The sequence below is a fragment of the Martes martes genome (genome assembly GCF_963455335.1).
Source record: "Martes martes genome assembly, chromosome: 10".
In the NCBI taxonomy this organism is placed as follows: Eukaryota; Metazoa; Chordata; class Mammalia; order Carnivora; family Mustelidae; genus Martes; species Martes martes.
The window spans coordinates 58,703,402-58,845,027 of record NC_137898.1 but is presented as its reverse complement, the minus strand read 5'-3'; the positions used below and the strand labels follow the sequence as shown (position 1 = coordinate 58,845,027).

At 46.8% G+C, this 141,626-nt stretch overlaps 3 protein-coding genes, 1 long non-coding RNA gene and 1 pseudogene across 9 annotated transcripts in view; 4 read left to right on the top strand and 1 right to left on the bottom strand.

Moving 5' to 3' along the window:
- Positions 1-64,227, top strand: part of FCHSD2 (FCH and double SH3 domains 2) — a 289,905-nt gene extending 225,678 nt beyond the window's left edge. The window contains exons 10-21 of one of the 2 annotated variants that reach the window (XM_080816045.1): positions 7,476-7,571; positions 8,848-8,919; positions 17,572-17,688; positions 25,616-25,720; positions 38,112-38,273; positions 51,582-51,716; positions 57,461-57,544; positions 57,665-57,842; positions 58,143-58,363; positions 59,345-59,474; positions 59,615-59,697; positions 62,134-64,227. In XM_080816045.1, coding sequence (XP_080672171.1) covers positions 7,476-7,571; positions 8,848-8,919; positions 17,572-17,688; positions 25,616-25,720; positions 38,112-38,273; positions 51,582-51,716; positions 57,461-57,544; positions 57,665-57,842; positions 58,143-58,363; positions 59,345-59,474; positions 59,615-59,697; positions 62,134-62,217 — 1,467 coding nt within the window. In that variant the 3' untranslated portion in view covers positions 62,218-64,227. The remainder of the gene's footprint in view (positions 1-7,475; positions 7,572-8,847; positions 8,920-17,571; positions 17,689-25,615; positions 25,721-38,111; positions 38,274-51,581; positions 51,717-57,460; positions 57,545-57,664; positions 57,843-58,142; positions 58,364-59,344; positions 59,475-59,614; positions 59,698-62,133) is intronic. The other variant, XM_080816044.1, reaches the window with a different exon arrangement.
- LOC308351891 (small ribosomal subunit protein uS8-like) lies at positions 50,509-51,130 on the top strand (annotated as a pseudogene). Its single transcript has 2 exons — positions 50,509-50,541; positions 50,691-51,130. The product of its transcript is annotated as a small ribosomal subunit protein uS8-like (transcript).
- Positions 64,228-70,281: 6,054 nt separating the features above from the next.
- ATG16L2 (autophagy related 16 like 2) lies at positions 70,282-84,590 on the bottom strand. Of its 3 annotated transcripts, none has more exons than XM_080816048.1 (18): positions 84,526-84,590; positions 82,216-82,315; positions 81,291-81,393; positions 77,501-77,574; positions 77,009-77,260; positions 76,813-76,878; positions 76,405-76,518; positions 75,262-75,324; positions 74,571-74,679; positions 74,137-74,242; positions 73,395-73,465; positions 73,029-73,100; positions 72,791-72,911; positions 72,356-72,461; positions 71,529-71,678; positions 71,248-71,295; positions 71,003-71,104; positions 70,282-70,660 (listed from the first exon to the last, which is right to left on the bottom strand). In XM_080816048.1, the coding sequence occupies exons 4-18, from the start codon at positions 77,572-77,574 to the stop codon at positions 70,573-70,575; spliced, it is 1,542 nt and encodes a 513-aa protein (XP_080672174.1). In that variant the 5' UTR covers positions 81,291-81,393; positions 82,216-82,315; positions 84,526-84,590; the 3' UTR covers positions 70,282-70,572. The 3 variants fall into 3 exon arrangements, with proteins under 3 accessions (XP_080672174.1, XP_080672173.1, XP_080672172.1); XM_080816047.1 differs by lacking the exon at positions 84,526-84,590 and adding an exon at positions 84,202-84,480; XM_080816046.1 differs by lacking the exons at positions 75,262-75,324; positions 84,526-84,590 and adding an exon at positions 84,202-84,330.
- On the top strand, positions 84,398-95,961 carry LOC308350594. Its single transcript, XR_013967548.1, has 3 exons — positions 84,398-85,463; positions 87,628-87,721; positions 95,284-95,961. It is a non-coding gene; the product is annotated as an uncharacterized lncRNA (long non-coding RNA).
- Positions 95,962-105,402: 9,441 nt separating this feature from the next.
- STARD10 (StAR related lipid transfer domain containing 10) lies at positions 105,403-129,574 on the top strand. 2 transcript variants are annotated; one of them, XM_080815698.1, is made up of 8 exons: positions 105,545-105,676; positions 106,067-106,377; positions 106,456-106,512; positions 125,530-125,677; positions 126,252-126,355; positions 126,947-127,064; positions 128,858-128,910; positions 129,157-129,574. In XM_080815698.1, the coding sequence occupies exons 2-8, from the start codon at positions 106,171-106,173 to the stop codon at positions 129,400-129,402; spliced, it is 933 nt and encodes a 310-aa protein (XP_080671824.1). In that variant the 5' UTR covers positions 105,545-105,676; positions 106,067-106,170; the 3' UTR covers positions 129,403-129,574. The 2 variants fall into 2 exon arrangements, with proteins under 2 accessions (XP_080671825.1, XP_080671824.1); XM_080815699.1 differs by lacking the exon at positions 106,456-106,512 and having other exon boundaries at positions 105,403-105,676.
- Positions 129,575-141,626: the final 12,052 nt, after the last annotated feature.

Genomic DNA, 141,626 nt, shown 5'->3' with positions numbered 1-141,626 from the left:
GGTACTAGCAAAAGGATAGACATAGAGACCAATGAAATAGAATCAAGAGCCCAAAATAAGCCCAAACATCTGTTGGCCAGTTGATGTTCAACAAGGTTTCCAAGGCCATTTAGTGAAGAAAGTCTTTTCAATAAAAGGTGCTGAGACAACAGGATAACCACATGCAAAGAGTGAAGTTGACCCCCTGCCTCACTCCAAATACAAAAATTAACTCAAAGGGTACCTGGGTGGCTCAATCAGTTAAACATCTGCCTTAGGCTCAGGTCATGATCCCAGGGTCCTGGGATGGAGCCCCCCCTCAGGTTCCCTGCTCTGCTTCTCCCTCTCCCTCTGACACTCCCCCTGCTTGTGCTCACATACTCACACACTCTCTCTCTCTGTCAAATAAATAATTAAAATCTTAAAGAAAGGAAAAAAATTAAAATGAATCAGTGACCTAAAACTATAGAAGAAAGCATAGAGGTAATAATCTTTATGACCTTGGATTTGGGAATAAGTTTTTAGTTTTAATATTAAAACACAAGCAACCAAAGAAAAAAAGAGATAAGTGGACTTCTTCAAAGTAAAAGCTTTTGTGTATCAAAGAACATTATCAAGAATATGGAATGGACAGCCCATAGGAGGGCAAAATTATTTATAATAATTACTATTTACTGTTTATTATTTAAAATTATTTATAATCATTTGTCTAATAAGGTTTTAAAATCTAGAATATATAAAGAACTGTTACAACTCAACAAAAAGACAAATGACCCAACTTAAAAATGGGCAAAGGACCTGAATAGACATTTGTCTAAAGAAGATATACAAGGGCACCTGAGTAGTTCAGTGCATTAAGCGTCCAGCTCTTGGTTTCAGCTCAGGTTATGATCTTACAGGTCATGAGACTGAGCCCTGTCTTTGGCTCCACATTAAGTGGGGAGTCTGCTTGTGATTCTCTCCTTCTTGCTCTGCCCTTCCCCCTGCTTGCTTGCTCACTCTCCCTCAAATAATCTTTAAAAAAAAAAAAAAAGATATACAAATGGCCAATAAGCACATAAAAATTTGTTTAACATAATTAGTCATTAGAGAAATGGAAATCAAAACCACAGTGAAATATCATTTTTTACCCATTAGGGTAGCTTTAATAATTTAAAAAAACCAAACACACAGAGAAAATAACAAACAAGCATTGGCAAGGATATGGAGAAATTATAATCCTCAAGCATTGTTGATAGGAATATAAAATGGTGCAGCCACTGTGGAAAACAGTTTCTCAAAAGTGAAACTTAGAGTTACCATATGACTCAGCACTTTCATTTCAAGAGAATTGAAAACAGGTATTAAAACAAAAAATCATGTATAGGTGTTGAAAACAGCATTATTCATAATAACCAATAAGTGGAAACTTAAATGTTTATCAGCTGATGATTAGATAAATAAAATTTGGTATATCCATACAATGGAATATTATTTGACTATAAAAAGGAGTGAGCTGCAGATATATCATACAACATACATTCCACAGAATAAAATATATTAATAGCTGTTCCATATAAAAAGATGCTGTTACAGACTGAATTGTAATCCCCCTAAAATTCATATGTTGAAGTCCTAATCCCTATTACTTCAGATTGTTTGGAGATAGGACCTTTAAAGAGGTTATTAAGGTAAAATGAAGTCATATGAGTGGGCTCCAATCCAAGGTGACTGGTGTCCTTATATGAGGAGATTAGGACACAAACAGAAGACTGTGTGAAGAGACTAGAAAAAGATGGCCATCTACAAATCAAGAAAAGAGATCCTCAGAAGAAACCAATTCTGCTGACACCTTAATCTTGGTTCTGGATTTCCAGGCTCCAGAACTGGGAGGAAATAAATTTGTTGTTTAAGCCAACCAGTCTGTGATACTTTGTTCTGGCAGCTCTAGAAAACTAATAGAGATGCTAATCTTCATTATTAATTAAAGAAATGGAAATTAAACCCACCATGGGATTCTATTTTATACCTATAAGATTGACAAAAATATAGACAGGAATGAGTATTGGTGAGAATATGAACTAACAAAATCAGAATGCCCTGGGGAGTACGAAGTGTTGTATCCAGTTGTAAACATTTGGCATTATCTCATCCATCTAAAGATGCATGCAGCTTAGGCCCAGCAGTGCCACTCCTAAGAAATTATCCTAGAGAAACTCTTGTACATGTGTATCAGGTCATTTTTGGGAAAATGTTCATAACAACTTCTATAAGATTTGGAAAAGCTAGAATCCAGCTGTCCACAGTAGGCTGAATAATGGATTACCATACAGCAGTAAAATTGAAAGCTCTCTAGGTACATGTATTAAAATGCATGAGACTCGGGGCACCTGGGTGGCTCAGTGGGTTAAGCCTCTGCCTTCGGCTCAGGTCATGATCTCAGGGTCCTGGGATCGAGCCCCACATCGGGCTCTCTGCTCAGCGGGGAGCCTGCTTCCCTCCCTCTCTCTGCCTGCCTCTCTGCCTACTTGTGATCTCTCTCTCTGTGTCAAATAAATAAATAAAATCTTTTTAAAAAAATGCATGAGACTCACAAATATGATGCTGACAAAAAAGCAAGTTACAAAAGAATACAAACAGTAAGATGCCATTTAGAGATCAAAAATACCCAAGAAAATAATATTTTGAAATATTTCATATGTAGTAATAATATTTAAAAGAAAAAAGAGAGTGAATGGTAAAATTCAGTAAGGTGGTTTACGCTAGAGTATGCATTCTCAGAGGGGGTGATATTGCCCTAAGGGAGTAAAAATTGCTTCCAGATGTTTAGGGAGGGGTTAAATATTATAGTGGGCCACAGTACATACATATATACAGTATATTTGTGGTATTAAAAGTAATGAAAGGGTAATTAGGGAAAAAAATATCTAAAGAGGTGTGACATAAGGAAGGCATTGGCAATATGGGTATTCCTTTTTTCTTTTTTAGTAAGAGTTTATTTACTTGAAAGAGAGAAAGAGAAAGACAGAAAGCCTGATCAGGGCAGAGGGAGAGGGGCAAGCAGACTCCCAGCCAAGCAGGGAGCCCAACTCAGGGTTCAATCCCAGGACCTTGAGATCATGACCTGAGCCAAAGGCAGATGCTTAACCAGCTGAGCCACCCAGGCACCCAATATGGGTATTATTTTTACTTAATCTCAGCACTGAAACACTGAATAGACCAGTGTTCTTAAACATCTGTTTATTGAATGCCACTTTAGGCAAAGTCACTGTGCTTGGTGCTGAAAGATACATCTGTACCAAGTTTTAAAGCTTTATCTCAGTTGTCATGAGGAATGACAGAGGGAGGCAGGAAGGGAACAGAAGGAAGAATTACAAGGAAGGTAAAGAAACCTTTGACAGTGAGAAATATATTCACTATCTTGGTGTGATGATGTTTTCACAGGTATACAGCTATGTTAAAACTTATAAGTTTTAAATATATGTTTGTAGTATGTCGGTTATACCTCAGTAACACCTTTAAAGAGAGATTGGACCTATATCCCAGGGAAAATGAAAATTTATTTTCACACAGACACTTGCACACAAATGTTCATAGTAGTTTTATTCATAATAGCCAAAAAACTAGAAATTGTTTAAATGACCTTCAGTGAATGAAGGATCAAACGAACTTGGTATGTCCATGCTGTGGGATACTATTCAGGAATAAAAAGGAACTGTTCATACATGCAACAGCTGCAATGAACCTCAGGGAAATTACGCTGAGTTTAAAAAGGCAATCTTAAAAAGACAGGTGCCCAGGTGCCTGAATGGCTCAGTCAGTTAAGCCGCTGACTCGTGATTTGGGTTCAGGTAATGATCTCAGGGTCATGAGATCAGGCCCTTTCTGAGCTCTGTGCTCAGCAGGGAGTCTGCTTGAGATCCCCTCTCTCCCTCTGGCTCTCCCCCTGCTTGCGTGCTCTCTCTCTCTAATAAATAAATAATTTTTTTTAAAGCTGTGCTGCCTGAGTCCATCATATAATATTTGTGAAAAAACATGTTAAAGAGCTGGAGAACAGGTTCGTGGTTGCCAGAAATCAGGGATGAGAAGAGTGGATATAGCTACGACGGAGCAGCATAAGGGAGTCTGGGGGGTGGTTCAGTTAACCATCTGATTCTGGTGCTGGTTTCAGGAAGCTACACATGTGATAAAATTGCATAGACCTCTACACACATACACCCAAATCAGTTAACGTATAAACGGTGAAATCTAAATAAGCTCTATCCTTTGTACCAAAGTTGATTTCCTGATTCTCATATTTGCTATAGTTATGCAAGATGCCAGCATTGGGAGGTACATAGGACCTCCTCGTGACTTCCTTTCAAAGTAAAGTCTTTGAGAAAAAGACCAGTGACTAACCTAGTACCTCTAGTGTCCAGATTTTGTTTTCTAAATACTTTATCTTCTCATTTAGGTATGGGGGAAAGAGACAAGGCTTTTAGGGAAAATAGGTGCGATTCTCCAGGTCTGGGGCATGAAATAGATCAACCTGAAATGATTTGTCATAATAGAAACTAAAGAAACCAGCAAAATTATCAGAAACTACTAGGTCATGTCAGAAGGACTCAGGATGCGATCTTACTGGCCAAAGATGAGGTAATTTTAGCATCACTGATGATAATTGCAGTGAACTAAAACACATTGAATATTTTTGAAGTCATGTCTTCATAATAATAATTTATTAAAGTTATAATTAGGTATTCTTTGGAGGTTTCTAGGGAAACAACTCAGTTGGGAAATTAGATAATAAAAGGAAAGAATTAACCGTTTATCTTGCCTTCCTTACACAAACTATACCTCTAGGTAATTAAATAGTCAACTTGCAAAGTTCCTTTCATAAATTATTCCAGCTAATAAATGAAAAGGGAATGATTGAATTCCTTGTTTAGAATAATAAGAAAAAGGAGGAAAAAAATCTCTAGTTCTTGCATCCTCCAACAGTTTTAGGCATTTATCATCATAGGCCTGTTACATTAGTTTCATAGGGCTACTATACAAATTACCATAAACTAGGTGGCTTAAAACAACAGAAATTTATTCTCTCTGAGTTCGGGAGCCCTGAAGTCAAAATCAAAGAATTGGCATAGCTACATGCCCTCAAACCGTTTTAGGGGAGAATCAGTCCTTGCCTCTCCCAGCTTCTGGTGGCTATAGGCATTCTTTCACTTGTGGCCACATTACTCTCATCTCTGCTACCATGGTCACACTGGCTTTTCTTCTGTGTTATTTTCTGTGTGTCTTTTATACAGATACTTATCATTGGATTTAGGGCCCATCGAGGGAATCTGGAATGATTTCAAACCCTTTAATCTAGTTACATCTGCAAAGATCCTTTTGCAAATGAGGTAACATTCACAGGTTCCAGGGCTTAGGACATGGTCATATATTTTTAGGGGCCACTATTCAGCCCACTCTAGTGGTTAATGTCATAAAAAAAGGGGTAAATCAGAGGCAAGCCTCTTCATGGAAGTAAACATCACCTTGCAAGAAACAAAACAAAAAACCCTGAATGCAATCAAGCATCAACTTATAGGACATACAGGAAACAGAAAACTACAAGGATGCAGTCAACAAAATTCAGACTGTGGGAAATGCTACAGGACAAAAACACAGTTTCTTCAGCAAACTGAAAGAGAGAAAAAAGGAGGTGGAAGAAGGAAGGAGCCTCTATATGAAAAGAATCCTAAGCAACATCATCCACCTGCACTGTGGGCGCCTTATTTTGATCCTGATCCGAAAAACTTAAAAATATCAAACAATCAGGAAAATTTGAATACTTACTGGCTGTTTTATAAGCATTTATTGTGAATTTTAATATGGGTAGGATTTTTAAAACAGTCCTTGTCTTTTAGCTATCATACTGAAATATTTATGGATGAAAAGATATGTCTGAGACTTGCTTCAGTATAGTTGGGGGTGGAAGAGGCAGGTGGGTTTGTTGTCTCTACTTTTATATATGTTATAATGAAGTTAAAAATCTAAAAAGGTTGTAACTAGAGGGGTGATCCTCTTAGCTTTTTCTGCATGGTGATTAATGAGGCTCTCAGGGGTGTATCAAGAGTTTTCACAGCTTAAAACTGGAATCCAGGCAAAGTAAAATGAACTTCCCTTTGAGAATACGTTTATTCAGCCGGTCTTGCCTGACAAAATTCTGCCGAGCTCTCCTCACCCTCTTCTGTTTCTCCTAGTACCCTCTACATACTTCCACAGTGTATTTAATTATGTACTGTCTGGTTCTCCCACTTTCCAGATTATAAATTCCTTGAAGATGCTAACCTTGTTTCATCTTTATTCATCTATATATTACCCTCACCTCTGCATTTAACACTGGGCTTGCTTGGTAAGCTCTCTCAGTAAATGGTTGTTGAATGGGCAGTAGGGAACTGGGTTTGTGCTGATAAATAAAATGTAAAATATAACCCCTCCTTTCTCTATCTCTTCAATAAACTCTTTTCCCAGAACTACTAAGGTATAGCTACAGAGCTACTTTAAACTTTTCTTCTTCTGCCCATTCTCTGGCAGAGGTGCTAATGGAAAATAAGTGACGGGTAATAAGCCCTGTAGCAAAATGGAAAATGGGTTTCTGCACAATCAAATGTTGTTGATTTCCACTCTTTCCCAGTATATAGTACAGTGAAGTCTCTTCAGATGGCTGTCTTTCTGTCGTATTTGTTTTGCTACCTTCTGTGTATCAGAGTTCCCCTTCTATTTGAATTCCTTGGTATGCTTTAAGATGGTAGTTAGAATGTAACCTCCTAGGGGCACCAGGCTGGCTCTGTGGAGTGCACAACTGCTTGATCTTGGGGTTGTAGGTTCCAGCCCCAATTGGGTATAGAGATTAGTTTAAAATGAAAAAAAAAAAAATCTTAAATGTAATTTCCTAGAAATGATGTCAAGAAGTACTATAAAAATACTATTTTGTGGAGTGTCTACTGGCACAGTCAGTAGATCTCAGGGTCGTGAGTTCAGCCCCCACTTTGAGCATGGTGCCTACTTTTAAAAAATTGTTTTAATACTATTTTATGCTATGGATGGGGTTATCTGGAAGTTTCCTAGGAGGTGACAGTCTCCATATAGCAGACTTTAAGAGGTCTACAAAACTTTATAGCTGGGAAAGACCTAAGGGACTAATGTGCTTCCCTGCTTTCATCCACTGCCCTCATTAAAAAGAGCAACTTTTTGCATAATTGCTATCTTTTTGCTGTCTTAAAATATTGCCTATTATCTAGTCCTACAATCTGGGCTAGTTTCTAAACTAGTACTTTCCATATTTAGACTATTGAGAAAATAGGACACATAAGTAACAATGGTTATCTAAAATGAAAAAAAAATGTGTACTTACCATTTTCTTTTGATCACATAGTGTTGGATGATTTCTCATTTTTGGAAAGCAGCAGAATAAATCTTAAACTTTAAAATATAATTACTCGACATCATAACCTTATTAAAGACTTAAATATACTTTATTTTCTCTTTAGGTGGTACGGGACTATAATCTTCAGCTGTTTTTACAAGAGAATGCTGTATTTCACAAACCCCAGCCTTTCCAGTTCCAGCCCTGTGACAGCGATACTGTAAGGGAATTCCAGACTTTCATTCCATTTGTTTTTAAGCTATGTTTGTGCTCAGATAACTATTATCCTTGAACTAGACAGAAAAAGCTGAGTGTGTCTCCTTAATTTCATAACAAAATTGTAAGTATGCAGAGAAATGGCCATTTCTCCTTTCTAAAATGTGACTAAAACCCAGTATCTTTATGTTAACAACTTAAATGAGGTTAAGCTCTAAGACATGTAACTAAAAACCTGCAAACTGAACAGAGAGAAGAGGAAAAAATATTCATTAACTTTTTTTTTCAATTCAAATATAAATTATACTTTCTATCCATGAAATTCTTCACATGGACACCCTTCCAAAGAAACCAGTGGTTAAATTTTAACCAGAATAGAATCAATAAACAGAACAGTGAATGTGTGCCTGCACATATTTTGGTTGGCTTTGCAAAAAATTACAGACCCTTTTTCATTCCTTTCAGATTTCCTAGAATGTCAGAGCATTAACATAAATGCTCAAATTGGCAATATTTTAAAAAGCAGATATTAATCATGTATTTTATCCTTGAGTTTATGAAAAATGTTTGCCATTATTTAAATTAAAAACAACAGAACCAAAATGCTAATTTGATAACATAAAAAAAAAAAGACAATCAACTTCTGCAAGTTAAGAATATCTAGCACATATCTTGGCATATCTAGCACATTCTTTCAATGTGGGCAAGCCAAGAGGGAAGTCAAATTATATTCGTAAGGTCTTTTAATAAACATGGAATCAGAACCAGGGAAATTTATGATATCACAGTTTCATGGTATCAGTTTAATAGACCTTTACTAGAGTTATCTTTATTACTTTTCTTACATTTTAAGGAGCCCTGTTCATGGCTATATAAAGAAATATAGGAAATCAGCATTTACCTCTAGATTATAACCCTTGCCCTTTATGATAGTGCCTTTTTCAATCAATCAACTTTTGCTTAATGACTCAGTGACATCCTATAATTTGACTTCTTTACCTGAGAGGAATGAAGCAGAGCATTAGAAGATACAGGGTGTGGACAGGTTCACCAAGCTTGACTTAATTGCAAGTAATTCAAGATTATTTTATCTTTGCCCATTTTCCTCAGAAAAGTCAGAATAACGGTAGACTCTCATTTCACTCGTTCAAGGCCCAGCTACAATCCTAAATCCTATTCTGTTTCTAGACACTGTGCTAAATGTCTTAGCTGCATGTCCCTGTTTGCCGTAAAGTTCTAACTATGCTGTTTTCTGTCCTTGTGCAATCTTTACTGGGCAGAGTTTAAAAGCTGCCCAACTGGTGGATATTGAGCTCTCCCCTGTCAGTGCTCTGAGAATGACCATAGCTGAGGTATATGGGGGTGTGGGTCAAGGGTGGGGGAGATGGGATGTGTGGGTTTGCATGTTAATGAAGGGTGGGACCTGGTATTGGGATTAAAAATGTATTCGGGTGCGTAATGGGCCACTGATTATGTAAACTGGGGCTTTCCATTTTCCTATATAAATTAAGCATTTCCTTCCCTATTTATAGTGAAAGGACTGAACTTCTCCATCTTGTCTAAAGCACCTTTGTTTTCCTGGAGAGGCATGTTGGAAAGAATTGTAGAGCTAATCTTGCCTTTATCAAGGGGAAGCTGAAGCCTTTTTTAGTATAACCCATTTCAAATGGTAATATTTTTCCTGCAGGAGTTGAAAATGTCCAGATAAGAGCATACAGTCACAATATTACCGTCAAAGTTAACTAAGGCTTGAAATGATTGTACCCTTTTTGTTTTTTGACTTATCTTTACTTGCTGATAAATCGAAATTTATCATTTTATTTCAATATACGATTATTTTGATTCATGCTTTAGAGTGATATACCAGAAGAAACTGGCCAAAATGGCTTTATAAATACGCAATTATTTCTATTTTGTATAGCCATAGAATTAGATTGGGAATCTTAGTGTTAACCATAATATCATTACAAGTGACAATGATCAGTGGCAAGTTTTATCTAATATAGTAACTTAGTAGTTGTCTCATGGTTAACACTGATTTTCTTGCCTTTATTTCCATATAGTTATTGATTTCTACAGTGTCCTTTCTTTATATCCTCAAATACCATTTTTCAGATGATGCCAGAAAGTTGAAAAGAGTAATGTTCACCTTTCTTTGCTAAAAGGAGTAAAAGTAGTCTTTAATGCAGGATTATTCTAAGAATATGAGATGTACCCTAAAATTTCCCTAACCCCCCAAAAAGAGGATTTTCTATAAGGGAAAATTGACAAGTACATATATATACTAGGATCCCAATTTTGGAGAGTCATTCAGCTGTCACATGGGTCATACTTGTTTTAGAAATTAATCCAGATATCATACAATGAGAAATCATGAGCTTTGGAGTCAGATCCTGGCTGTGCCATTTGCTGGCTGTGTTTATTTTATTTGTATGTTTATATATATTTAACCTCTCTGATTCAGCCTTCTCCTATGTAAATGTTGAAGACTTTAATCTATTTGAATAATCTATTTGAAAATTAAATGAGATACTTAAGCATTTGACTCAGTACCTGGCACATAGTAGATACAGAATAAATGTTGACTCTTTTTTTCCCCTATCTTTCCACAAAACAAGCATATTTGATTTTTTTAGGTATTGCCCCTAATTGCTATAGGAGACACCAAAATATCAAATATAGGAGACATTATAAAGATTATGAAGTCTTGTAACACTTTTATATTCATGGTACTCCCGCACTTAACTCTCTTATTGAGTTGACCGAAAGTCCCTTGGGACTTCTGTTCTTTTTTTTTTTTCATTCCACAGTGTGGATCTCATCAACATATTTCTTAACAGTTTGTACACCTAAAAAGCAATCTGTGTGGAATAAACAGCAGCCAGTAGCTAACAATTAGTGTCCGTTCCCACCCCTCTTACACTTTTCGGCACCTCAGCCCTACATACACCTTAGTGTTTGTCCCTTCCATTATCAGAACTAGTGATGTGTGCCCTTAAGGACATTTCCTCATGTCCAATGAAAAGGATCTCCTATCCTATTTAACCTGGATGGGGAATAAAACAGGAAATACACATGTTTGCATTTAAGGCAGGAAAAACTTATGGAAACTTCCCCTCCCATATTTCCTGGTGGGGATGTGAAGACTTTTTCCTTTTTACCTTTCCTGAACTGCAGATAACAAGATCTTCACAGATACCATAAGCTGACATTTTTATCATAGTATCACAAATATAAAAAAATAGCTGACAGGGGTGCCTGGGTGGCTCAGTTAAGTGGCTGACTTTGGCTCAGGTCATGATCTCAGGTTTCTGGTATCAAGCCCCGCATGGGTCTCCCTGCTCAGTGGGGAGCCTGCTTCCCTCTCCCTCTGCAGCTCCTCCCACTCCCACTCCCAGAGAGTGCGTGCACTCTCTCTCTTTGTCTCAAATAAATAAAGTCTTTAAAAAAAAATAGCTGACAAATTTCTGATATATGATCTTTTCCTGTTATTTTAGCTAGTTGTGATATTTATTTCTACCATCTAAAGATTAAATATTAAGTAAAATGGCCACTTGCTGTAATTTAGGACTTTTGCACATTAAATTTTCGCTAAGCAGCGAAAATTTATAAATGCATAAAATGCATAAAATTTATAAATGCATAAAATGCATTTTTATGCATTTTATGCATTTATAAAAATATGTACAATACATGTAAATCAAACTTACATGCTATATGCCTTAAACTTATATAGTGATGTATGTCAATTATTTCTCAATAAAACTAAGAAAAAAATATTTACCAAAAGTTAACCTTGTCTGTAAAGACTATATGGGACCAGTATACTATACAGGGAAACTACTTCAAAATTCTCATTGTTAGTGGGTGGCTTTATCTGCTGATGGAAGTTGTATTGCAATAGCATTGGCATATGAACGTGAAAGCACTGTGATAGAGAATTTGTGGAGAATCCTCCTTGTGAGTAAGTAGGTACCATCCTTCTATACATATACTGACCACAGTATCCAAAAATGAAAGGCTCTGATTATAGACTAAAGTGTTGCTCTCCAGAAACAGCAGTGCTGGCAGTCAAGTGTTCAGAGGGGGTTGTCCTAAGTTCTTCAGTCTTTCAAAAAGGACTTACTTGCTTTTCACAGAAAACCTACCATCTATATAATGAGTCTTTGTGCTTTCTCTGGATTTGATGCATTCTCTAACCATCTATAGGTATCTAGAGCTTCCCACAGATGCCTTGGTAAGGTACTGACACAAAAGAGCCTGGGAGTTCACTTTTTTTATCTAGCCTGTGATTATAGCTCTTAAAGCAGAATCTCTGTGAGAGCTGCCAGAGTAAAGGCATACTCTTGTGGCTGTTCCAACCAGTCAGGCTCTAGATATATCTAGAGAGTGTCAGACACAGTGGTTTTGTTGTTTTGTTGTTGTTGTTGTTGTTTTGTCTTGTTTTCATGGCATAACTGAAGGACAGGTTTTTCTCTTAAATTTACCTTTGGTATCTAATAGCTCCCCTTTGCTTCCCGGAGGGACCAGCTGTGAGCTCCTGCTACTCTCCGAGTATAGTCAGAATAAGTTATGATTCATGAAGAGCACTACTCCACTCCTTTCCAAGTTGTATGATATATTTAAAATATGTGACTTAGAGGTTCACAGTCTCCCAACAAAAGCCTTCAGGTCAGATGTGTTTCAAAACTTAAAAATTTTCAGTGCTCGCTTCAGCACCATATACTAAAATTGGAACAATACAGAGAAGTTTAGCATGACCCCTGTGCAAGGGTGACATGCAGATTCATGAAGCATTCCATATTTTTTAAAAATAAAATCTTGAAAATGAATAAATAAAATAACATAGATATCCTGGATTTTTAGGGACACCTGACTGGCTCAGTTGGTAGAGCATGGGACTCTTGATCTTGGGGTTGTGAGTTTAAGCCCCATGTTTGGTGTAGAGATTACTTAAAAATAAAACATTTAAAATAACAAAATAACAAACTTTTTCAGGTTTTAGAAGGGTGATCCATATACCATATATTGTATAACACCCTAAACAAGGGGAAGGACCTCATGATCAAGCATAGTATTTTTGCAGTAAAACATTTGAATAGTTATACCAAGTGAAATAAATAAAAACTATAAATAAAGTCTCTTTGGTTCAAGTCAAATTTTGCCACACCTGAGCTGTGGCTCCAAACACCTCTAAAACACCTGTGATTTTCAGAGCATTGTGAATTTCAAAATTATAGGACCATGAACCTGTATAAACATGAGTACTAGAAATATAATAACCTATGCAGATCCAGATGCTTTTTACTTGAACAGTAAAACAAGTAAAATAATTTTCTTGAAATAATTAACAATATATTAAATTTCATAAAAACTGAAGTGGATTAAATATTTAACACAATAAATATATACCAATAGGCTGAAAAATACTAGTACAAATCCCTTGAATGAGGGTTAATAACTGGATTATTCCTGGCATATGACATTGGCTTGACAACCCTAACATTATCTTTTGAAATTAGGTTGAAATGCTGGTATTTTGCTATGTAAATGCTAGTTTTCATTCATTATGTATGACCATCTCTTTTTCTCTCTTTCAAATGGTTGGAAAATTATGAGACTTGGAAAATTATGATAGTGTTTCTTGTATGAAATCATCTTTTCTATCCCTACTCAATTTTCCCTCTGAGCATATGCTCAGATGCCTGTCTTAACCTTCTATGCCCTTATGTTAATCCTAAAGTGAACTGAAATCATATCTTAAGGACAAATAGTTAAGATGACTTAAAGACTGATAAATCTAGAATAGTTGAATGTTAATTTCTGTCATGTAGTTCTTTAAAGTTATTTAATAACTTTGTAAATTTGAAAAGACTAGTATTTATATTCTGTAAAAAATTGGGAACTTTCAAAAAAAATTAACATTTAAAATTTAAAAATTTAATATTTAACATTGCTAAGGCTCTGGAGGCCTTTTTAAACTCCTATGAAACATGGCTTTTGTTTTTCTAAAAACGAAGTAAAAGCGAAAGCTGTCTTACCTCTAAGTAAATGGCCTAGCCAAAGCTTCATTCAAAGGAAATTTGTATTTTAACAATATCTTCTTCAATATTACTGCCTCTATTTTATCAATATTGGTATTAACTATATAGAACAATTAGTGAGACAATACAGTTGTAAGGTAGCAAGGAATCTGAAGTCAAAGAGAACTCAATACAAGCTCTACATTCACCACTTACTGACTTTTAAAAAAAGACACATACCCTTTCTAAGCCTAGAATTCCATACCTATAAATTGAGAATCATTGTTAGGATTATTTTGAGAGCTAAATAATGTTTGTAAAGCAGTTAGCACAGAGCTTAAATATGCAATAAATAATACCCTTTTAGAAAAAATTAACATAGCTGTATAGTTTTCTAATTATAAAAAAAGAATGATGTAGAAAGTTTGCACCTGAACTGTCACTATTTAAAGGTAACCGCTAAGGCGCTTGGGTGGCTCAGTCAGTCGTCTGGCTTGGTTTTAGCTCAAGTCATGATGAGCTCTCGGGTTGTGGGATTCAGCGGTGTTGGGCTCTGTGCTCTACTTGAAGTGGAGGAGTCTACTTGAAGATTCTCTCCCTCTGCCCCTCCCGCTATACGTGTGACCTGAGATTTGAGGGACAATACAAAAAACAATAAGGAAGTTATTTTACTCAGAGGGAACAGAAAAAGACCCATCTGCTTCTGCAATTTTTTTTTTTACTAAAATGTGTATGATTTCTAAAATCTGATGTTTCCAAAGATCTCAAGAATCACATTTAGTTGACCTAACTTGTCAAATACCCAAGCTGACAAGTGACAAATGAAAAACTACCGGTCCTATACTTAAAAGTTGATAGGGGGGCACCTGGGTGGCTCAGTGGGTTAAGCCTCTGCCTTCAGCTCAAGTCATGATCTCAGGATCCTGGGATCAAGCCCTGCATCGGGCTCTCTGCTCAGTGGGGAGCCTGCTTCCCCCTCTATCTCTGCCTGATGCTCTGCCTGCTTGTAATCTCTCTCTCTCTCTCTGTCAAATAAATAAATAAAATCTTTAAAAAAAAAAGCTGCTAGGAAAGTGCTTGTATATAATTTCTCTTCAGTTTTTAATTTATTTGAATTATTTTTGTGCCACCATTTTTCTGAGAATTGTGGTATTACTACATATGTCTCTTTTAAAAAGAATCAAGTTCAATAAGTGAACTTTTTCAGAGCTAGGCTATAGTGCTTTTTGATACATAATTTTTAAATTCTCATATTTTGCTTTAGGCAGATAGCAATGTGCTTTAAAATGTTGTGCTTAATAGTTTATATATGTTATTATTCTCTTATGTTTCAAATGCATTTTTAAGAAGTAAAGGAAAAATGTTAAGAGTTTGAACTGGGGATCAAATTAGCTAACATTTCAAAAAGAAGCAGTCACTAGCAGTTCCTTTGGTAGAATCAGCCACCGCTAACACCACCATCTGATCTACACTAGATCCTGATTTACAGCAATCTTGGATGGTAGAGGTGGCATTAGAACATTTCTCTGTGTGTTGTTTAACATCTGGATTGTGTTTGCCTTGTATGAAATTTTCATTTGTCTAGACCCTGAGTTATAGGTAGCTTCCACATTTCTTTCCATGGCTTGATTTTAGAATTCACACACACAAAAAAAATTAATTTGAATTTGAATCACAGAATCACATCTCCCAATCACTGGCATTTGTTGTCTGTCCTAATCATTGGACACTCCCATCTGAGGAATAGTAAACCCAAAGAGAAAGGGGAAAAGGCCCTATCTATACTTCCCCAGCTCTTAAGCACAGGAAATACTCAGTGAAAAGGTAGAGATTATGTGTGAGCAACTAGGGCTGTGACTTGTCTGTAGCCAGTACACATTTAAACCCACTTACCTATTCCTAAAATGTTGCTCAGTGATAAAAATATAGTTTCTCCATCAGTTGTCTTCTTTCTCCTTGATTCTGTTCCGTATAAGTTCATTCTGTTTGAGATCTGCCTTGATCTTTCAATATACCTTCAGTCTTGTTTCTAATTCATTCTTTGGGCTAGCAAGAACCTAGGAATTATGTGGAATTTTTTATTAATATTAACAATATTTTGTTTCAAGTTATTTTCAACTGGGTGTTTAGCATTAACAATTACCACTTATTGAATACTTAATTATATAGTTAGTGTAAGAGAATGTTTATAATATGAGCTACTTTTATCTTAACAACCCCTACGAGATTGGCATTTTCACCAATTTTCAAGTGTGACTTAAGACTCAGATTAAAAACATGTCCAAGATCATAAAGATAATAAAGGACATAGAATGAAAACTAAGTCTGTCTGACTTAAAAACCTATGCCTGGGCTCTTCAGAATACACATTTCTTGCATTCCATTTATACATTAGATTCCTCTGGTTAATGTAGATTGCATTTGCAATCTGCATCCACCTTTTAACATTATAAACCTTGACTTCTGAGAATGGATTAAAATGTAAATGCCTAGATCCTTTTACAAAGCAAAATACAATAATAAAGATGGGTCCCAGATTTCTAATAGCCCAAAGAATGAATCAGTTGTGAAATTGGTTAGATTTTTATTTTGATTCTTTTGCTCTGTTTCAGTGCATTTATCATTGTATAATCTAGCTTTAGTTGAAATGTCTGCATAGAGTAAAAGTTTTTGAATCTTGCCTATAATCCCCCCAGCAGAAATATTAAGTTTTTAATACAGCCAAATTCTACTTACTCTTCCAATTTTGAGCTGTGTGGCCTTGCAAAAGTCAGTTTTCCAAGATCTTCCCACTGTAAAATTTTGCTTCTTTTTTGTATTAAAATCCTCTTGGATTAATTCATATTTAAGAGATTGTTTTCCCAATTATTTGATGGTTTTTTCCCATGGGTTCTTAAGAGTTTAGAGAAAATTAAAATAGTTTAGTGGTTAAGAGCTCTAATTCTGAAATCACACTTGTATAAATCAGAGTTTTAACATGTAATATCTGGTAGACACTAGACATTTTAACATCTGAGCCTCAGTTTCCTTTTCTATAAGATGGCTATATGAATCACCTCATGAGGTTGTTATAAAAGTTACATGAAGCACTTTTCACGATACTTTGTATAGTAGGGGCTAACTATTAATACTGCTAATTTAAATTTTGCAGTTTGTCCTTTGTGAAACAGAATAGTAGTATTTTAGGGCTAGAAGAAATCCTTACTGATCATTTAATGAAGCACACCTCTCGTATGATATTAAAGTCCAGAGGAAAGGCAAAACCTAGTTTGAGGGTTTTTGGTGAATTGGTGATGGACCTGAAACTAATTTAATAACTTAGACCTAGTATCTTGGGTGCCTGGGTGGCTGAATGGGTTAAAGCCTCTGCCTTCGGCTCAGGTCATGATCTCAGGGTCCTGGGATCCAGCCCCACATTGGGCTCTCTGCTTAGCAGGGAGCCTGCTTCTCCCTCTCTCTCTGCCTTCCTCTCTGCCTACTTGTGATCTCTCTCTCTGTCAAATAAATAAATAAAATCTTTAAAAATAAGTAAACCCAGTATTTTTGTGGACAAAGAGGTTGTGTTATTATTGTATTGTTTTGTTCTCTTCACTTTTATCCATTGATTCTTTTTTTAAATCCCATTAAAACAATTGAGTTGTTTCCATTTTACCTATGTAACCATTTTAGTGTCATGGTAGGTTGGCTTAAATACTTTTTTTTTCCTTTGTTTAGCTAGCTTTTTTCACACCCAGAATGGATCAGTCCACGGTATTAGAGGTGAAGCTCCAATATTAAACAGTGCAAACTGAAAAATCCTGTGTTCATTTATGGTTTCATACCGTCCTGCTAATGTTCTGATATGAGACATTGCTTCCCACAGTAGTGGAGCAGGGCTTGTTTTGAATGCTGATTAAGTGAAGGCTCTCTGGTCCACCTACAAACAGTAGTGATTTCAATAGGCATAATGATGTTTGGTCTCTGTTCTCTATTATGTTGTAGAGCCGACAATTAGAATCGGAAACTGGGACCACAGAGGAGCACAGTCTAAACAAGGAGGCTCGAAAATGGGCCACACGTGTGGCACGTGAGCACAAAAACATTGTTCACCAACAGCGGGTAAGTATAATAGAGTCGTAGGCGACATTTAGCTAATGTCAAACCAATTTAAGGAGTTAAGTTTTATTAATGTGAAAAATATCTTTATGTTTTTTCTGTAATTTCAACCACTCAGCAGTATGCTCTCAGCTATCTACTTGGCTTGGAAATTCCTTAAGCCTTTCAAGCAGCAACACAGTAATTTATTTTGCCATAAAATTTTCTAAGAAAAGCTAGTGATAGTGTATTACCGTCTTTCAGATAGTAGAAGAGACATGCCTGTGTTGAAGTAAGCTTTTAATGACCAAGATAAAATTTTTGAAGACTTAACTGTAGAGTCCATGAAAGTGTCTTTAAGGGGCACCTGGCTGGCTCAGTCGGTAGAGCATACAACCCTTAATCACAAGATCGTGAGTTCAAGACCCATGTTGAGCACAGAGTTTACTTAACAAAAAGAGCTAAATAAAATTAAATTAAAAATTTAAAAACTAAAATTAAACAACAAAAAGTATCTTCAAGGCTAAACTCTAAGCACAAGGTATAGTAAACTTTTTATAATTTCCATTTATTTATAACTTTTTCTTTACCTTCACATCCAACTTATTAAAAGAATTATTCATGTCTAGATTTCCTAACCTCACACTTATTTTTTAGCCCATAATATTTGGACTTTTCCTACTTTCCCTTCCCTCACACTTCATACAGACTTCACTTGCCAAAATCACCAGTGGTCTATGTTGCTAAATCCAAAATGGACACTTTTATTTCTCAAAACCTGTTGGCAGTTTCATCATAATCGACAACTCCCTTTGTGTTGAAACACCCTCTTCTCTAGTTACCCATGACTTAACATTGTCCTGGTTTTCCTTCTGCTTCTCTAGCCATTCTTGTATTCTTTGATAGGTTTTTTTTCCACTTCATATTTAAATATTTAAATTCCTTAGAGTTCTGTATTAGGCTCTTTTCTTATTCTTTATTCTCATTATAGGCACTCTCAACCAGTGCCATGGTTTCACTTACCACAAATCATAAATTAATATCTCCAACATTAGACCTTTCTTCTGTGTATACATATATCCTCTTGCCTGCTTTGACTTCTTTTTACTGTCTCACAGGAATCCTGAGTTCAATGTTCCACTAATCTAATGCTGCAAAACAAAACACCTCAAACTTAATGCCACAAAAAAAGAGCATTTTTAATTGTCTCTTAGCACTCTGGAGATTGGATGGACTTAGCTTGCCACTTGTCACTTGGGAGTCTCCCATGTGGTTACAGTCAGATAGCGACTGGTGCTCAAGTCACCTCACAGGCCTCCCCACTGAAATATCTGGTGCTTGGAACAGGAGGGCTTGAACAGCTGGGAACTAGAACAGCTGGACCTCCTCATGCATCTCGGTTTCTCTGTGGTCCCTCCAGCACAGTGGCTTCAGCTTAGCTGTACCTCTTTCATGGTGGCACAGGGCCGCAAAGGTTTGAGTCCCAAGAATGAGCCAAGTAGGGGCTATGTTATCTTTTCTGGCCTAGTCTCAGAAATAACATGATATTACTTTGTCATTTTTTTGTTAACTGGCAGTCACAAAGGCCTGTTATTGAGGTTCAGGGAGAGAGAACATAAACTCCACTTCTTGGTAGGGAAATAGCAAGGTTCTAGAATATGTGGAATGGGAAATACTGTAGTAATTTTTTTTTTCAAAAACAGAGTCTTGGGGCGTGTGGGTGGCTCAGTGGGTTAAGCCTCTGCCTTCGGCTCAGGTCCTGATCCCAGGGTCCTGGGATCAAGCCCCACATCGGGCTCTGTGCTCGGCAGGGAGCCTCCTTCCTCCTCTCTCTCTGCCTGCCTCTCTGCCTGCTTGTGATCTCTGTCAAATAAATAAAATCTTTAAAAAAAAAAACAAAAAACCACAGTCTTCCAGTCTACCTTCTGGTTATAGCAGTTTACATCCCTCTTGCATGCAAAATAAAACTCCCCTCTTTACCCCAAATCCCCCCAAACCTGGTGTCAGACTACAGTATAAATTTCAGAATCTGGTCATGTAAATGAGATTCATAGAGAGATGAGGCTTCTTGAGTGCAGTTTCTCTAACACAGTTTATCTCAAAGAATTTGTGAACTAGAGAGACAAGTTCTCTGTCTACCATATAGCCAATAAATAGTAATTAGATGAATTACTACAGCTTTATACTTCAAAATGTTAAACTCATAAGAGACTTTTTTCATTAAAATGCTCTACTATAGGGGCGCCTGGGTGTCTCAGTGGGTTAATTAAGTCTCTGCCTTCGGCTCGGGTCATGATCCCAGGGTCCTGGAATCGAGCCCCAAGTCGGGCTCTCTGCTCAGCGGGGAGTCTGCTTCCCCCTCTCTCTCTGCCTGCCTCTCTGCCTACTTGTGATCTCTGTCTGTCAAATAAATAAATAAAATCTTAAAAAAAATAAAATAAAATGCTCTACTATATTTGAAAATAAATGTTCAAATATTAAAAATAAGTCTGCTTTTTCTCTCTGTTATCAAGGCATATTGTATCTTTCTGCTAGGAGATAAATGCAGATTTCAACAACTTTTCCATTTCTTAATAACATGAGCTATGATAAGCTTTAATCTAGTAAGGTATAATTTAAGCAACAAAATAAAGGGGTTTCTTATTTTATTTATTTATTTATTTAAGATTTTATTTACTTATTTGACAGACAGAGATCATAAGTAGGCAGAGAGGCAAGCAGAGAGAGAGGGGGGAAGCAGGCTCCCTGCTGAGCAGAGAGCCTGACGTGGGACTCGATCCCAGGACCCTGAGATCATGATCTGAACCGAAGGCAGTGGCTTAACCCACTGAGCCACCCAGGCGCCCAAGGGGTTTTTTAATACTGAAACCAGTTCTGCTTTTGGCCATGATAAAGCACCATAATAAATTACCATGGGATCACACTTAAAAAAACAATGAAATTAGTAGCCATATGACCTCTTAGGTTTTCTGCCTAAAGGCACTTTCTATATTGCAGGGCGGGAAGGGAGAACTTAAGCAGGGCACCACAGACTCAGAGTTGAGATGACAGAGATCAGAGTTCAGAGTGGCTGAAGTGGCATGAATTTCAGGGCAAAGTACCAGACAATATGGAGATGCAGAGAAAGAATCCAAAAATCGACATAGGTCCCCCCCTTCATTCTGTTGGTGAATACTAAACCACACGTGCATATGATGAAGTTCCACACTACAGGGTAGGGACTGACAGAGATAACCTGAAGGATTCCCAGAGGTCACATAGGTCTAGGATACATTCAAGTTGTGATTAGCAAAGATTGAGACTTCCCATGGATCACCTGGGGCATTCAGGAGACTACAAAAAGATCATACAGTGGTTCCAGGGCTAACTTGTCTTGCAGTAGGGCTACTTTAGAACTAACCTAACAGAGCTTTAAAACAGGCTTCAAAAAGATCAGACTAATCCACAAGTAACTTATTTGCCTGCCAGGAAAATTTTTAAAAATCTGCTCTTCACAGGAAGGAAATAAAATCCAGTATTCAGTAACATAGTATTCATGGGGCACCTAGGGACTCAGTTGGTTAAGCATCCCACTTTTTCTTAAGATTTTATTTATTTATTTATCAGAGAGAGAGAGAGAGAGCACAATCCCAAGTGCACAAGCAACAGGCAGAGGGAGAAGCAGACTCCCCACTAAGCAAGGAGCCTGATGCCGGACTCAATTCCAGGACCCTGGGATTATGACCTGAGTTGACCTGAAGGCAAATGCTTAACTGACTGAGCCACCCAGGTGTTCCCAAATGTCCCACTCTTGATTTTGGCTCAGGTCATGATCTCAGGGTAGTGAGATCAAGCCCCACATTGGGCTGTGTGCTGGGCATGGAGCCCGCTTAAGATCTCTTTTTCTCTTTTCTCTCTACCTCGGCCCTTCCCCCTCCCTCTCAAAAAAAAAAAAAAAAAAACTCCATAGTATTCACAATGTCAAATTCATTAAACATTAAAAGAAGCAAGAGAATACAACCCATGACCAAAGGAAAAAAATCAATTGAAGCAGATCCATAAATGTCAAAGATGATGGAATTAGCAAATAAGGACTTTAGAACAGTAAATAAAGTCAAGGATTTGAAAGGAGACAAACATGAACATATCAAAGAAACAAAAGGAAAATATATAGAAGAACCAAATGAAACTTTGAGAGCTGAAGATACAGTATTTGAAATGAAAAATTCAATAGATTGGATGGCATCAAAAAAAACCACAAGGAGCTTAAAAGTATATATAGCAATAGAAACTGTCCAAACTGAAACAAGGCAAAGATGCCCCCTTTTGCCACTTATATTCATTATAATACTAGAAGTTCTAGCCACAGCAGTTAGGCAAGAAAAAGAATTAAAAAGCATCCAATTGAAAAGAAAGTAGTGAAATTATCTCTGTTCACAAATGAAATGATGTTACACACACACACACACACACCCCTATTAGAGCTAGTAAGCAAATTCAGCAGAGTTGCAGAATACAAAACTAATGCACAAAAATTAGTTGCATTTTTTTAAAAGATTATTTATTTGAGAGAGAGCGACAGAGATAGCGACAGAAATAGCAAGAAAGAGCATAGGAACAGGGAGGAGAGGGAGGAGCAGGCTCCCCACTGAGCAGGGAGCACAATGTGGGGCTTAATCATGGGGCCCTGGGATCATGACCTGAGCCAAAGGCAGACACTTAATCAACTGAACCACCCAGGCTCCCCTAATCAGTTGCATTTTATACACTAAGAATGTACAATCCAAAAAAGAAATTAAGAAAACAATTCCATTTAGAATACCATCAAAGAGAATAAAATACTTAGGAATAAACTTAACCAAGGAGGCAAATGACTTATACACTAAAAACTATAAGACACTGATGAAAGGAATTAAATAAGATATAAATAAATGGAAAGACATCATGTGTTTATGAAATGGAAGATAATATTAAGATGACAATACCAAAAAAAAAAGATGACAATACCACCCAAAATGATCTACAAATTCAGCACAATTCCTGTCAAAATCCCGTCAGTATTTTTTACAGAAATAGAAAAACCCATCCCAAAATTCATATGGAATCTCAAGGAACCCTGGCTAGCCAAACAGTCTTGAAAAAGAACAAAGTTGAAGTGCTCATACATCTTGACTTTAAAACTTATTACAAACCTATAGCATTCAAAACATTGTAGTATTGTCATGACTGACATATAGACCAATGGAACAGAAGTTTCAATATTTTTATTTTTATTTTTTTAACATGGAGAACTAAAAGGTTTTGTTGTTTTTTTTAATTTTAATTCCAGTATAGTTAACATACAATGTTATATTAGTTTCAGGTGTACAACACAGTGACTCAGCAACTCTATACATTACTTATTGCTTATCATGATAAGTGTACTTTTCATCCGCACTGCCTATTTCACCCATCTCCCACCTACTTTCCCTCTAGTAACCATCAGTTCTCTATATTTAGAGTCTGTTTTTTGGTTTATCTCTTTTTTAGTTTGTTTTTTAAATACCTGTTATCTCCAAACTAATCCATTCAGTGCAATCCAAGTCAAACATCCAGCAGGAGTTTTTACAGAAATTGACAAAATGGGGACACCTGGGTGGCTCATTCGGTCAAGCAGCTGCCTTCAGTTCAGGTCATAATCCCAGGGCCCTGGGATTGAGTCCCACATCGAGTTCCCTGCTCAGCGAGAAATGTGCTTCTCCCTCTGCCTGCCTCTCCCCCTGCTGTCCTTGCTCTCTCACTGACAAATAAACAAATAAAATCTTTAAACAAACAAACAAACACAAAAATTGACAAAATGTCTCTAAAACATACATGGAAATGCAAATGATCTAAGATAGCTAAAGCAATTTTGTGAAAAATAAGAATAAAATTGGAGGGCTGGGATGCCTGGATGGCTGAGTCAGTTAAACATTGGGCTCTGTGCTGAGCATGGAGTCTGCTTGGGATTCTCTCTCTCTCTCTCACCCTTTGCACACCACCCCCCATGTGCATGTGCTTGCATACACTCTCTCTCAAAATAGTAAATAAGTAAATCTTTAAAAAAAAAAAAAATCTGGAGGGCTGGGGCACCTGGGTAGCTCAATTAGTTATGTGTCTGCCTTCAGCTCAGTTCATGATCCCAGGGACTTGGCTTCCTGCTCAGCAGGGAATCTGCTTGTCCCTCTCCCCTCCCCCTCTGGTTGTGCTTTCTCTCTCTCAAATAAAAAAGTAAAACCTTTAAAAAAAATGGAAGGATTACTCTACCTCATTTCAGGACATAAAACTACAGAACTCAAGATGTAGTATTGGTGTAAGAATGGACTTACAGATAAATGGAACAAAAAAGAGTCTAGAAGTAGGTACACACATACGTAGTCTATTGATTTTTAACAAAGATGTAACAAACTTATAAAAATACTAAATAAATTTTAATAAAAATGAATCTAATTATATTTTAAGCACATGACTAATTAGAGTGCCATGATGATTCAACACTAGAAAATTTATCAGCATAATAAACTACTAAATAGTTTATTTACTAAATAAAGATGAAAAATTCTATGATTATTTTTATAATTACCAAAAAAAATCAAGTGATTAAATTATCTCTTAGTGACTAAAAAATAAAACAAAAGTCATAGCCAGCAAGATAAAGAATTTTTCATCCTAACAAGGATATCTTCCTGAAACTTAGAGGAAACATTGTATTTGATGGTTGTGTCCATTTTCTATATGTGCCATAACAAATTACTATGAACTTAGTAGCTTAAAACAGTGCAAATATTTTATCTCACGGTTCTGTAGGTCAGACATCTGGATGGGCTTGGCTGATTTTACTGCTCAGGCTCTAACAAGGCCAAAATCACGTTGTTTTAGCTAGCTAGGCCGGCCTCTAGGGTAGAACCCACTTATAAGTTCATTCAGATTGTTGTGAGAATCTAGTTCCTAATAACTGTAGGACCTAGGTCCATACATCTTTCCTGTCATCTGGGAGCTACCCTTCGCTCCTGGAGGCTATTCTCTCTGATCCTTGCACATGGGCTTCTACATCTCAGAGCCAGCAATGATGCACTGAATCCTTCCCATGCTTGGAATCAACTCCCTGACTTCCTTTTTGGCTGGTCTCTCATCTGATTCCAGCCAAAGGAAGTTCTCTGCTTATAAGGGGTCATAATGATTAGATTGAGCTGCAAATCTCCCTATCTTAAATTCCATAACTCTAATATATCTGTAAGTTATATTTTACATATAAATAGTTCTAGGATCAGATACATAAGAAATAGTTCAGAAAAATTTATGTAAATTGACAGGACAGTAATTATCTGGGGTGGGGGGTGTATAGTGGGATGTGCAAATATGAGACTTTCTGCCATTTTTTATTAGTTGTTGTTTTATAACAGTACTTTATATGCATATAATTTTTTTTAAAGATTTTTATTTATGTATTAGAGAGAGAGAGCAGGAACAGGGGAGGGGCAGAAGGTGAGGGAGAAGCAGGCTCCCCACTGAACAGGGAGTCCCAATGCTGGTTGGATCCCAGGATGCTGGAGCAGGACCTAAGCCCAAGATAGACACTCAACCAATGGGGCCACCCAGGCAGCCCTATATTCATTTAATTTTTAGAAATTGAAGGTGTGCATATCAAAACATGCAATCCAAGTAAGGTTTGTAGATTGTGCCAATGTCAGTTTCCTGGTTTTTATATTGTAGTATTCTATAAGTTGTTGCCTTGGGTGAAGGGGTGGGGGGACTTTCTGTACTACTTTTGCAACTTTGTATAATTATATCTAGATGGTTTTTTTAAATTAACAAATAAGTGAAAAAAAACGTTGAAAGAGGAATTGTGACCACTTGTCACTGAAGCCTAGTAAATTACTTGAATACTGTAATCACTTAAGCAAAAAAAGACAAAAAGAAAAAACAGTCATCATTTTCCTGTTTTCTTTAATAGGTTCTAGATGATCTGGAATGTCATGGAGTTGCAGTGTCAGAACAAAGCCGAGCAGAGCTGGAACAGAAAATAGATGAAGCCAGAGAAAATATTCGTAAAGCAGAGGTGAGGTGGCAGCTCACTGGGGCATTTTCCCCAGCTCCAACAATATAACAGCTGTGGTGTATACCTGTAGAATTCAGCTGCTATCCACTGCTTAATTTGAAGATGACTCAGCATCTTTATCTGTGTCCGGAGTTTTATTTTTGATACCTGCTTCCTGCAAGACAGTATATGTAACAAAGACACTGAACCTGTAATCTAGAGGTTTTATAATAAAGAAAAATTAACAGAAGAGTTATACCACGATAAAGATACTAATTTTAAAGTTTTCACAAGGAACATAATAAATCAGTCAAATTAATGGCATAAATTGATATATATATATATATTCAGAGCCTTGAAAAGTCCTCCCCAATAATGGGAGGTTCACTGGTTCAGGGGCAAAATCTGCTTTTAAAAAGAGAGACTTGGTTAAGTGTCTGCTTAAGGCAAAAAAAACCTAACAACAATAGATTTTCATCTTTTGGTGAGGGATCATGGAACCCTTTTGAGGATTGTGTATGAAAGTGTGAAACCTTCTCTCCCACAAAAAAAAAATACACATTTTTGTGTACAGTGTCCTGAAGTGCATGTACCCTAGAGTAATATTCCCTGACCTAGTGGCAGAGAGGTTGAGATGGAAAGAAAGACATTATTTGCAAAGGCGGAAGACATAGGATACAATTTGGCAGTTGGATTTGTTTCGAGTGGAGGTTTTTTGAAGAAATAATGGTAGGAAGTAAGCAAAAATTATTGTAGTTAGGACCAGTTCATGGATGACCTGTGCACACTTGTGTATAGTTACCTACCCAGTGCAACATGTTGAAGGGATGTTAGAAAGTAGACATCTTAGAAAAACAGACTATCCAGACCTCAAGGAGAATATTTTCCTGTTAGGAAGGCATAAAGAGTGCCAAAGATAGCTGAGACTGTAAAACATAAATGCCGAGGCGTGGTCCACACAGGTATACTTAATACTTAAGGAACCCAGAGGACACAGAGACCACTGTGGGAGAAGTTGTCAGGGCAGGTAACACAGAAGAGGTAGAATTTGAGATGGGTGTTGACAGATGAGCAGTATTTAATTAGAGAAACAGGCATAGCACAAGATTTATGGCATGTAATGTCGAGAGGCGTAGCTTGAACCAAAAGAAGAAGGAGGAAGATTTGAGCCTGGCATTGGGAAATACTCTCTAATAGTCATTTGCCCAATAAGAGAAGAAGTTCCCCTGGGACACAGTGTAGCACTGTAGGTGTACAAGATACCGCCAGGGTCTCTCTACAAGAGATTGGTTGAGGGTTAATCTAAACTAGTGATTTTCATATATGCCCTCAGGACTCTAGAGGTTTTGAGGAATTATTTCAGTGGTTGGTTGAGGGGGAAGGGGGTGGTGAGGGGAGAGGCAGCTTAGGCAAACAGAGGGAATGTGAGCATGTTTTTGGCACAACCCCACGGAAGTGATCTGAACCAGGAAGGCTTGCCATCTGCCTGGTATAGAGAAACCCCAGTAAACCCAACTTGCCTTTGTCCCTGACACATGATCCACTGCCTCTACAGTGAAGAGGGCAGGGTGTACAATAAATAGCCATTTTCCACTCTGAACTCAGGGTCAGGCTAAGCCACTACCCTAGGGTACCAGCCAAGTACTGCTGGCAGGCCTTCGCCTGGTCTGAGAGACACTGGCCTGTGTATGAGTTTCTCCTGCTGTTTGTTTCTCCATACTCTGAGTGAAGCCAGTTTCAGAGCCCTGGTGGAACAGGACAAGTCTCAGAAGTTTTCTGAAGGGTGTGTTCTGTCTTGTATTTTCTATTTCCAGACTCCCTCCATGGTGTTACTGTCTGGTACCATCCCTCCACCAAACCCCCCAGGAGTAGCAGTAGTAGGTATTGGTCACACAAGTCTGCATTTAGGCTCAATGACCTGTTATTTCCGTGAGTGTGCTAAACAGCCCTGTGTTTGTTAGCTTAAAGCTAAAAATATGAAGTGAGATTCCCACAACAGATTGTCTTATTTTTCCTAATACCAGTATTTGAGTCTGCATTCTCAGAGATAATTTCTTTACCAAAAATACGGAATATGCTAAAAACCATGATGCTGGATCTATTATCTCAGCTTTAAATATCTATGAAATATAGTTAATCCTACTATGATCTTAAAATGATCTCTCATTTGATTTTCACATATCAGGTATAAAGAATAACCCAGCTAAAATTAGATGGCAAATATGGGAGTGTAGTATTGGGGTAGTACTTACCAGATGGTCATAATGAGGTTTTTGGATAGACTTGACCACAAGAAACTTCAAAAGAATTGACATTAGTAGTTTGTGTAGACTCCTTCTTTCTTCCCTTTGTTTGTATATCATTTGCATTGGATTTTCTCTTTCCGTTTAGTAGTTATTTACTTTATTATAAATACCTAATCAAAAGGGGAAAAGCTGGTTAAAATTCCATTATATCCTTCATGTTTGGTTTATAACTCCTACCAACATGAGTGTTACTCTTCCTTGTTGACTAATCTACGTTATCCAGTCTTTTTTTTTTTTTTTTTAAAGATTTTATTTATTTATTTGACAGGCAGAGAGAGAGGGAGGAAGCAGGCTCCCCGCTGAGCAGAAAGCCCGATGCGGGGCTCGATCCCAGGACTCTGGGATCATGACCTGAGCCGAAGGCAGAGGCCCAACCCACTGAGCCACCCAGGCGCCCCCTATCCAGTCTTTTCTATATTGTGTTGCCATTCAGTGTTGCCAACTAGAATAAAAGCCTTCATGGCACTCAGTAATAAACTTTTTCCAAACATAAGAAATCAAAATATAAATGGTCTGTGCTTTTCCAAAGAATAGGGTTTATATGTGATTAATTAATTATTGGCTGGTTAATGTGTCACAAATTTGCTAACTGATTAGCTTAACAAATACTTAATGAATACCTGCCATGTGCTAGATAGTGATGAGTATACTGTACACACAGAGATGAACTGTACACACAGAGATGAACACACTATTGTTCTATTGTTAGGATCTCTATGTTAGTCACAAAGATCTTTGTATTAGATGTGGTACTGTTTGCAGCCACTGACAAATTCAAGAATTGAAACAAAGCAATAGCTGCTTAAGTTAAAATTTAATAACAGTCTTCTTAACCTGGTATTTAGGTATTTGAATTTTTTGAAATGCCTTTTGTCACGCAGACACACACATTCTTCATCTGACTTAGCATTCCTCTTTTAAACGTAGCTTGCCAAGAGACCAAGAATTTTAAATACCATCTTTTTGGAAGCTGTACGTGACTTTGTTGTTCCAGAACACAATTATTTTTTGCATGTTTAGATTTTTCCTTTTATTTGGGTTGAGGGCAGTTCTCTTTTTTTTTGACAGCGAGGAGACACAAAGAGGAGAAATTTAATGTAAGAAGTCAAAGATACTCAGAAATTTTTAGTAACTCACATTTGGGTGAGGCCTCCTGAAGGAACTATAGACGATATGATTCTTTCTTTAAGATATTAACTATATTGGGGCGCCTGGGTGGCTTAGTGGGTTAAGCCTCTTTCTTCAGCTCAGGTCATGATCCCAGGGTCCTGGGATCGAGCCCCATGTTGGCCTGGGCTCTCTGCTCAGCGGGGAGCCTGCTTCCTCCTCTCTCTGCCTGCTTCTCTGCCTACGTGTGATCTCTGTCTGTCAAATAAATAAATAAAATCTTTTAAAAAAAAGATATTAACTATATTTTTATTTATTTATTTTTTAGATTTTATTTATTTATTTATTCGTCAGAGAGAGAGAAAGAGTGAGAGAGAGAGAGCACAAGCAGGCAGAGCTGCAGGCAGAGACAGAGAGAGAAGCAGGCTCCCCGCCGAGCAAAGAGCCCAGTGCGGGACTCGATCCCAGGACCCTCGGACCATGACCCGAGCTGAAGGCAGCAGCTTAACCAACTGAGCCACCCAGGCGTCCCAAGATATTAACTATATTTTTAAAATCTGAATTGAATGTACATTTGAAAGCCAAAGTACATTAACAAGGTGAATTAACAAAACCAAGAAATATCACTTATTATCTATATAAACACATTTTCGTAGATAACATTTTCTCTTAAATTGTCATCCTATAAGGTTCTGTTGGGAATTCAGAATTATGTCATCCTTGTACCTCAGTGACTCAAAAAATGATAATTAATACCCTTGCCAGCATGCGATAGGAGAAACCTAAAAATTTCAGTTGCATAAAATGTGAAGCCTCATCCACCTCAAGATTAAGGAAATACTAAGGATGAGCCTGTTATAAAAACAGAATTTCCAGTCATGTTATATCCAGATTTACATCACCTCTGGGTCTGTTATTGCAGGTTTTCACTGTGCTCATGTAACATAATATGTCAGCAGACCTTTTGACTAATCACTTTCTTTCATTTTTATTGTGAAAATTTTCAACAACATATAAAAGATGAAGAGTAAATACATATTTCCCAATATGCTAAATTCAACCATTGATATTTTGCAATATTGGCTTTATATGTTTGTTTCTATTCTATAAAATAGAAGTTAAAGCTAGAGGCCTGACTAGGTGCTCTATGCAAACAATGAGTCATGGAACACTACATCAAAAACTATGATGTACTGTGTGGTAACTAACATAACAATAAATTTTTTAAAAAAATCTCGAGGCCATGGGGCACCTGGGTGGCTCAGTTGGTTGAGCGACTGCCTTCAGCTCAGGTCATGATCCTGGAGTCCCAGGATCAAGTCCCACATTGGGCTCCCAGCTCCACGGGGAGTCTGCTTCTCCCTCTGACCTTCTCCTTGTTTATACTCTCTCTCACTGTCTCTCTCTCAAATAAATAAATAAAATGTTTTAAAAAATAAAATAAAAATCTCGAGGCCTGATTTGGATGAGTGCTTTAGGCAAGAATACTTCATAGATGATACTGTTTTTCATCACATGGATGTTTTTATCAAGTTAATCAACTCTATTAATGATGCTATTAGTAGTCACCTAATTAGGTGGTGCTACCAGGCCTTCCAGCTGTTAAAGTTCCTCTTTTTGTACTTGCAGCTAGCAAGTACTGGTCACCTCCAGTAGGGGCAAATGGGTATTTTTCACTCTTACTTACTTTACTCATTATGATTTCATGGAATTTTAAAAATCAGCTATATCAAGGTATAATATATAAACAATAACATGAAACCATTTCAAGTGAAGGGTTTGGTGAGCTTGGACAATTGCATCTCCCTTAATATTCACCACCACAATCAAGGTGTCAAATATTTCTGTCATCCCCCCAAAGTTCTCTTGTGACCAGGCAACAACTGACCTGCTTTCTATCATATAGGTTAGTTCAGCTTCAACTACATGAATATTAGATTACTTGATATCGTCCTACACATCACATGCAAAGATCACCCCTCACATTTTCATCCAGCCTTACTTTTTGTCTTAAGCTCAGTTTGATGAGCTAGTATATACTCAAGGCCACTGATCTTTTCTTCTGTAGTATGTAAACTACTGTTAAGGCCATCCTGTGAATATTTATTTCAGATATTACAGTTTCAGCTCTGTAAGTTCTGTTTGGTTCTTTATATTCTCTTTATATTCCCAGTTCATGCCCGTCTACCTTCATGTTTTCCTTTAAATCCTTAAGTGTATTTATAATAATCCTTGTCGGCTCTTTCCATCATATCTGTTATTTCTTTGTCTCTTTCTTATTGATTAATTTTTTCCTTTAGTTATGGCTCATGTTTTTCTGCTTTTCAAATACCTAGTAGAAATTGTGTTTGGTTATTGAATCTGAATTCTTCTTTCTTTTTTAAAGGCTACTGAGTTTTGTTCTGACAGCCATGTCAGCTCCAGATCAGTTTAATCCTTTGGAGTTTGATTTTTAAGTTTTGTTTGGGTTGGTTTAGAATAGCCTTTCCAGTAGGGCAAATTTAGCCCTATTGCCAGTGCATTTCCTTTCTGTAGTTTCTTGTTATGCCATAAGTACCCAATAAGGTTTCTCAGTCTGGCTGGATAGAACTATGATATCTTTCAGCCCTGGGAATTTTTCAGTTCACAGCTCTGTGGTAGATATTTTTTCCTCACGTCATTATCCTTTACTTCTCCTCATAGGGTCAGTCCCACCTTATATATTCTCAATTTATTGTAGATTTTTATTAATTTCATCTATTTTCCATTATAGATGGCCTCTTTTAAGCCCCATAGTGTCTAAATTCAGCCAGTGAGAGTCCATTTAGGCTTCCGTGTCCTTTTGATGTTATTCCCATTAGTGTTTAAACAGTTCCTGCTTTCTCACACAGGCTTGCTATCATAGACTCACCTTGTATTCTCCCTGATCAGACTTAGAATTAAGTCTGATTCTCCATGGAGCTCTGATTTCTATTAATAGAGGATTGTAGTTAGACACCCAGGTCTAGGATGTGAAGGTGCTTATTGTAATGAGTATCATTTATGTCTTGGCCCTTTCTTTGTTTTCGGAGCTAGAAGTTTATTGTTATTTTTTTTTAATCATGAGTTCATGTTGTTATTTCCAATTAAAATTTAAAATTAGGAGGATTTTGTTGAATTTCTTTGATTTTATATTTGTCTTTTTTTGCTTATGTTCAAAATTTTATAACAATATTTTGTTTTATCCTGCAATATACTGAAGTTTCAGAATTGCAATGGAAATATTATTAATGGTAAACTTGAGCAAAATTTAAGATTTCTTTGCAGTTTGTTTTGAATGTAGACTGTCTCCACAAGATTTCTGCTTCTGGTGGTAAGAAACTAGCTCATATTAGACTAATTCTCCTTTAGATAAGAGTCATTAACCTGGGGCAAAAATACTTAATAGAACTGGAAGATATCCAAGCCATGTAAAAACTAGAAAGACCCTTAAAAGAATGGGACTGTACTTGGAGATATGTACAGTAAGCAGCTCTTTGCGACAAGGGGCTGCATGACTAGAATTCAAGCACAGAGCCTTGGTCTTACTGGCTTGAGGATGAATGTTAGGGAGCTCTCAAGTTTGCATATATGTAAATAACTTGCAAATCCTCAGCCAAACCTGGATAAATTTGTGGAGCAGAAACTCCCAGAAGCTTGACAGGAAATAGTAGTTGGAAGGCAAAATAACTGAGCCAAAATTTTAGCTGTTGCTCACCATGGGGAGTAACATTAACCATTAAAATATTGGTGTGGCTATAATATCAGACAACATAGACTACAGGACAAGAAATATTAAAAGGGATAATTTATAATGATTAAAAGTAAGGTTGTCATTATCTTTTCCATCAAGAAGACACAACAATTCTGAATGTGTTGTAGCTAATAATGGAGCAACTAAATACTGAAGCAAAAAACTGACAGAACTGAAAGAAGAAATAGATATATCTACAATGGTAGTCAGAGATGTCAACATTCCTTTCAGTAATTAGAACAAGGGGCTAGAAAATCAGCAAGGATCAAGGCTTGAACAACCCTGTCAACCAACTTTACCTAATTGGCATGTGTAGAACACCCCATAATGATAGAGTACTTATTCTTTTAAAGTACACACAGAACATTCAGCAAGACCATATACTAGACCATAAACCAGTGTCAGTTAGTTTAAAAGTATTGCTGTCACTCTGAGTATGTTCTCGGACCCATCAGAATTAAATTAAAAATCAATAATAAATACCTGAAAAATCTCCAGATATTTGGAAATTAAATTATTTAGGCACAACCTTTGGCTACCTTAAAACACACACACACACACACACCCAGCTTTATGGCAAAAACGACTTACTGTCTCTCACCATTCTGGGTGTTGACTGTGCATTTGTTTTGCAGGTTTTTCCTGAGATTACTCAAGGAGCTACATTCATCCAGAGGGTCTGCTAGAGCGCTGAGCCTTTTTTCCAAATGGTCTTTCGTCCTCAAATATGCTAAACTAGGCTTCCGTACATGGTGGAGACACATTCCCAGAAATCAGGCTTAATTGCACTTAATCAGATCTCTGCTAGAATCAAATTTGCATATGGTCCATCAAAGATCACATGAATAAGCAGAGAATCAATGTGGGAGGGGACAATGTGGATAGCAAGAGGCATGATTCATTGGCAGTAACATTTTACCAAAATTGTTAGGACCTTGTTAAATCATTTTTATCATCTGTAAAATGGAGTTTATGATATCCATCCCTAGAATTGTTGTGTGGATTAAATGAAATAATCATATAGTTCCTAATACATGTGATAAAAGTTGTTTGGAGTGTTTTTTTTAAGATACCAAAGGTAATTTAGAGTGGCAAATACTATCATTTTATTCATTTATTTATTTTCATTCATTTCCTATTACACCAAGATTATGTATTTTAAAAGAACTGGCTTTTAAAACATCATTTTAAAAAGCTCTATCTTAAAAAAAAAAAAAAGGCTCTATCTTTTCACAAATTCTAAAATGATTTGGTCAAGTAGTATCTGGGATGCAATCAAGTTACAGAGACTTGTGCTCTGCAAATTTTAATCAACTGGTAAATCATCAAAATTCATTTGAAAACCCTGGAAAATTCTTCTTTTAAATAGTTGATAAAATATAAACAGTTGGAACTCTGAAGGAAAGATAGCTATGATTATTCTGGAGCTATAATCTAAAAATCTAACTTTGCAAATGCCATGCTCATCAGCTGTTTGGTAAAGTACTGACAAAAATATGTCTTATGAAAATGAAATTACTTGGTATTGAAAAAAACAATATATTGATATATCTCTCCCTCCTTCTCATTCTTGCTCTCACTCTTTCTCCTTTTTTGTTGTGTATCTCTGCTTCTGCAGTTAAATGACTTAGATTTATGATTTCCAAGAAGGAGTTGTTGGTTCACTCTTCTTTCCTAGAACATTTTATTGCCTGTATTAGTTTAAAATGCATACTAGAATGGTGCAAAGACAACTGGATATTTACTTGCAGAAGAATGAAGTTGGGCCCCTACCTCATACCATATACAAAAATAAACTTGAAATGATCAAACACCTAAATATAACAGCAGAAGCTATAAAGCACTCACAAGAAACCATAGGAGTAAATCTTTGTGACCTTGGATTAATTTCTTAGATATGAAACCAAAAGCCCAAGCAACAAAAGAAAAAAATAGATAAATTGGATTTTATCAAAATTAAAAACTTTGTTCTTCAAAAGATACAATCAAGAAAGTGAAGGTGGCTGGGTGACAGACATTGGGAAGGGTGAGTATGTTCTATGGTGAGCACTGTGAACTGTGTAAGACTGAAGAATCACAGACCTGTCCCCCAAAACAAAGACTACATTATATGTTAATTTTTTAAGAAAGTAAAAAAAAAAAAAAAAATTAGATCGAGTAGACATAAAAATAAAAGATAAAATTAAAAAAGAGAAGTGAAAGACAGGGGCACCTGGGAGGCTCAGCCGGTTAAGCATCTGCTTTCGGCTCAGGTCATGATCCTGGGGTCCTGGGATTGAGCCCCACGTCGAGCTCCCTGCTCAGTGGGGAGCCTGCTTCTCCCTCTCTCTCAGCAGCTCCCCCTCCTTGTATGCACGCTCGTTCTCTCTCTCTCTCTCTCTCTGCCAAATAAATAAAAAGTCTTTTAAAAAGTGAAAGACAACCCACAGGATGGGAAAAAATATCTGTAAATCATGTATCTGATGAGAGATTTTTATTTAGAATACAGAAAAACTCTTAGAATAAAGACAAAGACAAAATAAAAAGAACATTAAAAAGACAACCCATTTTAAAAATGAGCAAAGTAACTGAATAGACAGACATTTCTCTGAGAAGATAGATAGATGACCAATAAGTCCATGAAAAGATGCTTATTACATCATTAGTCATCAAGGAAATACAAATCAATACTACAATGAGATACTACTTCACACCCACTAGGATGGCTAGAATCGAAAAGGCAGACATTAACCAGTACCTTTCAGGATGTGGAGAAACGTTTACCCTCTTACCCTGCTGGTGGGATTGTCAAATGAGGCAGCTGCTTTGGAAAACAATCTGGCATTTTCCCAAGTGGTTAAACATCGCATGATTTTATGACCAAGCAATTTCAGTCCGAAGTATATGCACATATACAGAGAAATGAAAGCATGTTTACACAAAAACTTGTACACTAATGTTTAAAGAAACATTATTCATATTAGGCAAAAAAATTGAAATAACCCAAATGTCTATCAGCTGACAAATTGAGTTGTTGGTTATTTGATTCTGCTAGAATCAGGATGTTATTTGGCCATAAAAAGGAATGAAATACTGACACATGCTACACCATACATGCTACAACATGAAAACACGATGCTGAGTGAAAGAAGCTAGACACAAAAGGCCACATATTATATGGTTCTATTTATATTAAATGTTCAGAATAGTCAAATCTGTAGAGAGAGAAAGTAGAATAGTAACTGGAATAAGGGATAAGGGAGCAATGGTTAAAGGATTATGGGGTTTCTTTTGGAGGTAATTAAAATGTTCTAAAATTCATTGTGGTAATAGTGGCACATATCTGTGAATATACCCTTAGTCATTGAACTGTACACTTTATTTTATTTTTTAAGATTTTACTTATTTGTCAGAGAGCAGGAGAGAGAGAGCTCAAACAGGCACAGAGGCAGGCAGAGGGAGAAGCAGGCTCCCCGCCAAGCAGGGAGCCCGATGCGGGACTCGATCCCAGGACCCTAGATCTTGACCTGAGCCGAAGGCAGATGCTAAACCAACTAACCCACCCAGGTGTCCCTGAACTGTACACTGTAAATGGGTGAATTTTATAGTATATGTAAGCTTTAGCTCAGTAAAGCTATTACCAAAATAATTATTAGAAGAATAAATATATTTTTGTAAGGCTGTTTACCAAATTGTGTACCTCCAAGCTAAAAACTTTGATTACTTTATCTAAGGATTTGTATGATATTCAAAACCACTGAATTGTACACTTTAAAATTATTCAGATGGCAGTTTATGTAACATGAATTTTATCTCATTTTTTAAAGTATTTCGAGAGAGAGAGAGTAGGGGGAGGGGAAGAAGGAGAGGGAAGGAATTTCAAGCAGACTCCCCACTGAGTGCAAAGCCTAATGTGGAGCTCAGTCTCACAACCTTGAGATCATGACCAGAACTGAAATCCAAAGTCAGATGCTTAACCGACTAAACCACCCAGGTGCCCCAATTTTATCTCAGTTTTTAAAAATCTGTATGCTTAAAAATCTTAGGAATACAAAATAAATTCAGCAATGAGAGCTCAAGTGAAACAAGTCAGAGCTTAGGTCATTTTTTTTTCTACGCTCCACATCCAACATGGGCTTGAACTCAGAACCCTGAGATTAAGAGTCGCATACTCTACCAAGGGAGCCAACCAGGTGCCTATAGAGCTCAGATCAATTTGATACCAGCTTCTGCAGCTAAGAATCCAGAGAGTGATCAGAATTGCATACCACCTGGGCTCAGTGAGCACACTTGTTTGTCCAAAAGTCCCATAGAAAGGCCATGAAGTGAAGGTTGAAATTTATCAAACAATCCAAATCTTCTCACTGGAATCTTAAAGTGTTGAAGGAAGAGACCATCTCTCTATTATGCAGAAAAATGAAGCTGAATTTACTACTTGCTAAGCAAAAGAGAACAATACTTAAAAATACAGTCTCTCTGAAGAAACAGAACTATATCTAAGGTTTTGAGAAATGTGGATTTCAGGGATTGGCAGATTTTCAGAATTTACGGATTGGTTCACTTGCGGCAATGCTATCTAGGGATGGGTGGGCTGTGGGAAGCAGGAGTGGGAACCTGACTACTGGTGGTGGCTGGTGTGAGGCTGTCCCTGCCTGGCTTCCTTGCAGAGACTCGGCTGTTGGATCCACACAGGTTCAAACTGGTTCTATGGTTACTTGCTTATGGCTTGGAACACAACTCAGAGAACAAGCAGTCTTTCAGTTCCTTGAATTTGGAGACTAGGAACTTTATGTTTTCTATCTCTTACTGTTTCTGACAGCTACACCATAATTTAATTCAGATCTTTATCCAGTAGTTCAGTCAGGAGTCACTGAAGTTTTTAACCAGGGGAGTGACATGATGAGATCGTTTGAAAACTTTAAGTCTAGGAGATGGGTTAGAAGGCTGTGGAACATGCTAGATTTTAGGATGTCTGAGGCATAGCCTTATTAAAAGGAAAAGAATGCAGACTTTATGGTATATCTTCCTGTACAGAAGTTCTGTTGATGTATCTTGTCAAAATGAAAGTGTGCCATTTACCCTCATTTATGTTCTGGGTTTCCTCCCTTCTTTCCAAGTGAAAAATTAACATTTATCCCAAGGTAGCATTGCTAGTAAATATCAAGATTATTCTAATTAGTAAATCAGAAATAACTTTAAAAAAAACACACACATTGATTTGAGGGGAAAAAAATGCCTTGATTTCTGACCATTTCCTTGGTTTTCTTAGATAATTAAGTTGAAAGCTGAAGCCCGGCTGGACCTGCTAAAGCAGATCGGTGTTTCTGTGGACACGTGGCTGAAGAGTGCAATGAATCAAGTAATGGAAGAACTGGAAAATGAACGATGGGCTCGCCTTCCTGCAGTGGCAAACAATGGCACTTTACACTCGGTAGGGTTTCTCTTCTTGGCTGTGATGGCTGTGATGGCTGTGACATTTGAAGGATGCCATTCTCTGACTGTGTAACCAAACCTGAAAATAGCCAAAATTTAAAAGAAAAAATAATGGTCTTGCTAGCAGTTTGGTGTCTTTGCCTTACCCTATCACTAACTGAATTAAACTTGGTACAGCAAGAGGAAAAAAGTCATGCTTTTTTTTTTTTTTTTAACCGTGCAGTGAAGAACATATTATCACTTGTTGGTTTATCCGTACCACTTTACCAAACTCCTTATCCCATTCAAGAAGAGAGATGCTTCTTGTCCAGAAGTAGCAGAGTAAAAATTTTAATCTAGAGTTTCTGAAGTGCTCAGAGGTCTTCTCTAGTACAAATGAAAACTAAGATGCAGAGAGTCATAAACAGTCTCAAAGAAGGGAAGGGAACACTTCTGGTCTGTGGCATATTTAATCTGTTTGATTCGCAAGGGCTTTCACGCTCTGCTCACTGTATCGTCATCAGAGACACAGGGCAGGGATGGTGTGACAAACAAGGGCACAGCTCAAGCTGGTGTTTTCTTGCTTCAAGTCCAGAGCTGTTTCTACTCTGATGTCATCCACTTCAACCTCAGTTTTTCATGTTGGAGATCTGAGTGCCAGAAAAGTTCTGTGATTTCCATGTTACTACATGAGTGGATATATGATTTCTAGCTGGTCAGCCAAAGTAGTTCCTGCTGCTGCCTCCCCACCCATTACTCTCTCTCTCTCATCCTGTTTATTTCCCTATGGCATTTATTACAGTCTGTCCTTGCTTTCTTTTTTTGTCTTCTTTGTCTGTCTTCCTCCCTGGAATGTAATGTCCATGTCTGCCTGATTCACTGCTCTGCACAGCAAAGTGCCTGGCACATAGTAGGTACTCAGTAAATATCTGCTGAAGGAAGAAATGAAAGGTCAGATGGATGAATAGATGGAATAGTGGCAAACTAAAAGCTAAAACTTTACTCTCTCTACTTCTGACTATACCCACAGTGCTTCTTCAGTGCTTATGCCCTTCAGATAAAAGGGATCCTTGCTAGAGAAATTGGCTGAAGTTTAAGAACATTCCTCAAAGTTTTGTCAATTTTTTTACATAACATTCTGATTTTCTAATGGGAATACACTTGCACCTTTAAAGAAGATTGTGTATGGTTGTGGTGTTTTTTTTTTTTAAGATTTTATTTATTTATTTGACAGAGATCACAAGCAGGCAGAGAGGCAGGCAGAGAGAGAGGGGGAGGCAGGCTCCCTGCCAAGCAGAGAGCCCGATGTGGGGCTCGATCCCAGGATCCTGGGATCATGACCTGAGCCGAAGGCAGAGGCTTTAACCCACTGAGCCACCCAGGCGCCCTATGGTGGTACATTTTAAGGAAAAGCAGTCTACTGAAAGTTTATTTTTGTTTTACTATTAATGGTAATCCAGCTAAGGAAAGTAGGCACACATCACCCACTTGACTTTGGGGTTAGAAGAGCTTGCCCTGTTTTCAATACGACAGATTTGCTCCACCTCATGGAATATCCCTTCCTAACACAATTCCCATCTGCTTCAGGTTATTTTGTTGTACAGAACTTAAGATGACAGCAAATTCCAGACACAAACTTTCTTACGGCATCTTCGGCGGCACTGTTGGAAACCAATCAAACATGTGATTTCTCTTGGACTAGTACCTTTTCTAACTAACTCAGCTGAGAAGGCATTTATCCCCTCAGTTCTTGCCTACTTCCTGGGTATGTTGGAAATGAACTAAACTTGGTCTCTCTCCTCAAAGAGCGTAGCTGGTAGAGCAGATAGACCTTTATAGATCTTAGTGATACATGGCAGTGTATGACTGGGCTACTCTGTGCCAAACTTGAAATTGCTTGCTCCTAACTCATCAACACCTTGGAAAAAAAGCCACTTCTCTCTGGGTTTCAGAGAGAAAATTACGTTAAATGATTCTAAGATCCCCTCCAATTCCAAAATTTTATGATTTTGTGAAATGTTAACAAAAAAGCTCAGTACCAGATAGAAAAATAGGAAAGATGTTTGCCCCATGAAGGAAATGTGAGTTGAGATAGTCCTTGAAGAATTTCAACAGGAGATAAAGAAGGGCTTCTGAGTGTGAAGGAAGGAAATGAAAGAGATATGCCTAGTACAGTCTGTCAATGAGTAGTACATTCTGATAGTAAGGGTTGAGAACTGTCCAAAGATATCAGCTCATGTAGGAACATCATATCCTCTGTGAAGGGAGCATTTTGCAATCCCTTCCCCCTCTTTTCTTCCCTCTAGTCAGTATTACAGAGCCTGTGTCATCTTGCTTTCAGCTGAAGGTTATATTTTGTGGAAATTCTATTAATAATACATTAGTGCCCCTCTCATTGATGGTGTCACTTCTCCTGGTTTCAGTTACTGTGGTCAACCATGGAAGCAAGTATCTGGAAGCAGATGATCCTCCTTCTGACTTTGTCAGAAGGTCAGTAGTGGCTTCACGCTCCATTACAATGCCTACGTCATTCACCTCGCTTCATCTCATCACATAGGCATTTTATCATCACGCATCATCACAGGAAGGGTGAATATAGTATAATAAGATATTCTGAGAGAGAGAGCCCCACATTCACATAACATTACAGAATATTGTTGTAATTGTTATAATTTATTATTAGTTGTTATTTATCTCTTACTAGGCCTGATTTATAAATTAAACTGTAGCATAGGTATGTGGTGTAGGGAAAAACATAGTCTATAGAGTTTGGAACTATCTCTCGTTTCAAACATCCATAGGGGGGATCTCATAACATATTCCCCATGGATAAGGAGGAGAGGCTACTGTATAAATGAAGAAGAGATCAGACGTAGGCACAGATTTGCTAAACGAAGTCCCAGTATTTATTTAACCTGCTTTTAAATGACAACACTGAAATAATTTAGAGGGATTTGTATCTCTTCACACTGGCAGCTAGCTGGCTAGGAGCATGAAGCAGAAACACACATCTGGGGACCAAATTATTTCTTCCATTATAGATGCCAACAAAGCATTAGTCATCAAGTTTAGAGTTCCCTTCCATCTGGAAAATGTGGTTAATTCTAGTGTTAGACATTAACAGTGTAAAGGGCCTTATTAGAAGATAAATGTTTTTAAAACATACAGTCTGTTTACTTATTATAGAATAAGGAAGAAACTAAACTTCCTTGGGTATTAACTCTTTGCCTTCTGTATTTTGCTCTGGTACAGAATACAGAATTCGGAAGAAAAAGAACCACAGAATATGGCAACTTTTTTTAAAAGGAGAGCAGTCTGCTAATAGAGTTATTCAACTGATGGTTAACTAGAGCTCGTACATAACAGCCTGTGGTTAGATTGCTACCAGTAGCCCAGTCAGCCTTTCTGTCCATCATTCCTCCCTACTCTTACTTTCCTTTCTTCTCTTACTAAAAGACCATACCCAGTTTACAACGTAATTTTGAAATTGTATTAATTTTAGAACAGAAACAAGTTTTATAACTAGGTTACAAAAAAGTTAGAAAGTTAGAACAGAAACAAGTTTTATAACTAGGTTACAAAAAAGTTAGAAAGTAGAGACGAAGATGACCAAAAACTCCATTCTTCCTAACGCTACTGTTAACAACTTGATGTAATTCCATCCTCTTTCTACTCTTCTTCTTTTTTTTAAGATTTTATTTTTCACTTATTTGGGAGAGGGAGAGAGCAACCAGGGTGGTGGCAGGGAGCTGAGGGAGCAGGAAAAACAGGCTCTCCACTGAGCAGGGAGCCCGAAAAGGGCTGATCCCAGGACCCCGAGATCATGACCTGAAGCAAAGGCAGATACTTAACCAACTGAGCCACCCAGACACCCCTACCATCCTTTTTTTTTTCTTGAACATATTTCATAATAAAGTTAATTTGTGTATTTTTCCATCTAGCATTCCAATTTGCTGGATGATCTCCATAATCTTTCTTTTAATGTCTGCATAGTATTTGATCAATTCACTTAACTATTCTCTTATAGGTTCAATATTTAGATTTCTTCAAGGTATTCTAAATAAATAATACTCTAAAAATATTTGTGTATATATTTCTTTTTTCCATACAGAGGATTTTATCTGTAATATAGATTCTTAGAAGTAGAATTAATAGGTCAGGGGTACCTGGCAGACTCAGTCAGTGGAGTGTGCGACTCTTGATCTTGGGGTTGTAAGTTCAGGCCTCACATTGGATATAGAGATTACTTAAAAATAAAAAATAATTAGGTCAGAGATTTATAGATCTTTGTTTAAGATTGGTTTCTGTTCTTTTGATTATTTTCCCCTAGGTTCTCAAACTATATCTGATAGTGTTTACACAACTTCCTTGTCTCCAGCCATTTCCCCCAACTATTATACACAGACATCCTGACATCCGCTCTGTTGTGCAGCCTCCCTAAGACTGTGAGCATTTTTCAGAGTTGCATAGAAATAAATTCTGGCTTCCATTATTGGGAAGACCATGCTGAATAATGTGTTTGAAAGGCAAGGAAATTAAATATTTTTAACCATCAGGATAGTGGTTTAGTTTCCATCTGCCTCATTAATGCCTAATAGTCCTTGCAATATAATGGGCTTTGTTTTTGACATGTGAAAATCTGTTTTGGGCTTGCACTAATCCCAAAGAAAGGAAACAATGAATTTTTGTAATAAAATAAATGTAAACTGTAGAAAATAATAGAATACACCTGCAAAAATCTTCAGGCACTTCTGTGTTTACAGTTTTTCCAAATGGGCACTGGTCTTTTTATTGAATTAAATTCTATAACCCAAATAGCCCACACTACTAGTGAAACTGACATTTCATATTTTCAGTAGGATCAATTTAATTCAATTCAGCAAGCATATATTGAACCTGCACTGCCATGAGAACCTTTGCTAGGTGCTGGGAGTTACCAAACTGAGTATAATGTCTGCTGAGTTTGTAGCCACAGATTGAGAGAACCAATCTCGCTGACAGCCAGGACCAAAAGATGGGCATTGAGAAGCTGTGGAGAATTTCACTTCTAAGAGAAGTTCTTTGACTTTCTGCATAGCCATAATAACAAGTAAAGTGCCTAACATAAATCCCTATACATAGTACATGTTCAAAAATATTAATCCAAACCTCAAGATAAGTAGTTTAATTTTACCAACTAAGCTTAAAATACTAATGAAAGGAGGGAGTTCACAGATAAAGCATCTGTTCTGTACCAGGTACTATGTCAGGCACATTCATACATTATGTCAATTAATGATCACAACAGTTCTGAATGTATTTACAGATGAGAAGATAGACTTACAAGAATTAGATATCTCACCCAACAGCATACAACTAGTGTTGAAATAGCTAGGATTTGAACCCAGATACACCTGCTTCTAAAGCCTTGCTCTTTACCATACTTTCTTACTATGTGGATGACCCTTATTAATTCCTCTAACCTTTCTCATGATTCGTATAATTGCTGTGTATTCCTTTTTTTCTTTTTTCTTTGTTTTATTTTTCAGCTTCTGTTGAATCATCACTGAGTGTCCTATTTTCAATGTAATTAATGGTCTTGTAGCATCTTCAAGTACTGTGTGGCCCATTGTCATTAAAATCCCCAAGCTTTGGGACATCTGGGTGGCTCATTCAGTTAAGCATTTGTCTTCGGCTCAGGTCATGATCCCAGGGCCCTGGGATGGAGTCCGGCATTAGGCTTTCTGCTCAGCAGAGAGCCTGCTTCTGCCTCTGCCTGCCGCTCTTCCTGCTTGTGCTCGCTCTCTCTCTCTGACCAATAAAAAAATAAAATATTTTTTGAAAATAAAAAATAGGGCGCCTGGGTGGCTCAGTGGGTTAAGCCTCTGCCTTCGGCTCGGGTCATGATCTCGGGGTCCTGGGATCGAGTCCCGCATCGGGCTCTCTGCTTGGCGGGGAGCCTGCTTCCTCCTCTCTCTCTGCCTGCTTCTCTGCCTACCTGTGATCTCTGTCAAATAAATAAATAAAATCTTAAAAAAAAAAAAAGAAAAGAAAAAATAAAATTCCGTAACTTGACTGGTATTTTTTAACAACTTTGCTGAGGTATAATTAATATATAATAGGCTGTACACATTTAAAGTGTACAATTGATACATTTTGACATATGTACACACCAGTGAAAACCTTGCCACAGTTAAGATAATGAATATAACCACCACCTTCGGAAGTTTCCTGAAATTCATTTATTAGTTATCATAGCTTTTGTGTAGATTTTCTATGTAATCATATTTCCTCACCTCCTTCCAGCCCTTTAATCAACTACTGATGTGCTCTCATTATGGATATCTTGCATTTCCTAGAATTTTATATAAACAGAATCATACAATATGTACTTTTTTTTAATCTGTCTTCTTTCACTTAGCATGATTATTTTGAGGATCATGCATCTGTTGTGTGTATCGATAGTTCATTGCATTTTTTTATTGCTGAGTAGTATTCCATTGTATGAGTATATCACAGTTTATCAGTTCACCCGGTGATGGGCATTTAGGTTTCAGGGAGACTGTTACAAGTAAAATTGCTATGAACTTATGTTTTGAGCTGACCAGACAGTGGCTATATGTTTGATATTTTAAGAAACTGCCAAACTGTTTTCCAAAGTAGCTGTACCATTTTACATTCCCATCGGTAGGGTACAGGTGTTCTTGCCCACACTTAATATGGTCAGTCTTTTTAATTTTAGACATTCTGATGGGTGTGCAGTAGTGTAGCATTGTAGTTTTAATTTGCATTTCACTGATAATGTTGAATATCTTTTCATATGCTTGTTTGCTATCTCTAGATCTTTTTTGGTGAAGTGTCTGTTCAGCTCTTTTGCCCATATTTTATTGGGTTGTTTGTTTTCTTTTTACTAAGTTTTGAGAGTTCTTTTTATATTCTATATACAAACCCTTTATCAGATATATGATTAACATAATTTTCTCCTAACCAAGTCTATGGCTTATCTTTTCATTTGAACAGTATCTTTCAAAGAGCATACATCTTTAATTTTGGTGAAGTCCAACTTACTGGTTTTTTTCTCTTACAGACCATGCTGTGGTGTGGTGTGGCAGCTTTGACAAGAAGTTATGATTTCTTTGACAAATCTTTGCCAAACCCTAGGTCATAAAGGTTTTCTCCTATATTTTCTTCTAGAATTTTTATAGTTTCAGGTTATACATCTAAATCTATGATCCAGTATCTTTGTATATGGTAAGAAGAATGAGTACAAGTTCCTTTTCATTGTTGTTGAAAAGACTGTGCTTTCTCCGCTGAATTACCTTCACATCTTTGTCAAAAATCAACCATGTATGTGTGGGTTTATTTTCAGACTTTTTCCTCTGTTCCATTGATTTATTTATATAGCTTGATGCCAATACTATACTCTTTTGATTAAAGTAACTTCATAATTAGCGTTTAAGTTAGGTAGTATAAATCCTTCAACTTTTTCTCTCTCCCTTTTTTATTTTTCACTTTTAAATCCAGTTTGGTTAACCTCTAACTTTCTTCTTTCTCGAAGTTGTTTTGGATAATCAGGGTCCTTTGCATTTCCATATGAATTTAAAATCAGTTTTCTACCTACCAGGATTTTTTTTAATAGGATTGTGATGAATCTGTGGGTTAGTTTGAAGACAGTTGATATTTTAACAATGTTGAGTCTTCATTATTTATCCATTAACATAATTATCCATTAACATAATACCTCTACACTTACTTAGGTCTTTAATTTTGCTCAGCAGTATTTTGTAGCTTTCAGTATATAGGTCTTGCACATCTCTTTTTCAGATGTAACTATTTTATAGCTTTTGGTGCTATTGTAAATGGTTTTTTATTTTAATTTCCAACTGATCATTGCTAACACATGGAAATATGATTGATTTTTGCATATTGATCTTGTATCCTGCAACTCTACTGAATTCATTTATTAGTTATCATAGCTTTTGTGTAGATTTTCTATGTAATCATATTGCCTGCATATTAAGACATTTTTACTGCTTCCTTTTTTCCCCTACTGTAACAACTAGAATCTCCAGTACAATGCTGAATCAAAGTGGTGAGAGCTGACAGATGTCCTTGCCTTGTTTCTGCACTTAGGGAGAAAGCATTCAGTCTTTCATCATTAAGTATGATGTTAACAGTAGGGTTTTTGTAGATGCCCTTTACCATGTTGAGGAGTTTCCTCTATTCCTATTCAGTTTGCTGATAGCAATGAATGTTGGATCTTGTCGAATGATTTTTCTTTTCAGTTTGTTTATATGACAGATTGTATTGATAATTTTTCAGCTATTAAACCAACTTTGGATTACTAATAAACTCAACTTGAATCATGATATATTACCCTTTTTGTATTTAGAGGAATTGATTTGTTAAAATTTCCATAAGCATTTTTGTATTTCAATGCATGGCAGATACTAGTCTATAATTTTCTTTTCTTTATCTTGTAATGTTTGTCTTACAATGATTTGAAAGTATTCCTTCCCCTTCTATTTTCTGGAAACTTAATGTAAAATCATGTAGTATTTTTTTTTCCTTAAATGTTTGCTATAATTCATCAGAATAGTTATCTGAGCCTAGTTTTCTTTGTGGAAGTTTTTTTGTTTGTTTTTTGTTTTTAACAAAAAACTCAATTTCTTTAGTAGATATAGTGTTATTCAGCTTATTCTTGAGTGGACTTTGATCATTTGTGTCTTTCTAGGAATCTGTCCATTCTAAGTTGGCCAACTTTATTGAAATAAAATGTTTATAATAGTCCTTTAATATTTGGTTATCTAGAGAATCTGTAGTGCGGCATCACTTCTCATTCTTGATATTTGTGTCTCTACTTTTTTCCTGATCATTCTGCTAGAGATTTATCCATTTGATGGATCTCCATAAAGAAACAGCTTTTAACTTCATTAATTTCTTCTTTCACTATTGTTTTTCTGTTTTCTTTTGTATTGATTCCTGCTCTGGTTTTTAACCTTTATTCCAATTCATTTGGATTTGAATAGTTGTTTCTTAAGTTGAGGAAATTATTTTGCATCCCCCAGGGATCCCTGTCCTTCAGTGCATGAGGTCCAGGGTTCATATATTTTGAGCAGTTCTTTAGTTGTTTCTGAAAGGAGTTTACATCTGGTCCTTGATACTCCATCTTATCTGGAAGCAGAAATCTATGTTGCTGATATTTTCAACATCACCCTTTACAGCCTCCTTGTGTTGTATTTGGAATGATGTTCAATGTGATCAGTTCTCTGTCCAAATGAAATTCAGAGGTTCTTCTAGTCAGTTATAAGGAGCTGCCTTCCTCTATATTGAATATCACCAGATTATTTATGTAATTTCTTCTTTCCTCATCAAAAAAAAAAAAGAATGATTTATTAAGTACATTCTATATGTCCAGCATGTGTTATGGGTTTAAATATGTTACCTCATTTAATCCTTATGATAATCCTATGAAGGAGTACTTTTCTTCATTATGAGATAAGGTCATTGAAGTTGAGAAGTTAAATAATTTGCCTGAGGTCACACAACAGTAGATGGTATAGTCAGCATTCAGACTCAAGTCTGTCAGAGCCAAGGACCGAGTATTGCTTTCTAGTTCATTATAGTTCCATAAAGTTGATGAAACCCTTCAGAGGTTATTTTGCTGAGTCCAAACAGAGGGCTACTAATACCAATTCAGAAAGCTTTTTCTTATCTGCGCTTGCAAAGAGAGTAAGCATTTTACAACATCTAAGAAAGGAAAAACATTAGTACAACTAGAAAGAATAGTTTAAATTGAAGTTCTGTCAGGTGACAGGAAGGAAAAGGGCTAAGAGAACTATTGTTAAGAAACAGAGGAAGAATGTGATTTTAGAAATGCTGGGTCAAGAAAACATTGTAACAGCAAAGTTACAGAGGGTGAAAGAGGGAAAAGCAGAAGTTATTCATCAGTGACATACTCTAGAAAGCTGCTGGAGTGATGAAAAAGCACATGGCCCTGACCCCTGTTGCTGTCACTGCAACTTTTCCTTCCCTTCCATGAGAATCAAACAATGAACTCAGAAGAAAGGGGAAAGAAAGGAATGTTCAGTATCAGTGTTGCCAAGAGAAAATGTTTTGGATTGATTCCCAGTGCCACAGCACAGTGCATATTAACATTCCTTATATATTTTTGGAAACATGTTCTACCCACATTGGCTTTAATTTTAGTTTTTATAGATGTATGGGTGTTTTGTGTTGTTTTGTTGCGGTGCCCAGTTACGGGTTTTTTGTTTTTGTTATTTTTTTAAATGTCTGTAACCTTTACTAGAGTACGAAAGCAGTGTTTTCTAAGTATATGTAAATATGCTTATATTTTATGGCAGTTTCTAACATGTGATCCTCATCTTTTTTATTTAAAGATTTTATTTATTTATTTGAGAGAGAGACAGTGAGAGAGAGCATGAGAGAGGAGAAGGTCAGAGGGAGAAGCAGACTCCCCGAGGAGCTGGGAGCCTGATGCGGGACTCAATCCCAGCACTCTGGGATCATGACCTGAGCCAAAGGCAGAAGCTTTAACCCACTGAGCCACCTAGGCGCCCTAGATGAGTTATTTATAAGATGAGATGTACATAATTATCTCAACTGTGAAGAATTTCCAGGAATAGTTACAAATGAGAATATTACAAAGGCTCTGAAATGTAGGCAATACATTTGACAGGAAATAGGTACCATTTATTCTTTTAGAAGGCTCTATGGAATTGTATTAGGGAACTAGCAGTTAAGAATAGAGTCAGTTTTTTTTTTTTTTTAAGATTTTATTTATTTATTTGACAGATCACAAGTAGGCGGAGAGGCAGGCAGAGAGAGAAGGGAGGAAGCAGGCTCCCTGCTGAGCAGAGAGCCCGATGCGGGGCTCGATCCCAGGACCCTGGGATCATGACCTGAGCCGAAGGCAGAGGCTTTAACCCACTGAGCCACCCAGGCACCCCAAGAATAGAGTCAGTTTTAAACGTTAATAATTACTCAAGAGAAATCACTTTAATTCGTTAGAAAGTATAATTGGACAATATAGGCAGCCTCTACCTTGCAACTTGCTGAAAGCCAGCAAGTCTTCCCTGACCTTCTGCAAAGGCCCCCCTGCACACTCACCGTTTGGTGGTGGTGGTTTCTCCACTGTCGAGTATGAGCTCATGCAAAGCAAAGTGTGTCCTTTGTTTCATGTCTATGAGCCTCGCACAGTGTTCAGCTTATTGTAGGAATTTGATATTTCAGTTATTGTGAGGCCTAATTCTGACTATCCAGCTCTTATATCTTTAATGTTGTAAACATGCATGCCTTTGCATGTTTGAACGTGGGGAAAAGTAGCTAAGTAAATGCTTATGTGTACCTAGAGACAAAGGAACTTTTCCTGTTTTGTTTCCTATTGAATTTTTAGTTTAAAAAGTAAGACATGCTTATTCTAATAGTTCGGATAGTATAGAGTTACATAAAAAACAAGTCATCCATCTCTATTCTCCAGTCGTTGTTTTTCTTATTCTGCCTCCCCCTGTCAGATATTGATGTTCACATAAATACTATTTGTACTTTAATATCATGAATAGTACTCTAGGTAAATACATTTTTACAAACAGTTATTGAATACTGTGCTGGACATGAATAATGGAATCGTCACATGGGTACAGAATGGTTGTGAGGGTCCCTTGTTTACCCTCATGGCCTTGTGGCTGGAAACATGTGGCCATGTTTCCCAGCATCACAAGAGAATATTGTACCACATATCGCTAGCCTGGAAAGAGATCAAAATTTCAAGTATGTTTTCTACTGAATGTGTATTGCTTTCACACTATCACAAAATTGTAAGTCAAACCATTGTAAGTTGGGGACCATCTGTAAATTACATGAGATGTTCAGCACTTTATTTTTACAAAATAGTCTTTGTATTAGGTGGTTTTGCCCAACTGTGGGCTGATGTAAATGTTCTGAGCACATTTAAGGTAGGCTAGGCTAAGCTATGATGTTTAGTAGGTTAAGTGTATTGAATGCATTTTCAACTCAGGATATTTTTCGACTTATGATGGGTTTATTTGGCCATAACCCCATTGTAAGTTGAATAAGATCTACAGTCTTACCTCCTGTTGCTTTTACTTCTCCATGAGAGATTCACAAAAGTGAAGTTGCTAGATCGGGTGGTATGGTAGTTTTTAATTTCAGTAGGCTGATTTTTTTTAAGGACATATCAGTTTACATTTCTACCAACAATAGAGGAGAGCCTGTTTCTCCAAATCCTTGGTAGCATGAACATTTCCCCATATGACCAGTTTAAAATGGTAAGAGGCCTTTATTAGTATTTAACAGTGTAAAGAAAAAGGACACTGATAAAAATTTCTTATATATTTGAAAGACATTTTACTCTTGTTTTTTTTTAATGCAACTCTTTATATTGGGGTTGTGAGTTTGAGCCCCACATTGCATGTAGAGAATAGTTGAAAATAAAATCTGCTTTCCGGCAACTTTCCATGCTGCCATAATTGTGCACAGGAATGTCCTGGCACATGCTCTCAAGAGCAGTAACAATGCTGAAAAGAGGCAAAATGTCAGGTTCTTAGTAGGCCACATTCCAAAGTCATCATCTAGTTTCTCACTGTGATGGTGAACCCTGGTTACATTGGTGAATTTGAAATCATTGATAATCACGGAGCTGGAAAAATTGTTGTGAACCTCATGGGTGGTTAAACAAGTGTGGAGTGATCATCCCCAGATTTGAGATACAACTGAAAGATCTAGAAAAATGGCCGAAGAATCTGCTCCCAACCTGCCAGTTTGGTTTCATTGTACTGACAACCTCAGCTGCCATCATGAACCATGAAGAAGCAAGACAGAAACACAGGAGGGAAAATCCTGGGATCCTCTTTCTAGGGATGTAATATATTCATGCAAATAAAGTGCCTCAATGGAAAAAGAAATGAAAGAAAATCTTAGGGGTGCCTGCGTGACTCAGCCAGTTAAGCTTCCAACTCTTGGTTTCAGCTCAGGTCATGATCTCAGGGTTGTAAGATTAAGCCCTGTGTTGGACTCCATGATGGGTGTGGAACCTGCTTAAGATTCTCTCTCTCCCTCTGCCACCCCCGCCCCCAACCCTGCTGTCACATGTGCACGTGGATGCTCGCTCGCTCTCTCAAAATCTTGAAAAAAAAAAATCTTGTCTTTTCATAACAGGAGAAATGCAAGTGAGAATAGATACTTTTTTCTGTGTATAGTTGAATAAGTAAATTATATTTTGAAATAATCAGGTTTTAAGTGTTTTTTCATGCTTTCAGCCATTTTTTTGAAGTAAGGAAGCTAGCCATTGACTTCTAATTTTCTCTAGCTTAATGCAGATCCTGAAAGAGAGGAAGGAGAAGAGTTTGAAGACAATATGGATGTTTTTGATGACAGCAGTTCCAGCCCTTCTGGCACCTTAAGAAATTATCCACTCACCTGCAAAGTTGTTTATTCCTACAAGGTGTGTATTTCTCTAACCTATTGCTCATATTAAATTGTGGCAACTCTGAAGATACACGGGACTATGTCTGCCCAGCCTCTCGTACTGTGCTTACTATAAAATTGGTGTTCAGTTAACATTACAGGTAATATAACATAATGATGAACAGTCTAGGCTCTGACATCAGCCTGCCAGGATTAAAATCCTGTCTCTGCCACTTACAAGCTATATGACCATACTAGTCCCTTGGTCTCTGTGAGTCTCGGTTTTCTTACCTATATTATGGGGATAATAGGGCTAGTTTGAAGATTAAGTGAGATAACACTTATACAGCAAAGTACTTAGTACTGTGCCTGACATCTAGTAAATTTTCAGTAAGGTAATCTTACCCTTATTATCAGTTGCCTGCTTTGGCACAAGAACCCTCCATTAGGATGACTCTCCAAACTGACACTAAAAGAAAATTTATTTACAGAACAGTTTTGTTAAACTTTACTAACCACCTCTTGCTTCCATGGTAAGCAGGGACCTAGATAAATAGATGCCAGAATTTCAAGACTTGATTTGGTGTAATAGTTCTTTTTTTTAACATATAATGTATTATTTAATATACATATAATGTACAGGTCTGTGAATCATCAGTCTTACACAATTCACAACACTCACCATAGCACATACCCTCCCCAATGTCCATCACCCAACCACCCATCCCTCCCCTCCCACCCCCCAGCAACCCTTGGGTGGCGTAATAGTTCTTCACCTCTCTCACCCCTGTTCTACTTTCACATAAACTTTTTTACTCATAAAAAGTAAATTGAGTTTCCCTCCCCTCATCCAGTCCATCAGCCAGCCCTATTGACTCTACCTCCAAAACATATACTGAATCCATTAACTTTTCACCATCTTGGTCTAGGCCATTACTTCAGTTACTGTAAAAGAAAAAAAAAACATAATTAGTATCCCTTCTACATACTTACCTCCCTGCCAACAGTCCATTGTCCATTTGCAACCAGAATTATCTTTAACACATAAAGGAGATTATTTTATTCCCTTGCCTAAAAACCTTTTGTAAGCTTTCTATCACACATAGAAAAACACTCTCTCTAGAGTCTATAATGTTCAGATTGATCTGAGCCCTGACAGTCTCCCAGCTTCATGCCAGACCATTCCCCTAACCAGACCACTCACCACACATTAGCCACTGTGGCACTGTGCTCCTTCCTAACTTGACAACTCTGCACTTGCTGCTCCCTCTACCTAGAACCATCTTTCCCCAAATTTTCGTTGGCTGCATACTGTTCTTCATTGAGGCTTAGCTCAAATAGTGCCTCCTCAGGTCTCCCTTGAGAACCTAAATACAAGCCAACTTCTCATTTACTACTCTCTTCCCATTGCCCTTTGCCCTCTTTTATTTACTATATAGCACTTATCACCAGCCAAACTTAATCTTACTTGTTTTCATATTTCTTTGTTCTGGCTCCCCACTAAAGGGCCATAAAATCAGAAACTTTGTCTGTATCTGTGTACCCTGTCGTGTGTCTCCAGCAAGCAGGATGGTACGAAGCACACAGCAGGTCCTCAGTAAATAATTGTGGGACGAATAAATGAATGATGCAAGGAAGGCATAAACAAATGAATTGTCCTCTAGCTCCCATGCTGATGGACACCCAGGGCTTAAGGAACAACAGTAGAGGAAGCGTCTGGAGAGAATCTTCAACAGTCATTCATGGGAGACAGTCTCACTCCCACAGCCCACTGTCCCTGAAAGGCCAAAACTTGGCAGTATATACTCTTCAACATCAGACCTTTTAGTTTGACATCCTTTCATTGTATACTTAAATCACGAACACTTGCCTCTTTTCTAAAAGGGTTGGGTTTTTTTTCTGAAGTAAACCATTTTGATAATCTTTTGAAAATTGGCATCTTCTGAGATCGTTGGAAAGGTGTTAGAGAGTACGATAATACTAGGGTTGGGAATGTTTTCCCAGCTCACCTCCCAACATTATATTTACTTTGAAGTTCCAGAATTAAAATTTAAGGCCCTTAAATGGAGAGGAACCCAAGAGTCTGAGTGACTATAAATAGCTCACATCCACCCAACATTCCCTCTATCAGCATATGCCAAGCATGTCCCTATCATAAAGCAGACTATAAAAATCTGTTTAACTAGTTAATCACTGAACAAACATTTAGTGCCCCAAATTTCAGGGATGCAAGAATTATTGTGACACAGTTCCTGCCCCCCCCCAATGGATAGTCTGGAGGCAGTAAACATTAAGCTGAAAAACAGAGTATGTATTAAAATATTTATAGTAGAGGTTAAAATTGCAAATTTTTCCTGTTATAGGAGAAATTTCATAGATGAGATGGCACTTAAATTAGGCCATGAATAAGATCTTACTAAATAATGTGAGAAGGGAAAGAGCCTTTCTAAGCTAAAAGAACAGCAGATACAGGGACCCAGTTTGATGAGAGTCCGGGGTGCTCGGAAATGTTGCATTCAATAATGGGGGGGCATCAGCTGGAAATAAAGATGTTTACTGTCAGATAGTAAAGGGCCTTGTAGACCAGACTGAAGTATGGTTTTTATCCTGACTGGTAGGAACCTTTGGATGTCCTAAAATCAGACTGGCTTTTAAGAAGGTAACCCGGGCCATGGTATTAGATACTATACAGGACAGATTAGAGAGAAATGAACTGTAAGTCTAGTGGTGGTTCCAATAGTCTAGACCTGGAAAGGAGGCCTAGATTAATCTGATGCAAACAAAGAAAAGTTTTATTTAAGGATTAGATTCAGAAGCCTTAAAAATGCTTGTAACCTTTGGCCCTACTAGCACATATCTTAAGGAAATGATCCACAATATAGAAAACAGGTTTTGGATACAAAATGTTCCTTCATCATAGAACCATTTTATAATAGCACAGAGTTGGCTATCTAATAAAGGAATAGCTAAATAAATTAACCATTCATATAATATAGTAATATGCATAAAATATTATGAAGATAATTAAAAATTATATTAATAAGAGGTTTTTTATGCAAAAAAAATGATATGTTGTGCCAGAAGAGTAAGATGCCAGATTACATGTACCTTAAGATTTCAATTATACATATTTCTAGCTTTTCTACGAGGAAGATGTATTATTTTAATCAGGAAAAAGTACATTGTTTTAAAAGACTATGGGAGGGGCACCTGGGTGGCTCAGTGGGTTAAGCCGCTGCCTTCAGCTCAGGTCATGATCTCAGGGTCCTGGGATCGAGCCCCGCATCGGGCTCCCTGCTCAGCAGGGAGCCTGCTTCCCTCTCTCTCTCTGTCTGCCTCTCTGTCTACTTGTGATCTCTCTCTCTGTCAAATAAATAAATAAATAAAAATCTTTTTTAAAAAAATAAATAAAAGACTATGGGAGATTTAGAGAGAGAGTGGTGGGAATGGGCTGCTTCTAGAGTTGTGGTTGTCACAGGGTATTAGGACTTCAGGAGGCAGTGTGAGAGCGTGTGTTTCTTTAATAAGCATTTCCTGACCACTTGCTCTCTTTAGTTGGGATACATGAAAAAAATTACATTCCCTGCAGTAACCCTACAAGGGCAAACAACTAAGCAGAGTGCCATGGTAGTTCATGATAGTTAGAGAGGTACACAACAAAAGGAGGAAGAAGCCACCAACTCATTGTGGGTGGTCTGGAAAAACTAATAGCTGGGTCTCAAATCATGAGTAACAGTAATAGCTACCATCTGTGAGGTATTGTGTGCCTGGTACCATATGTATGTTATTCTAAGCTCTTCAATGACTCAATATGGAAGGTACTATCAACCAACACATTAATTCAACAAATATTATTTGAGCACCTTCCATGTAACATCCTGCTTGGGGATATGGCACGGATGAATACAGATGAAAATCTCTGCCTTCACGGAGCTTACATTCTAATAGGAATAAAAAAGAAAACCGAGGCTCAGAGAAGTCTTATGGTCACTTGCCCTTGGAAACAGACTGAAGCTGGACTTGAATCCGCAATCATCTAAATCTGTTCACCAGATGGGAAAGAGGGAGTGGGGCCTGCTGGAAAGAAGAAACAGCCTTGGAAAAGCATAAAGGCAAGGAATAACGTGTGTTCCGGAGAACAGGGAATAGTGTGTGGGTCCAAAGCATTGAGAGCCCGCGGTGACCAAGTTCTGTAGAATCTTGAGATCCTTGCAGAGGACTTGACTTTGTCAAGTGGAAGACTTAGTCACTGTTTGGGGATGATGTGATCAACCTAGCATCCGCTGATATTATATAATGGCACTGAACAACTTGCATGGCCCTCCACGACGTTTTTACAAGGGCAACAGTATATGTAAAGGTATTCTTATCCTTCCTGCTTTGAAGGATACACACACACAGAAGTCCCGTTGTATCGATAACTTTTTTAAGTCTTGCCACGGAATTAGGGAAAATGTCTGTTATACTGTTGCCTTTTGCTGGTGTAGTCAAAGCATAGTGCAGTTTCAGCTTAGCAAAGAAATTCCGTTGGAAAAGCGGTCATGAATCAATGAGCTTTTTTTCCCCTCAGTTTCGAAATCAGGTAATTTACTTAAAATTCTGGTCCTGGAGGATTTCTGTGACTGGTCAGCCATTTCCAATACTATTTAAACATCTCAAGAAGCTGTGGCAACATCCAGAATCTGGGTTTGATGAAATATATGCACGCAAAATGGGAAATGAGTCTTAATAAAGTGACCCATTATCTTGCCTTATTTTTGCTTGTGTAACTTGGAGATAATATACACTTGGAAATTGTGATATTTGAAAAACTATGTGGTCTTATAGTTTGGTTATATAGTTGTAACTAATCTTGGGACTTGGGGAATGCTTTTAAGCCTATTCACCAGAGAGCCAGAAGATGCCAGCAGGCCTCTCCCTGTTACATGTGACAGAAAGTCTCTTTAGGAAGCACAGCCACACAGTTTCTCTCCAGCCCCGCTGCAGAGCCCCTGAGTGTCTGCTCTGATTCTGCAGTCTCAGGAACAGTATCAGGGTGGCCAGTGCTGGTGGGTTCCTGCAATCAGAGATAATAAAACTATCCCAATTAGCAGCTTGTACAGAAGCATCTCAGTGGACCAGCCCAGTCTCCACAGTTAAGCTAGAGCATACGAAATCCAAATTGTGACCAGTCTCAGTCATTTCCTTCCCAGCTTTCTTCTCTTGGCCATTGTTTATCAGACAGTGATTCCAGATCAGTTCTCGGCACTGCTCAAGCTGTCATCCGGTCCATGTACATAGCTGTTTGCATTTTCACAGTCCGCACCTCCATGCAGCGCTCTGTACACTTCTGATGCCATGCTTGCTGCTCTGCCTGTGCTTCCCAGATCCTCATGGTTCTCAGCTTATTCATCCCACACTGACCCTCCCATCCTCCCCAGAATGGCAGGATTGTCATTTTGAAGAAATGGAGGCATCAAGAAGTTGAATAACCTAACCACTAGATACATAAGCTGGAGCCGGAGCCCCAGTCCCCTGCTTCCAGCAGAGTGCTGTGTTCACGGCACCTGATGACCTCTTGAGGATTCCGTTTCTCCAGTTTTTGTTGTGGCTTTATTTTGTTTAGTTTTTTAAAGCAAAACTTCACCTCATTGCGATAGTTTTACAACCCTTAAATTTTTATGTTCAGTATGTTTTCCAAAATCATTTCAGTATTTTGATCCCCCGTTTTTGTTATGACCAGCACACATCTGCTCTTTATCTAACCTTTTTAATTTTGTCCATGACCATCCTACATTGCAGGCTTCTCAACCAGATGAGTTGACCATTGAGGAACATGAGGTGTTAGAAGTGATTGAAGATGGAGATATGGAAGACTGGGTAAAGGTATATTCCTTTGCTCATATCGCCCCTTCTCATGACATTTTTAGGAGTTTGTTTTGGTTCCTGTTTTGCCCTGTCCAGATCGTGTGTGCAAACCAATTTTGTCACATGTCTTTTACCCAGGCTCGAAATAAAGTTGGCCAAGTGGGTTATGTGCCAGAAAAGTACCTACAGTTTCCCACCTCGAACAGTCTACTGAGCATGCTGCAGTCCTTGGCTGCTTTGGACAGTCGGTCACACACATCCAGCAATTCCACGGAGGCCGAGCTCGTTTCAGGCAGCCTCAACGGAGATGCCAGTGGTAAAGACTGAAACAAGGCACTCTTTATTTGGTCACATTTGGCCTAAGCAGTATTGCCCTGGAGTCAGCCTTCAGTGGGTTAAAAAGCAAAACTTTATTCCTGTTCTATGTTTTCTGTTATTTGGTCACATTTATCCTCTACAGTAGAACCCTGAAGTTGATCTTCAGTGAGTAAAAAAATGACCGCTGTACTGTCACCCTGTATGATGGTCTTTTAGTTGTCATGTGAGCATAGGGGTGGTTGCAGAAGGAACCTGGCTGTCCACATCCTTATGCATTTTTCTCCCTCTTGCTACCTAGTCTGTTTCGTGAAAGCACTTTATGACTATGAGGGCCAGACAGATGATGAATTATCCTTTCCTGAGGGAGCAATCATCCGAATCTTGAACAAAGAAAACCAGGATGACGATGGCTTCTGGGAAGGGGAATTCAGTGGGCGGATTGGAGTTTTCCCATCGGTGCTAGTGGAAGAACTTTCAGCCTCAGAAAATGGTGACACTCCGCGGATGAGAGAGATTCAGGTATGTGAGAGGAGAGAAAACTGAATTTAAAGGTTTTTAAAGAAAATTGCCCCCAAGCGGTGGTTGACCGATGCAGACTGGGGCTACAGTCTCAGCCCCACCTTCCCACTCCAGCCCTCTTGGAGGGCTGTTGTCAGGTTTCTGCAAAACTGAGTTTGGAAAAGCAGAGACTCACCAACCCAGTTCCTGGGTAATGGCCGTATTACACCTCCATTTGTCCACTTTCTGTGCTCTGAATCAGTTAACCTAAAGGATAAATTGTATGTGACATACAAAAGAATGGTTTGGTAGAAAGACAGAAACCAGAGAGGGATGTATTGTCTCTGTAGTTAGTTTAGGGAGTAAAAATACTGCTCTTTCCATCGCTGTCAGAGCCTGCCTGCCAGTCCTTTTTAGAGGACTAATGAGCCTGCCGGAGCCCCCTTACACTGATGTGGCTCTGGGCTCAGCTCGTCACAGCAAAACTTGACTTCATAGGAAACCCCTAAATCGGGTGGGTCACTGCAGGCCTGACAGATCCAGGACCAGAAAGAACATGTCTCTCCACCTTGTTTGTGTGACATTGTGACCACTTAGTCTGACGTTTACAAAACCTGAGGAAGTCAGAGACAGCCAGTTATTTTATTTTCACAAAAAAATAGAACTTGTCCCCTTTCTTTGTTCTTCACTTGATTTATTGAATTGACCAAGTTAGTAGATTTTCAGTAGAACTCTAGAGAATGGTTTGACCTGATGACTGTTTATGATAAACTGTAATCAGTAGTGTAATGAGATCTCTGAGGAAAAACTTAATTGCATCACAAAATCAGGTTTGGGGTTGTTATCCTAAGCTCACGTGCTTCTAATGAGGCCGACAAAAATTGCGTATAGTTCTATCTGAGCTGCAGAGAAAAGTAGTATGTTTGAGTTAGTCAGAGAAGCTAGCTGGCCTCTCCTTCCTGAGGTGTGAGCACTTCGTAGTTTCTCTTTCCTTTGTGGCAGATCTCTCCTTCCCCCAAGCCGCCGGGCTCCCTGCCTCCACTGCCGCTGTACGACCAGCCTCCCAGCAGCCCTTACCCCAGCCCAGATAAGAGGAGCTCCCAGTACTTCCCACGCTCTCCTTCAGCAAATGGTAAGGGTTCTCATGGCATGGATCTAAATTCATTTTCGTTCAGAAATCCACATGTTCACCTAAAGAGCAGACAGATCTGCATTAGCATTATTATTGCTCAACAACACAAATAAAATGAGCTGCTTGGTTCCTTCCCTTAGAAAACAGCTTCCTTGCCGAATCGCCGGGATTTTCACAGGCATCAAGGCATACTCCTGAGACCTCATATGGCAAACTGCGACCTGTAAGTCTCTTATCTGGCAGGGTTACAGAATGCACAGTTTTTCTAAGTTGAAAGTTAAAAACTAATGTCTCCCTATGGCCCCTGTGCTACACTCATTCCCCCATGCAAGGGTCAGGTGGGTTGAGGACGGTAAAAAGAGCTCTTAAAAATGAAGGCTATAAGGGGTGCCTGGGGGGCTTGGTCGGTTAAGCTTAGACCTTTTCACTTTGGCTCAGGTCTTGATCTCATGGGTCAAGGGATTGAGCCCCGCGTCCTTGGACTTCCCACTCGGTAGGGAGTCTGCTTGAGGATTCTGTTCCTCCCCCGACTTGTGAATGCGAGTGCTCTTTTTCTCTCTCTCTCTCTCTCTCCAATAAATAAATCCTTTAAAAAAAAAAATGAAGGCAATAAAAATCAGCACATCTTGGAAGGTCTAGTCTACACTGGCACTTTTCTCACTGAGCCCTGGTGATACAGCCATGGAAGTGTATTTAACTACAAGCTCTGTGAGCGTCAAAGTGGTCTAACTGCGAAAACAAGAGCACTTTTTCTTAGCGAGCATTTATTGAGAACCTATTTTCCAGGCTTATATTTGGCCTCTTTTGAGGAACAAAGATGAAATGAGATATACTTCATGCTTTTTGATGTTTAAGAGCTTCTATTCTCAAGGAGAATCTACTCTTACAAATAGTCACCTCTACTCACCCTTCACTCCATGCCATCGACTCCTTCCCCCCACCTCCCTGTGAAATGGCTCCAAGGTCAGAACTTTCCCACACGCACCCAGTGCATTTATTTTCCTTGAACTGCTTATCAGCATTTGACACCATTCCTTGAACCACTCACTTCCTTTGGCTTCGTTCATTCAGACATGTATTGAGTGCCTTGTTAAAGACTTTGGCTCTTTATCCTAAGTGTAATAGGAAGCCATTGCAAAGTTGTAAGCAGGACAGTGATGTGACTGGTTTTGCATTTCTGAAACATTGCTATGGCAGCTAAGTGAGAGTGAATGGAAGGTGGCAGAACAGACATGTGGAGCCATGAGGAGGCTGGAGCAGTGGTCCAAGCAAGAGGAGATGGCAGCATAGACTGCTGGGTATGGGTGGGAATGGGGAGAAGCCCTTTCCTCATTTGCTTTCTGCTCTCTGGCCCTTTCTTTTGCACTGACCTGTATAGGTTTCTCTGCTTCAGCCCATCTCTGCTGATGCTCCTTGGGGTTCTTCCATGGGCTTCTTGTCCTCAAGTCATTAAACTTGCTCTCCCTGTGCCAACTCATCTATTCCCACAGCTTTGATAACCATTCATTTACTGACAACTTCCAGACTTATAACTGTCAATCCAGTCGCTTCCCTGAGCTTCAGCCTTGTGGACATCTCTGTATACATACCAGAGCCCCAAACTCAGCAACAGTGGATTAGCTGTCCTCCCTCCCAGACATGCTCCTTCTCTCATATTGCCTGTCTTAGTGAGTGGAACCTCCTTTCTACCACTGCTCTGGTATCACTCCTGATAGCTCCCTGGCCCTGCCTCCCACAAATAGTCATCACCAGATCCTGCCACATTTACCTTGGAGACAACTGTCAAGTCTCTCTTTCTCTCCCCCCACCCCCACCAATGGCTAGGTCAGGCTAACATCAACTCTCACTTGACTACAAGAGCCTCCTAAATTGTCTTCTTACCTATACTCTTGCCCACCACCACCCCTCTTTCTCCAAACTACTATCCCAGTCATCCTTTCACACCTTTGCTACTGCTGTTTAAAATCCACCAAAGCCTCCCTTTGCCCACAGAGTAAAGCTCAAATTTCTTAACATGGCTTTATGAGGCCTCATGACTTCACCCCAGGCCACCTCTCTAGTCTTATCTCGTGCAGCTCTCCTTCCAAGACAGGCTGAAAGATGTTCAGTTCTCCAAGCATTCCTCTCTCTGGGTTCCACTTCCAGGCCTTTGCTTTGAATGAGGCTTTTAGGGCTATGGTGACTCTTAGGCCCATGAAGCTTTCAGCCGAGGCAAGAACCTGATTTGTGGGGGCACCTGGGTGGCTCAGTGGGTTAATGCCTCTGCCTTCAGCTCAGGTCATAATCCTGGAGTCCTGGGATTGAGCCCCACATCGGGCTCTCTGCTCCTCGGGGAGCCTGCTTTCTTCTCTTTCCCTCTGCCTGTCTCTCTGCCTAATTGTGATCTCTGTCTGTCAAGCAAATAAACAAAATCTTTAAAAAAATCTTTAAAAAAAAAAAAAAAGAACCTGATTTGTGGGTTCCACATTTCAACAGAACATTAACTCCTTGGTGTGAAAAATAGTGAGAATTACTTTGGAAGCACATGCTTTCATGTTCAGAGCATTTGAGACCCCTGGGGTGGCCATGACTGTGGATAAACTGACCTGTTGGGCTGTGGATGCTTCAGGCACCGAATCAGGAGGCTGACTGACGATCCATGTATTTGTTTCCTGCTCAGGTCCGGGCAGCTCCCCCTCCACCTACACAGAACCACCGAAGGCCGGCAGAGAAGATTGAGGATGTAGAAATCACACTGGTGTGATGATGGGTTTACCCAGCCATTACTGCTACAATCAAGGCCAGGCTTGGTGTTTGGCCATTCTTGTTCTTTAGGCACCTTTGCATGATGATGACTCTTGAACAGAGCAAAAACAAGGAGGAGCATGGGACTGGGTGGCCTGGTGCACTCCTCCCACGTTTTGAATATTTTGTGCCTTTTTTTGTTGTCATTTTCTATGTCATCTCTCTACCATAGCACAAAGCCTAGTGGGCCCTAGAAGCAGAGGGGGACAGCCCTCAGGCCTATCAGTGGTCCATTTTTATATGAGACTGGAGACCAGGCCTCATTCGGGGCACGGTCACAGAGAAACTGATCATGGGCACTCGTACAGTATATTACTGTGGCCACAAGGATGTGGCAAAGATCCTCATCTTTCTTCAAGTGGCTTTTGCTCGTCTGATTGAGTTTAATCAGATCATGTTGGCTACATAAGGAACTAGAAGGAGGGATTTCAGGAGAGGCTGGCTCCTCCCCACAGTTAGTCCCCAGACTGAGAAAGTGAAACCTTATTGGAAAAAAAGTGGACTGCCCTGAGTTTATCGCCAGTTGCATTAATGCACATCTCTTCCACAGCTAACAGATTTAAAACAGTAACAGTGTCCTTTGTATTAATATTTACGCCATTCATTTAGTGTTAGTGGAGCTAATACGGAGGGGCTGCACTCATAGCCAATTCTGATCCATCACATAGACTAATAGAAAGGAGGCTGCGGCTGAAGCAGAAATGGAGCTTCCGGATCTGAAACGAGCTGATTTAATGTTCTTTTTGTATTTGGGTATTTTTTCATCTTAATTTTTGCAGCATATATTCTTCTGATCAATATCTTTAGAGCCTGAACCTCTAGATAAATTGGGGATACGTACTTCCCTTGTTGAGCTTCTCTACTGGGGAGGCCCCTCGCGCTGTTTTATTCCCAAGCCCAAGCCCAGCCGGCCAGCCTGCGGCTGCTCCAGACCAGCAGCCAAACCCCACAGAAAGTACAGCTTCCCAGCTCCCCCTGACTCGACGTTTCCTTGGGAGGAAGAACCTGTGGCTCATGGAGGAAACCAGCTGCCCATGCAGAAGGACTAAAGGATGGCACACCACACACAAGTGCAGACTGACAAGTTCTCCCTGTCACCAGGAGAGCCGAGAGGAGCGTTCTCCACAAGCTGGCGAGCTCACGGTGGCAGGCGGCCCCGAGGAGGTCTCTGTGGGCACCCTACCTCCTGCGGAAGATAGGGAGAGCTGAACCCAGCGACGGGGGCGGGGTTTGCAGTTGCTTTTTTTTTTTTCTTAAGAAATCAGATTTGCAGAATTCAGTCTAAAAGTTGTATTATGCTTTGAAAACTCCATCCCTCCTAAGAATCTTTAAAAACTTGAAATGCTTGCCAAATGTCCCCATGGGATTTTTGACCAAAAGTCAGGTTATAGCTGGAGAAATCTTCAGTTAGTCGTTTGATCACTTCAGTGACAGTACCCATTGACGAGTCTTCTCTGTGATTTGGGGTTTTTATTTTGTTTTTTGCATTTCTTAACCTGTTGATCTATTTGAGGTCTTTTTGTGTTTATCAAACTTATTCTTAAGTTTAAAAAAGAAATGAAAAGGGTGGCTTTTTTAAGATTTTAAAGTTCTCTGACATGTTAAAAATCTTCAAAGCACTTTAAACAATCCTCCAAGTGCTTAAATCAGGCAGTTCTCGCTACCCAGTCTTGTCTTCTCTCTTTAGCTAGCCAAATTGTCCTTGAATCTGGATTTTCCACATTCTCAGTCATTTGAAATCTTTTGTTATATTTTAAAATATTTTTTGGAAGAGCTGCTAATTTTATTTAAAAAAAAAAAAACAAAAGTTGTAAAAATATGCCTCCTTTTTAAACAGAACCCCTCCCTCCAGGACATATAATCCAGCATCACAGTGCACGGGGCCAGGCTCGGAGGGAGTGCCTCTGTGCAGATGTGCTTTCTTTACAGTGGCTGTAAAAAGTTTGTATTTATTATGTATAAAATGTTGAATAATAAAAAAAAAAAAAGAAATTCAGTTTTCTAAGTTTCCGTATAAAAAGATTTGGGTAAATAGACCTTTCCAAACAGACAATGCTTTTTATAAAGACATTCCTAGGCCTTCCTTTTTTAAACCATAAAACAGATACAGAGAGGAGGAAATAAATTCCCAGTTAACGGCCTAGTCCCTCTGGCTGCCCACAGCCACATTTGAGGGCCAGGGCTCAGTCTGTTTAGGGAGGGACCCCATGGTTCTCTTCTTCCCAGAGCTGGGTATGTGCAATATGTATTCTTCCAGATATTTTCTGTGCATAAAACTTATACACATACACATTGCCTTCCTAAATACGTGGGATTATATAATTAGGTTTCCCTCATTCTGTTTGAAGGCTCTCTTCTATTCCATGGTTTGGATGTATCATAATTTAAGCCTGCTATAGTGAGATGGATGTTTAGGTTGTCTCCATCCATTTGCCATTAGCAAGTTGAAAACAGCATCTTTGTATATCATTCTTTATAAATTTGTTCCAGTAAAAATATTGGGTAAATTCCTAAATGTGTAATTTGAGAGTTAGAAAGTTATATGAGCATTTGATTTTGTTAGATTTTGCCAAATTGGCCTCCAAAATAATGGTATCTGTTGACACTCCCACCAGCAGCATGAGAGATGGCAGCATGGACTTTGGAGTCAGAAGGTCGAGTTAAATCCTGACTCCCACTTGATGGCTGTGAGAACCGAGGCTCCATGTCCTGGTGGAAACCTGAGGATAATACTGTGGATCCAGGAAAGATGCATGGAGGCTGTGGCACCAGGTGGTCACCACCAACATTCCTCACTGTCACCCGCCCCCACCTTCCGTGACCTTCTCTTCACTGCTCAGGTCCTTGCTCTCTTCCAGCCTCATAGTCACACAGGGCTGTCAAGGGAAGGAATGTTCCATAGAAATATGGGAGGATGTACATTGAATACCACATTTGAGACTGCTGTTGGCATCAGAGGCTTAGTCTTGACCGGGGGACAGAGTTAAAACTAACCGCCCCACCCCAGCACCCCAGCTAAATTTTGGCCTCCTTCAAAAGAATTAACTGTCAAAGAGTGAAGCCAAATTTACAGCACATCGCCTGGATCCCTTTCCTCTCTGACCTTTGACCCACCCCCGACCCACAAGCCAGCCAGAGAGGCAAGTAGGAAGATGTCATCTGGCTTTACCCCTGCCACCACTTGATGGGGACAACCTTCCCCTCTGGGCTTCTGCATCCCCAGCTTTGAACGGAGTGGAATGAGATGATTTCCAAGGGCTTATCCAACTCTTCTGTTAAGCTAGATCAGCTCAGTTCCTAGACACCTGTGTGGTGAAAACACCACACAGAAAGAGCACAGACTAACACACAGACTTCTCAGGATGGTCAGAAATGGAAAATTCAAGCCACTGGACTCTCCGGCCTCCACCACCACCCCCCCTCCCCAGGAGAAAGCAAACCATCCTCTGGATTGTGATCACATCCCAGGCAGTTGTGTTCACTCCCTGCCCAAGACCAGCCACAGCTGTCGGTTAGGGGGCTACTGCCTAACTTGAGTGGCTTCCCAACAAAATCTAGCTGTTCTGAATCTTTGCATTTATTTTGTTCATTACAAAGAAGCTTTTCACGACAAAAACACAACCAAGTTACAGAAATCTTAGTTTAGAAGAAAGAGAATTGTAATTTGTCCTGAAGTCCTACAACTTGACGCAAGCAGTGTTAAGTTTCCTCCTAGACTGTTCTGTCACTGTTGATCTGCCAAGAACCCTGTGAATGCCAAAGAGCATCTTGTTCCTGGACCATTTTCCCCTGGTTCCACTGGCCAAAAAAACAAATAAAGTTCTTCTGCCATGTCTGTTTCTGAGAGCTCTGGTCTGGGAATATTTTCGTGGAGCATTCTCCCAAAACAACTGAAATGAAACCACAACTAGGGTTCACACACTTTCCGCACTGTGTGCTAAACACCTAAGCGGCCTTCTTGTTCTCGTCACCCCCTTGCTCCTGTGAGGGGTAGGGGAGGAGCCTGGTCAGAAGTCCTGTATTCAAGCCCCTGGCCACCCTGATCAGCTATGACCTGCTCACTGCTTCGTCTTTCTGGGCCTTGCTTTCCTCATGTGTAAAGTGGGAATGAGAAGACAATATGAATGTCCTAAAATCCAGGAGGATTAACTGAAATAATGTGCAGAGAAGACGGAAATATGTTTGACCAGTAGATGTGTAGGTCCACACCTGGTACCACCAGGATTCTTCCAGAGAACTTCTTGAGGGCCATGACCACCTCTATTCAATCACTACTGGATATCAAATTCAAACTGCCCAGGTCTTGTTCTGGGCACTGGAGACATAAATGACTCAGATCTCATCCCCATCACCAAGGGTCTCACATCTGGTGGGGAAGACTCAGGAACAGCAGACTCCAGCTAAGGTGCATCTTCCAAGGACATGACCAAGGGGCAGCAGGAGCCCAGAATGAGGGCTTCTGGTTGTTTCTCCCTGTCAAGTCTCAGGCTCACTCAAGCCTGATTGGGCAGGGCAGACAGAGAAGGCAGTACTCCCGCCTGCAGACCAGCCTCAGGGAAGAGCTGTGTCATCTCTGGTGAGGCCCAGAGCTCTGGGACTGCAAGTGTCACAGGTGAGGAAAATCCTCCTCCCGGAAGACACTGTGATTTGCCCAAGGTCTCTTGGTGGAAGACCACTGGGACTGCAAGTGTCACAGGTGAGTAAAATCCTCCTCCCCGGAAGACACTGTGATTTGCCCAAGGTCTCTCGGTGGAAGACCACTGGGAGCAGAGCCTGGAACAGACCAGGCCAGCCCCTCTCTGCAGAACCTGAGGGCAGTTTTCAGAAAAGAGGGAGTCCTGGGTTTTTATCCACCTCTGCTGTGTGACCCTGCACAGGACCCTGGCCCCTCTCTGGGCCTCAGCCCACATGCACAGCAAGGGAAAGGCCATTTCAGTTTTGTCATTAGAGACCCAACTCAGGCAGGCAGCCCGAGTACCTGAGGACTGAAAACCTGGAAGGTATGCAGACCTATAAGGCAGAGGATACTGAAGGCCTAGAGAGGCTTTTAGCCCCAGGACTCTCTCCTCACCCTCTCTGCTACCAACTTCAAAGGCTAGGTGGAGGGGCAGCCTTCCCAGCTGCCTCTCCTCTGAGCTCCCCCTGCTCATTCCTTGCCAGCCCCTCCTCCTCCACACCCACCCCTTCCCTGGAATGCCTTGGCCTTTCACTGGCCCTTCCAGACTTGATCCTCCAGGAAGCATTCCTTCCAAGTAAGCTGAGCTGTGCATGTGCTCCCTGAGGAGAAGCAACTGTGCCCCAAGGGTGTGCTGTCAGATTGGCCCATGAAGAAGGGACCGCTTACAGGGAGCAGAGGGGTTGGGCTCTCCAGAGCTGAGTCCATCATTTCACAACACGTTTTTCTAGATTACCTAAGCAGCCTTCACGGCCATCTTCACCACTGTGAGGTCCTGCCCCAAGTGGTGTAGCCGGTAACAACCACCTAGGATTCAAATTCAGCTCACTCTTGTGGCCCTGCATGTCCCACACTTCAAGGGACACTGACCCTCCATAATCAGGCCTAGGTGACCAGAGCCCAGAATAGAAAAAAGAGGTCACAGGGAGGGCTTTAGGGTTAGACACAAGGCTAGAATCCCCCAGTAATGGTGGCGGCAGAGCACACACAGCTTGGGTACAGAGGGTGGGGGAGGGTGCCCTGCATAACAGGGATCCCAGATTCTCAAAATGTTATTTTGTTGTTTAAAAAAAAAAAATACAGTCATGATCCAGCTGCACCAGCTGTGTGATCTCACAATACTTCATGTGAGTGTCAATTTTATCACCTACGAAAGAAAGAAACTACCTCCCAAGGAGCTTGAGACAAACAAATAAGACACTGCCTGAAAAGTAGAGCACTGTGCCTGACACATAAGCACGAAGTACTGGTGGCTACTGGAAGCACTGGCCTTTCCAGCCATGAATCCCAGGAGACTGGAGAATGGCTCAGCAGACACTAAGCAGCTGGTGACTCCTGGTGGCCACTGGGAGCCAGGACAAGGGGGTGAGCCTCAGGGGCTGAGGCTGGAAAATACTGGACTCCTAGCATCTTCAGCTGTTAGTCTTGCTGAGTTAGCCATTTAATAACGTTTCCCAAGGCTCTCTCTGGCCCGGCCTAATACCAGGAATTACTCTGTTCCCATCCTGGCCTCTTCTAAGAGCTCCCTGACTGAAAATGGAGGGAAGGAGACACAAAGAGGAACATAAGGAGAGAGGAGGCCCCTAGCCAGCCTGGTAAGTGAGGAAAGGCTCTCAGTGAGATGATCCCAAAGGACACATTTGAATTGGGGGCTGGGAGGGAAGAACATTCTGGGCAGAGAGAAAAATCAATGTGCGAAGCACATTCAGAGTAGCAAGGAAATGAAAATGCAGCTGAGGTCAGCAGGCTCACTCCTAAGGGGTTTGGATTTAATGCCAAGCAGCTTCTCTGCAGGCGGCCTGGGAACTTGAAAGGGTTGTATCTGTGACCAGGATACCTTAGAAAGTCACTCTGGCCATGATGAGGGGCCTGGCTGGAGACACAGCAAGACTAGAGGGGGGCCTGCGTTGCAGCTAGGTTAAAGTTAGACACTCCAGCCCCTGGTGCCAGGGGATGTGGGGCAGGAAGGGAAGAGACACTTATGTCAGGGGAGATGATGTCCGGGAGGCAGGTAGGTATGTCACCTAAAGCCTGGGGGACAGCTGGGCCAAGAGCAGTGACCGGAGAGTCAGCAGAGTGTAGACTGGGTATTTAATCAACACGTGCTCTTTGGCCTGTGCCAAGAGCTTCACAGACGCTAACACCTGGAGTCCATACAGTATGTTCTGAGGTGAGTACTTTTTTTTCTTTTTTTTTTTTGAGAGAGAGAGAGTGTGTGAACAGGAAGGGGGAAGGGGCAGAGAGGGAGGGAGAATGACTCTCAAGCTGACTGCTGAGCGCAGAGCCTGCTGCAGGGCTTCATCTCACAACCCCAAGGTCACAACCCGAGTAGAAACCAAGAAGCAGACACTTGGACTGCGCCACGCAGGCACCCTCTGAGGCGAGTACTGCTATTTTCCCCTCTCACAGAGAAGGAAACTAAGGCACAAAGGTGTTAAGGAACCGGCTTAAAATCACCCAGCTACTGAACAGTGGGCTGGGACTCTGACACAGACAGCCTGGCTGTGGAGCTCAGGCTCTCGGCGGCCTACTGCTCATTCTGGGAATGGCTTCCAAACCCTGGAAAGGGCAATGACCCCCGGGAGACTTTGGAAGGTCATAAAGAACACTGAGGATTGCAGAGTAAAGCCTTTGAATCTCAGATGAGCAGCACTCCACAGTAAGGTCCTAGCACTCGGGGACAGAAGTCCCTTCTGTTGTCTTGTGACTGGCAGTGGCTGTCCTACTGATGACTCCTCCAAGCCCGAGGCTGACAGAGGGGCGCCCAGGCTCTGCCCTGCTGGGTCTGCCTTATACTCCAGAGGCTTGTGGTACCCCCATAAGTGAAGTCCCAACCCAGGCCCAGCCCACAGCTGTCCTCCCCAACACTCAGACCTGTACAGACTGTTCCCCACCCGTTCTGGGCTCCACCTCTGGAGCAAGAATGTGCCCCCATCTAAAGACAGGCCTGGTGTACTAAGTACTTGACATCACTCTCTGGTTTGTTAGGACCCTTTCCACCAGAGCCCCTCTGGGCTGCTTCCCGTGCTCCCTTCCTTGGAACGCCCAACATCCCCCTCCACAGCCTCAGCCTGCCCCAGGTGCCTGAAGTAGGAGGGCCCAAGGTGTTGGCTTGGTCTCTGGACCAGCTTGGCCCAAGGGTGAAATTCTCATGGCTCCAAGAGCCACTGCCCTTTGCTGCCTGTGAGCCTTTCTTCATGCTGTCTCCTCAGACGTGAACAGCACTGAGGCCAGACTGGCTCTGCCTCAGCTCTGTGCAGCAGGAGGAAGGGGGCCAAGCCCAGGTGTCCTTGAGCCACCAGCCCAAAGGCTTCTGCTACCTGAATGCTGCAAAGAGGCAAGCAGACACCAGTTTAGATGCAATTTTTTTTTCACTTATGTCAAAGAAAGTAAGAAATCAGAGATTTAAAACAAACAAACAAACAAAAATACTATAATTCCCCCCCCCAACACACACACAAACTTTTTTTTTCAACAGACAGGCCAGGTCCTGCCAGGCCTTATTCCCCATTAAATGCCCCAAGGTCACCCCCCAACCCCCAGCCCCACTTGCTCTGGAGCCCTGTGAGCAGTGGGAAGCTGTCCTCTGGCTTTGGGCTTCAGACTCGAGCTCCAGTCCTGGCAGGAGGAGTCATGACACTAGCGCCAGAGCACGACCTTCCTGGCCTGGTCCACGCTCACCACATGGCTCCCTGAGGCACACCAGGCCACAGCGTTGATAGCAGTGCTGAGGAGAGGGAGGAACAGGCTTCAGGGAGGCATCAGAAGCTGGACCTGCAGCCTGGGTTCTGCCCCTCATTATGGGAACCGGGAATTTTGAGGCTCTCTCTGAGCCTGCTGCCTCACCACCTATAAAATGGGCTCACAGAGCTGTGCACACAGGAAAGAACCTTGCGAACTAAGAAGGGCTCAGGGGTGGGGGAGGATGTGGGGACAAGGGCTGGGGACTCCAGGGTCCCAAGCATGTCATAACTCGGAACTGGCTGAGCAGCCCTGGGGCCGGGGGTCGGGGGGTAGGGGTGGGCACTGGCCCTGTGGCTGAGGTGGGGGGGGTGGGGGCCATGCTCACCAGTGGGGTCCCCGCAGACTACCCTCCAGCTTGCCGGTGTCTACATCCCAGATGTAAAGGGCTCCATCCCAGGAACCTGCCAGCGCATAGCTTCTGTCCGGGCTGCAGTGGCCACAGCAGAGCAAGCAAGGGATGACCAGAGGTGAGGACACACACATGCATACACAGACGTGTCCATACAGACACGGACCTACACGGTCAGGTGGGGCACACTTAGGGACAGGCCTGCGTTCTTACAGACACACCTGAACACAGCTTTGGTCCAGTCAGAACCGCACCTGAAGCCATCAGCCCTGAGGACACACAGAATCAGGGTCAGAATGAACATGGCCACTGGTCCCTGCCCTCAGGAGCTTCAGAAGCTTCCTCCCTCCATCAAGAGCTTGGGGCACCTCGACAGGCCCTGGTCCGGAAGGGCCTCCAGGATGGGTCCCCCACTGACAGGTCCAGAAGGGCCCTTAACAAAGGATGAGAAACCCAGCTGCCCCAGCCAAAGCCATAGTGTCAGGGAGCCCGCGGCAGGTACCTGAACACCTGGCGGATATTGCTGACACGAAGGTCAATGACCTTGAGCGTGTCATCTCGGGAACAGCTGAGCAGATGCAGCTGGTCATAGCTGAGGTTCAGGGAGGTGACCCGGCCCTGCACAGGGATGACCTGGGTGCAGCAGGGGACCCTGAGGATTAGAAACAGGTAGGGATGAGGAACAGCCCACCGAGGCCACTCGTGACAGGTTAACAAAGTCAAGGGGTGCCCCCGGGTCTTAGATCACTGGGGCCAGGGCTGCCGCTGACTGATCTCCCTTCTCCCACTGTGGCCAGCCCCTCCCAGAGGAACTTAGCCCCCAGAGGAACTTAGCCAGCCTCTGAATGGAAGCTGGGGCCTTGAAACCCTTGGGTCACTAAAATAAGTGCTGGAGAGAAAAGAATGAGAGCTGCCTTTCAGCGTGTGAGAGAGCAGAGGGTTTCCAACAGCAGTCACCACACACCCGGAAGGAGCACCCAGAGACAGGCTTGGCGCTGGCTCCAACACTGGCTTTTATAAATCATCCAAGCCCAGTGCTGGGCTCTAAAGTGAAAGAACAACTAGAACTTTGTTTCCTTTGATTAAAAAGTAGTAACTATGTAGAAAAGGGGGCTCCTCCATTTTGGTTAGTGAGGCCCAGGCCGAGTCCAACAGCTGTACCAAGAGCCACTAAAAAGGTGCCATAGGTCCCCAGAGGCAGCGGAGCCTTCAAGGGGCCACACTTAGCACTTCCCTGAGGTGCCTCTGTGGCTGCATGGCCAGAGAAAGGAAAGAGAACACAGGAAGCCTGTCCCCATGCCTCAACCACCCACAGCCCATGCTTGTCACCTGCTGTCCCAGAACCGGATCTTCTGGTCATAGTGGCCACTAATGATGACATGGTCCCCACACACCACATCATTACAGTAGGAAAGGACATTGATGGTCCTGGAGCCTGGGGACCAAGGAGCAGAGCCCTAGCCTCAGAAAAAGGTTGTTGGAAGCCATCCCACAGGACATCCAGAGAAGCTGAGGTCCAAAAGCCCCAGAGGAGTACCTGTCCTCCCCAAACTAGAAGCCAGGTCCCGTTTCCCCGCCCAAAGCCTGAGGTCACCAAGAAACCAGGCAGAAAGCACGATGGGGGGGCAGAGGAGAGGCCATGGGAGGTTTCACCCCAAATGCCTGTGAAGTTTAGAACCATTCCCAGAGCACAGGCTGAGAAATCCTTGACCCGGTTTGGGGGTACCAGCAGGTAGGGAGGGGGAGGTAGGGGCTGGGCCTCACAGTAGGCACGGCCGAGGTCCCACTCCTTCACCGTCCGGTCTCGGCTCCCAGTCACCGCCTGGTGCCTCGTTAGCTTGAATTTGGCAGCTGTCACCTTGTCTGTGTGTCCAGACAGTGTCTCCTGCCCACCCCCATCCCACGTATGGATCAAGGACATGGCCAAGACCCCATAACACCCCCCTCAGGGCCCAAAGCATGACGTCTGACCCCCAGGGCTGCCTCCTCAGTCAGGCCTTACCTTGGACTGTACCTCCCCCACCTTCCAGAGCTGGGCGGCCTGATTGTAAGTAGCTGCTAATACCTGTGAGCCCTGGAAAGATGGAAGGGGAAGGCGAAGGCCCTTAACCTGGACCTGGACATAAGCAACATCCCTCAGGCCAGAGAGCTGGGGCAGGGGCTGCCTTAGAGCTTCCCAGATCATCCAGGCAGGGAGAGCAGCCTCCAGGCCCAGGGAAGAGTTGTGTAGCAGCCAGACGGACTGGTTCTAGGACACCCATGATGTTCCCTTACGTCCCAGAGCCCCCAGCTGCCCAGTGTGGAGAGCGGGTTGGGGAGCCCTCGCAACAGGCATCCCATGTCACTGAGGCTAACTAAGTCCCCTCACCGAAGGGTCAAAGTCCACACTGGTGATGCTGCCACCAGCTCCTTCAAGGGTTTGGTTGGCCTCCAGACGACCTGGGGGTACCAGGAAAAGGACAGGTGAAATGAAATCACTAACCACACGAAGAGGAGGAGCTGGGAAGATTAGTCTCTCCCAAGTTAGAGGAAAGAATTCTGGGGGCCTGGGCTGGAGACTGCGCCTTCCCAAACTGCCATTGGGGGCTCTGGGGGCAGGTGATCACCTCACAGAGCTGCAGAGGACCAGAGAGAAGGGACTGTCCCCAGGTCACACAGCAAGCCAGGGTCAGACCTTTCTCTAGGAAGCCTCCAGGAAATGACTGTGACTCCCCACCACACCCACCTCTACAAGCACAGGGTAGACCGTTGACACTCATCTCCTGAGTTCTGAGAGTTCAAGTGATACCAGAAGAAGTAGTCACCTGCTGGACCCCAGGGACCTGCTTCTCAAGGGCCTATCCCTGCAGAATCTAATGAGAAGGGACCCCCACTTCCCCTAACAGGGACCATCTGAGCTGGGCCCTCCCCATCCCGCAGACCTGGAGGTCTGTGAGCTAGGAGGCTCACAGCCCAGAACTCTTGCCAAGAGGTCATCTGGCCACTGCCCACAGAAATGTTACATGTGAGGAAACACAAACAGATCTAAGACTTTCAACCACCAAGCAGCAAGCTGAGGGTGGGCTCTGGAGAGAAAGCACGAGGTTGGCCCATAGAGGAGAAACCCTCACCTCCCACAACATTCCAGAGCTGGATGAGGCGGTCAGCCCCTCCGGTGGCCAGGAGGCTGCTGCTGGGACCAAAACAAACAGCATTGACCTCGGAGAGGTGGGCATCCTATGGGGAAAAGGGAGGCTGATGCCTCTGGTCCCCACCATATGCACCTCTCTGCACACACTCACAGGCTCTCTCTCACACACCCCTGCACACATTGGGTCTTGTCAGCCCCACGGCTTCCCCATAGTTCCCTGCCTGGCCTCCTGACCCCCCTCTCCAGCCTATCCCTGGTTACTAAATGCTGAGAGGGTTCTGCCACTGGCTGGGAAAGGAAATGTGCGCTCTAGCTGAGGAGCCCAGCCTTGTCTCCCTGGCCTCCGTGGAGCACCCCTGGGGCCTACACTCCCCACACAGGTGCTTCAGGCATGTGGTGCAGTCCCTCCCTTACCAGCACATCCTGCACTTGGGTAGGAGGCCGGGCAGCCACACACACAGGGATGCTCTGGTATCGCTGCTCAGGAGCTCCCCCAACCGAGTGGCCTCTCCTCTTCTTGAAACTGGGGGGGGGGCAGGTGTGAGGAAGGCATCCGGCAAGGCCTTCTGACATGGGAGTCTCACGCTCCCAAGGCAGCAACAATGGAAAGCAGACAAGACAGGTGGCAGAACATGACCCAGGGGGGCAGCGAGCTTGCTCCCAACCCAGCCTCTGACCCCAGGGATCCCGGTGAAGACCGGAAGGGCACAGAGGCAAGGAGGAGTTGGTGGATGTGGGGCAACCCCTGGACTGGGGTTTCAGTCTGAGCCTTGCTGCCACTTGGCTCTGGGACCCTGAGCAAGTCCTGACGCATCTCAGCCTATTTCCCAACTGAGTGGTAGTTCCTATCCAGGCTCGGGCTGAAGAGCCTGGTTCCCTGGGAGGACCACGGCTGAGGGACAGAGTGTGGAGGACAGCCAGTAAGGGCCTGGAAATGAGGGAAATGAGGTCTGGGAGAGCAGCAGAGATTCACACAGACAGCTGGGCAACACATGCACGGACAGATTGGGACACACACAGACCAAGCCTGGACTCCAGAAGCCTGCCACGGGCCTCTGAGGGGCCCACACCCTTCACACACCTGTGGGTGCACACATACACTTACTCCAGAAGCTCCTTCACCACATCCACACAGCGGGAGAGTGTCAAGGAGGTGGCAGAGGCAGATCTGGGGTGGGGTTAAGAGAGACTTGCTAAGGGACTGGCCAGGGAGTGTACGGGCAGCAGCCATTCATCCCTACACCCTGCTGGGGACCCTGAGGCTCACAGGCCGTTGAGCCTGGGACAAGAACTCGGCTCCTCCATGAGCAGGAGAGCGGGATGACCCACCAGCAGTCCCAGGAAGGTGGAGGCAGGGAGGGTTTTGGCAATAAAGTCTCCTGAGGTTTCCACCATGATGGTAAGAACTGCCCCCTGACAAAAGTTCTGGGGAGGCTGAGCTGGGGCATATGGGGGAAAGGGTGAGGTGCCCTCAAGCTGGAATAGCACAAGGCTGGGGGATGGAGGGAGGTAAAATCTAGGCCCACTGAGTGACCTCAAAAATGTCCAGAAGAAGATGTGTCCTGGGATGACTTGGCCCACCAGGGCTGCCAGGACTTTGGGGGCCAGCATCCCATGCCCTCCCCAGAGTTCTTTCACTGCCCTCAGGCCCAGACACCAGTGACCTGCAAGGAAGGGCTGAAAGAGAAGCCTTCAAGTTGGTGAATGCTGAGTGAGGGTGTGGGGAGGGCAGCTTCAATGACAGACAAATGGAGACGAATGGGGGAAACTGAGGGGAGGGGCCCTCAGGGATAGAAACCCCAATCCTTGGGCCTCAGAAGCCCATGAGAGCTCACATCTATACATGCTCACATGTTCACATGCACTCTGATATGCTCCCCCAAGGCTGGACACACATGTGCTCTCATGTCCCTGTGAGTACACATGCTTGCACACCTTTGCCGACACACATATGCCTGTGACAGCTGAGTCCTGGGCCTTGCCCACAGTTCCCTGCTGGTGACACCCATTCACCAGAGTGACGCCCCACCCCCAGAGCTCTGGTCCTGAGAAGGAGAGAAAGAGGCGTTGGGGTCCCTAAGGTGGCAATGACCCCAAGCTCAAGGCACTGGAGATCAGACCCGTCCTGGGAGGTCTGAGCTGTACTACAGCCTCTCCCCAAACTCCTCTCAGCCCAAGAGTTCAGCCCAAGGCCCGGGAGGAAGACTCCAGAGTGGGGCCAAGCTCAGAGCCCTGGGACAGTCCTTACCTGAAGGGTCTCTTCCACTTGTCACCAGCCTCACTCTTCAGGGATAGGGGCTCAGCAGTCGGGGCCAGAGTCTCAGCCTCCTCTCTGATCCCCTGGCCTACAGTGTTTGGGCTCCTGGGAGAGGGAGTGAAACTCAGGAAGGTCAAGGGACCAGCACCCCCTGCCTCCAGCGCACAACACGGCGAAGAGGGGTCGGTGTGGGCGCACGTGTGATGGGCAGGCGTGCTGTTTCCTACGGCCAGAACACACAAGTCCGCACGTGTCCTGTGGACTCAGTCTACGTGGGGGCCTCGTGCGGACCGGGTTGTGGGTGGGGCAGAATTGCAGGCAGAGCCCTGAGAAAAAGGGTCCCTTAGAGCGGCTGGGCCGAGGCTGGGCGGGCAGGACCCGGCGCATCCCCACTCTTACTCGCTGATGCTGACTGTCCGCTTGGCAGCCTTCTTTAGCTCCAAGGACACCCGCGCCTGCTTGGCCCTGGAGGAGAGAAGCACCCAGAGAGCCCGACCCCGGCCCTGCACGACTCGGCAAGCAGAGGTGCCGCGCGGACCGTGCCCACCGCCTCCCCAGGGGCGCGCCTCCGAGGGGCGGGGCCAAGCGCGCTCACTTCTCGTGGCGCTCGAGGCGCAGGTTGCGCTCCGCGGCGGCGCGCGCCTTGCGCTGCACTAGCCGCTCGAGCAGGTCCCGCGCCTCCTCCTCCAGCCTGCGCAGGGCCGCCTCCTGGAGCCTGGCGTGCCCGCGCAGCGCCTCGTAGGCTGTCCGCTTCGCGGCGTTCAGCTCCCGCTGTGCGTCCACTTGCCGCGCTTGCAGCGCCCGCGCCTCCTGCAGCTCCGCCACGTGCGCCTCCAGAGCCGCCAGCCTGCAGGAGGGGGGACCCTGCGTCACCGCGCGGTGGCGCCGGTCTCAGAGATGCGACACACTGGTCCCTCCCATGCGGCCAGACAGGTGGCTAAGCCAAGCCTCCAACCAACTACGTGGGGAAAGTTCTCGGGCCTTGCTGCAGACACTCAGGAGCACCCCGTCCCCTCTTCCCCTGCAGAGATGGCCCCGAGCCACCCAGAGATGGGCGCGATCCCCCCTCGCGCTGGCCCGCGCCTACCTGCTTTGCCGCTCCTCCAGCGTCGACTCTAGGGCGCCCAGGGCAGCGCTCTTCTCCACCACCTGGTAGGCCATCTAGGGGCGTGAGGGGGCGGTCGGGGGGCGGGAGGTGAGCGGGAGCGCCTCGATGGGGCTTCCACCGCGCCTTCCCGGCCGGACACCAGTGGAATAGTCTGCTACTCCAGCCACCCGCCGTCTTACTGAACTGGAAGCAGAGGCTCAGACAGCTTTAGGATCGTGCAGGGGAACGCACTGTTGTTTTTGTGCAACAGTGAAAGGGCCTTAGGCACTGGAGTCTAGCAGCTAAGTTTCGGTACTGGCAGTGCCACTTATTTTCTCTGTGACCCCAGGGTAGTCATTTAACCTCTCTGAACCTGCTGTTTCCTCACCTGTAAAGTGGGAATGATAGTACTTTCCCTCCTCGGGGAATGTAGAACTATTAGGAGGAGTAATATTTCAGATAATAGCAAACGTTTACAGAGCACATGTGTGTCATGCCCCTGTTGAGTATTACACACATACTAATTCTTTTAATCACCATAACAACAGCAGGAGATAGGTACTGCCATTTTCTCCATTTTACAGACTAGGACACTGGCACAGAGAGGTTATGTGTCTTGACAAAGTTACACAGCCAAGTGGCAGGCCACCTAACATGATGCTCCAAGTACAGGACAGGTCCACAGGAAAGGTTCAAGGGATGTGGGCTCTGTTCCCCACGCTCTAACCCTGGCCTACCCAAGCATAGATTCTAGAGAGCAACCAGGAGCCCTAAGCAGAGACACAGGGCAATAACAAGAATGGGCTGTGGGAGCATGGAGGCCAGACTGAATACTGGAGCTGCCCCCAGCCCGACAGTGGGGGTGAAGGTCAGCTCATCTATGCCCCTACTTCATTCAGCCGTCCTTCAACCAAGAGCTGGGAAAGCCACAGAGAGGAAGGTCGAGTCCCACTTTTTAGAGCTGAGGGGTCAGTGGAAGAGACAGACTTCAGGCGAAGAAGTTCCTACCAGCGTGACAAGAGGAACATGAGGAAATAACCAAGGCTGGGGCTCTGGTTGCTAACTTGTTCCTGTGTTCTTCTCACGTGGGCCTGATGAGGGATGGATTGAGGAGCAAGGCCAGGGCTGCTCCCCTGCACTGACACACCTCCCTGTCTGAGTGCTCCCGCACCTGCCTACCTTCCTAGCTGGCCCAATCCATAACGTTTGTAATTCCTTTCACCACGGAGCAATCTGACCTCCACTTCTGCTTCCTGGCCTGTCATTTCCTTTCATTGCTATTTTGTGACACAGTATTTTGAGACAGGTTTTTCAAAATCCAAATAATAGAGATGGAAAACAGGGGCACCTGGGTGGCTCAGTGGGTTAAAGCCTCTGCCTTCAGCTCGGGTCATGGTCCCAGGGTCCTGGGATCGAGCCCCGCATCGGGCTCTCTGCTCAGCAGGAAGCCTGCTTCCCTTCCTCTCTCTCTCTGCCTGCCTCTCTGCCTACTTGTGATCTCTGTCTGTCAAATAAGTAAATAAATAATTTAAAAAAAAATAGAGATGGAAAACAGATGAGTGGTTGGTTGCAGGGTTAGGGATGGTTGGGGGAGAGGGGTGAGTTGTGGCCAGAAAGGGTAGCAAGAGGGAAATCTTTGTGGTGATGAAATCGTGCTGTATATTGCTGGTCACACACATCTACATAGGGGACACCATGACAAAGAAATACATGTACATCTCATACCAATATCAGTTTCCTGATTGTGTGTACTGTAGTCACATAAGAAGCAGCCAATCTTTGCAACTTCCTATGATCTATAACTATTCCCCCCAGTAAGTTAATGATAATGATATATGCTTGTTGCAATATCTGAAACAGTATTAATTATTAATTATTAATTAAAGAAATTAAAATTAAAGAAATTAAAGAAAAAGCCACTCCCCATTCCCTGCACATCCAATGGGAACTGAATGGGAGCCATTGGGCCAGGGAGGAAGTGCTAAGGGGGTTTGTTGAGGTGTCCCAGACAAAGGGGACTATGAGTTCAGAGACAGGGAGAGTGGCAGGAGGCTGGAGAACTCCACTGGGAAGGCTAAAGGGCTCTAGAAGTTGTATACGAAGCTGACAATGGGAGAGATAGTGAAGGGGGTTCCACTTCTTTACTCGATGGGCTTCTGTTCTCTTGAAATGTTCACAACCTTGTATGTCTGTATTGCCTTTTTTAAAGGGTGATCTTTTTGTTAGTAAATTATGTCACTCTGGGGGTGCCTGCCTGGCTCAGTTGGTAGAGCATGGGATGCTAAATCTCAGGGTTGTGAGTTCAAGCCCCACACTGGGCATGGAGGCTACTTAAAAAATATGTGTGTGTGCATGTGTGTGTGTGTGTGTGTATACATACGTACATACATACACGTATCTCTCTCTTTCTTGCTGTGAGTGCTGTATGGAGAATGGATGGGAGTGCCAAGGGAGGAGTCCTCCAGGAAGAGATGAGGGTAACTTGGGCCATGCCAACAGAGTTGATGGGTTTGGAGGCAGGATCCATGAACTGATGACTACTAGCTCAGGATGAAGGGCCAGGAGGGACCAGAGATGCCGCCTCAGTTTCCAGTCCGGTGACTACCAGTTGGGGTGGAGGGTCTACCTTGTCCATCATTTAGTCTACAAATATTCACTAGCATGGACTGTGGAGACAAACCCCAGAGTTAAGTGGAAGCAAACCGAAGGTGTACCAGGCCTTGAGGATCACACAGCCCAGAAAGTGCCTCAAATGTCAGGCTTCAACTACAGCAGGGGCTCTGAGGGAGAGGCTCTCACTGGGTTCGAGCCCCACTCCCACAGTCGTTGGGCAAGTAACGTGGCATGCTGTCACCAGACATGTGTTTATGGCCTATCAGTATCCTCCACTGGACTGGACGCTCCCTGGGGCCGGGTCTTGTTCTTATCCTGTGCCTTGGATATGACAACTGCCAATAAATCTTTGTTGAAAGAATGAATGGAGATCACAGAAGGCGGGTTCATGTGGGAGGGAGCACAAATCCTGGCTCCACTTCTCTAAGTCTCCAATTCCTGCTCTAGAGTTGCGGAGGATTAGCTGAAACAAGGCTTAGCCCAGCACCTACAGGCATCCCCTCTCCATGTGCGGCTGGCCACGTACTGTGGGGGAGATGGTGAATCTGACTTTTTGCTGACCAAATAGTGTGGTGCTCAGGAGAGAAGGCTGGGCCAGAAACAGATCTTGGAGGCAGCAAACAGTCTTTGAGGTGACAGGAGTCTGTGAAGCCACCCAAGCTCCAGGGAACATCCGCATTGAAAGGGAGGGAGGAAGGAAGTGCAGAAGCAACCGCTACAGAAAAGAGAAGAAAACCAGGACAATGTGGCAAAACCAAAGTCAGGACACCCCACAGGGTGGGGGCAGCAGTGTTGGGTGGAAGCAGCACCCCCTGCCGTGGTAGGGGGCCACCCTGCTCATCTAGTCTGCCCATGTGCACGGTGCATCAGCCGGAGCCAGGCCCCGGGGTTGGGGGAGCAGGATGCAAACAGAGCAGCCGGGACCATCTGGAAGGGGGAACAGACGTCATCTGGCCTTGTGCACGTCCTACTCCTCTCTGAGCTCTCACCTCACATCCTCTAGCTGCTGCTGGAGACCACCTCTGCCTGGGTTGCCAGAACCAAGCTGGAGAGCACTGTGGCACTGAGCTTGTGGAATGTCCCTCACTTGCTGGACCCCTTGGACCACATCCCCTTACCCCCAGAGTCCTGGATTCTGGCCCCAGGCCATTCTCTCTCAGACCTCTGCCCAGCCTACCTCACCACAGACCCGCCGGAGCCCCTCCTCCTCCTCTTGCCACTTCACCCTCAGAGCGGTTGGTGATGGGACTTCATCTGAGTCAGGCCCCGAGTCCTCCTCCCTGCCAACCAATAAGAGAATGTGTTCATTGTCCCTCCGTTCACCCACAGGATGAACATGAAAAGCCTGAAACCAAAACCATGAACTTTCTCCTAAGGAAGGTGGAAGCCAGAAAGGCAGTAGAGGAAAGAGCAAGTCTCCCGAAACTGGAACTGCCCATGACTCCCCTGCCCTGGGATTTCCCCAGGCCTTGGGTTCCCTAGCTAGGACCCTCTTTCAGAAGCACCTCCCAGGGGCACCTGGGTGGCTCAGTCAGTTGAGTGCCTTCGACTCAGGTCATGATCCCAGGTCCTGGGACCAAGGCCCACATCACGCTGCCTGCTGCTGCTCCACGGAACCCAGCTTCTCCCTCTCCCTTTGCGTGTCACTCCCCCTGCTTGTGTGTGTGTGCACACGAGTGAGCTCTCTCTGTCAAACTGATTAATCTTTATTTTAAAAAAAGAAAAGAAGAAGAAGCACCTCCCAGCTGTGAGGCCCAACCCACTCTTGCTTCTCATCTTCACTCCCCCTTTGGAGTATATAGCAAGACCCTTCCTTTAGGCATCAGGTAAGGATCAGGGAAACAAAAAAAGAGGATGGGAAAAGGCAGGAGTGTGGGGTGGGAAGGGAAGAGATGAGACAAATACAGAGATGGACTGAGAAATATGGTGGAGAAAGGACCTTCTAAGCAGCTGGTGTGGAGGAAGGTTCAAGAGCCCACCCCCTCCCTCCCCTAGGTAGCACCTAGGGACCAGTGAGATGCCTCAGAGAAAATGAACCCGGCATAGTGGGGGCAGGGCCCAGGCATAGGCAGCCCATTGTACCCAGGAACACTCACACTCACCAGGGGCCCTGCAGGGTAATGGGAGTGACATCATTTGGCTCTGGCTGCAGCTTCTCTGAGATCCAGGCCAGCAACTCAGCCTTCTCTAGGAGACGGTTATCTAGGGGTACAAGAGGGTGAGCCTGGGGCAGAGAAAAACAATTTCCAGCAGACTCCAGGCCTACCTCTCTGGCTGGGAGGGCTGCAGGAGGAGCCCAGGGATGCAGAATGGCATGGCTTCTGGCAGGCTGGACTCTGGCCTCTGCCTGAAGGTGTTTGTGGTCTCTCCCAAGACCTGCAGCCCTGGCACAGCCTCCTCCCAGTACCTGCCCACAGATCCTCCCAGGAGAAGACAAAGACAACCACTGCAGGGGAAGGAGATGGCTGGCTTCACCGACCCCTGTGGATCCTGAGGGAAGGAAGGGGCCAGAGATTGATTCAGCCTTGCCCCACAGCAAGTCTTTGCCCCAAAGAGTGATGAAATAAACCCAGGTCCACCTGCCTCTGGCCTTTGGCAAATTACTTCCCCTCCAGGGGCTCTAACTTTCTACTCTGAAAAACAATCCTGTCTTCCCCAGGGTTGGGGTAAGGTTCCCCCAACCCAGAAGAAAAAGTCCTCGAGCAACTATCCAGCAGACCTCCTTGAATTTGGTAGTTTTTGCTACAGACCCTGGAATATCTCCGTCCACACCCACCACACTCACTTCCTCTTTTCTCACCAGTTCCGGGGGTGGGGGCAGTGTGTGGTAAGCCCAGGCCTAGCTCCTCAGCTCCTTTCCTTCACCCAGTGTCCTGCCTGTCACCTCAGCTGGGGTCACTGGCCTAGTTCTCACACAAAACCCCACCCCAGCCCCCAGGGCACTGCACTGCCCCCTCCCCCAGCAAATCTAAAGAAGATGCCGTTTTGCCCAACTTACGGGTGAAAAATCTGAAGCTTACAACCCACTCTACACCACATAGAAAACTGGAACTTCATTATGTCTGATCTCAGCCCTCTGGGTCTCTCCAGTCTCACGGACTGCAGCTCCTGGGGGCCAGGGGTAACTTCTCCCTCAAATTGGATGGTTCCATTGTCCATCAGAGCAGTGGATAAGTGAGGCTGCCTGGAGGCAGGAGGCTGGCCTCACATCCCCGAGGGAGAGGACCAGCAGCCTAGAGGGTTGCAGGGAAATGGCCCAGGACAAGAGCTGCAAATTCAGTTTAGGGGATAAGGGGGGAGATAGTTAAGCAGCAGCCAAAATTAGGACGAGTGTTGGAGCTGGTGGGATAGTGGCTGTAATCCCCCCAGCCATGACCCTGGACATACAACGTCGAATGACCAGGGGCACTTACACAGATGCAACTGTTCACCCTGGCTTGAACTGCCATAGGGGCTCCTGACCAGCCCCCCACCCCGCCCCACCCCACAGAAACACCTAAGTATGACTTCTTGGTCTCAGCCAGCAGCCTGGAGCCCCCTGTTTCTCCCTCAGGCTGGGGTTGCCCAAGCACAGAGATGCTCCAAAAACCTGAGCCAGGATCACTTAGCAGTGGCAAAGCCTGAGACTGAGCTTTCTCCCTAGAGATTCAGAGTTTAGAAGTAGCTGCTCTCGGACTTCTTTCACTGGATGACAGGGACCAAGTGGATCGACTAGGTTGTGCCTTGGGAACTGCCCCGGGAGGGGGGAGCATAAGAGACCCTTAAAAAAACAACACTAGCTAACAAACCCGTGCCGGGAAACCCAGTCCGGGAGAGGCGGGCCCTGAGGGGCGAGGAGGGCAGGAGCACCGGGGGGGCTCGGTCCGGGAAGGGGGGCTCTAAGCAGTCCGGACTGGAAAGGGCAGGAACGGAGGCTAGTCAGAGGTGGGGCGTCACAGTCAGAGGGACCTCCAGGCCCACGGATCCCGAGGCGAGAAGGCTGTTCTGCACGCGGCTCTCAGCCCGAGGAGCCAGACAACCCCCTGTCCCCGCGCCCGGATCCCCGTTCCCTCCACTGCCGTCTTGCACGGCCCCCGCGGCGCACTCACAGGCCGGCACCAGCTCCAGGAAGAGGGCCTTCTGCGCGCGGTCCCGCTGCCGAAGCTGCCGCACTATGTGGCGTTTCCAGCGGGCGGCCGGCACGCCGAGGGGCCCGGACCCCGCCATAGCCGCTGTCCCGCCCGCACGGCGCGCCGCTCCCAGGGAAGGAGGCGCGACTGGGGCGGGGCCTCTGGGGGACTCCGTGACGTCGGCGGGCGGCCGCGGCGGGGACTCCCCAGATCGCGCTAAGAGCGTCCGCCGGTGGGGGCGGGGGGAGAAAGCTGCGCAGATGTGCTGGGAAGCCGCCCCAGAGCCGCTCCAGAAGTTCTCACCTACGTCCGCCGCCGTGACCTGGGGCGGAGGTCGCGGCCTCCGGGGCGTCTTCCCCCACGCCTGTGTGCGCGCTCTCGGCCGGTCGCCCGGTCCGGGTCCTTAACCCCTCCGCGCCGAGACCGCGTCCGGAAGTGACCGACGTCGCCGACGGACCCTCCGGCCCGGGCGTGCCCTGAGCTAGGGACCTAGAGACGACCCTGCCCTGGAGGCGTTCCGGATCCGCGAGGGGAGGCGGCGCAGACAGGAGGCCTGCACGGCGTGACGGCGAGCTGAAGCGCGGAGGAGGAAGGGGCTGAGGGGAAGAAGCTCCGCTTTCGGACGTGACGGCGTTTGAGTTGGAACGGGAGGGCTGCCAGAGGTCGGTGCTGGCCGGGAGGAGAGAGGAAAGGATTCCAGGCGGCGGGAAGAGCAAGTGCAGAGGTCTGATGGTATAAAAACTCCCAGGGGACAGAAACTCGTGTAAGGGCTGGAAGCAGAAGAGCTCCTGTGCAGAGCACGGTTTAGGCGCTCAGTTCTTCGCAGAAAATAGAGGTCCCTGAGAGTGAAGGCCCGCAGCTGATTCCACCTGGCAATCCCTGGCCCAGAAGGGAGAAGCAGCTGGCCTGAGGTTGCACAGGAGCGGGTGGCTAACCTGGCCGGCAGCCCGGTGTCCTGTCTCTGGGCTCAACCATTCGCTGTCGTGGGGCGGCCTCTTGGGGAGTAGCAGCAGCTCCTGCAGGTACACTTGACGGTGAACCATGGGTTGCAGGGAACTGTGATAAAACCGTGTCCAGCAAGACCCCTGTCCAGAGCTGTGCGGACAAGCCGGGTGTGAAGAATGAAAGGAGGGATTCACCAGACCCAGCCTCACCCTGGTCTCGGCGAGTGACTGCAGACCTGTCTATCGCGCGGAAACGGAGAGAAATCGCGATTTAGGGGAGCCGCACAGGCCGTGGAGGTGACGGGTCTTTTGAGATGTGCATGGTGGGATGGGTGGCAGGAGTTGGAAGGCAGTAAATGCCAGTGACACCCCAGGACAATGTACCCCTCCTATGCTTTGAAACCACCATGAACTGAGCTCAGTCCCCCACATTTCCCTTGCACAAGCTCCTTTGGAACACCTTCTCCTCTAGTCCTCCTGACTCCTACTCATGGGCCACCTCCTCTGGGAAAACTTTCCTGCCCCTTCACTGAGTGAAGTCCTTTCTGACCTGAGCCACATTCCAAGCCTAGCCTGTCTGTTGAAGGAGTGAGTGTAGGTAGTAACAGTTTCCAGAAGACATGCCCAGGAGACTCCATGACCATGGAGACCCAGAGCCCGTTGGTGACAGTGAAGAATTCCTTTTAGGACTGTCTGACTCTCAGGTGCCTGGAGACACCGTCATGAGTCTGTGTGCATTGAAGAATGTGTTAACAGGGCTCTGCTTGGCGGTGAGGAGCAGAGGTGGTATTTCTCTCAAGTGAGGAGTTGTTTTGGGGTGAGGGGTTCCTAACCCTCTTTTGACTCACAAAATACTCCTAGGAAATTTGAAATCATTTGTCATTTTTCAATAATATGATAAAGAAGTGATTGATTTTGACTAAAAATATTTATCTTCTATCTTTAGAATATAAGAGATTATGTTATAAAGTTCAGTTAAAATCTTAGATAACATGCATATGACAACACATTCCTATTTTTCACATTTAACATGCTGTTTCATTCATCATTATGTAAGAAAAACGTAATTTGATGACAATATATGTAAAAAGTGACTAAATCATAATTTGGAGACCTAATGTGCTTTAGAATATGTAGTTGGCTCTTGAACGACGTGGGTTTGAACTGCGCAGAACCACTTCTCTATGGATTTTTTTCAATAAATATGGTACTGTATGATGAGAGAAAAAGAAAGGCCAGGCTTTGTGGTGACTTGGCTACTGAGACCTCCGAGTCTCCAGGCAGAATTCCTGAGACACAGATTGAAACAATCCTACAGGTCCCTTCAAGGACTTTCTTTAATGTTTTGCCACCATAGCTTTGCTCTTGTCAGTGTTACTTCCCTCTGACAGCCGTAAACACCCCCCAGAAGATATATGTTAGCAATTACCTTCCAAGCATATGGCCCACTAGTATACAACTGAAGAGTGTCAAGACTAATGTTTGCTAGACGGGGGTAACTAACCTTATCTTAGCAACAGCTAGCTACCCAAGCCCCTGGAAGGCCTTGCTTCCAAATTCCTTACACTTTTGCTCTAACCTCCACTAACTAAAAAGTGTTTAATCAGTCACTCCCCACAAACACAAGGCAGCTCTTTCTGCCCACAGGTCCTGTTCCAATGCTGTAATAAAAGCACCTTTTTACACCAGAAACATCTCAAAAGTTCTTTCTTGACCATCTGCTCATGGCCCCACATCACTGTAAATATATTTTCTTTTCCTCATGATTTTAATAACATGTTCTTTTCTCTTACTGTATTATTAGAATACAGTATATAATACATATAATATACAAAATATGTGTTAATCAACTGTTCGTGTTATTGGTCAACAGTATACTATTAATTATTAAGTTTTAGGAGAGTGAAAAATTATATGTGGCTTTTTTGCTGTGCAGGGGTCGGTGCACTTAACCCCCATGTTGTTCAGGGGTCAACTGTGTTTTATAATTTACACCTGGATTAGGGATATCCCAGCAGCCAGAGTGATTGTTTAAAAACCTAAATCAACTCATGGCACTCTTCTTTAAAACCCCCTAAAAGGTTTTCCAGCATATTCCATCCAGCATATTCAAAACAGATCTCAGATCCTTTGTCATGGCCTACAAGGTCCCACTCACATCTCTGACCTTATCTCTTTCTACCCTGTGAACAAAGCCTTATTCACAACATTGAATAACTGCCTCACTCATTCCACCTTTGCACCTTTGCCTGGGATATTCTCTATTCCTGGTGCTCTTCCTTCAGATCTTTTAAGAGCTGACACAGCCCCTTTTTTTCCCTGTTCATCCAATCTGAAATAGGCTTTATTCCAATCAATGTCTACAGCATCATCTAATTGTTCTTCCTTTCAGAGCACTTATCACTCCCAGAGAGGATCATTTTTCTGTGCTTGTTCAGTTGTTTTTTATCTGTCTTTCCAGCCTGTCTGAAAGATTCAGGAGAGCCAGGACCAAGTCAGCTTTGATCCCGGCACTGTCTTCAGCCCTAGAACAGGACGTGGCACCAACTGAGAAGGTGATCCATAAATATTTATTGCTGTTGCTGTGGCATCAAAACTATACAAAACCAATTTTAATGGCCCAATGCTTAGAAGTTGTGAATTCAAAATTGTGGCTATATTGGGTACCTGATGGCTCAGTCAGTTAAGCGTCTGACTCTTGATCTCAGCTCCAATCTTGATCTCAGATTAGTGAGATCAAGTGTATTGGGCTTCATGCTGGGCATGGAGCCCACTTAAAAAAATAATAGTAGGGAACATCTGGGTGGCTCAGTCGGTGAAGCGTCTGCCTTTGACTCAGGTCATGATCTCTGGGTCCTGGGATTGAGTTCTGCATCAGGCTCCTTGCTCTTCAGGGAGACTGTTTCTCCCTCTGTCACTCCCCTGCTTGTGTTCTCTCTCTCTCTCTCTGACAAATAAATAAATAAAATCTTTATAAAACAATAATTAATTAATTGAAAATAAAAAACCGAAATGGTAGCTATATCTAATTGGAAAATAAATCACATGCACACAGCCAAAAATTTAAATAGTACAAGCGTGAGACTTTTTGCCTCACACCATCATATCGGTCAGGATGAGACAGGCTGTTCTATGGTATTTTGTTTCTCTATTATTTAATACATCTATTTCTTAGTAGCGCTCATGATCCTTTTACAAACTGCAGGGGCACTTGGGTGGCTCAGTCAGTTAAGTGTCCAACTCACGGTTTTGGCTGGGTCATGATCTCAGGGACCTGATCTCAGGGTTCTGATCTCAGGGTAATGGTATCGACTCCCGTGTTGGGTTCCACACTCAAAGGGGAGTCTGCTACCCCTGTTCCTCTCCTTCTGCCCCTGCTCTCTCTCTCTCAAATAAAAGTAAATCTTTAAAAAAAAATTTACAAGCTGCAAGTGAACAACAAAATTTAATTTGAATGTTTTTTTTTAAGATTTTACTTATTTATTTGAGAGAGAGAGAGATCACAAGTAGGCAGAGAGGCAGGCAGAGAGAAAGGAGGAAGCAGGCTTTCCGCTAAGCAGAGAGCCCGATGCAGGGCTCGATCCCAGGACCCTGGGATCATGACCTGAGCCGAAGGCAGAGGCTTTAACCCACTGAGCCACCCCGGTACCCCTAATTTGGATGTTTTTATCAGTTGTGTACTTAATGTTTCTTAATGTAACCAATTAAATTAACTGAAGGACATAAAAGAATAACTGAATGAAACAAAATACATAAAATGTTTCATGTTGGGAAGACTAAAAATAAAAATATAATTTACACAAATAATGAATTCATTATTTTCCAACTGAAATCCCAATTGCATACCTTTTTTATAGAACTTGACAAGTTGTCTCTGACACTCATCTCAAAAGAGAATACCTGAGAAAAAAATATTTTAAGAATGGGGAAAGCTATTATAATGAAAATGGTGTGCTGTTGGTTCAGAAATAGGCATGACTAATAACAGAATAGAGACCAGAAATAGATCCTCCCCTGTAGGGATTTAATATGTGATGAAGGTGGAATTTCAAATAAGTGGAAAGAGGGGTCTAGTCAATAATTTACATGAGGACAATTACTTATCCAGTTAGAGAAAAATACATAGTGAGATTCCTTACTTCACACCATATGCAAAAAGAGTAAATTCCAAATTATGACTTATACACATACAAATGATAAATATATTAGAAACAATTAGGGTAATTTATCTATAACCTTGGGATAGGGAAGACTTTCCTAAACAACACCAAAACCTAAAAATTATCACAAAAAAGTAGATATTTTAAACATATCAGAATGTAAAATTTCTGAATAAAAGACACATGCCCTGGGATGCCTGGGTAGCTCAGTTGGTTAAGCATATACCTTTGCCTCAGGTTGTGATCCCAGGGTCCTGAGATCAAGTCCCATGTTGGACTCCTTGCTTGGGCGGAGCCTCCTTCTCCCTCTGCCTGCCGCTCCCCCTGCTTGTGCTTGCTCTCCATTTCTCTCTCTCTGACAAATAAATAAAACCTTAAAAAAAAGAAAGACACCATACACTATCAAAATTTCAAGAGACTTTCTTGCAGAAGTGGAAATACCAATCCTCAGATTTGTATAGAATCATAAGACGTCCTGAATAGTCAAAGCAATCTTGAAAAAGGACAGAGTTGGAGGACTTCACACTTCAAAATGTATTACAAAGCTACAATAGTTAAAACAGTGTGGAATTGGCAAAGGATAGACATATTGACCACTAGATTAGAGTTGAGATCCAGAAATAAACCCATATACCTATGGCCAATTGATTTTTTAAAAATATTTTTTTATTTATTTGAGAGAGAGAGCATGAGCCGGGGAAAGGGGCAGAGGTAGAGGGAGAAGCAGGCTCCAGGATAAGCAGGAACCCGACATGGGGCTCAATCCCAGGACTCTGGGATCATGACCTGAGCTGAAGGCAGACTCTTAAATGACTGAGCCACCCAGACACCCCATGGCCAATTTCAATTCATCCCATGAATTTTTTTAAAAGGTTTTATTTGTTCATTTGACAGAGAGAGCACAAGCAGGGGGAGAGGCAAAAGGAGAAGGAGAAGCAGATTCCCTGCTAAGCTGGGAGCCTGACATGGGGCTCGATCCCAGGACCTGGAGGTCATGACCTGAGCTGAAGGCAGATGCTTAACAATCTGAGCCACCCAGGTGCCCTGGCCAATTGATTTTTGACAAAGATGCCAAGTTCATTCAATGGGGAAAGAATTGTTTCTTCTACAAATGGTGTCAGAACAACTGGATTTCCATATGCAAAAGAATAAAGTTGGACCCTTACCTCACACCATGTACAAAAATTAATTCAAAGTGGATCAAAGACCTAAGCTTAGGAGCTAAAACTACAAAACTCTTTGAAAAAGCATTGAGAGAAATCTTCATGACTATGATTTTATGGTTATGATATCAAAAGCACAGGCAACAAAGGAAAACATAGATTGGCCTTTCATCACAATTAAGAACTTTTGTGCATCAAAGGAGACTATCAAGAAAATGAGAAGACATCCGACAGAATATTTGCAATTAAGGGTTTAGTATCCAGAATATATAAAGAACTAAAACTTGGGGCACCTGGTGGCTCGATTGGTTAAGTAACACACCCTCTTGGTTTCGGCTCAGGTCATGATCTCGGGGTTGTGAAATCAAGCCCGTGCTCAGCAGGGAATCTCCTTGAAAATTCTCTCCCTCTGCTCCTCCCCCTGACTCACTCTCTCTTTCTCAAATAAATAAATAAATCTTTAAAAAAAAAAAAAAGAAGTTAATACTTAGAGTTGGTAAAGGTATGGGAAATGGAACCATCATTCCTCTGGTGGGAGTATAGATAGGTCTAACCTCTTGGGAGAGCACCCGGGCTGTATAACACACATGCATCCCCTTGGACCCAGCAGCTGCACTGCAGTGTATGTGAAATAGTCCAGACACTTAGGGTTTGAACGGAATGAGTTCATCTATAGCTAATGGGGTTCTGGGGCCCCTGACCTCCCCTACACACCACATAAAAACACTGTTTATTGCTTCACAGGGAAGACAGAGTTTGGGATGACATGAACTGAAGCTACACTCACCAAACGTGTAGTGATTTGGGCTTTCTTTTTTTTGTTATTTAAAAACTTCACTTCTTGGGGTGCCTGGGTAGCTCAGTGGGTTAAAGCCTCTGCCTTTGGCTCAGGTCATGATCCCAGGGTCCCGGGATCGAGCCCCGAATTGGGCTCTCTGCTCAGCAGAGAGCCTGCTTCCCTTCCTCTCTCTCTGCCTTCTTCTCTGCCTACTTGTGATCTCTGCCAAAAAAATAAATAAAATCTTTTAAGAAAAAAACTTCACTTCTTTATTTCAAAACAATAATAAAAGACCCTCCCAACCCTTTCCAAAAAACCCCAATAATAGTAACAATAAATCCTGAAAGAAACCATAAGGAAGCACTAAGATTTGAGTATTACATTCTACAAGTATGCTGTTTAGATTTTTGTTCATTTGTTTTTTAAGCTGGTGATGATACACGTATTCTTTTTTTTTTTTTTAAGATTTTATTTATTTATTTGACAGAGGGAGAGATCACAAGTAGGCAGAGAGGCAGGCAGAGAAAGAGGGGGAAGCAGGCTCCCTGCTGAGCAGAGAGCCCAATGTGGGGCTCTACCCCAGGACCCCGAGACCATGACCTGAGCCGAAGGCAGAGGCCCAACCCACTGAGCCACCCAGGCGCCCCCTATACATGTATTCTTGAAAACCTTAAAAGTACAGCTAAAGGATTTTGCTTAAAGTTAGGGTTGTTTTTGTTTTTGTTTTTTTAAGTTTTTATTTATTTGAGACAGAGAGAGAACACAAGCAGGGGGTTTCAGGCCGGCAGAGGGAGAAGGAGGCTCCCCACTGAGCAGAGACCCCAATGCAGGGCTCGATCCCAGGACCCTGGGATCTTGACCTGAATTAAAGGCAAACACATAACCGACTGAGCCACTCAGGCACCCCTGAAGTGAAGTATTAGAGGGCTACTTCAAAATACTGTGGTAAGGGGCGCCTGGGTGGCTCAGTGGGTTAAAGCCTCAGCCTTCGGCTCAGGTCATGATCCCAGGGTCCTGGGATCGAGCCCCACATCGGGCTCTCTGCTCAGCAGGGAACCTGCTTCCTCCTCTCTCTCTCTCTGCCTGCCTCTCTGCCTACTTGTGATCTCTATCTGTCAAATAAATAAATAAAATCTTTAAAAAAAAAATACTGTGGTAGGACCGTGCAGCGATCCTTTGGAGCGTGATGCTGTCCCGTCTGTAGTCTAGCAAAAGTTAAGGGACCAGGTTCAAAAGTGATCATACTTCCAGGGTTGTAATTTGGACATCATTCAGTGTGAGCTAGCGTGTACAACGCTTTGAAATGGGCAGGAAAGGAGAAGGTGACCACTTTGTTCTGCAAAGTCAGGTGAAAGTTATGTGAATGAGAGGAATACAAACTTCTTTGGTAGATGAAATACGGCAGAAGTGGAGTGGGAGGAAGTGGCCAGAGGGTCCTTCACAGGGAAGTGCAATCCTCAAGATGTTAAGTATGTTTGATTTCAGATGTGGTCAAGGAAAAATCCAGACACAGCCCTACAGAAGCTTCCACAGTACTCACCTTCCTTCCTGGCAGCAGGCAGGCCCCATCTTGCCCCTCAGCGAGTTGGCACAAGGAGAAGGCCGTCAGGCTCCAGGAAGGCAGGTGGCTGTGAAATTCCCAAGGCGCCAAAGGGACTAGGTACTGGAAAGGGTGGAGACACCAACTGGAAAGGCTTCACGGGGAGGGGACCATAAGGAAGAGGAGAAGGAGGAGACAGTTGGGAAGACAGTTGGGAAGACAGTTGGGATCTCCTCTGCAGCTTCCTCATTGAGGCCCCACCCTTCATTGAAGGATGAGGGACAAGGGACAGAGTAATTCGGGCCCAGTTTCTACCTGCTCCTCCCTCCATTCCTCCCAACTTTAAAAGGTTTTAGGATGCCGACCTATGTGAAATGCAGCTCATTCAGTGTGATGCAGTTTTGAAGTTAGTGGGTAAAGAGGTACCTGACGCAGGTGAGGAAGGTCCCCACCCATCTAACGTTCAGAGATATTCAGAACCTAGTTCTTACTTGAACACAGCAGTGAAGAGCGGTTTCGAAAAAATAAAACAAAACAAAAACAAATAAACCACAACAACAACCAGAAGGAGATGTCTCGGAAGCAGGAGAAAGGCCTGAGCTGGAGATTGCGGATGGGGTGGGCCTGGGGGTGGGGTCATCAGCTTTTGGGTGGAAGTGAATGAGGTCATCCAAAGAGTATGCAAGGTAAAGAGAGGGCTTGTTACAGAAACTGGAAGACCAGTCAGTCAAAGCCCAGTCAGCGAAGACCAGCATCAGGGACGAATCCATAGTCCAGTGAAGCCAAGACAATACACCAGAGGAACCATGGGGTGTCCCACCGAACACAAAAGAGTCATCACAGGATTTGAGAGAGAGGAGCATCAGGTGAAACTTAAATGAAGCAACATTTTGATGGCTCAAAGCAAAAGAGAGCTATGTGCAAAGGAGCGAACATCCACTGCTAGGTGGAGCCAGGGGCCTGTTTCCTTAGAAACAAGCAAGTTTAAAAAGATGTGATATATTATGTTCAGAAATCCCTTATCTGAATCTCTGTATCTGGGCTGTAAATCTTGTCCATTTAGAGAGTTAGATACTCCAGGCAAAAGTTTCTCTCTTACTTATATAATTTTAAGCAGCAAAGTTTCTGATAGTCTATGATTTTAGAAAATTAAGCTGCTCAATGAGTAAGAAAGAGGTAGTTACTCAAAGGAGGGGGTTGTTATGATATAGCTGCTGTATGTCCTAGGGAAAATAGTATATCCTGTTAATTTTGCAGCTGGCTTATCCGTGTCTGTTATTCTGGCCTGATAAATAGCAGGGCAGATTTTTACAGTCCGAACTAATGTTTGGGTTTTCAAGAGACAAACAATGGAAGAGGAATCTGTAAAGACAGAAGAGTGAGTAGGCAGGAAGAAAACCAAAGTGTAAGTCTGACAAAGCATGAGGGTGATTACTGGTGTTGAATGCTACTAAGGAGGTCTAGTTTATTGTGCTACTCTCCAATACACTAGCAACTAGGTGATTTAGATTTTAATTTGAAGTGATAATTACAGGGGCGCCTGGGTGGATCAGTTAAGTGTCTGCCTTCAGCTGAGGTCATGATCCCAGGTCCTGAGATCCAGCCCCATCAGGGTCCCTGTTCTGTGGGGAACCTGCTTCTCCCTCTCTCTCTCTGCCTGCCTCTTCCCCTGCTTGTGTGAGCATGCACACTCTCTCTGTCAAGTAAAATCTTTTTTTTAAATGAAACTAAAAAAATAATAAAGTGATAATTACAGGGATGCCTGGCGGGCTCAGTCTGTGGTGCATCCAACTCTTGATCTGGCCATGAATTTGAGCTCCACCTTAGGTACAGAGATTACTTAACAACAACAACAACAAAATAGGGGAGCCTGGCTGGTTCAGTTGGTAGAACATGTGACTCTTGATCTCTGGGTTGTGAGTTGAGCCCTACCTTCAGTGTAGAAATTACTTAAAAATAAGATGTTTTAAAGATTTATTTATTTTAAAGGGTGGAGGAGGAGCAGAGGAAGAGGAAGAGAATCTCGAGCAGACTCCTGCTGAGATGGGCCACGGGGGGGCCCTATCTCACCACCCTGAGATCATGACCTGAGCCAAAAATCAGGAGTCCGAGGCTCAACCCACTGAGCCACCCAGGCTCCTCTAAAAATAAAATCTTTTTTTTTTTAAAGAAGTGATTAATTATATTAAACTTAAAATATTTTTTAATTTAAATTAACATTTTTATTCCTTCATGGCACTTAGCCAAATGTCAAGTGTTCGATGGCCACAAACTAGTGACTACCGTATTAGTGCAGATACAAAACATTTCCATCACCACAAAAGGTTCACTGAACAGCAGTAAGAAAAACGGGAGTCCCAGCGAGGGTGATCCCTGTGAGGGCAGTCTTCAAGGAGTGATGGGGGTGAGGTGCAAACATTAGCGAGCGGTGTTCTTTCTAAAACTCGGCCCTAACAGCGCTATTTTCCTGTAACAGCTACTGCGTGACTCCTGCGTGCCTCCAGCCCACAAGCCCCGGCTCAGAGCGCTAGGTTCCGCGACTTCACCGCCTTTCCCTGCCCGGGCAAACTCACTATGGTCCCCAGACTCCATCTCCCAACGTGCCCCGGCGGGCTTCAGCGTCTCTTATTCTTCGGCTTCTGGGAAATGTAGTTTTTAAAGCGTTCCAACTCCGGAAAGGTGCTAGGCTTGAACTAAGGCTCCCATAAGGCAGTGCGTGGGTCACTGCGGTCCCGTCCGGTCTGCCATGAGGGGGTAACGGGAGGGACACCCAGGGTTTAATGGAGCGGGGGCTGAGATGCTGGAGTCTCCAGGGAAGAAAGGATATCAGCTGTGCAGGGTCTCTTCCTGCCGCTCCTCAGATCGCCGCCGCTCTGCGGCTGTGACGTTGCCTCAGCCAAAGTGGAGCCGATGGGGGCGCCAGGGCGCCGTAGTGACTGAGCAGCCACCAGCACCAAGGGACTGGAGGCAGCGTCCAACTGGGAGCAGCCTAAGGGCCATTCGGCCGCCCCTGACGGCAAGCGCACGCGCAAAGGCAGGACCTCGCGGCCTCGGTAAACACCGAAGAGCGCCTGCGCTACCGGAGCGTCTCGGGATCAACACTTGGGGGCGCCATAGCGAGGCTAACAGTAAAATAAATAGTAGCGTGAAGGTCTTGTGTTCTTTCTGTTGTCCTTTTTCTTATGGTTTGTAAAGCACAGACCCCTTCATTGCCTCTCTTAATTTGATCGTCATAGCAGGATGATAGGTTTTGGGGTTTGGGTTTGTTTCGTTTTTGGTAATGTTATTTAGTTTTCCATCATATATCCTTATTATCTCACAGCAGGTTTTTTACAAGTGGGGCAACGGGTCAGAGAAAGTCACACAGCCGGAGTCCTAGCATAATACAGTGTGAAGGACCAGAGACGGTTTAGGATTCACAGGCCCTAGCCTAGGCTCTGCCTCTCACTTGCTGTGTGACCTTGGGCAATTCTGTACCCTTGGGAACCTAAGCCTTCTAGTTTGTAAATGGAAAGAGGTTTTTGGGAGGATCCAATGAGATCCAGGAGTGAAACTAAATTCCCAAGCAGTCTATAAAGACAAAATATTATAGTCAGGTGGTTGCAGATTGAGGGGCCCATTTCCTCATTCTACAAATTGCAAAACTGAGAGACCCAAAAGGGGCAGGAGCTTGCTGCATGTATCAGCAGTCTGTGAGAAAGGGCTGAAGCCCAGCCCTACCGCCACTGAGCTGGGGGCCCTTCCCTGCACCCCAAAGATCAGTGTCTTTGTTGGATACAGGCTCAGAGATTGACTTTACTCTGAGAGCCTGGGGGAAGTCCCTATTCCCAATGCTTCTCCTACCCAACTTGGCCCTAATGAAGGAGGGCCCTGCTCTCTTGAGATGGCTACCTGAGGCAGGAAGCTAAGGAGGATCTGGAGAATGCTGGAGAAAGAACAGTGTTGCTGGAGCCGTACAGACTCTGCTTCTCAGGACCCTGGTCCAGGCAAGGGAAGGGGCCCAGGTGTGACAGAAGAGAGGGTAGTGCTAAGGGGATAGACCCTGAATGGGAAGGAGTGGGAGGACGTGGGGCATTGTTTCAGAGCCTGGGAGGAAGTGGGCACTCAGGTGGCCAGTTGTGGCCAGTGACAGCTGGAGGTAGTATATAGACTGGGCTGATGATAAGGAGAGGAAGAGATGCTCATTTTGCTGAGGCTGTATGAGCCATTCTCCTGGCCAGGTGAAGCAGCCAAGTGGTACCACAGGCACAGCATCCCACCCCCCAGGATCAGGCAGCTGCCCACCAGAGAAGTGAACTTTTCTCTGTCCCTTGTAGTGGTGGAGCTGAGCGGTACCCAGCTGGTTCTCTCTGGAAGGCTTGCCGTTAGAAGTTCTGGGGATAGGTGGTGGGGGGAGTCGGGGGGACCCTGAGTTCTGGTTGCAGATGGAGACTTCTCAGGCAAGTCATGCAAAGCAAATGTTTGTAGAACTGGAAATCTAAGATTCTTCTCAGTTCCAAGTATCTAGTTCCCTGGGCCTTTAACACTTACCTGTTTTCAGCAGGGAATACAGGCTACAGAGGAAAGGACTCCATTAAGGACACACAAGGAGTTGGGGTAGAACCAATTTAGGATAGGGATCTTTCCATTACATGGCAGTGATCAAACATCTTCATCAAACATTTATCGAGTGATGTATACTCTGCGAACAGCTACCTTAGGGTAGCAAATAGGAGCCAGGATTGCCATTGGACCTGGCTTTTAATCAGCCCTGTTTGTGACTTAATGCTGTTACGCTGGGTGAGTCACAACCTCTCTGAGCCTCAAGTCGTCTGTAAAGTGGCAGTAGTAAGACCTATCTGGGGTGTAACTATGAATTAATTGAGTTAGGAGCTGTTAAATACCGAGAACAGCACAAGGCATGGGGTTCACACTCAGTAAACATTAGCCACTGTCGTTACTCATGAACACAGGTTGAAGCCGGGTTCTATTAGAGCCAAGCAGGGGGAGAGATGCTGCAGCCCCAGGTCTGCTGAGCTCCCAGATACTTTCCCTCCGTGCCCTGGGAGCCTGTGTTTCTGGAAGTCAGGAGGCAGTGGAGGGTGATGGGGACCCGCATCCCCATTTCCTCCTCTAGCCCTGGAGACCTGGCCCAGAACAAGTGCCTCAAAGAGTGTTTACACCTCCATGTACAACACGATTCCCTTCCCTACAACCTGAGGTCCAGAATGAAGGTGATGCTTGCTCAAAGCTGCGTGTTACAGCCCTGGGCAGTCAGACTCAGAACTGACTGGGGTCTTTAACCCCATCAGGGTTTGGGGTCATGCACAGTCTTCCTCCCTGCAAGGCAGAAGTCCAAAAATGCTAATAGCATGGGCTTGACCTGCCCCCTTACCCCCATCAAAGCAAGGACTGGAGGGCAGGGAGGGGCCCAGGTGGGCCTGGCCCAGCTCACCCTGTTAGCTCACCCAGGGTACCCACAGGGTACCCTGCCCCCAGCTCACCCTGTTAGACCGTAGAGGTCTGGCGCAGTGGTAATTTCAACCCTGGTCCAAGCCTCCATAATGGAGGTCTCCTTCAAACCCCCTATTTACAGAGGAGGAGAGAAAAACCCAGAGAGACCAAGAACTCACCAAGAGCCTCACAGTGAGGTAGGAGTGTGTCTGAACCGAAATTCAGGTCTCCTGACATTAGGTCAGGGCTCTCTGCCTGGCAACCAATTTGGAGAGGGCAGGGCATGGCTCTATCGCTCCCTCCCAGTGCCCCCTCAGCCCTGCTTGGATCAGCCCGGGTGCTGCCATCTTGGGGGGGCCCTGGTAGGGGAGTGGCAGGAGGGAGGTGGGTGCTTGGAGAGGTAAGGGGAGGCGGAGTAGAGGACCTGGTCAGAGACCCGCCCAGAGCTGACCTGGGACAGGTGCCCTGGGGAAGCTCTTCCTGGTGTGGTGGCTGCTGCAGGATTCCAGGGCCTTATTAATCGGTTTGAGGCAGCAGGGGATAAAAATACCGTGGGAGCACACTCCTGGAGGAGGGGAGCAAAGCAGATTCAGGAATGAGTCACAGAGCAAAGCCCTAAATTTAGAAGGTGCTGAAGGAGGCAACCTCCCCCAGGGGAGAGCACCGTGGAGATGCCCGCTGAGCGGGGCACCAGGGCCTCAGGGCAGGGGGCAGGGGCTGGCGGAAGCTGCCCGCGCAGCCTTGCCCTGTAATGAGAAAACAGACATTTTGAGTTGCTGCTTAGGTGTTTTACAAGTATTCCCTGCTCACACCCAGAGTCTGGACACTTAGATGAAGACCTGAGCTTTGGATTCCCACCACATATTCCTGTTCGGCTCCTCCTGGTCACTTCAAATGACCACTCAGAGCTGAGCCTGTGAAAATCTAGTGACCTCCACCTTGATCTCCTTATAAGGAATAGGGGCTTGTGGCCCTGCTCTCTGTCCCCTGCTGGCTGAGGACCTGGCTGGAGGACTGCCCTTTCCCTGGCTCTTTGAGCCTGTTCTGGGATCTGAAAGTAATTCATCCCCTGACTTGACTTCCTTTGTGTCAGTGTATTGAAACAGCACCTTCAATCAAAAGGACGTAGGGTTTTCACTTTCCCAGAGTGGGAGCTCAGATCCCGAGAGAGCTACCAGCCAACCCCGTGTGGGCGACTCCTGCCTCCTTGTTCATCAGATCCTCACCTACATATTCCTGACAGACCAGCCCCGAGTTCTCTAACATGTGCCTCGTGAAAACTGAGCCTGTCCCAGGCCTGGACCACATATGGATTTGGACCCCAGAATGAACACTGAGCCGGGGCAGAGCCTTTAGCCCCATCCTCAGACAGAGTCCCTAGTGTGACTTCCCCACACCAGCCCTTCCTCCGGTCCTGGGAACCAGCCCTGGCACGTGGACATATCAGTTCTGTCCTGCCCACTGGCTGGTCACGGCCACGCTCCCCATGCATACAGCTGTCGGACACTGGTGGCAGGGAGGGGAGGCATCTGTGGCGACAAGGAGCTAATGTCCTTGAGTGAAGGCCTCCCGAAGGGGACCCATCCAGGCCTTTGGCAGCTGTTTGGGAAAGGGGAATGAGGAAGGGGGACAGAATGTCCTAGGGCTCACCTCTGCTTGATTCTCTACCTCCAGACTCCAGATGAACCCAGGCGGCTTCTTTTCTCCACCTCAGAAGAGAAAGGTCCTACCTCCAGGTCAGGGAACAAAAATGCAGGAGAGAGGCCATCCTTGGGGACAGATGTCAGACCTCAGGGGAAGGGGGCTCAGGAGCTGTGGCCTTTATTGAACACTCATTGCTTGCCAGGCACTGGAAGAACTGAGACACAGAGAGCTTCAGTAACTTGTTCTCCATCACACAGTAAAAGTTTCTAAGCCCGACCGACAGCCCGGATCCCTGGCTCCCCGGCTCTGGCACTTAGCCATCAGGCCGGAGGGCTGAGCAGGTGTATGTCACGGTGTCCGCCCAGCCTTCGCTCTCATCCTCCCTCCACACCCTCCAGTCCCTGAGTCCTGGAGCTCTGGGAGCCTTGCTCTGGGCCTGCAGGGTCTTGCTGCCCAGGGTACTCCCAGGTTTGGGGGAGGGAGGAGCCTAGCAAGATCCCCACACCATGCAGGAACTCACAATGTACAGAGCCCCCGGCCCGCCTCAGCCTGGTAGGGGGAGTCTTGAACGCCACTGCATGACGGGATAACAGGCCTAGAAAGTTGCTCAGGGTAGGTAGAGTCTGAAGCAGAACCATGAGGACTCCCTCCATGGGAGGGCCCCAGACTGGGATGGCCTTGCCTCCCTGGGTCTCCCCTGCTGTTGTTGTCAATCTGGCTCTGCGGCTCCAGGAATCCAGTTCGATTGCTGGGTCGATGCAGCCTTCCAAATGACGTGGAATTTCCTGTCAGAGGCTCCTGATCCATCTGCCTGACCCTCGGCCCTCCCTGAGGCGCTGTGCTCAGGCCACTAGCAGTGCAGGTAGAGGCGTCCTTGCATGTCTTCAGGAAGGACAAAGTTGTCTGGCTCTTCTGCCCAGGCAAGAAACCCAGCACGGGCACGAGTGCCCCTTTTCTGGCAGCCCACACAATTTCCTTCTTTCAGTTTCTTATTTTTTAATCTCAAAGCTGGGCCCACAGCACCCTGACTCAGGCAAGTTTCCACCCCCTGGGATGAGAGGGCCTCTGGGCAGCACTTCGGATCACCCTTTGGCTGGTGGGAGGGGCTATTGCTCTTCTTGAGGGGAGAGGCTCCTCTGTCAGGCCTGCTCGGGGAACTGGGACCTGCCCAAGGACACAGCCTGGCCCACGAAACTTCCCCCACATCCCTCCTGCCCCACACCCAGGGGACCACCACAGGGACACCAAGGGTGGGTTCTGTTTCTTGCTGGGCCTTATTTTCCTCATCTGTCCAATGGGGCTAATGGTCCCTGCCTGACCTTCCACCTCAAGTTGCTGTAAAAGTCAGACAACATGAGTATGAATGTTCTTACTCTGGCCCAGCACCTCCTCACAGAAGGGCTGTGGGGGGGCCGTGTGTGTGTGTGTGTGTGTGTGTGTGTGTGTGTATGCGTGTGTGTGTGCACGCACACAGGTGTGCACACATAACAGCTGCGACTCCTGGGTGCTGTCTGGGGATTGAGGTCTGGAGAGGACTGATGTGCCAGCGGGCAGAGCTCCGAGGATTTGTGCTGTGGGTGACAGGTTGCCAGATGTAGCCAGTATCGGGAGCATACTTATACGAAAAAGGATTCTTTGCCAACCTGGAAATCAAATTTCACTCAGTGTCCTGTGTTTTATCTGGCAACACTCCTTGGGTGCTCTGGGTGACCTGGTGTGCCCAAGCCCATGTAGCCGGGTGGGGCTGGCCATGCAGGAGACTGAGGGGGCATGTGGCTGTGTGGGACTGTGAGAGGACACCAGCGTAAGGGTCTGTGGCTACGACAGCGTCACCAAGTGAGGACAGGATGTGGGTAACTGTAGTCTCTCTGGGACTCCCTCAGGCTCTAGCTGCCCCTCAGGGCAGGGTTTGGGCTGTTTGCTCAGCGAGGCCCAGCAGGGGTAGGGACCCACCCTGGGCAAACATTTAGATCCGGCTCCACATGGGACTGGGTTGCAGAGCCTATGGCCACCTGCCATCAGACTGTAAAGGGCACATGACTCTCAAGGCCAAGCCAGCCTTGGGGGCCTCAGAGTGCTCTGTCCTGGGCCCTTCCAGAGGGGCCTCTGGAACCACCTCTCAACTCTGTTGCTTCCTGGTGACATCACACAGGTCACTGCCTGATCTTCTAGAACAGTGCCCCCAGGACATTGCCTTGTTGCCGTAGGCAACCTGGGAATTTCTCTACCCAAACTGGCAGGCCGGGTTACCCCTGAGGAGGGGGTGGGGGGAGAAGGGGCCAGGGGGGCCCTTCTCCTAGTCTCCCAGAGGGGAGATCGGGGCAGCCATCCGTCTGTCTGACTAGATGGTGAGTAGGAGGGAACACTCAGGAGCAAGTCAAGACTTGGTGGCCCTCATTGTCCAGGACACTGGGGAGGGTGGGGGCTCTGGGCAGAGGCCGAATCTTAAGACAGAGAGAGGCTGGTGACTGTATCCACATCCCCAGCCCCAAGGGAGTGAAAGGGGTGGCATATAATGTGGAGGAGGGGTGGAGCCTTGGGTTAGGAGCTGGGAGACCTAGGTTCTTACCTCTGTTTTGTCCGTGCTAGCTGGGCCTTTGTTTCCCCATCTGTACAGTGCAGGTAGCATTAGTCTGAGAATCTCCGGTTCTGCTCTCTCTTTGAGGGGCATATGGAAGGCTCAGCACTTGCCCGGTGCCCTAGGTAATGACTCCTCACATACCCGTGATGCCTCTCAGATTGCTAAGCACCTTCTCCTTCTCATATAAGTTCCTGCCTTCCACACCCACTCTGACTCCGACTCTGTGATGCCCCTTTCTGGAGCTTGGGACTCAGACAGGAGCCAGACCTGGGCCGTGCCTTGGGGGCCCAAAGAAATACCTGGATCTACCTCCAGTGGAGGGGCCCTATGATTGGGGTAGGGGGCTGCAAGGGGCCAAGCAGGGGGCATGCCTTGCCAACCTTTCCACTGTTTAATCTTTCATGAGAATCTTAACCACCATCGTAATGAGATGTTACCTTAACACTTTTGGTTGGAAACATATCATTTTTGGACGGTATATTCTCTCTACCTCCCCTCCCAGTTATATTTCTGACTATTTGGGGGTGAAACTGCCATACGTACAACTCTTTTCATTGCAATAATTCTCAGAGAGTAGGTATTTTTATTTTAGAAGAAGAAACAGGATTAGAGGGGACTTGTCACCTGCCCTTGGTTACACAGTTGGGTTTGAACTCAGGTCCACAGGCCCTTTGCATTGCCAGGCTATGAGAAGCAGGGGTGGCCAAGTTCTAGAACTCCTCTCCAGACTCCTCTCCAAGGCCCTTGTCCCAACCCACCTGAGCTCACTCTTCTGTCCTTGAGCAGACAGGGTCCTTCTCTCTTGCTCAGGGGTGTTTGGCGGTCATGTTTCAGAGGCTGTGATAAACCCCTGAGCCAGAGATACCTAAATTTGGGGGGACATGGGGAGCTTGCAAGGACAAATGAATGATGAGTAGAATGGGGAGTGATTCTGCCCATCCACTGGCTAGCTAGCCTGGCCTGAACCTGGAACCCAGGGTTGAGCCCAAGGCATGGCCATCAAAGCAGGGGTACCAGGCAACTTACTTCTTCTGACCCAAGACCAGGAAGATTCATTCTTGGTTAATCAATGGTTTCTGCCATCTGTACCTCCCCGAGTTTATGGTCTCTATCAGACTGGCAGCTCTCCGTTAGTCTGTCCCTTACTGCTGTCACCCCACCTTACCTCTTTTACCCCAGACTGGGTGATGGGCGTGAAAGGTTTACTGCTCTGGTACTTGCTGTCTGCTGAGATGTTGTTGGGGCCCTAAGAATGCAGGACCCACCAGGCCACTGTTTCCATCTCTTTTCTTTAGATCCCAGAGGCGACAGCTCACAAAGCAGGCTCTGTGGATTCCTTTTTTGAGTCTCCCAGACGCTTGACTGTGAGGCTGTCAGATATAACCACTGAAGCCAGGGGAGGGACAGTGACCTGTCTAGAGTTGGGGTAGATAGAGAGGAGGTACATAGTAGAGAACCATAGGCTTGGTTTCCTGAGCCTTGAGCCAACCCCCTGCTGCCCACTCCCACATATTTAAAGAATTTGGGTTAGAAAGGGTGGGGTGATTATCTGACTATGCCCCCCACATACTGGAGATCGAAGGTGATCACACCTCAGGGGGACCTGCAACTCTTTTTACAGGATTTACTTTGCAGAATACCCCTTGAGGTCACCTGCCATCACAGCTCCCTGCTCACCCTGCTGCGCTTGTAAAATCAGGCCTGACTCACAAAGGGCTTGGAGCCCTAAGCTCTGTAGGAAGAAACACCTCTATCTGTGAACCCACTGTGACAACTCATCTTTCTCTAGCACCTTTAGGAAAAGCTATTCCATCCCAACACTCTAGGATGATGAGGATAAGTGGTTATACATTCTGATTCCTTCATTCTACAGACAGGAAAAAGGCCCAGAGAGGATGGAGGTGCCAGAACAGGGAAAGGAACCCTGGGGTGGGAGGAGGCTGAGACCTGGGTACTGTATAGGATGACTATGTACTTGCTCTGTGACCCTGGGCAAGTAAGCTGCCCGTTCAGGTGAGCTCCCATGGGCCCTCCCTGCCCGTTGGTGGTCAAGGGCCAGTCACTGGTATGAGTGAATGTTCAGCCTTGGGCCATCTGCCACGCTCATTCTGGCCTGGCCTGGGAGAAGTTGAACTATTGGCCTCAGTTCACAAAGAGTGGCTGGAGGCAGGGCTGGCACTAGGACCCAGGGGGCAGATGGCAGCCTCCCAGGCTGGAAGGGATGGCTGGAGTGCTGGTGGAGGTAACCCCTCTCCGTCTTGGCTTTGGAGCTCTGGCCAGCTCTGCCTGGGGAGGAACAGGGGATGCTCTTGAGAGCCTAGTCTAGTCCATGGGAGGTGTGCGGGCAGGTGCTTGGGTGCTCAGGACGGGTGGTGGTGGACAATGGCCAGAGTCCTGGGCTGGAGAGGGCCCTGGTTAAAGCTCTCACTTTGGAGTAAGACTCAGAGATGTTACCCAGGTCTGGTCAGTCTGGGAACCTTGAGGCTAGTGGGTTCGATCAACTTCCGCCTGGGTTTGCGAACCTCACTGGGAACTGGGTTAGAAGTGTGTAGGCTTGGTGTGCCTCGTCGTTGATGGGGGATGTAAGCTTCGGCATCTCGAGTTGCTTTTGACTGTGGCGGGGGTGTGTGCCCATGTTTGGGTCTCTGGAGTGTCGTGTGGGGGTGTCCCTGGGATGTCTGGGGACAGCGTGCCTGTGTGTAAGTAGGTTGTTGCAGGGGTGTATAACTGTGCGTATGGGAGGGGGGTGGAGAACGGGCTCCCAATTAACTTCCAGAATCGCTCTTCAAGCACCTCAGGACCCCTCCTCCCAGAGTCCACTCTGACTTGGCCCCTTCCTGCTCCGTGCCCAACCCCGGTTGAGGACTAGTTCCCTCCAGGCCATGTCCCCTCCCGGGGCGGGCGGGGGCGGGCGCTAGGACCCTGCGGGGCGGGGCGGGGCGGGGCTCCGAGCTCCGTCAGCTGTACCTCCGCAGCCTGGAAAATACCAAGCCCCGGGGAGCGGAGCCCGGGAGCCCCCGAGCCGAGCCCGGAGGGAGGGAGGAAGGGAGGGGGCGCGCGGGGCGGGGGGGGGCACGGGGCGGGGCCGGGCGGCGGGACCCACTGCTCCTCCCCCGGAGCCCCCGCGCGGCCCCGGTCGCCCGGGCAGCGGCGGCAGCGGCGGCGCTCGCACCCCCGGCCCCGGCGGGCCCCGGCGGAGCAGCGGGCACAGGTGAGCGTCCGGCTGGGCGGGCGCCCTACCCCGCCCCCACCACCCGCCCCGCGCGCAGCCCGCGCCGGCGCCGCTGCCGAGTTAGTTGAGCGGGTCCGGCCGGCGCTGCGCGGAGCCCCCGCCAGACCGTCAGTCACCTCGGGTCCTGGCCTCCCCTGGGTCCCCGAAGAGGTCTCGCGGAACCCCCAGCACTCGATACGCAGCCCCCACTCCGGCCCCAGGGAGGTCCGGGGTCGCTCCTGGGGGTGGCCCCGTGACTGCCCGGTGCTGGTACGCGCTCACTAGGGGGTCAGTCCCTGCCGGTCTGGAACTCTCCATCCGCCCAGGACCCCGGACAGCCCCACCCGCTCCCCCAGCGCACTGACTCCCGACCTCAAACCGGTCCTGCAGGTCCCAGGAAGGTGGCGTCAGCATCTGCAACCGCGTCGACGTTGTCGGAGCCTCCGCGGAGGACCCAGGAGAGCTGGACTAGGACCAGGGCCCTGGGCCTCCCCATGGAGAAATCCGCTGCCTCAACAGAGCCCCAAGGGCCTCGGCCAGTCCTGGGCCGCGATAGCGTCCAGGTGCCCGACGACCAGGACTTCCGCAGCTTCCGGTCGGAGTGTGAGGCCGAGGAGGGCTGGAATCTGACCTACAGCAAGGCCGGCGTGTCTGTGTGGGTGCAGGCTGTGGAGATGGATCGGACCCTGCACAAGATCAAGGTAGGTTTGCCCTGCCCCACGTGCAGCCTCCAGGGCGCCCTGCCGCCTCAGACAGGGAGTCTTCTGCTCCCCCCGCAGGGCCACAGACACCTGGTTGTGTACCTGGCCTCAGAAGGAGTCTCCAGCCAGGAAGAGGTACAGTTTGCTGGGCAAGGGCTCATCACACAGAGGCCAACTGAGGCCGGAAGAGGGGGTGTGACTCACTTTGGCTTCACTCGGCCAGAGCCCAGTCTTCTTCATGCACTTGCCTGCTCCTGGGGAGGTGGGCTGTTGCCAGGCCTGTCTAGGGGAGTGGTCTCCCTCTGGGACCACTCTGCCCTGGCAAGACTTCACCGGGTCCCCAACTTGAGTTATCCCAGGTGGGCAGACTGAGCCCTTCTCTCCCTAATTCTGGTTCTGGTTCTGTCTCCACTCCTGCAGCTCTGGGTGCCGGGGACCTGATTTCCTTCCTGCCTGATGCCCTGCTCTTCCCCCCCCCCCCCCCCCCCCCCCGCTGCACCTAGAGTCTTCTGCTGGGACTCCAGATCCTAGTTGACAGATCCTGAGGTCAGGGCTTGGATGTCCGTGCTTTACACAGGGCCAGGCTCTCGGAGGAGGGGGCCAAGGGAGGCCAGCAGGTGCAAGGCAGATGCTGGTGCATCAGCTCCCTCAGAGCCTACAACCCCACTCCACACAGCCCTGTGACTTTCCTCCATATAGGAGGGACACCATGCGCCCACCTCCCCTGCAGACAAGATGGGGCAGAGGCTGGTGAAGACTGTGGTCTAGAGGCCTCACCGGCTGCCCCCAACATATCAGGCATTACTGTTATGCCACATTTCGAGGGGGGCAGGTCTCCCTTCAATGGGCTCTTCGCAATAGGTTGTGCCCTTCGCCTCCCTTGCCTTTCCCTTGCTCTCCACTTTCTGCTGCCCTCCTCCTCAGTGCGGAGGAGTGCATTCCTCTTGGGGTGGACGGGAAGGGCAGGGGACTCAGAGGGCACTTCTGCCCAGGACCTACTCTCAGACTTAGCTGCGGCATCTTGACTTCATTCCAGGGTTGGAGATATCTGACCTTCCCTCTCTGACCCCATGCCTTTCTGCCTCACTGTATCTTCGTCATTTACAGCTCTGTCCATCTGTCCCATGTGGCCTTCTAGTTCATCCTTTCTGCCTCCCCGCCATCCCAACCCCCCCACCGTGACTCTCTGTTTGGGTCCCAGCTATCTGACTATCTCTTTCTCTCTGGGTGTCTGTGTGTGTGTCTCTCCATCTGGGACTCTGCCCAGGCCTGAGGGGGTTCCTGGGGACCTGATCTGTGTCTGATGCTGAGGAGCAGGGAAGCAGAGGGCAGTTGATGTGTCCCAGCTTGGTGCTCTCTGAGGACAGGGACAGATCCTATCTCTCTTTGTGTCCCTAGATAGAGCAGGGATGTTGGTTGAAAGAAGGATGGAAAGAAAGAAGGAACAAACTGAATGAAAGGTGAGCAAGGTTGTTGTGAGAACAAGGTTCTTTTCCAAACTGTGACCTGGGGAAGGCTTAAGGCTCCCCAGAAGCAGAAGGTCTGAACTAAGTCCAGTATACTCCCACCCTCTGTGTCAATAGGGCCGAGTTGCCTCCTCCATCTGGTTTGGTTAATGAATAAACCCAGCCCAGTACTGGACTGGAGCTGGTGGGTCTTGGGACTAGACTCCCACAAGAGACCCCTTGTGGTCAGATCAGACTTGTCAGGTGGCCTTCTTTGGGAGAGAAGGGGACTTGGAAAAACTGGGTGTTGTGGTACCCAGGCAGGACATGGATCTTCCTTCCCTCTCAGACTGAGCAGAGTTTGGAGGGGGCCAGAAGGCCCTTTGCCATCCCTGTTTCATACTCCCTCCTCACTGGGGCGCAAGTGAGAACACTGAGGCCTGTGAAGAGGACAGGGGCCAGCCCAGGGTCACACAGTCAAGTCTTAGAAGAGCCAGGCTTGGAACCCAGATTTCTATCCTCCTAGCCTAGCTCTCTCTGTTCTGCTCCCCACAATGGAGGTAGAGTTGGGGACAGGAGGTGAGCAGAGCTGGGGCCTAGGATGGAGGCTGGGGCCTTGGCTATGGGTATCCCAAGGGACCAGCCCCCACTCCTGATCCCCTCAGCATAGCCCAGTGGAGCTCTGGTAGACGGGCAGAGGTCTCTGAGCTCCCCATCCTCGGGATTTCAGGAGTCCCAGTTTCCACGCAGTGAATCCCGTTTCTGACAGGAGCCCCTGCCCTGAGCCAAGCAGGGACTGTCTCTCTCCACCTTTGAATTTACCCTCTGGCCAGTCCTGGGCAGGCTTGTCTCCATCCTACAAAGAAACTGAGGCTAAGAGTCACTTGCTTTAGGTCCCAGAGCAGCTGAGGTGGAAGTAGGACCTAGGCCAGCCTGGCTCCAGAGCACCTGGCCCTGTCCGCTTGGCTCACTCTGTTAGTCAACATTACAGCATTTGACCCCATCAATAACTCTTTGAAGTACTGCGGTGTTCTCATAATCCCATTCCTGTTTGATAAATGAGAAAGCTGGAGGCCCCGAAAGGGGAGGTTACCTGCCAAGGTCACACAGCAGGTCTGAAGCCAGAGTCCCAGGGCTGATGGGGTCATTCCAGGGGGCTGGGACTCACCCACAGCTGTTTGTTGAGCTTTGGCCCCTTACGCCATCCTGCCCCAGCCTTCCCTCTGAGCTGGGAAAGCCCGCCTGCACCCTGGACATGCCTTGTTCTCGTGATCCCAGGGTGGGGGGTGGGGGTCCTGCCTATCTGTCTACCTGATTGATCTCCTCTTGTGTCTCTTCCCCTAGACTTGTCTTCTCCCTGTTCCTGTATCCAGAGGTCCCTGAGAGCCACTGTGGCTCTGGGACCAGCATTTGGAGCCAAGACAAAGGGAAGGGGCTGTTGGAGGCCACCTCCACCTTTGCCCTCCCTCCTGGCCTCCAGCCTGGCCTGGCCTTGGGGCTGCACTGTACCTTGGGCCCTGGCGAGGAGGCAGACACCACCTCCCAAGAGGGTAGGCCTTGTCCCACAGGCAGATGCTGAACACGGATCCTGGGTCTAAGGCAGAAGGCAAACTGGAACCCAGACCTAGGTCTCTCGATGCCCAGGCCAGTGTCTGTGTATGAGGAATGCAAAACTCGGGGGTCTGCCGGTCATTTAAGCAGGGCCAGCTCAGGTCCAGTTCTGGTGGTGGTGTCCTCAGTGTATGACCATAGGTGGGTCCCTGCCCTTCTCTGTGCTGTTTCTCCTTCTGTGCCGGCTCTAAGAACACCTGTGCTGGGGCCAGTGGGGGAGAAAGGAGGAGTGAGGGGACAGAGAGCAGGTGGTGATGTGGCCTTGCTGCTCCTGTGCTCAGGCTTTCTGCTGCTGCAGCCGGCCTAGCCTTGTGCTTGGCCAGCCATGTGAGAGGTGGAGGAGACCTGGCCCTGTGCTCAGAAGTTTCCAGAACCCGGTGAAGAGAGGAATGACAATGGCAGGTGACCCCTGCCTACTGCATGGGGCAGATGTCCACAGGTGGACCACAGAGGCAGGAGTGGGCCCAGTGAGCGGGGGGGCCTTGAGGGGCTTGCTGGCTGCAGCAGGGGTGGGACGTCTCCTGGGAGAGTGTGCCTGAGAACCTGAGGTTCCTCTTGCTACAGGAAGCTAGGCAGTGGGGACCTGTCTTCTCTGACTTCCTTTCCTACCGCTCCTCCCCTTCTGCTCTGGAGAGAGCTCCACAGCCCCTCCCTTCTTGACCTCTCTGTCCCCTGGCTCCCATATCACAAGTCTTCCCCACTCCCACCCCAGGTTTTAAGCTTTCAAGTCTGTTCCCTCTTAAGTGCCTCAGTAGCTCCCCTGTGAAATGTGGGATTATTTTACGGATCCCCAAGGGCCCTTCTCACTCTTAACAGTTTTACCACTCTTAACAGACTCCCCAGGGTCATGGGGAATGTGGGGGCAGGGACAGATGTTTTCCTTATGGCTTCCCACTGAGTCTTCACAGCTGTGGTGTGAGTCTTATTAACACCATGGAACGGATGTGGAAACAGGCTCAGAGCAGGAATTCACTTGTGGGAGGCCAAACAGCTGGAGTTGGCTGAGGCAGGATCAGAATGCAGGCCCTTGGGTCTCCGAAGCTGAGATCTCTCTGCTCCCTTGGGCTTGTTTATAAACACCATTGGGCCCTTTTGTGTTTAGAACCCCATGGGTCCCAACATACCCTTCTGTCTTGCCTGGGTCTCCCTGTGCAGTGTTGTTTTGGGAGGACACCCTGGAGGGGACCCAGCTGACCAAGAGCCCAGTCCTTGGTGGGACCTTGGAGGTCACTTCACTTTTCCAAGTCAGTGTTCTCTGTGGAGGCAAGAGTGTGAGCTAATCTGGTTTTAGGGCCTTGGACTCAGTGAGTTCAGATTCAGGCTGGAACTCTACCCATCTGGGGCTCAGTTTCCCCATCTCTACAGGAAGCTGCTGGGCAGGTGGTTTGTAGAGGTTGTTTGGGCCTTTGGCCATGCTGGAGGGGTCTGTACTGCTGGGCACAGAGTAAGGAAGGTGAGCTAAGTCCTTGCCACTCTGTGCCATCAGAGAGCTCTCTAGAGCCTGGGTCCAGGGTTTGGTCCTGAAGACTGTCCTGGCTGGCTCTAGCTCTGACTAGGCGTGGGGGCAACTGGGGGCAGTGGCTCAGATCTGAGGCCTGTTTTCTTCACCAAACAGGCTCCCAGAGAGCATGCCTCCAGACAGTCAGGGTCAGGACCTTCCGGTGAGGGAGCTCAGGGAAGGGAACGGTCAGAGGGGGCTGGAAACTTGAGGGAGGTCTTTCTGGAGGAGGTCCCTGGGCAAGGCTGAGGCTGTAGGGGAGAGAACACATGGTCTGGAGGCCCAGCCGCATGGCCTTGAGCATGCTGCTGCCACCACCTCAGCTTTAACTTCCTCATTCCACAGACGTGGATAGTGGGGCCTCTCTGAGGGCATCTCATCCATTCACTCCTTCAGCGAACACTCACTGATAGCCTCTCTGCCTGGCCCTGTGTGGGAGGTAAGGGACAGAGAGGGGACTCCAGCCCATGCCTGGTTCTCAAGGAGCTCCCTTGTGTGTGGATGGACACTCGTCACAGGAGCCGTGGAGATCTGGAGGGGGGCCCTGAAACAGCCTTGGGGCCTGGGGAAGGCTTCCTGGAATGCTCAGGTGATACCTCTGGAATTGGGTGGAGAATGAGATGTACATGTTTGATAGCCCTGGGAGCATTCCGGACAGGGGAGCAGCTGCGGGAGGCCCGGAGGTGGGACCTAGAGCAGTGCATCAGGAGACTGGCAGGGGGCTTGGGATAGAGTCGGGGATGCAGGGGGGTAGAGGTGAGTAGAGAGCTGGACCAAGGCCCTACGATGTGGGTCCTGCAGGTCCTGGGTGCCAGGATGCCAGGGGACGGTTTTCAAGAAGGCAGGCAGGCAGGAGGAGGAGGAATCTGTATTTGTCTGGACAGAGGTGCCACGGCCCATGCTAAAGGAGGAGCTGTGGGGAATGCCTCCAGGGCCGGCGACCTCACCCAGCGAGACGGAGGAGCTAGGATGGATGGAAGCTGGGGGTTTTAGCACGACCCTTTGCAATGTGCAGTCTGGGCTGTGAGAGGGTGTGGTTGTACAGCCCCCTGATGCCTGCCTTGGGGGCGAGAACCTTGTGAGTATGAGTGGAGTGAAGGTGGGTGCCTCTAGTCAGTGTCCCCCTGGGGCCAGAAGAGCCCTCAGCCCACAGGCTGGCTCTGTACATCCACGCCCAGCTCCCCAGGCTCTGGCTTTTAAAATTTAACGAGCCCCAGCTCAGTTTCCAGCCGAGAGTCTTTAAAGTTTCAGGAGATGAGAGAAAGGAGGGAGTCCTGGAGACAGATGGGTTTTCTTTCTTCTCCTGCGTCTCCACACCTGGCGGGGCCACCTGGAGCCAGGGCCATGGGCGCCATGACTCCAGAAGCCTGGCAGTCTTCCGTGAGCTGGGACCTTCGGTTGGGCCACTCCAGCCTGTTCCTAAGGGACCAGTGGCCACAGGCTGGGCAACCAGGTTGCCGCCATGACAGACAGGCTAGAAACCTCATTCCAGCCCCGACCCTTTACCTTTGCCCCTGACTGGGTGGAAGAGCCTGCTCCATCAACAGGCGGAAGGACAGCTGTTCAGACCAGGTGTCAGGCTATTCCTCTCGGTGCCTCACTTTATCCCCTCTGGTATGCTGGGGCTGGTCTCAGTGCTCTGGGGTCTTCAGAAACACAGACAGTGAAGGAAAGTGGCAGGCTTAGGACTTAGTGGTAGGTCCCATGCCAAATCCAAGCTCCTCTCACCTGTCATGAGAGAGCCTGGGGCCGGTGACACAGAGCACCTGGAGCTCCTCTCTGGGTTTTTAGCCTACCATTTGCCCCTCTGCCTCTCAGCCTGGGATCCTGGAAGACTTGCTACCTCTGTTGTCTCTAGAGTCATGTCCTGGGGCAGGTGAGCAATGCCTGCACATGTTCACTGCCCCTCCCCACCCCGAAGCACATGTGCGCACACATACACGTGCACGCACACACACACGCGCGCACGTGCGTGCACACACACGGGAAGTGGGACGAGTACTGTGGTCCTGGACCATTGAAATCATGTCCTTTGGGTTTCATGCCACAACTTGCATCTGTCCCTGGTTTCCTGAGATCCCCTCTACCATCTCCTGGATACCCTGTCTCTCTATCTTTGGTTCCCCAGACTGCTTGTGACCTGATTCTGCACCAAAGAAGTGATAAGTCTTTTTTTTTTTTTTTTAAGATTTTATCTATTTGACAGAGAGAGTGTGAGAGAGATCAAGCAGGGTGAGCAGCAGTGGGGAGGGAGAAACAGACTTCCCCTGAGCAGGGAGTCCAACATGGCGCTCTATCCCAGGACCCTGAGATCATGACCTGAGCCGAAGGCAGATGCTTAACTGACTGAGCCACCCAGGTACCCCAGAAGTGATGTCTTCAGGCAGAGGCCTGACAACCAGAGAGGATGGAGTTCCCAGGTGTGTCTCCAACATTAATTCATTCAACACATTTTTATTGAGCATATACTGTATGCCAAGTATTATGTTATATCTAGGAATTTAGTGGCAAATCAGACAGCTCCAACCCTGCTGTTATGGGCTTACATTCTGAGGCGGAGACCAGAGAAAACAGAAGCAAACCGATAATTAAATAAGATGCCAGATGGTGGTTGTGTGTCATGAGGACAGGATGATGTGATAGGGCTTGTCTGGCCTTCTCCATGTGCATCTTCTGTGTGGGGAGCTGGATTGCGGGCAACTGTGTGTGTGATATGAGCCTCCTCCCAGGTGCCCCCGTGCCAGCTCTGACGAGGGTCAGTAATTTGTATTGGATGTGTGTGTGTGTGTGTGTTTGCGCGTGCCTGTGCTGGTGTCTGAGGTTGTGTGTATGTGCCTCTGAGTGTGGGACTGTGTGTTTCTGTGTCTGGTGTTACTGTGTGTGTGAGTCACGCCCCCTCACTGCAGCAGAGTTGTCTCTGATCCAATTATGTCTCCTCAGCTGTCTCCTAGCGGCTCCGGCCTGGAGCTCAGGGTTGGCTCTACCACAGCTCTGCCCTCCCTGCCTCCATCCAGCCTCCTGGCCTGGCCCCTGGGCCTACCTCTGGCTCTCAGAGTCTCCTCTTGGGGTGTGTTTTCTGTCCCCATGTCCGAGGGTTACCACCTCTTCCTTTATGTCTCTACTTTTCCCTTTCCGTCCATGTTTTTTTCTGTCCCTGTTATTTATTCAGTCAACAAACTTCTTCTCATGCCTCCCACCCACTCTGCCCCACCTCAGCCAGTGTGAGGGTGCTGGAGACCTGAAGATGGGTCAGACCCAGGCCCTACCCCTGAGGCCTAGTGGGGAGACCGATGGTGACGGGGACAGCCCTCCAAGAGAACTCTGGTGGGGACCCCAAGGCAGACAGCGTGGTGGTGGCGGGGGCTGTCTGGGCAGGGCCTTGGGAGCCTGGCAGAAGCCAGGCTGCAAGCTGAGCAGTTCTCCACGAATCCCTCAGTGCCAAGGGCTCCCAGAGGCAGGAGTACAGACAGAGTGAGAAGGAGCGGAGGCGGAGCCAGAGAGAGGAGGACATTTTGGAGTTGGGATCCGGGCCCGAAGACAGAGAGAGAGACAGCAGGGACTTTCAAGCCTATGCCACCCTCAGTTCTGGCTTTTAGAAAGTTCCCTTGGGCAGGGGAGGCACTGGCCTGGGAGCCAGGAAACCAGAGACAAGGATGCGGCTGCAGTGGTTCAAGGGAGGATGGGGATGCCTGCCTCGGATTGGTGAGCAGGAGGTGTTGGAAGGTGGTGGCTGAGTGGAACTCCGATGGGAGTGAGGGACGAGTCCAGAACCATGCCGGGGTTCCAGGTGTTGGAGGAGAGGGGAGGGCAGTGGGTACTGGGGTAGGTAATATGGCAGCACTGGACGGGGTGAGTGTGTGCTCGGGTGTGATGCCCAGGAGGCCATTGAAGATGAAGTCTGGAGCTTACTAGAGAGAGTGCTTTGGGGCATCAGGCCTCTGGCAGTCCCTGAAGCCCTAGAAGGTGCTTCTCCATATGTCTTTGTCTTTGTGTCTGTGTGTTAGCCCTGGCCCTTGTCTTGTCTCTCGAGTCACCCCTTCTCTTTCCCTCTCCTCCAGGCCCACCCACTGTCCGCCTCTCCCAGCTCTCCTGCCCTCAACTCCACCTCTGTCCGCCTCTCCTACCTCCCTCGGGGCTGGAGCACAGCAGCAGGAGCTCCAGGCCAGGAGGTCAACTTGTGTGATGTTTGCGCCCGATGCTGCTTGCTGCTGCAGAGCTGGGGCCTGCTGGTCTGGAGCCTGAGGGGTGTGCCGGGGTCCATGGAGGCTGCTGGAGACTGGGACAGGGCGGGGGTGTTGGGGGAAGGAGGCAGAGCTGGTGTAAGCCTCTCAGCCCTGGACGGAGAGCAGCACAGGGCCCTGTGCGGTCGGCCAGAGCAGACTCAGGAGGCAACTGGGGCTCATATTGGGGTCTGGGTGGGTTCCTTCACTTCACTGTTTTGGGCCAGCATTTACAAATGGGCATAATCTCCCTCCTCCCAGGTAATTGAGAGGATGGAATTAAGTTAATTTGTAAAGCTCTTAGCACAGAGCCTGGCACGTTGTTAACATTTGCTGAATGGATGAATGAATGAACAGTCTGAGGTTCTCAAGGGACGGCTCTGTTTTCTCCCGCCTCCTTCCTTGTTCGCTCAGGTTACCTGATGGAACTGCTTGAGCCTTCCCCTCCTCCCCTTCCTCCAGCCAGTCCAGGTCTTTGCCAGGCCCAGACTCACACTGGCACCTCTGCCCGGAGCTCTTCCCCCTCCTTTTCATCTGAACGCCTTCTCCTCTTCCCTTTATCCTGTAGGACTCCACTGAGTGCTTGGCCTTGTAGCTGCGGACTGGCTTCCCTCTTGGCCTGCCCCGCAGCCCTTGGCCCTCATTGCCTGGTGTAGCCCGAGGACACAGCCCCCACCCTTCCACTCCCAGCATGAGCAGGTGACAGGTAGCATTTACAGGCCTACTCCACTTCAGCCTGGGCAGCCTCAGGCCCCAGCTCAGCTCCGCCCAGACTTCCAGGTCCAGGGAATGAGGACCTCTGGATTCTGGACAACACTCTCAACGCAGGGGGAAAAAGTATAGTTTCCATAAACTTGTGCTGTACCAAGAATCCAAAAATGAAAAATTACCCAAAGCCTCAATTCCTGTGCAAAACATTTCTTTGTTTTCTCCCAACTCTCATTTGATGGTGTAGACAATTTGTACATGGTTTAGCCCTCGGCACAGGTACAGATTTGTATCTTCTTTCGTTCATTTAACATTACATCAGTAAAAGTTTCTAATATTGCTACAGAATTATTAATTCCTGAACCTTTCCCTCAGCTGCTCCCTGCCTGTCCTAGTCTAGGTTCCAAGGGTTCAGAGCCAACCTCGCTCTGGGGAGCCCCCAGTTCTCAGTAGCTGGGCAGTCGTCATCGGTGATGTGTCTTAACCCAACCCGGCCCAGCTATGGGTGCTGTTCCAGGTCACTCTCCATATATTTTGCTAATTATAAATGCAATAATATAGGCATGAATATTGTAACAGCTTTTTGGTATGTTTTTTCCTGAGTATAAATTTCTGGTCCTGGGATTCCAGGAACTGAGTTAAAAGACATTTTTCTTTTTTTTCCTTTTCTTTTCTTAAAGATTTCATTTATTTATTTGACAGAGAGATTGAGAGGGAGAGAGCACAAGCAGGGGGCACGGCAGGCAGAGGGAGAGGGAGAAGCAAGCTCCCCAGGATCATGACCTGAGCCAAAGGCAAGACACTTAACTGACTGAACCACCCAGGTGCCCCTGAAAGATATTTTTATGATTTTAAAATATTTGCCAAATTGGTTTTCAGAATAGTGGAGTCAATTTTTGCTGTCACTAACTATATAACAGTTTTACCATATCGTCACAAGCCATGGGTATTTTCTATATTTTTGTTATTTTCCTAAATGTAAATTGGGACCTCGGTACAATTTAAATTTATTTTATTGGAACTATGAAAGATCTTTCAGCAAGTCCCAGAATCTTCCCTGAAGTCTGTCTCTGACCCCCACCCCCACCCCACACACTGCATTTCATGCAAGGGTAATGGCAGAAGGAGTCATCAGCCAAAAGTGCCATAGAGAATTCTACCAGAGTCCAGGTGGTTTTCACGACAACTCTTCCTTCTGATTCCACAGAAGCACTAAGGATCACCGGCCATGGCTCAGAGCTGCACTCCAAAAGTCAGAGGAAGCCTACACGGGCACAACCTCTTCATTGTCTCATCTGTCCATCCCTTCCATTCAGAAACAGTTCTTGACTAAACCATGCCAGATACAGGGGAGGCCAAGATGAACAAGGGACCATAGCGCCGGCGCAAGTCAGTGCACTGCAGTGTGTGTTGATGGAGGGAGGTCTGGGGGGTGGAAGGAGGCCCCCTGGCCGACCTGAAGGATTTAAGGACTGGGAGAGCTGCAGCCAGGCTAAAGTTCAGAAATAAAATATGGAAGGAGCCAGGGAAGGAAAGCCCTGGGAAAGCAGGACTGATCAGACCTCTCTCTTCCCACACCCCACTGCCCACTTTCTCTGACCCCCTATGTCAGTGCCCTTGAGCTCTTCTTGAGATTTGGTGGGGGGCCTTAGAGGAAGGGCTTAGAAGTGTCCATTCTGGGAGCCCCAGAAACCTAGAGGCAAGGGCAGGTTCTCCATCAGCTCAGCTCGATGCTGGCCTCTTGGGGCCTTTGGGACAGACAGTGGGGGTCCTGGGAGGGGACCCAGAGCAGAGAGGGTCGAGGGGCTGCTGAAGGGGAGCTTCTCATAGGCCTTGTGCCCCAGGCCAGTCTGCATCTTTCAGCACCCGGGCTGACATGGAGTCTGTGCTGCCTGGCCGTGAGGGAGGATCTGGTGCATTTGTGTAAGGCCCTTTCCTGGTGGAAGAGGCCCACCCACCCCATTCTCTGTCCGTCCACCCTGTGGAGGGATCTAGGGCATTTTTGTGTTTTTAAACTTTGTTCCCTGGCCCTGTATGTCCTGCCCTTTGGGGATTAACAAGAAGGTGTTCCTGTCGGCAGGGCCTGAGAAGTCAGGGAAGCTGCCGGGGCTTGGGGCTGGAGGAAGGGCACCTGCTGCCTGGGCTTTATGTACAAGACTCATTTAATCCTCACAGCTCCTCTCTGAGGGGAGGATTATCTCTGTTTGACAGATGAAGATAACGGGGACTCAGAGCTGAAGTCCCTTGCCCAAGCCAAGGCTAGAAAGGATCTGCTGAGTCAGCTGTGAGCCGTGGGCCTGGCTGGGTCTGGCTGGGCAGCGCAAGGGCTGGAACCTCCTCAGGGGTCTTCCAGGTACAGAGCTCCAGGGCTAAGTTTTGGAAAAGGCTCTGTGTTTGAGCCCAGTGAGGTCCAAGGATGCAGTGAAGAACTTTGTTCCAAGGAAGAATATATGGGCCTTGCCTTCCTGGGCAGCAAGCCATCTGAATCCACTGAGTTCTGCATAATAACCATCAGTTAGCTAAGTCTCCAGCTCCCGCGTGGTGTTTGGGCTGGGCCGGTAGCAGAAAGTCTTGACGCTTTGGGGTCAGGCACAAGCAGGTGCTGGTTCCCTGCTTCACCACTGTTAGCCTTGAGATCAATCCTTATAACTCTCTGGGCCTCAGTTTTTGCATCTGTAAGATGGGGATGATGATAACCACTGTGGAGCTGGGAGGCTCAGAGACAGTGTTAGTGTAGAGGTCGCAGCTTGGTGACCTTCACAACTGGCAGAGGCACTTTGACCTAAATGTCAGCTCCTGTGGGGTCCATGGGCCAGGAGCTGTCGTCTCCTTTGTGATGATGAATTAGGTAGTGATTTTGAGCCCTTAATACATGGTAATGGTTATTGAGGTTGTGGCTATGGTTCAGGGCTATGAGTGATTTGATACTGAGTGACCCACCCGCAGGCAGGAACACTTCCCTTTGATTTGAATATGGTTCTGTTGGGAACAGATGATTTGCATAACAGTTATTCCTCTTACAACACTGTCTACTAAAATGCAGCGTGGTGAGGAGTCAACACGACCTGTGGGATGGTAAGAGCCCACACGGACCCCTTACCTTCTCTGGGCCGCACGTTCCCCAGTGGTCACTGAAGAGTGGTGGAGAAGAGCTCATCCCCTGGGTCCCTAGCTAGGACTTTGGGATAATACGTGTGCCCCACATATCCCACAGGCAAGGATACCGAAGACCTGCTCTGTGAGGTCTGAGGATAAGGGCCAAACTTGGGTCTACCTCCCCATCAGTTTGCATGTTACGGCCCTGACCTTTGGCTCTCAAGGCCCTATGGCAGTCCCATGGAGGTGACCTGACTTCTTTTCCCCTGTCTGGGGTCAGCTATCTCCCTGGGTCTTGGGAGAAACTGCAGCCCCTCTCCCTACCACTTCCCTCCCTCCCATGGAGATTCTTCCTTCTCTAGGAAGCTGAGCCCTGGGAAGGCCTCCAGAGAAGCACAGGGCAAGGGGTGGGAGAGAGGGAGGGACAGAATGAGACACAGCTTGGTGCCCAGCAGTCCTTCTGCTGAAACGCCCTCTCCCCCCTAGAGGCATTTCCACTCCTTTCCCTTCTAGCTTCATTGCCCTGTATTCCCACCGTCACTGTGCTCCTCTCCCCTGACCCCAACTCATCCTCTAATGGGATTTTGTGTCCTTGTCCCTTGTGCCACCCGCTTGTTGGGGCTCCTGGTTCACTCCGGAGGCCCTACTGCCCAGTTGCAGGCCTGGCACACAGCGGACTCCAGAGAATGGTGAAATGATGAATGGACAGACGGGCAGGGCCAGGGAGAGGCAAGAGGAGCACGCAGGGCACAAAATACGAGGCAGCACATGCCAACGGGACCTGGTCCTGGTCTGTGGAAGGGTAAACAGCTGCTCACGGAAGCCTGCTAAAGTCAGAGCAGCCGCTGTGTTTGTATATTTACTGTGTACCAGGCATATCATCACATTATCTCATTTAATTTGATCCCAACAGCCCCATGAGATAGGTACTATTATTACCCTCATTTTTCATGTGAAGAAACTAAGACTTGGAAGTTTGTGCCCAGAGGAGGAACTGGAATTGGAAGATGGGAGTGTCAGACTCAAAACCTGCTGGAGTCTTCCCTGAGGACCTTCCTCACGTGGCCAGTCCCTGCTGACCGTGGCTCTATGGGTGTGGTGGTCCTGGGTTTCTGAGCACTCTGTTTTCTGCCGTCTGTAGTTTCCTGGTGTCACCTGCTCCCTCTGGGCCTCAGTTTTTTCAGCTACAAGTCAGCTTCCCTGCTGTACCCAAGCTCGGAGGGTTCTGCAGCTAGTGGCACCCTCACTGAGTAGCCAGAGCAGCCCCCCTTCAGTTCTGGTTTGCTGGGGGAGCTCCCAGAGGGCCAGCCCAAGAGACTGACTTGCCCAGCGTTCAATGGCTGTGGGTCCTGGTTACAGGCCTGCCCCCCAGGTGCTCTCCAGTGACTAATCCCTACCCGCACCATCCCTCCTGAAGCCTCTTAGAATTACAGCTCGCACATGTGGTGGCTGCCACCGTGGGCAGGAGAAATGCTGGGTGTAATTTACCCATCTTGGCACAGCTGCGCTGCCTCCAGGAGGCTGTGGAAAGAGCACGGCCGGGAGCCAGGCAGGGTGAGAACACCCATGGTCACTCTCCACTCCATTCTCCAGACCAGCCAGATAGCCTGCCTGCTTCCACCCACAGTGCCCCCACTCCCGCCAGGCTTCCTGCCCTGCCTGGGAAACCTTTGACGTTTCCCTGTTTATGTATGTATGTATGTATTTTAAGTAGGCTCTGTGCCCATCATGGAAGCCAACGAGAGGCTTGAACTCATAACCCCGAAATCAAGACCTGAGCTGAGATCAAGATTCGGGCACTTAACTGACTGAGCCACTCAGGCATCCCTCCCTTTTTATTTATTTGTTTGTTTATCTCTCCCTCTTTATTTAAAAAATGAAATGCAGAGTTTATACTTACCTGCGGGGTCTGCCTTGGGGCTGTGCACACCTGGACTACCGGACTACCGCTTGCTGTCTCGGGAAACCACAGGAGCCCCAGGCCCTAGGGAAAATGGGCAGCATCTGGGCAGTGTGGGTCCCCTCTCAGTCCCTGGGGATGCTAAACCTGGGCAGTGTGGGTCCCCCCTCAGGCCCTGGGGACGCTAAACCTGGCCAGGGGGAGGAGGCGGTCCTAGGTAGGGTTCTAAGCTAAGAGCAGAATCCTGTTGTCACGGCCCTTCCACACACACTCAGGGCCCAGAGAACACCTCTGAGGACCTGCAGAGCCAAGTCAGCTTTGCAAGCTGGCTTTAGTTAGACAAGTCCTATTTCCCCAGAGGCCGCCCTCGAGTGCTCCTTGAGAGCTGAGAGGACAGGAAGAGCCGGTTCTGGATCCCTGCTCGACTGCCTTCACTGCCCTGTGATTCTGGTTGCTGCGGCTCCTGGGTGTCGGGCTCCTACCTGGCAGTATGGGAGTGATACCTGCTCATAATTTGGGGTAAAGTGTGCGTGTGCATTGACAGGCCACTGCAGCATCCAGACCTCCACGGGACTACTGGGTAGAGGTCATCCCACAGCTGTCACCGCTGGTCTGACTTCTGCCATCTTCTCCACCACCTTTCTCTCCGTCCCAGCCCTCCCCTCGCTTTGTTCCCTCACTGCCCCCACAGCATTCACTCCTGCGTCCATCAGTCAGTCCATCTGAAGTCTTCTTCAGTCTGGTAGAGTTCCCCAGTCCTTCCTTGCCTGTCCAGAACCTGACACTCAGCAGGGGGGACTTGTGTAGAAGTCCTTTATTTGGGGTTTGTCTGATTTTCCTAATGATTCGATTGTGTTTATGCACCTTTGGCAGAAACGTCACAAAAGCGTTGCCTGTATTCTCTTCATCATGTCCTGTGAGGCGACAGCCAGTGCCAACTTGTCTCCTTACTAATAAGTTCGCTGGGATAACTTGGTTCAAGAGGTGTCTGCCCTGCTTCTCTACAGTAAAGTTACTCATTTTTCCCTTTGTAATTTATAAGTATTTGATGGGAAGTTACTTTGAAGCTATGTAAATACCCTATTCCTCATCAGACATTAATTTTATTTATTCATACCTACATTTCCTTTGGTTTCCTATTTTGTTCTGTGGAATACAATCTGTTGTCACTATTTTAATACATGGGTTGTCCCAGCTTTAGCCTGTGGTAGGTGGCCAACTGTCCTAGTTTGTCTGGGACTGAGGGGTTTCCCAGGATGTGGGATTTTCATTGCTAAAACTGGCAAAGCCTTGGGCAAACCCTGACAAGTTGCTCACCGAACCAGTGGGAGCCCTTCATGCTGGATCCTGTGTCTGCAGGGCAAGGTCCCTATCACTCTGTGAGTGTGTCCTTACTTGCTGTCCTTACTTGCTGACCCAGCCCCAGAATCACACATTTCTCTAAGACTTGGAACCAGGACCTTCTGACCATTAGGCTACAACACACCAGAGGGACTGGAGCAGACAGAACTTGGCTTGCCTACACACCTCACTCTAGTCTGCCTCTGTGCCTGTTCCCTGGCTGCTCTCTCTTCCAGGGCCCTCGGCAGACACCTGCCTTCCAGACAGCTTCTCTGTGCAGCCGATGCCTCCCTTCACCTTGCAGAGCTGACCACCTCCTTTGTGCCCTCATCGGGTGGTTTGGACTACCTCTCCATTGTCAAGTTAGTCTCCTCCCTCAACTGAAAGCCTCTGGAGCACAGGCCTGAGTCAATTCTGATTCTTCTGTGCTCTGCACAGGGCTGGAATTGGGGCCTGTTAGTTAACTGATTGGATCTGGAGTCATACCCTTTCATCCAGCAGAAAAGCAGAGAGGGAGAATGACTTGTTCAGGGTCACACAGTGAATCTTTGCAGGCTGGAGTCTGTCCTTGAGCTTTTTTTTTTTTTTTAGTTTTTCTTCCTTTCTTCCCTCCTCCCACCCTCCCTCCCTCCCTTCCTTCCTTTTGCGTTTTAGACCTTTCTTTGAGAGTCAGCAGTTAGTCCTCATCAACATAAACTGTCCGTAGACTTTTGAAAGGCACCTGGGTAACCAGCCTATGAAGCTGGTTTGATGAAACTTTACCCTTGTTATGTTTTCTGGAAAACTGCGCACGAGTATAGTATGGAACATTCCTTATTCCCTTGGCCCAGTCAGCTTTGCTGAGCCTGGTGTCACTGGGCACATCTGGAGTCCCCATCTCCTTCATGGCAAATTTCCAGATCTCTCTGTGTGCCTGAGGGGCACGCCTCTTGCAACCCACTCCACAGATGCATTCGTGAATGTCAGTGGCGTATTCTCTGGTCACTTCATCGTTCATGGCAGAATGGCCCTTCCTCTTCTCACCACACTTCTTTGCAGGAGCCATTCTGCCAGACCCGGGTTGGAAAGGGAACTTCGAGGGTTGTCCTAATTCTAAAATGGGGCTAATACCTCAGAGCCTTTCTGTGAGAACAAAATGTGGTAATGTGTGTAAAGCACTTAGGATAGTGCCTGGAGGGGAAAAAGGGAGACTGTCTCCTCTGCCAGCAGCTGGAGGAAGAAGGGGGTGGAGAGGAGAAGCAGGGGTCTGGGGGGAGGGTAGTACCTGGCATCTGGTGAGTGCAGCCCCTCAGTACCTCTGGGCGACCTTTCTACTTAAATCTTGTCATTATTGTAGGAGCAGTACTATACATTTTAGAAAACAAGAAATGCAGCAAAGAGAAAACCATCATATTCTCGTCATCTCAAGATTGCTGCTGTTAACACTTTAGTGATTATTCTTCCCGAGGGTTTTCTGTGCATAGATTTCCCCCACAATGAGCTTATACTGTGCATTCCATTTTGTAACCTGCTTTTCCTCAGGCAGCATTCTACCACTTTGTTTCAGTAAATTTTCAGTGCACTTAATACTCAGAAGATATCCACGTTTCTCCAGTCATCTCAAATATAGCCCTTAGAGCTGTTTCGTCCAGGTCAGCATGCAATCCAGGACCACACCTTCTATCTGGTTCTTGGGTCCTGTCAGTCTAGCCCAGACCCTTCATTATGACGTTGACCTGTAGAAGCGACTGGATCAGTGGCCTTGGAGAGTGCCTCACCGTCTGCCTTCAGTTGTATTCTTGTGAAATTTAGCTGGTTCTCTGTCCTCCGTATTTTCTGTAAAGTGAAGTATATCCCAGGCTTGATGAGTTCACTGATGCCTAGAATACCCGGTAGGTGGTGATGTGCCCTTCCTGTGGCCTTTCCTCACCATTAGTGTGCCAAGGCCTAACACAAGGTTAGAGGAAAGGCAGTATGACTTGCCCTCATATGGTTGCATAGATCCCCTTTTTTAGTAACATGTGCAACTCCCTTGGCACCATCTGAATGCCCAGTTCTGGGAGAACTTTTTAAACTGTACAAGAAAACTCATCCAGTTTTTGAGGGGAACTTGATCCTGGGGTTTGGGGCTTTGAGGTGAAAAAAAAGTCACAGAACAAGGACATGAACTAAGTTTCATCTTGCTGAGTGCAAACTTAACATAGTTCTGTTTTTACAGACATATGATCTGGGTTAAATCCCAGCTCTGCTGCTTACCAGCTGGGCGACCTCAGGCAAGTTACTTAACCTCTCTCAGCCTCAAGTTCCTCCTTGGATTTCTTGTCTGACAGAGTTGTTTTGAGGGTTAAATAAAAAAAGTATCCTTGGTTCTTTTCTCCCCTATATGGAAAGCTCTTTGAGAACAAGGCTAAAAACTGTAAGAAATCCAAAGATGTTTAGGGTACCTGGGTGGCTCAGTAAGTTAAGCATCTGACTCTTGGTTTTGGCTCAGGTTGGGATCTCAGGGTCCTGGGATTCTGCCGCACCCCATGTCTGGCTCCATGCTCCATGCAAAGTCGGCTTGTCCCTCTTTCTCCCCAGCATCCCACACCCACTCACTCTCTCTCCCTCAAATAAATAAATACAATCTTAAGAAAAAAAATCCATGGGGTGCCTGGGTGGCTCAGTCTTTAAGCATTTGCTTTCTGCTCTGGTCATGATCCCAGGGTCCTAGGATTGAGTCCCGCATCGGGCTCTCTGCTCAGCAGGGAGTCTGCTTCTCCCTCCCTCTCTGTCTGCCACTCTGCCTGCTTGTGTTCTTTCTCTCTATCAAAGAAATAAATCTTTTTTAAAAATCCAGAGATGTTGGATTTAAAAAAAAATAGCATACAAATGGTATGGTAGTGAGTATCACGGATGAAAGAAACCATCCATTTAGGCATTTGTTTATTCATGCTTTCAATTCATTTAACATGTACCTATTCCACGTTCTGCGCTGAGTCAGCTGTGAGCCTCAGCCATGATGTTCAGGGGTCTGGGACGGCACAGAGAGAGAGATTTAGTGTCTGGGAGTCCAGAAGGTCTGGCCTGGTCATTCAAGAAGTCTTCCTGGAGAAGGAGACTGGGACAGAAGGGGAGGTTTGCTGAGGGCTGAGACGGGAGATGATCTCTGGATCTAGGGGCTGTCTGTCTCCTGGCACAGGCGGCTGCTGGGAGGGCTGGACAGGGCTCACAGCAAGAGGTCAGCCCATGCTGGCCTCAGAGCTGCTGTTCTTCTCTGTCCGTCTTCTCCCCTTCTTGCCTGTCCCCCCTTGGGTCTCCTGGCCGGGGCGTGGAAACTTGTGTGGCCCTGATACCCCATGTGTGTGTCCGCAGTGCCGGATGGAATGCCGAGACGTGCCAGCCGAGACACTCTACGATGTGCTCCACGACATTGAGTATCGAAAGAAGTGGGACAGCAACGTCATTGAGACCTTCGACATCGCCCGCCTGACAGTCAATGCTGACGTGGGCTATTACTCTTGTGAGCAGCCACAAGCACGATCCCAGCTCTCCGCCCCCATCCAGGCCTCCAGCCCAGCCTCTTTCTCCCTCCTGCCCACCCTGCGCTCACTCCTGTGGCCAGGAGGCTCCGACACCCGAGTGCTGAGATGGAGGGTCGCCCTCCCTGGCATACGCAGGCACGCACACAGGCACTCCTATGTTCATGGATACACATTCCACACATGTATACACAGTCATGTTGCAGCCCACGGCCGTGTGCCGCATGCTCCCAGTCATACGTCGTCAGACACACACGCTCACAGTAACATCGTTCTCCCATATACTCACATTCACACAAACAGCCAGGCCAGCAAGGGAAGGGCCATGGGAGGCAGTGAGGTGGTCCCTGAGACCAGAGGGGAGAGGAGAGTGTTCTGCCCTTTCTCTCTCCTAGTCTTAGCTCTGGGACTATGGTCTGGCAGGGGTTGGGGTACCCATTCGGATTTGGGAGAACTGGCAGTTGATGAGGCATCTCTGTGCCTGGCCTCAGCTGTGCCCTCCCTTGCAGGTAGGCAGGCCGGTGGCCTGGCTGAACTGTCCCTTGCACTCCACAGGGAGGTGTCCAAAGCCCCTGAAGAACCGTGATGTCATCACCCTCCGCTCCTGGCTCCCCATGGGCACTGACTACATCATTATGAACTACTCAGTCAAACACCCCGTGAGTCTACCTGCCTTCCCTGCTGGGGGCACAGGGGAAGGGGCCGGGTATGGCCGGGCCAGCAGGCCTGGCCCAGGAAGAGGCTGCCAACCCTCAGTTTCCTTCCTATATAATGAGAATATTGGCTCTGGTCTCCCTGCTCAGCTCTCAGACAGTTGAGAAGAGGGTGATGTAGGCCATCCCTGTGGGCAAGTGAGATGGGCTGGCTGGGAAAGGAAGATGCAAAGGGTGAGAGGCAGGGCTCTCTGACCCTCTCTGAGGCTGGGCCACCTTGCTCTGGCCTGGGCAAAGAGGAGTGTGTATGCTTGCCCACCTATGTGCTCATGACCCCTGACCGCAGACTGGGGGCATTCCTGGGGAGAGTGGGGGGAGCTTAAGAGAGGCAGGGGTGACCTAGTCTGAGTCCTCCCTTTCTCCTTACCCCTGCATCAGGCCTGGCCTGGAGTGTATGCCAGAGGTTTTGAACTAGCTACCTGTGTGTGTGTGTGTGTGTGTGTGTGTGTGTGTGCGCGCGCACGCACGTGTGTACTCACAAATACACTTCTTTTGCCCCAACCCTGAGTCTCACCTCCCTTTGCCTTCCATCCCCAGAAATACCCGCCTCGGAAAGACTTGGTCCGAGCTGTGTCCATCCAGACGGGCTACCTCATCCAGAGCACGGGGCCCAAGAGCTGCGTCATCACCTACCTGGCCCAGGTGGACCCCAAAGGTGAGGGCTTGGCCCCAGCAGCCCATCAGGGGATCCTTTCCTTTACCACAGGGGATGTGACCTGATCTACTAGGGATCAAAAAGGGCCTCTGTCTGGAGCTATTTTATATTTGGGGCCTCTCCATACAGAATATCATTTGAACCAAGGTTCGAGACTTGATAATGGTTTGAAAAACAAAGGCCAAGGTGGTAGGTGCTGCTCCTCGACGAGGCCTGGAACTCTTTTCCTGGACCCCCGCACCCTGGCTCCGACTTGTTTCCCACTCACTAGTTGCTCTCACCCTGTCTGTCTTGCTGGCTCCTACCTCTGCCCATCCCAGCAGCCCGAGCTTTCCATGTCTCAGTACTCTTTCCCTCGGGAGGGCTCAGCTGTTCCCCAGGCTCTGTGGCCAGCTGTTGTGCGTCTTTGTTAGTATCCAGATCCCTGCAGCCATTGGCTTCCGGGATTCGTCCCTCCAGATGTCTTCCAGGACCTGAGATTCACTGTGTCCCATGCTGAACTCTCTCTCCTTCTAGGTTATGCCTTCTCCTAAGCCTCCAACCCCCAGTCACCCATGCCAAGAATCTGGGGGTTGACTGGAGTGCCCTCTGCTCGGCTCCCAAATGTGGCCACCCATTCTTATTGATTCTGCCTCCTAAATAGCTCCTGAATCTGTCCTTTCTCTCCGTACTCAGCCACCTTCTCTGTCCTTACAGCTACTGAGGAATTTCTCCAAAACATATTTCTACATGACTCTCTTCTGAATAGAATTCTTCTCTGGCTTTCCATTGCCCTCAGAGTAAAGTCTAAGCCCCCTCCCCAGCTTTCACAGTCCCTCCTCATACCTTACATGGTTCCACATCCCTGTGTAGGCAACGGTTTCCCTCAGCCTTGCACCTCTCCTCCCTCACTCATGCCCGTAGGGCTGCTTCAGATGTCACCTCCTTTGTTTCTGATACCCAGGTCACTGCTGGCTCCCTGCCGGGTGGGCCCATTCCCCTCCAGCAGAGCCCTTGGCACACTGTTGGGCCCCAGACAGTGAGCTGTTCTTTGGGCCCCCGGGACTGGCCCAGAGTAGGTGTCACAGAGTGGATGTGGAGTGAGTGTGTGAACGGGTGACTGGCTAGAGGATGGGTAAGCCCTTAACATCTTTGCCTGGGTGTGCCCAAGCCCCACCGAGGGTCCAGTGAGCCAGGCCCAGGGCCCTCTTGCTCCTTACTGACTGTGATGGGTGTCAGGCAGAGTAGACACTTGGGAATGAGAAAGGGTAGACAACTGGGTTGTGGATTCCAGGTTGGGGCAACGTGGGGTGCTCAGCCAAGGGGCCTGTGTAGCAGCTAGACTTCCTGGGGCAGGGTTCCTGGAAGAACAGGTAGATGAGGGGCTGAGCATCAAGGCCGTTCACAGGTTGGTTATGAGAAGGGATGTCAGTGGAGGGGAGGTGATGGGTGGGAGCTTGGTGGGTCATGATTTCAACCTACTTGTAGCCTGTGGTCACCCAGGACCCTGTGGTTTTCTTCCATGCAGTCCTCTGGGGCTCAGCAGAGGGATGGGAGGGGTGGATGGGGTGAATTTGGGGGGACACAACAGAATTGATCCTAGAGACCTTGGGCTGAGGTGAAAAGAGAAAGTGAGGATGATGCAGTCTTACAGAACTTGACTCACAGCCTCCCCCCACTCCCAGGGAGAAGAGGGTACCCTCTGTGGAAGCCCCAGGCTGGAAGGAGTGGGGTGGTATATACGTTTGGCGGGGGCTGGGTTCCTTAGGCGGCTGCTTTCCTTCTCTCCTCATTACCCTTCCCTGCTCTCGTAGGCTCCTTACCCAAGTGGGTAGTGAATAAATCTTCTCAGTTCCTGGCTCCCAAGGTGAGTGGCCTTGGGACTTTGGGGTACCGAAGCTGGGGGAAAGGGTTCGGATGAGGGGGTGGGTCAAGGATGGGGACTGGGAGTCAGGGGGCGGAGTCAGGGCTGAGGGGCGGAGTCATGAAATGGGCCAGAGTCAGGATACCGGGAGCTGGGGACTGAGCCGCTGGAGGGCGCAGGCCGGGACTTGACGAAGACGCAGTCCGGCTCCGCGTCCACCCCTGATTCGGCTGTGCGGCGGCCCCACAGGCCATGAAGAAGATGTACAAGGCATGCGTCAAGTACCCGGAGTGGAAGCAGAAGCATCAGCCGCACTTCAAGCCGTGGCTACACCCAGAGCAGAGCCCATTGCCGAGCCTGGCGCTGTCGGAGCTCTCCGTGCAGCACGCGGACTCGCTGGAGAACATCGATGAGAGCGCTGTGACAGAGAGCCGGGAGGAGCGCTTGGGGGGCGCAGGCGGCGAGGGCAGCGATGACGACACCTCGCTTACCTGAGCGCGGCACCACCGCAGGGACCAAGACGAGATGGAGTGGGGCCGGGGTGGCGGATCCTCCCGCTTTTTCTCCCCTCCCCCACCCCCGCGCCTCTTAGGGACGCTGGGCTCCGGCCCAGGCTGGCGCTGCGGCCTGGCTGGACACAGCCCCAATAAACGATCCCACAGCCTCAGTTGGTACGTCGCTGTGCCTGCTTCCCACCACCCCGGGGGCACGACCACCGACCACCGCAGCCCTTAATCCCCTTGTTCTAGAGCTCATTTTGTGAATTTCATTATTGATCACCTGGGCTTTATCCCTTCGGGCAACCCCTCATTTCCCCAAGTGCGGCTGGGGGTATACGTGAGGTTGTTCCATAGTGTGTTCTCTTCTGTATCTGTTCATCAGTTCACTCATCCGCTGGCCTGTCCTTGTTGCCTGTTCGCTTTAGGCTCTTTGGCTACTTTTCAGGGCTCTGAGAGAAGTACGTCTGGCCCGAAGCCTGGGGTCAGGGGTCAGAGGGTGAGGTTCTTCCATGTGACCTTCAGCCTAAGGCCCCACTGGTATAAGCTGTGAAAGTAGAGGGTCTGACACTCTCCAGTCATCACAGAAAGGAAGGCAGAGAGGTTCCTGGGTCTCAGACCACATGGCTGTGGGCCTCAGAATGAAGGTTGGGGGCAACATATTCTGGAGGAGGAAGGTTGAGGGTTGAGATGAAGGTCATCAGACTTCAGTGCAGTGGACGGACCAGGTTCTGTGAGTCGAGACTTCCCTACGTCACTTTGAAGACCTCAGGCCTATGTTAACAGAAGAGGTAGGGCTCACAGTCCTCTGCAAGTGGTCAGATGCCTGTCCCCTGGTCCTGTGTTCCACCTGCCTGCTTTCAAGTCTAGGCTTTGAGATCTAGAGAGGTGCCTGAATCTCACCTGTTCTCAGTGATCTCCAGGTACCCTCTGCCACCTAAGGGACACCCCTGCTATCAGGTTGGGAGGGCGAGAGCTCTGTGCTCTGGCCCTCCCTAGTGTTTTTGCACCCCATATGAATTTGGGGCTGGGAAGTTCTCTCCAAGGTTTGGCCCTGTCCTCCCCTCCTGGAAAGATACAGCCCATTTGGAGTTGACTTTCTTCTAGAGGGGTGAGGTGGATGTCCCGTGCAGGGTAGGCAGGAGATTCTACAACTCTCCAAGACTTGGGTTCCCATCCTAGGATTGCCCAATACTGGCTTTGTAACTCTGGACAAGTCCTGGAACTTCTTGGAGCTTCATATTCTAATCCCTAACCTGGGGTGATGATTTTTGCCTTCAAGGAGAGGTATGAGGATTCAGATAAAAGGCATAAATTGAAAAAAAAAAAAAGGCATAAATTGCCTGGCACTGGGCTTGGCATGTAGTAGGTGCTCAGATTAATGACTCCTAATCTCAGAGCCAACCCCCGCGCCCCATCCTGGTGAGAGCTGTTCTTTCAAATATATGCACTGGGCATTTGGAGAAATAGAAGCACAGAGAAATTAGGGTCTCTTGACTTGGCTGGCCTCAGAGGTGACAGGGACACAGGACCCAGGAATTCCTCCCAAACCCAGGGCCCTTATCTGTGTATGTGGTGGCAGGATGGGCAAACATTTTACCAATCTCAGCCACTGAAGGTGTCTTGATGCCAGGACCTCAGGCTCTATGCAGCCTCCTGCCAAGGGATCCCCCAGCCCTTTGACTGTGTAGGGCTCTTCCCCACCACGCTGCCCCTGGGGGATGTGGCCCCCCAAAAGGGAAGTAGGATATCCTCAGAGAATGAGGGGAAGGACATCCAGGAGGAGGTTAGGGACCTAGGTCGTCCCGCCTCCAACCGCCCCTTTCCATCCTGGGTGTCTGGGAATCTGGGGCGGGCGGCGGGGGAGGTCTGGGAATGTTGTGTGGCTCATTTCCCCGCCCCATCCCGGGGGTAGCGTCACCAGAAAAAGGGTGGCAAGAAGCTGGGAGACTCAGGAAGAGATGGAGACTCAGCGTGCGGGGAGGTTGGAGGTAGATCTTAACTTCAAGAGACAGAGACGGACAGGCAAGCAACGAGAAGGGCGGAGGAGACGCACGGACAGACCTGTCCGCTACGCGGGCCAGGCCCGCGGGCTCATAGACGGCGATTTGGCGGGGAGGAGCAGGGGGCGGATCTCTGCCCCTTCCCGGCCCTCCCCTCTCCACCCCCGGGCGTCACGTGGGGCAGGCGGAAGCACCCGGCGGGGTGGGCGCGCCGGCCTGCGGCCGCGAGTTCACTACAGCGGCGTGAGTCAGTGGTGGCGCCGGGACCCTGACTCCCCGGGTCCCCGCGTGGAGTCTTCGCTCAGAACAAGTAAGTGCGGCTGCTGGGACTTCCCCGTCCGCCGCCCCTTCACCAGGTGTTGACCGGAGTTTCCCCATTTCGCAGAAGGGAACGCCGAGGCCGCGCGCCGGTTGTGCGCCCCGCGCCTACTTCCGCGGGCGTTTCTCCCGGGGCAGTGGTCTGCTCTCCCGTGTGGTGATGGGGATGAGGGTCACCACCTGAGGATGCGCGGTCGGGCCAGAGTCGGTCGGGAGGAGGGCGAACCGGCGGGTCAGGGGGCTTCCAGCTCTATTAGTACTTTGGCTGGAACGTTCCCAGGAGTCGAAGCCAGCCCGCCCTCTGCCGCTTTGCTGTTCTCATCTGTGAAATGAAGGCTCCCACCTCCTTGACCGCCGAGACCCTTTCTGCTCGGCACTTTCCTACGACCCTATGCCCTGGACCTGGGGCTCCAGTGACCTTGGGCAGTCGACTTCCGGTCTCTGTGCCTCAGTTCACCATCAGTAAATGGGGGCATGGCCTCCCAAGAGCTCCTACCTGGCCCAGTTGCTGGAAAGAGGAGGTGTGTGTTCACTGAATGGGGTCAAGCCGGGAGTGGGTTATTGGCGCTGGAGAGAGCAGGCTTGGAGTGCAGCCTAGGGGGCATGGGGTGGGTGTTTGGTTCAAGATCTCCAAGTGTGATTTTTGGTGTTGGGAAACTCTGATCAGGAGCGATCACAGTACGGTCTGGCATATGCAATTTCCTCATCCAAAGCTCTTGTCCTGGGAGCTTTCCTTGATCCCCAGGCTTGGTTGCAGGGAAGGGGCAGGGGTGGTGGGGGAAGTTGCTGCAGGGTGGTACAGATTTGTGGAGGTACTCAGGTAGGATTTGACTGTGTGCTGAGCACCAAGGTCCAAACCGAGGCACCCAGGTTATCTGTCTTTGGAGAGTGGAGAGTGCCCAGGTTAGGGGGAGACCTCCCAGCAAGCTCATTATAGGGTAGAAAGATCCCAGCAGAATCTGGAAGACAAGTGCAGACAGGTACTGAGATAGAATCAAGGACTGGGACTTTTGGAGGCCCAGGGAGGAGGAGATGACTGGAATGGGCCTTGGCAGTGAAGTGGCAATTAACAAGGATAAGGACCCCCCAGAGGACAGCACAGTTTGTGCAAAGGCAGGAACTTTCGTGGTGTATTTGAGGAATGGAAAGGAGATGGGTATGGCTGGAAGGGGTAGCTGGGGCAGGGTGCAGCAAGAACTCGTCCCCATGTGTCCCATGGCTGGTTGGGGATTGCCTAGACCCTGGCCTGGGGGACCTTGCCTCCTCATTCACCACTTCCTCCCAGGAGTCAGGCACAAGGGGTTGTTCCAGGCACAGTCCTGACAACTGGTGAGGTGGAAGTGGGCAGAGGCCACCTGGGGCCCAGACTGCCCCCAGGCTTCAGCAGCCCAGCTGCACCCCCACCACCTCTCAGGCTCCAGTTATGCTTTTCTGTACCTGAAACCTCGGCCCTTTGTGCAGGTTGTTTGTCTTCCCCACCCTCCCTCTCCAGAATTTTCTCCCCATCCAAAAATCTATGTCCTTTGGGACTTCACAGGTGGGTTGCTTATTGCCTCTTCCTTTCTCGCCTTTCAGTCCTTCATAGTGTCACAGCTTGGGAAGGGTCTCCTTGGAGCTCTGTGGGGAAGGGCCTACAGAGCCCTGGGGATGATTGGGGCTTGGGGAAGTCCCTGCACAGCAATCAAACATTATGTGGCTCTGCAAGTCCCCAAACTTCTTAGAGCCCCCATTTCCCCATCTGCAGGGTGGGATGATAAGCTCTGGTCTCATGCTCTAGAGAGAGACCGCTGGGGCAAGAATTGGGCCTGAGAGTAAATTTTATTCCCTGAAATTAGTTTCAATGAAGGAAAGAGACAAACTGGACGGAAGGGGTCAGTTCAGAGAGGTAAGGGGCGTCTGAGAGTCCTAGGGGCTGGTGGTGGACTAGCCTAGTACTAAGACTAGGGCATCAGCTAAAGAGAAGGGAGTCCCCTCTATTCTCTGGGGCCCTCTCCCCTCCCTTCCCCACTCTTCCTTTAGCCAAGCTCAAAGCCAGCCAGCTGATGCCCAAACAAGTAGCCTCTGTTCCCAGGGTGGGGGAAGGGGAGGCAGGTCCTGGGCTCTAGGCCCGCCTGTCCAGCGCTGACCCTGCCGTGCACCCTTCCCTCCCGCCCTTCGCTCTGGATCTTAACCCTTGGGAGCCTGGGGTGGGCCTTGGGTTGCTTGAGGGCCCATACCCACTGCTCACCAGCTGTCTCCTCCACCCAACTTTAGGCTCCCAAAGGTTCTGTTGCAGGAGGAGGGATGCAGTAGGACACGAGCTGGAAATGGAGAAGGAAGGAGGGAATGGAGGTAGGAAGGAGACTGGAATAGATACGGTCATGGACACTCAGATACCACTTGGCCCAGAAGCTTTTTTTCATAGATGGGGAGACTGAGGCCAAGGACCAGAGATCAGACCAGGATCAGACAGTGAGCGCTGGTGGGTGAGGGTCAGGACAGATCTGACCCCTAGTCTGGGCCCTCTTGGAGAAAGAAGAGGAAAAGGGAGGGAACTCTGTTTGATTTGAGCACCTATCATGTGCCTGATGCTGTACATTTGCATTTGATTTAACTTCATACCATTCTGTGAGACGGGGATCATTGCCCAGTAATATTGGGGGGGGGGGCAGCCTCAGAAAGCTGAGGAATCACATCCGTGAGAAAGATGTCAGTAAAGAGGCACATAGCACTGAAGGCACTATTATGTATGCTAACCACTTTCGTCCTCCCCAGACAGCCACTGAGTGGTAGAGGCAGAGTCAGGCAGGAGTTTCCTTTGCCTGCTTTGGCCTGATTTCCCCTCCCCCAGCTTGACCTTACCCCTTGTGCTCAGTCTGGGATCTGCTCAGTGAGGGGCTTTCCCTTGGGTGGTGGCCAAGGTGGCCTTGAGCAGAGTGTGACCCCAGCTGAGCAGACCCTGAACTCCCTGAGGAGTAGAAGCCAGTCCCTTGGGTGGGCCCACTCACCCCCTCCTCTGGTCTTAGTCTGGCTGGCCTTGGCCCCCTTTGTAGCCCTGCACAGAGGGGTGTTTCATATTTCAGGAAGGGGTTTTGTGCTAAAGGGGCTGCTCCACGGATCTGAACAGCGGGAAGGCATGAGGGGCCCTCAGAGGGCCCCTACAAGTACATTGCCCATGGAGCTCAGGCCCTGCCTCTAACTCAACACCAGGCCCCCCAGCCCTGATCAGAGAGAACATCTTGTCCCCTCACCCCCGCCCCCATGAGGCCCCCAGACCTGTACATTCTGATGAGGGCCCTGGGGAGGACAGCCCAAGGAGGCCAATGACCTCAGGTGTCAGGGATGACCAGGGGCTGGGGGAACAGTGCCTGGTTGGTCTTTGACGTGACCTTCCTGTGGAGTTTTTCCTCTGTCTCAGCCTTTGGAACATAGTTGAGAAGGAAAAAGATCTGTCCTGTACTCAGGACATCTGCTCCAGACCGTTAGGGCAATCCAAATGGCTGGGAGGGGATGTGGACTTAAGTGACCAGTTCATTTACAGCATTATTATCGAATGGTAGTAATAATAGTGGCAGTAGCTAGTGTTTCTTGGAAGCTTACTCTGTGCCAGGCACTGTGGAAGCTGTTTTGTTTTTTTTTTGACAGATTTAATCCTCAGCAAGTCTCTTGGGGTAGGTACCATTCCCATTTTACAGATGAGGAGACAGACCCAGAGAGGTGAAGTGATTTGCCTACAATCACCCATTCCAGGAAGGAGCCGGGAGTCTGAATGTCTCCCGCTCCGTGGTGAGAACTCCGAGCACTGGGAGACACCATGGGCGGAGGAGATCCAAACTCTGCTCTACTCTGGGAACTGCTGGTCTGGGTGGCAGGCAGGGCGTGGAGGGCCACATGGTCATGTGACATTGCTGGCAGCCCACTGTGGGGATGGCAGGCCTGCCCAGGCATCCTGCTTGTAGATAGGGCCAACTGCTATCAAGTTCTGAGCCCCCCAGGGTCGCGGCCCTCAGACAAGCACCTCTTGGAGGTCTGCTTGCTGCCCTTGTTCTGTCCTTGTTCTGTCTGGGCTTTGTTGAATATGACGGATCTCCCAGGCCCTGTTTTGCTGATGAGGAGGTTGAGGTCAGTGGAAGCTAAGGGACTTGCTTGTGGTCTCTCAGCCCAGGAAAGGGAGAGCTGGAAGGGACACCCGGCCAGAAGTTCTGAGGCCTGCATGCCACCTCCCTGCCTGGGGCCCAGTCAGGGCATCCTGGGCCTCTGAAGCCCTGACTTCCCTCAGATGCGGCCTACCTGCCTTGTCACAGGGCCCAGATCTTTCTCCCTGACCAAACCTAGTTCTGTTATGGTGCCTGGGATGTGGAACAGCCAGATGTCAGTGACCGAATGAACAAACCTGGGGAACATGGTATCAGAGCCATGAGGCCAAGAAGCAGGGACCAGCTGTGGTCAAGAGTGTGCTGCTTAGGGGCGCCTGGGTGGCTCAGTGGGTTAAGGCCTCTGCCTTCGGCTCAGGTCATGGTCCCAGGGTCCTGGGATCGAGCCCCACATCAGGCTGTCTGCTCGGCAGGGAGCCTGCTTCCTCCTCTCTCTCTGCCTGCCTCTCTGCCTACTTGTGATCTCTGTCTGTCAAATAAATAAATATTAAAAAAAAAAAAAAAAAGAGTGTGCTGCTTAGTGCCAGAGGGGTCCAGAGGAGGACTCAGGGGTCAGAGAGGCCACCGTCCCCTGACCACAGCAGGGAGGAATGTGGCAAAATCTTCCTCCTCCTTATTATCTTCATTGTTGTGAGGACAAGGGGGAGAGAGAGGAGCACTGGGACCTCTCATGGCCACTCCTCTGTGTCCATTCCCAGGGGAAAGAACTAGAGGTTACACGAGGGGAAGTCTAGCCTGGCCCTACTTCCTTCTGGCTGGGCCAGTAGTGGAGTGGGACAGCCCCCAGGATGGGGGAGCTGCCCACTTCATCTTGCTACCCCAAATGCCTGGGTCTCCTTTGCTTCCTTCCCTACTGCCCCAGAGGGCACTGCCTTGCTCCTGGCCTTCTCTTCTCCCCTCGCCTCCTTTCCACCATAATGCCAGGCCGGGGCCCTAAACTCAGCTCTCCCTGATCTTCACAAAGGGACCAGGAAGCAACAGCTTCCTCACCAGTCCCTAGGTGTGGACAGATCAGGACAGGAATGAATCAAACAGAGCAGGTAAGGTGGGGTAGGGAGCTTCTCCATTCCTCTCTCTTCCCATCCCCCCTCTCCCCACACAGAACAGCTAGGATTGGAGGATTCTGAGTCAGAGACCCTAGGCATTGGGGATTCAAGGATTCCAGGGTTTTGTGTGCTGGTGTTTCCTAGCTTCTGAATTTCCAACATTCTGGGTTCCAAGAGCCTGGAAAGCCTTGAATTGCACTGGGTGGCCTCTGAGTGAGACTGAGTCCTGTGCCCCACCTTGGCTGGCTGGTGCCAGACAGACAAGGCCCAGAGCTTCTCAGGGTTACTTCTGGGGTTCAGTGGCACAACCGGCCTCCAGGCTCTGTGTGCTCTCTGCACCCACCATCCCCAGCAAGAGCATCCAGCTCTCGCCTTTCAAGAAATCTGAGAACCATGTGGCGCCTGGGTGGCTCAGTCGTTAAGCATCTGCCTTCAGCTCAGGTCATGATCCCAGGGTCCTGGGATCGAGCCCCGCATTGGGCTCCCTGCTCAGTGGGAAGCCTGCTTCTCCCTCTCCCACTCCCCCTGTTTGTGTTCCCTTTCTCACTGTGTCTCTCTCTGTCAAATAAATAAATAAAATCTTAGAAAGAAAGAAAGGAAGAAAGAAAGAAAGAAATCTGAGAACCAGACCCTGGAAGGGAGACTAGGCGGTAGCAGAAAAGATAGCCATCTTGGTGGGGAATGGGGTGGGAACAGGCAGAGGCCAGGCAACCTCTTCATTTTCTGGCAGTGGGGCTGTCCTGCTGGGTACCAGGATGGGGTTGAGGGAGGGTCCAGGGAGGGCTGATGGCTGGCTGGGTCCGAGAGCAAGGTCTGGGTCATGCTGATGGATGAGCCAGGTCCTCCCAGGGCCAACATGGAATGTAGCTCAGCAGGCCCAGGACCTGTCTTGGAGGGTCAGAGCCAGGCTCAAGGGCCGCAACAGACTGGTGGATGGAGACCTGAGCCTGGGATCCCTCAGGGAGGCACTGCCCCTCCTTGGGGGTCAGGGAGGCTGGGCCTTGGCTCAGGGCCTTTGAATATTTTGCAGTGCTGCCACCTGCACCTGGTCCTGCCGGTGCCCCCTCTGAGCCTGTAGGCATAGCAGTTGCCCTCACAGGGTGTGGGCATGAGAATGGGAGCCACCTTGTGGGAAGGAGGTCTGTTCCCTCTTTGAGAGAAGTGCCTTCCTCCTTGGAGACTTCCTGGCTGGTGTGTTCCTTCCTGGGTTGTGCTTCCCATCTCCTTCCTGCCACGCATGCCTCTGGGCAGGCACCATGCAGGTGCCCGTGTGTGCCATGGGGCCCAGATGCATCCTCAGAGGACCTGGTGATTGCACCTTTGTGCAGGTGTGGTCAGCGTTCAGCATCCTGGTGGACTGGGGTAGGAGGTGCTGGGCATTGCCCTCCTAGATGTGCGAGCTGGGGAAGGCTTTTATCCATCTGAGTGGATCCCCAGGCAGCCCACTGGGGATCTGCAGCCGAAATGCCAGAATTTGTTCCCAAAGCCAACTGTAGCCTGGTGGGGGAAAAGGGACCCCGGAGAGCAGGGCTGGGGATGAGGCTTTGCCAGATGACAGTAGGACAGCTTTGGGGTGGGGTCTTTCTTGCTTGCTGAAGGGGTGCCAGAGCCCCAGCTAAAGGCCTACCTCTCCCCTCAGACCAGGGCTCTTCCTCCCCCTTCTGTCTCCTCAGCTCTGAAGATGGGCATGCTGAGCCCAGGGAGCATCTAGCTGTTCGCAGTTCTGTTCCAGTTTCTGTTTCGGGACATGAACCAGGACACTCATTTGCCTCTATCGCCAGTGACCTGAAAACCCAGAACCCACATTTCTCAGTGAGGGGCCTGCCTAGCCCGGTAGAGTCAGGGCGTTGCTGCGGTATCTCTGAGGTTCCCCGAGGGACCGGACCCTCTCACTTCTTCCAAGGAACAGGCTAGTGGAAGGGGGTCCAGTCTGGGACGCCTGGGGCCTGGCCCTGACTTGTCCTGGGGCCCTGGTTAGTTTAGTTTCTTGCACCTCTCTGGGGTTCACTTTCCTCTCTGAAGGAGGGGTGGGCTGGGTAAGGTGGTCCCCCCGTGCCTGAGGAGTGGGTGGTTGGTGGGTGTGGAGTGCCGGGGGAAGGCAGGCATGCGGTCTGGCAGACAGGAGACTACAGCTATACCTGGTGGGCACTAGGGAAACGGGAGGTGCCTGATCGAAGAGGCTAGAGGCCAGATTCAAGCCACACTCTGGCCGCTGATTGCAGTATGACCTCGGGCAAGTCATCACTTGCCTGGGAACTAATTTCCAAGTATAAAACTAGGAGATGTTCATTCATTCAGCAGATACTCACTGCCTGCCTGCCAGCCTCAGGCTGGATGCAGGGGAATCAGACTCTGGTCCTGCTTTCAAGGAGCACCCAGCCAAGTCTGTGGTGAGACAGTCACAGATAATGACATCCCTGCATGATCAGGGCTGTGGCCACGGGAGTCAGAGACTGCTTCCTGGAGTAGGTGACTCTTGAAGTTGACACTTGAACTTCAAGTGAACTTGAAGCTCTGCCTTGAAGAGCAAGGTAGAGTGATGTTCTAGGCAGAAGGAACGGTATAAGCAAAGACCTGGAGATCAAGTGTCAGGCAGTGCGAGTGGAGGGAATGAGGTGGGAGAGGAGTAAGTGGCAGGAGCCAGGGGGTGGAGGCCCTTTGAACCCCACCAGATGACAGGAAGTCATGGAAGGGGTAGGCAGGGCAGAGGGGGTGGGGTTGGCCTCAGAGACTCCTGGAAGTCCAAGGAGGTGCTGACCTGCTCTGGGGAACAGTTGCCCGGTGGGCAGCAGGGTTGGGGAGTGTTGTCTGAGAGTCAGCACTTCCTCTCTGCGGGTAAGGGCTCCCTGAGCAATGTTTATCAGGCCAGCACAGCAGGAAGTGGCTGCGGCAGCTTCAGGTGGAGAGAAGGGGGAAGCCCAAGCACAGAGGGGGCCAAGGAACCTCAGAGTTGAATCTTTGACTCCTAGAACTCCACTGTGAACCTTGATACCCATCTTGCCCAGCCATCCCTCTCCTTACCCAGGTCGCAGGCCCCTGTCCCAGGCTCCTGACTGAGTTGAGCCAGGCCTTTGTGGATGTCCATTCCTCCATCCCTCCAGGGACCGGACACTTCTAGCCACTGGGGATAGGGCTGTGAATGAGACAGCGCCCCTGTCCTCTGGTTGAGGAGACGGACAATTAACAAATAAATGTGTAATGCAGTAGTCCAATGCCGCAGCAGTGATACAGGCATCCAGGTCTGTAACCCCCCAATGATAAAGCTGAAAGATGACACAGGGTCAGGGACTCAGGGGGCACATTTTTAGGCAGAGCGTTCAGGGAAGGAAGGCCTTGCATTTGAGAAAGTGCTGGGAAGAGCATGGGAGTGAGTCATCAGATGTCTGGACGAGCATTCTAGGCAGAGGAGCTCCAGGGCCCAGCTCTGAGGTTAGCACACACAGAGTGGGTTGGAATAACAGCGAGGAGACAGAGGCAGTGGGGATGGACTACACACAGCCTGCTAGACCTGTACGGCTGTGGTGTTTACTGAGGGAGGTGGAAAGTCACTGGGGAGTGAGAGCCGGTCAGATTTGGGCTGTGTTTTGAAGGTATGCATTTATTTTTCACAAGTCTGCATGGTAGAGCTCTCATAATCCCTATTGTGCAGATGATGAAACAGATACTCAGAAATTTTATGAATTCCCAGTCTCCTAGCAGTCGGCACCCTTGTGTACCTGCCAGCCCCCCACCCTGTGATCCATCATGGAAGTGCCCTGCTATCTGGACAGTAAGGGCAGATGTCTTAGCATTGGCCTTCAAGGCCCTTCTCAGCCTGTGCTCATGCTCCCTCTCTCATGCCCACCCGGCCCCCTTTGTCCTCCCTGCTCTCTGCCTGTCTCTGCACTGTCCCCTCCGGGGAGATGGGATAGAAAGAGGGGCCCAGATGCTGGCTCAGATGCTGGCTCCTGTGTTATTTTAGGCAGGGTACTTAACCTTTCTGAGGCTTAGTTTCTTTCTCATCTATAAGGTGGGCTAAAACCATTCACTTTCTAGACTGTCATGAGGGTGGTATAAAGCAGTCTCCACACTGTGTTTAGCACAGTGCCTGGCAGATGGAGAGCCTTCCATAATCACCACCTTTTGTTGTTCTAGGCAGAGATGGCCAGGCCGGGTAAGTGGGTGAGAATGTTCTCTGTGAGTTGGAGAGGAGAGCCTTAATCATGGAGTCTTCCCATCTTCTGTCTGACTCTGTAGCTGGGAAGGCTGAGGTCACACATCACACTGGAGGCCAGAGCCTGTGTGGCTGGTACCTGGTCTCTGTCTCCTTGCCAGCGCCCACCCTGCCAGTCTAATCACCTCTACCCCATCAACACAGGTAGCTTCCCCCTTTCGGGTGTTAGCAGCAAGGGGTCTGCTTATCTTCGGGCTTCTCCATTCCAGGGGCCACCTAGGGAGAGGGAGGCTCGGGTCCCTGCCCTCCTAGGCTGCTAGTTCTAGAGTGCAGGGGAGCCAAGTCTCTCCTCCCGGGTAGGTAGGCACATCAGGTTTTGGGGCAGCTCAGAGAGGAAGGAGTCAGGTGGCTTTCTGTCCCTCTCCCACACCAGGGCCAAAGCTAGCCCTCAACCCTTCTGAGGGTCCCACCGTGTGACTGGTTCTGTCCACTCCAGCTGCCTGGGAGCCCATTGCCAGCCCCATGTACTCCCACCCACCATGTGGTCAGCCCTGTTTTTTTCTGTTTCT

Coding starts and splice junctions, on each gene's coding strand:
- ATG16L2 (XM_080816047.1), bottom strand. CDS start 84,319: ATGGCGGGGTCCGGGCCCCTCGGCGTGCCGGCCGCCCGCTGGAAACGC. Junction 77,261..77,500: donor CTGGAGGAGCGGCAAAGCAG/GTAGGCGCGGGC, acceptor CCCCTCCTGCAG/GCTGGCGGCTCTGGAGGCGC. Junction 70,661..71,002: donor AGTCTGCGGGGACCCCACTG/GTGAGCATGGCC, acceptor CCCTCTCCTCAG/CACTGCTATCAACGCTGTGG.
- STARD10 (XM_080815698.1), top strand. CDS start 106,171: ATGGAGAAATCCGCTGCCTCAACAGAGCCCCAAGGGCCTCGGCCAGTC. Junction 106,513..125,529: donor GAGTCTCCAGCCAGGAAGAG/GTACAGTTTGCT, acceptor GTGTGTCCGCAG/TGCCGGATGGAATGCCGAGA. Junction 128,911..129,156: donor CTCAGTTCCTGGCTCCCAAG/GTGAGTGGCCTT, acceptor GCGGCCCCACAG/GCCATGAAGAAGATGTACAA.